The sequence below is a fragment of the Molothrus aeneus genome, chromosome 8 (assembly GCF_037042795.1).
Source record: "Molothrus aeneus isolate 106 chromosome 8, BPBGC_Maene_1.0, whole genome shotgun sequence".
NCBI lineage: Eukaryota > Metazoa > Chordata > Aves > Passeriformes > Icteridae > Molothrus > Molothrus aeneus.
This window is the reverse complement of record NC_089653.1, coordinates 23,098,395-23,230,448: the sequence shown is the minus strand read 5'-3', so window position 1 is coordinate 23,230,448 and position 132,054 is coordinate 23,098,395. Positions and strand designations below refer to the sequence as shown.

Below are 132,054 nucleotides of genomic sequence, written 5' to 3'. Positions count from 1 at the left end.
TCTTCTAGGAAAGGTGAGGAAGAGCATGGAGATTGCCATATAGTGATTTTGAAATGCTACATAAATTACAAGGACTTGCACAATAAATTATCCTAAATGCCATTCCTCCAGCTGCTAGGTTCCTGGTGGCAGCATGATACCATGTTATAGTGGAAATGTCCCCAAAATCAAGGGGCACAGCCAGGCTCTCCCAGAGGTATGTGATGGATAGGTGAAAACAGAGCCTGTTGCCTACACAAATACTTTCTCTAAATATGTGTTGCTGCTGGGGTCATCTCCAAGGCCCATGAGGAGACAGAGGGCATAACCCTTAACTTTACTCATCCTGTCCTGTTTATCTTCTGCAAAGTTTTGTTTGGTTTTGCTGCCTGGACTCTGAACAGGAGATTGCTGGGCACACCCAGGCTGTTGTTCTGACAATGTGTATTTTTAGCAGAGGCTCACAATTGCTTGCAGTACATCAGGAGGTAGTAATGTATTTATTTTCTAAAATTCCATTTCGCTTCCAGAAGGAAGAAAACATTGTATAGTTGGGTGGTTTTTTTCCCTTGGGGGAAGATGTGCTACAAACCTCTAGTAGCTCTCTAAGAGCAGATATTTCTGTGGTGGCCATAACTCCCCTCCACCCCTAACCTGGTCTCTGTGCAGGAACAAAATTTACATATTCCTTGTAGGAAGAGCTCACAGTTGCCTTTTCTTCCTGAAGGTTTGAGGCTCAGTTGCTGCCCAGCTGCAGAACTGAATCCATAGGGCATTTTGGAGGCTTTAACGCCTATGGAATTCAGTTCTCAGAGCCAAGCAGCCAGTGCGAGTCAGCTTCCCCAGCTCCAGCCAGCTGTGTCTCCATCTGCAAGGGGGGGAAAAAATAGCAAAGAGCTCATCATATCTTTGACACAGGGCAGGCAATGAGCTGACACAGATTTTTGCAACTGGGAGCTGCCACAAGGAGAAGACTCTGGCACCTCTCACCCCAGAAGCGGCACAGACAGACGCAGCTTTCTTTGGAAACTTTGCTCAAGTTGGCTGGCTCTTTTTTTTCCCACTGCTTCAACATATGCTGTTTGGAGTCACTGCAAAATTTCAGGTCAGCCCTGAGCTCTGCAAACCTGCTAGAGCTGTAAGAGAAACACCATTTCTGCCACCTAGGACTGGTATTGGCAGGTGTGTTGAGAACCCCCTATGTATTTGCTCTGTGTGCAGGTGTCACACAACCCTTGGTCTAAACTGCTCTTCCGAAACACTCTTTCCTCAGTGTGTGTGTCTGAAAAGGGGCAAGCTGTGCCAAGGAGATGCTTAGTCCTATAGGAGCAGCTCAGCACTTCGAGGCACTGACCCTCTGCTCCATTCATACTGAAACCAGTGCCCACAGGAAACCCTTGAACTGGGAGGTGACAGCTGAGGGCAACGGTTTGTGCAGCAGGTGCTACCATGGGTGGACCATGAGGTGCAGGGGCTTTCTGCCCATTTGGAAGTGGGAAGGGACACAGGGTAATTCTGTATAGAGTGAAAGACCTTTTCCAGATAACTCAGAGTGGATTCAGGGAGGGACTGGTCTCCATCTGGGTTAACCTGGGACTTGCTGGTGCATCCCACAACTATATACATGTCCTTTGCTGCCCACTGCCCCCACCCTCTGGTTTGGGCTGCAAAGCTCACATGCATGTAGGGGCAGACTTGAGGGACAGACGGGGATCCCCCTGAGCACCCACAGAGCTGCTCATGCTGCCAGCAGCTTTGGGCAGCCTCACCTCTCAGTAAAAGTTCACTTTCAAACCTGGGGACTGAGCTAATGGCTGAAAAGCTTTTTCTTGGCTCAGCAATATTTGGCACAGTTGTGATGACAGTGGCTCAGGCAGGAGTAAGCACCAGGAGAGGATTCCAGCCCTTTGCCTGTATGTCAGCAGAAGAGACGGGAAATGACACACACCACTTTGGAGCATGGCAAAGATTTCAGTGGGGGAAGCACTGAGCAACTGTTGCACGAGCAGTGAACTCCGGGATTGCACAACTGCTGGCCCCGGGCTCTATTTTAATCCCTCCACTGGGAATTACAGTTCAGTTGGGGCAGCATGAACTCACCATCCTGATGCACTAGCAAGGCAGCCAAACCCTGTTGCAAAAGCTGAGGAATTCCAGGCTGAAAGTGCCAGCTCTGGTGTATCCCAGGGACCACGTGCAGCAGTACCACAGGGGCTGCCTGGAGGGGCAGCAGTGGAGGGAGATGGGGTAAAGCAGATCTTACACCAGGGTCCCCACCCTGCAGCAGGTGGTCAGGGTTAGAGAGTTTTCAATAGCTCTGAGCTCCTCAAACTCTCATCTCCTTCTTCCTCCTCCTCCCCTTGCTCTGCAGGCAGCCACCTGTGCAATCCAGTGGGCAGGAAGGCAGCCTGCCAGAGACATTGCAGCCATGTGGAAGCACCTGCCAGCCTGAAATGGTTGGTAGGGTTGGGATGCTTTGGGGCTGCTTGTTGTCCATCTCATGCCCATGGGGATGTTACCCTGCATCCAGTGGATGGAAAACCTTTGTATTTCATTTTTTAAGATGTAAAACTCTCCTCTGAGGCATTTGCTTCACATAATTGATGGATGTCTACTGTTCAAAGTGCCATCCATATGCCTTCAGCCCTCTGCTGCTCTAAGCAACCATTGCTTTCCGAAACTGAAAGGTGCAGGGCAAGGAAAAGCCTTCCTCCTCATCTTCCTCCGTGGGCTGATTTGCAAAAAAAGGGGAAGGGTTTCAAGCAGACAGGCAGGTGAGCAGGATGGAGGTCAACACCAATAAGCCTTCCCTCAGAATCCTCCTTCCCTCGCACCATGGCCCGGGGAGGTGATGTGGGTGCTGGGGCTGAGTTGGACAGCCCAGCAGCCATCTGGCATGAACTCCCACATGCCCCATGTCCCACCCTCCCCAGCATGGGGCAGGGACAGCTCCAGCATGATACTTTTGGCATCCTACCTGTGAGTGCTGGGACTGGGCACCCCATTGCCAAAATGCACCAGAAACAGTTTGGTCCAAGTGCATTGGAAAGCCCCATGGGAGATCAGCTGGGAAAGAAATGATTCAAATGCAAACTCAGACAAGCTCCAATTCTGATTTCATTCCTGGCTGCTCCTGTAAGCAACATGCCCATGGCATGGCATCCACAGCACAACACATGCTCTGCTTTTGCTCCTTGGTTTTCCTGACCCAGCTTTGTCCTGTATTCATTCACCCAGGCAGGGCCAGGGCTGGATTTGGCCCTGTGTATTTGGGATTATCCCAAGACCCTAGGGGGTCTGCACTGAAGTGGGGTGCCAGGTAATACCTGGAAGAGCAGAGATGAATGGAGATATGGGAGCCACCTCAGTGATGGGTATTTTGCTGGTGTGAAGGTGCCCTGCCCTCACCTGACCCTGTGTTTCTGGAGGCTGTGTCAGGGTCAGACTGCAGCACTGCACTGTGGGGTGACCATTGCCCCAGCTCAACCCCGGGGAATTGCATCAGGCCAGCTGCCACCTTTGCAGGTGGGGTTTCATAGCCCCACTGCAACCTGCCTCCCCTGACCTTGGAGCTGGAGCCCTTGGCCAAATGCTGAGCTCCTCAAGGCTCCTGACCTCAGCCCAAAATGATGGTGAGTCGAGAGACACTGTGACAATCAGGTGCCCAGGAGGATACTGGCGCTGTGGGGCTTTCTCTGTGGAGCACAGCAGAAATGGCCACATGAGCAGATTTCCCCATGGCAAGCCCCGCTGGAGGCAATGGGAAGACACAGAGAAGTAGAAGCTCACTCATGGCCAGCCCTGCTGCTGGAGAGCTGCGCCGCAGCAGCTCAGCCCTGAGCTGCCAGAGGCACTGCGCTCTTTCTGCCCTTTGCTCTCCGCTCCCTCCCTGCCGTGGCTCCATGGACAGGCTGGAGCACTGCCCTGTCCCTCGCTCCTGGGGGAGACAAAGCACAAGCCACTGCTCCAGAGGGGACGTGACTCCCAGGCAGCTCCAGCGCTCAGAGGTTAATGATTTATTGCTTTATGTCTTAAAAAAACAAAAAACAAAAACAAAAACAAAAAAAAACCAAAAACAAACAAACAAAAAAACACCAAAAAACCACAACACCAGCAGCGCCCTCCTTTTGGCATTTGCAGCTAATTATCCCGGGAGTTACTGATTAGCTAGGACGTGCCTAGGCCCAAGCAGCGGAGTCCTGTGGGTGCTGCACAGCCACCGGCACCGCGCTGACATGGACATGGTGGCTGCAGCATTATTCCAGGGAGTTTCACTTTGTCTTCCCGGGAACATGCCCCCCGCCGTTTAAAGTATGAGAAGCGTGAGTCCAGCTTTGCAGGTTACCAAAAAAGCTGCGGGTAGAAGTGAAGATGCTCGTGCACACACACGGTGTCCGGCACCTCCAGTCCCGCTCCCCGCAGCCGCGGGCGGGTGCGCTGCCATCAACCGCGAGACGTCACCGCGTCCCCGCCGCTCGGCACGGCCAGAGCCGCCCTCTGCAGCGCCCGGGCTGCGGCTCCGTGGGGAGAGCAGCAGCCAAGAAATGCCCTCATTGCAGCCACAGCGGTCCCCCCGCTCCGGCGCGGACCCTCCCTTGACCCCGGCACTCACCCGACAGCTCCGGCTCCCGTCGAGGCGGGTCTGCGGGCGGCGGGGCCGCAGGCACCGTTAAATATTGCAGCCGACTTACTCACTTCTCTTCCTGGACGGCAGCGCAGAGTTTCCACCCACTTCTTTCACCTTTGGTTTCCAGGCTTTCTGAGAAAAGGGGAAGCCGTGGGAGGGAGCAACCGGCATCCCCGTGCCAGGGCCACGGCCCCCAGCAGCCTCTCCTTCCCGGGAAGGGGCGGATGCCAGAGGGGGCCACTTTCCCGGGAAATTGCGGCGTGGCTGGGAGTGCCTTGTGCCCGTGGCCCAGCACTCCACGACCCTCTTGGGTTAGGCAGATTTTCCTCTCCAGCCAAGTGGAGGGGGCACCTGAGTGCTGCCTCCCTGCACAAGCTCAAGGGTGGCTGCCTGACCAGCTCAGCCTCCTCCTTTGGGAGTGAAAATCCCCCCGGGACTCAGACATACCTTGGCCTCACCCCACCAAAACCCATTCAGTTCCTCTAATGCAGTGCCTCTGCAAGTGGGGACAGCGCCACAGTTGGGGTGACATACACATCACTGACACCTGTGATGAGCTGTGTCCGTCCTCAGCCCACAGAGCCCTGCCAGTAGCAGGTGCTGCCAAGGGCCTGGGAATGTGCCAGCCAGTATTCTCTTCCACAGCCAGTGTTTCATCCAGTAGCACGCCCATTGGCACCACATGGAGCTGGCTGCCCTCTCTGGGGACATTGATAGATGATGTTCCCTGGGACATAAAGCCTCTGCTAGCTACTGCCAGCTCTGGAGGGTTAACACATGTATCTGATGAGACTCCTTTTTCTTAAAAAGTAGTCTTTTTCTTAAGGTCCCATTCTCACTGAGCATTCTGTCAGTGCCACCAAACGCACAACCATTGTTTTTGCTCAGAAGTGACGTCAGGTCCCTCGGGGTTTCTCTCTGCCAGCAGTCTGGAAATGAAAATCTGGGCCCCAGTACTGGCTGTAGCACTGAGCTGATGGTGGGGTGAGCACCACTGCTCCTTCTGTGCCATGGTGAACAAACCCAGAAATAAACTGGCAAATCAATTGATGGGGGATGGCGAGATGCCTCACATGCCTGGCTGCCTGCACTGCCCTGCCCAAGCTCAACAGCTGCCCCACAGGTGCAGATAAAATTTACAGAGTGATTTTGTCTTTTAGGAGCTGCCATAATGTTTCTGGAGTGGGAAGCACCTGGAAGGCTCTGTCATGGAGGTGACCAAGCTGCAGCCACCGTTTTATCAATGCAAGTCCTCAAAGCAGGCAACATCAGCAATTCAGGGCCTCGCAGTGTATTTTCAGGTGTTCAGGTGTAATTTGGCTGCACACCACAACTTTGCATGACTGCCACTCTCTGCCCCTTAGCTCCATCAAGGGGCTGGACAGGAACATGTCTGTGACCTGAAATATCTCTGATTTCTCAAGGCGGGGCTGCCCTCCTGCTCACCTGCTGCAGTTCCACCCAAACATGACACAGCTTACAGCACCCAGCACTCCCTCCCCACAGCTATCACTTTTGGCAGCTCTCAGTGCCGCTCTGGAGGTCTGGAGATCTCCCTGTTCCTTTCTTGCTGCCTGCTCAGTTCTTCCAAGGCAACAGTGCAGCATCATGGCTGTGACACTGATTTCCCCATTGGGGATGGGGCCTGGCCAAATCCCTCCCTAGCACTGGCTGCGTTGCTTGTCCTTGACCTTGGACATCCCTCTGGCCACTGCTTCTGATACCTTCTGCAGGACAAATCTTGCCCCCAGAAGGATTATCCTCCTTCTCAGTACCATGGCTGGCTTGGCCACTTCTTTGCACCCTTCTTGGCACATGGGTCCCCCCCATGCTCCATATGTGTCTGCCTGCTGGGAAGGGTCTGATGAGCTCCTGAGTTGGAAAACCACTGGGTAACAGGGGAAGGAGCAAAGAAGCAAGCAAGAGAGAGACACAAGTAGGGCAAACAGGGAAGTCACTGCAGGCCTGGTGCAAGGGGATGGGCATCAAGGCAGCTCAGACCCTGCACGGGTGGGAGGAAAGGAGTGCACATGTTTGCTGGTGAACAACTTTGCCAGCTCCCACGATGCAGGTTGTGGAAGGAAGAGGAGGAGGAATGTGCTTGGAGTTGGAGTGACTGTCTGAATCCCAGTTTTGGTAGGTCTGGTTAGCAGAGGTGAGCGAGCAGAAGCAATCTCTGGGGTCACACTGCAGCATGCAGGACCCATCCTTTCCCCATGACATTGGCACACGTGGGACCTGATGCTGTTCCTAATCCCCATTTCTCCAGATTCCCCCAGTCTCCTTCAGCCAAAGGCAGCAGGTGTGAGTGAGGAGCAGCCTGGCCCAGCCCCCTGTGGAAGGACAATGGCTTGGCATTTACTGGGGGGAAGTGGGAGCTTCCTGCAGCCTCACTGTGCTGGGAGCATGGCTAGACACAAGGGGCTTGCCCTTGCTGGGGGGGTCCTGTGGGAGAGGAGGCTGGGGAACTGCCCCTGCAAGGCTGGGACTTCACCCTGGGGGGAGAAAATCCACCTTCTTCCTCTGGGGAAGTGGCAAAGGAAGAGAGCAGCTGGCCTCTCCTACCCATCCAAAGAAATTAGGTTGAAATCCCCCACCTTTGATCTTCTGTGACTGCAGAGAAAGCCATGCAGCAGGACCAGGGTGTGGTTTAGGGCTCAGAAATAAGCCAGCAATTAGAACACCTCAGTGTTATTGCTGAAAGCAGAAAGTAGCCCTAGGGAAGGGCTGATGTGTGCTTTCTGAGCGCCTGAGCCCCACAGCCCTGTGGGGTTTAGGATAAAAGCTGATGCAGCTGCTCCTTGCCCCGGGGCAGGACACTGGAAAGAGGATCAGTGAAATGTCTGCAGCCTCCAGGAGTGGCCCAGTGGCAGCCACTGCCTCTGGGGCTGGAGTGGGACAAGGGCTTTCATGGCTATCTGAGGTGGTCTCCTCCTGGGAGATCCAATCTCCTGCCGGGAGATTGCTCTAGGCTGCAGCCCCAGGCTGTGCACAGCAAGAGAGCTGTGGCTGGAGGCACTGGAGGCAACAGCCACTGTTTGGCCCTTTAGTAGAGAAGCCCACAGCAGTGCCAAGATGCAGGGTCATGCCCAGCCAGCAACTGCTGCCCCTCCACAGGCAGTTTCTCTCACGTGTAGACTCACAGATGTCTAACACAGAGCTAATTCCACACTTCAGCCTTAGCTGAGGCTCAGTCCATCTCCAGACTTAAACCCACAAACATCAGGTTTTGTGAGGTTTAGTGGCCCTTGTGTGTGTTTCCTTTTCCCTCTCCCCTAAGCCAGCAAACTGCATGCAAGCTCCTGTTCCTCCTCTGAGAAACATCATACATGAGGGAAACTGCTTCTTTCAGCCTTGCCCTTGGGAAGAAGGATGTGATGGGACAGCTTGGGCTCAGCAGGTGCTTTTTCTCTTGACAGCACGAAGACAGAGATGCCCTTGCTGAAAGAGCTGAGCAGCCTTGGTTTGTCCACAGAGCCTGATCCTCAAAACCAGGTTTGAGAGGCCACACCAGAGGCCTCAGAGCTGGGGTGGCAGGACAAGCAGCTTGGCTGGTGCTCAGCTTGTTCTCAGCCCCTTTTTTGTGTTTCCAGCCCTGATTGCACACGGAGACCTGGAGGGGCTGAGGTGCAGCCTCCATCACAGCAAGTGTCCTGTGGGATGGGCTGCTCCTGCAGGGCTTGCAGATGCACTCAGACCTCACAGCCTGGGGGATGCTGGTGTGGGCTCCTACCTCCAGGCCCTGCATTGAGCATTTGCACAGCTGCAGAGGAGCTCAGGTGTGGTTATAATCATCAATGATGGCCTGCAAGAAACCTCCCCCTGCAAAGGCCTGGCCAGCAGTGGGTATTTTCCTGCCAAGGGGACTTGCTCTGCCTCTCTGCCCAGCAGGGCTTTTTGTATGCGGCCAGGGTTTTGCTCAGGCTGTGTTGCTCTGAGCTTGGACTCCCCCTCCACCTGGCCTCTTTTTAGTCTATGCCATATTTTTGCATCCTTTGAGACCTCCTGCTGTCTGACCACCTGGATAGAAATCTGATGAGATTTCATGAATGGGAAATGCACAGAAGTTCAGATGGTGTGACCACCAGAGATGGCATTTACCTCTCTGGAGCAACTCCTTCTTCCCCCAAAGAGATGCTGAAAGCAGCACATACCCCATGCAGCTCCCTACTAAGTGTGATCTGCCAGCATAAACCAGTCCCCTCAGTGCTGGCAGCCCCAGCAGAAGCATGGCCAGGGGGAAAGGGAGTTTCTTGGGATGTTTTTCCCTCAAGGTTCCTGTTTCCCCTCCAACCCTCATCCATGGGTGCTGGCAGCCTTCCCCTTTTCCATGCAGCTTTGCAGAGGGAGCAAAACGAGTGGCTGGGGCTGAACAAGTCTGAGAGATGGAGGAAGGCTGAGGAGACGAGGGCATGGGGAGGCAGAGGTGCCCCCTTGACCCGTTGCTGGCACAGCAGCCCTGTCTTCCAGCAGCCCTGAAGCAAATTGGGAATCAAATCTGCTGGCAAGGAAGGGAGGAAAACAACAGGGCTGAGTCACTCCTTGGAAGGCATGTGCATCTGGACAAATTCCAGCCAAATCCCCTTCCCACTACCTCTGTGTGGGGTGTCAGGGGTGGCTTACAGGAATGGCCACATCCCTTTTCCCCAGGACAGAGCTTCCCCGGCCGGTTACACTCAGCCAGAAGTCGAGCAGCATCCACTGCCAACTTTGGCAGGTTTCCATCAGAAGGCAGGAAGGCTTCTCCAGAGGGGAAAGCTCTGCTGGTGAGCAGAAGTGAGAGTGAAGGCAAGTGAGGCTTCAAGGAAGCTGAGCCTCTTCCCAGAAATGGCAAAGTGGGGTGTTGCCTTTCAGCATCTCCTGAAAGTGTCAGAGTGGGGCTGCTCCCCCATCCGAGCTTTCCATTAGCAAATGGGCAGGATTTGGGATGAGAGTCTGCTCCAGGGATTTAGGCTAGGAGAGGAGCAGCATGCAAGACGGATGGAGGATTGGGAGTATCCCAAATGTTGACCCAGCACCTGCAGAAGCTCGAGTTTTTGGCAGGGGTGAAAGAGGGGCTGGGGGAAATGTTGCATGGCTGGAGTTACCTACTGGTGATGGGAACTGGCTGGGGCAGTGGATTCACCCAGAAGGTCACAGGGTGGAAAAAGCTTCGCCAGGAATGAAAGTGACACAAAACAGCGTCTAAGAATTTGGTGTTTATTTCCCTTCAGAATCATCTTGGGGGAGCTTCTCCCTATGCTCTGCACCCAGGTTGATACTTTCTCAAGGTTTAAATTTCCCTGATGTGCAAGTCATGTTCCTGCTTGAAAAGACCTTCGCCAGAGCCAGGTGCTGTGTGTGACTGGAGCAGGATGGGTCCTGGGACGGGTCCCAGCTCAGAGAGGTACCTCAGGGTGAGATCTCAGTGTCTGTGTCTGGATCTGAGATGCATTGCACAGTGCTGGAGCTCTGTGCACCATCTCGGTAATGTCCAGCCTCCCTTTCCTCCCTCTAGTGGCTAAAATCCCGGCATTTCCCGGGGCTCCCAGAGCCCCCGGCAGCGCCCGGCGCCGGGGCACGGGGAGTAAGGGCACTGCCCCTGTGCTGGGACAATGCGTAGGTGGCCCCAGCCCCTACCGGCCCCCCTGACAGGGATGCTCCTGCCTGCCCCAAGGTCTCATCTGAGAGGAGATGGAGTTTTGCAGGGGTTTTTTTGGATTAGGGACAGCGTTGCCCATAAAGGGAAGCTTTCAAGCATCATGCTGATTCCGACACTGCTCCATGCCCACAAATGCGCGATGAGGAATACCAAGGGAAGTGTCAGCTCTTCCCTAAGTAATTCCTTTCAGCTAGCCTTGCAATTAGTCCCTTGGAAAAAAAAAATAAATAGATTTTGAGCTTTGCCAGCACTTCTCTTTGCAAACGCTGGTCTCGCCCTGTAAGTAGGGCACAGTGGGAGGCGAGAGCAGTTAACTCTTGGCATCGAGCTTTCCTCAGCCAGCCCCAGGCGGCTGAGATGAGACTGCCCGGGGGGGTGCGCTCCTGCTCGGGGAGGGGGGAAAGAGCCTGCGGAGGCGAGGGGGGCCCGGCAGCGAGGGGTGCCCGGCACAGAGGGGTGCCCAGTGCCCGGCAGCGAGGGGTGCCCGGCACAGAGGGGTGCCCAGTGCCCGGCAGTTCCCCTGCAGCCAGTGATCCGGCTCAGGGCCCACTTTCCCCTTCCCCCTTTTCCCTCCACGCTCCATAAGTGTTTTGCAGGTGTGCGTGAACCACAGGTTTGCTCCTGCCCTTGTGGACAGATGATGTGGAGGATGTGGAGAAGGAGGAGCGGAGCTGCTGCTCCCTGAGCCCGGAATCGGTGCTGCGCTACTCCCGGAAATCCAGCCGGGATCCACCCACTGTTTACACAGAAGAGTGCCGTGAATCATCGGTGCGGGGAAGGAAAACACAACAAACTTGGGCCTTTTGAAGCTTTCCGGGCAAGTGGAAGCTGCTGGGAGAGCACCTGACCGGGAGCAGGCCGGGTGTCCTGGGAATAGCTGCTAGGGCTGGCTCTGGAGGGATCCATATCCTGGGACAGGCACCTGTTTCTAGCCCAGCCCGTTAAACACGGGGGGCTAAACCCATCCCAGCTGGCAGCAGCTGTGCTCTGCTCCCCACAGGCTGGCCCAAGGGGGCTCCAGAGTGAGTTTTCCAGGGAGATGTCCTGGCTGGTGGGGAAGAGGAGACACTTGAGAACAAATGCTTTTCTCTAGATGTGAAAGTAGGAAAGCATTGATCTGGAAATGGGTTTGCTATAGCAAGGATGGGGTTACTACATCTGCCTGAACAAAGAGACCAGAGCCTGCCTGAACAGAGAGACCTTGGAGATGGCCTGGGGTGCTCCACCTGGCTTGCAGAAGGACACAGGCCTGCTGGGGTCTTCTGATGTCTCTGCCAACCCCCAAGGCTGTCTCAGGTGTCCTCTGCTGCTGGGCAGATGCTCAGGTAGCTAAACCAAGCCCTCAGCATCACAAACAAAAAAATGTTACTTCTATGTGAAATCAATGAGGTGAGGAAAGGTCTTTGTGTCTGCCAAGAGCTGTAGCAGGCAGAGCAAGCACTGTCCCACAAATGTGGCCTTTAAGCCAAGCTGCCCAGGGCTGTGGGCCCAGGTCTGCGACAGAAAGGGAAAGTGGATTCAGTTAGCACCTGGAGAGCATTTGGGATGGGGTCTTGGCATCATTAGGACCTAATGATGGGAGGTGGTAAGAGCAGACTGAGGGGAACTGTCAGCAAATAAAGGTCACTGTAGGCAAACTTGGCAGCTTGGTGTGGTTCTGGGGAATAGCTGGGTGTCTCCTAGAGGTGCACTCTGGGGTCTTCAGACAGTTGCCAGGCACAGAAGGCAGAGGTAAGTGGGGATACAAGGGGAGAAGACCCCTAAAAGCCAGCAGGGACCCTAAGGAGGGGTGGAGGCAGCTGCTGTGTGGGTGGAGAAGGGCTGACCTGGCACAGGGGCTGCAGCCCTGATGCCACCTTGGCTGCCAGCCCAGCTTTGGGCCCCTTTGGGTGAGTGAGGAGCTTGTGCCAGAGGGGACAGCTGGATCGTGTGCAAGGTGTTCAAGTGCAGTAGCTGTGACACTGTAGCAGAGACCCCGAGGAAGTGTGGGTTTGCATCCCAAGTCAGAGCTGGTGCCCCAGTCCAAGAGGAAATGTTCTGCACTCAGGGCTAAGTTAGGGGGATCTGAAAAAAATGTGGCCTGATGGGGATGTTACCCTCCAGTACAGATGAAGTTGTGCCAGCCCTGCATGCTGAGGGAAGGTTTGTGACTGGAAGGAGCTGGAACAGCAGAAGGTGCAGGAGAAGAGAGCTTCTGGGCAGACCCTGTACTTGAAGGCAGCTGAAAGACAAAATGTTGGGTTTTTTTATTTTTCTTTTAATGTGCCCTGGGTCTCAGGATGCAAAGCCTGTGACGTGCTGCCTGCCAGGAGCAGATTCAGGAGTGACAGGTCCCCACGGCAGAGGTGGGAGCTGTGCAGCTCTGCAGGGACACGGCCACTGTGGCAGTACCGTGGCTGGCGGCAGGCACTAGAGGGCTGCACACTCCCGTCCTTGCTGCCAGAGGTGTCTCTCTCTCTCTCACTGCACAGCCTGGTCTGGAAATGCTGATTAACTTCTGACCGACTCAGTGACCCAGGAGAGACGAAAATAACTTTGAAGAATGGCAGTTTGCCACTACATGGCCAAGGCAGTGATTTTTCTTCATTTCAGTTGGGCTTTCCCCAAGCTCTGCTGCTGCCAGGGCAAACTTGCAAGGTGAAAAGAAGTAAGTAGTGCATGGGCTTGATGCTGGGGGGTATGTGACGAGCTTGTCCAGTTCCTTTAGCCCCTGAAAGTTTCTCCAGCACAGCCCTTATTCCCTGGAAAGCTGTGTCCTTTGCAGAAGCAGTGGGGTCCTCGGGTTGTTTAGTGTAGGTGAGGAGTGGCTGGGGATGGTGCAGGTATGGCTGATCCTGCCTCAGGTTTGGGTGATGCACTGGGTTCCCTCCTAGCATGGATTTCTGGGGAACCTGGCAGCACTGGAAAGGTGTAAAATGAAGGTACTCTTACTCTGAGTCATCTAAAGTAATTTTGGAGCAGTGTTTTTGTGACCACTTACATCCACTGCTTTATTTTTCTTACCTGTTTCTGGCTGTTTTGTTGGTCTGCAGGAAATCCCTGCTGCTTTGGGGCCAGCTGTGATCCCTTCCACCCCTCATGGTGGGAGACAGAGATGGTTACCATCCTTCTCCTTGAGGGGAAGGTTTGGCCAGGTATCCGCAGGTGTACCAGACACCAAACTCCAGAGTTATCAGGTGTGTCAGCGTGAGCCTGGAAAAGAGAGAGGAAGTGATGGCAAGAGGGTCTTGCCTCTGGGGGCCATGGTGCTCATTCTTTCAGTGCCTGTGTCACCTGCCCTGTGTGACACCACTGACCTCCCACTGCAGGACACACTGGTGTAAAGGTCCTGGGCAAAAATCCATCATGTCCATGTTGTGGGAACCAGACAGGATAGATCCTGTGACTGACTGAACATCTCAAGAGTTAGCATGGGAAGAGAAAGTTTGTGGTTTTGTGCCAAATGTGGAAAGATAAAGGTGAAGCATTAACAGTGTTTCCTGACATGTCCCATGGCACAAGGGGATTCTGAAAAGATTCCTGCAGAGGGATGGGTTTGTGAGGGATGTAGAAAAGGATTCAAAATTAAAATTGGCCTGGTCCACCCATTATCAGGAATATTGTGTGGATCACTGCCTCCCGTCCCAAATAAAGATCTGCACAAAGGACATGTTGGCAATACTGGACCAAGGAGGAAAATTTGGATGAGCAGTATGAAGGGAGAAAAAACTTAAAACAAGTTGACTGGGGAGTATATTCCATCAAAAACTATGAAACAGATAAATGGCAAAAAAAAGGCATTATATAAGAGCCCAGTGAAAAAGAAGAGGAGGGACCTGGAATGGGAAATGTTGCTGCCGTTGAATTGCATGCAGAAGGAGAATTGAAATCCCACTGTGGAAGTGTCTGGAAGAGTTGTTGCAGACTGGTTACCCCCTGTAAAGCCGCCTGTGCCTCACAGGACCTTTGAGAGGTGAGCACATGCAGTTGCTACCAAGTTGCATAGCACTGTAACATCTTGCTTCTATTTAATATTTTTATTGTAACACCTTATACTTAAAACTTGAAATATATTATCAGTTGTGGGTTAGCTAGAGATGTCCTGCCCAGGGTTGTGCTAAATTGCCCTGGGTGTGTTTGCCATCACATGCCAGTTTCCATTAGGGGCTGGTGGCATGTAGGGATGCTAAGGGGCTCTTAAGCACAGTGTGACACCTGTAACATGAATTTGAGGCATAAACCACTGGTTTTGACTAAAGTGAATGGGCCACCTATACTTAATCTGGAAAAGGAACATGTATAATTTATGTGTTTTGTAAATAGCACAAGGATAAATATTCAGGTCTCTCATGAGAGGCAAGGGCTATCCTGAAGTATACAGCAGGACAGCATGAACTGATGCACTCTGCAGGTGTCTGTACACTGACAGAGGTGGATAAAGTAAAACCCCTGTCCTCAAAGGTGAAAATCGTGTGGAAGGAAGGCATTTTTCAGAGATGGTCTCCATATGAGCTCATCAGGCTGAGTCCTGCCTCATCCTACCTTGGAATAACCACCAAGGTGGGAGGGAAAGGAAAATATGACTGGTTTTGTCCTCAGAAGTCTCATATAAATTGAGTGTGAAGAAAGAACTGCAGGAATATGTGAGGATGAGGGAATGTCTGCAGGTATTGCTCAGGGCACTGATAAAGTGCAAAGATAAGGAAGGAAAAATGCCAGAACTTGCTTGGGAGATGAGGTAAAAATCAACCTGCTCCAGTTGCTCCTGCTGGGAGAGTCCAGGGAGAATGTAGCAGGGTTGGGTGGGAGATATTTAAGACTGGTATTTTTTTACTGCTTGGTAGATGAATTGTGATGTGCCTTTATAGAAGTACTTGACCTCTGTTTTCCTATGACATGGTGACCATACTTATTCACAATACTGGTGTTGGGCAGGAGGTGAGCAGAGATTCTGCTAACACAAATCCCTTCCCAATGGCAAACTTTCTGGGAGATGGGCTAGCAGATATATAGAGGTAATGGGAGTGATATGAGACACAATTGTTCTTTAGTACAGAAGGCTTTTGATTTTTCTAGGTAAAAACTCAGATTTGTTGCCTAAATTTGTATGCAATAATTGAAGTGGATGAAGTTCTAACAATTTTTGTGATGAGAGTATTTTGCTAAGTTATCTTGAAAAATACTGTGGTCCCAAAGAGACTGATAACAGTTAAGTATAATGGAAGCTTAACCAGAGCTGGAAAGATTGCTATGGGGGGCTGTAGAGGAATGTGGATGTTAGGCATTCTGGGATTCAGAAAACAAAACACAGGTTTGTCACAAGGCTGTTCAGACCTTTCCCAAGTTGCCTGGTGTGCAGTGCTGCCTGTTGGTGCAGGAGCACAGCACACACAGGCAACTTGGGAAGACTTACCCTGTCCCAGCAGCTGAGTGAGCACCTGGAACAGCTGGAGGGGAGTGGGAGTTACTAGTCAGAATTTGCTTTGTAAAAGCACCTTACTGATTCTAGTGGGAAACAAGAGGCAAAGACTATTTTTCTGCTGAATGAAACATTCTTGGTGTGGTGATCTAAGTGGGGCCCCAAAAAGTGACAGGTACTTGTGGGTTCCTGGTCTAATCTGTCTGTCAAAGTATAGAAGAAACTACACAAAACTTGTATTGTCCTTAAAGGGATAATGGGATAGTAAAGAGAGATAATGTGTGTAGGACACTCAGGATCTGTTTTGTGAGTGGAGTACAAGGGAAAAGGACATGAACTTGTTTAGTGCCCTGGAATGAGAAAACCAGAAGGGCTGGGAATTGCATGTGGCACAAGCTGGCATGTGGCTGTGAACAAGCAGCAGGGTGGGTGCAGTGGTCAGCAGGGGAACACCCTGTGTGGGACTAAACCCAGCTGCCTGCAGGAATCCTGCGGGTGCAGGACCTGTGTGCATGTGGATGCAAAAGAAATCCTTTATTTCCTGTTCTGGAGTTCAGCTCTGCAGAACAGGCAAAGACCATTAGACCCCATTGAGTGACCTCCCATCTTTCACAGGCCTTGCAATTTCTTCCTGCTTCTCTTGACATCAGCCCAGTGATTTATGCTGAACTAAAGTACATATTTTTTCCAAAAAAGACAGATCTGAAGACATTGGGAAATGAGAAAACCAACATTTCCCCTGATAATTTGTTTTACTAGTTAACCACTGCCACTCTTTTACTGTTTCTTATTTTTCATTTCAGTCTGTCTGGTTTCTGATGCTAAACATTAGTTTGTGTTATAGATATCAGGAATAAATCAAAATGCCCTCTAGAACAGTACCTGCTTCTATTAGGAATGTGGAATATGGTAATTAAATCTCTTCAATTTGTCTTGGTTTTGCAGAAGGCTGGGGTTTAGTGCTATTCTGCTGGGGAAAAAGCAAATCCCATCCTTCTCTCTTAGCTGGTTTGTGCCTTCCACCTCACACCCTGTAATGCAGCAGGGCAGGGAACTGGTTCTGTTGAAATATATAAATTTTTTTTGTTGCCTTGGGGTTATTTGGAGTTTTCAGTCTCTCACCACAGGGCTGTAAAGATGTCTGGTGAAGAGGAGGCTGGAAGGGTTCCAGGTGGGATGTTTTTGCAGCAGAGCCCACTTTCAGGGACCAAACTGCCACCAAAGACTTTTGTTCAGGGACACTTTTCCAGTCCCCAAGGTAAAAGCAAAAGGCCACTGTGTCTGACCAGCGCCAAGCACAGCCAGCCTTGTGTGCAGGGCTGCTTAAGAAACAAAACCTGAACAGCTACAGATGATAATGAAGCAATCCAGCTTTTTTGAATATATGAAAGTGAAAAATGCTTTCCTTGCTTCCTTCCCTTTGAAAAGCCACAGCTGCTCACTCTGAGGGCAGAAATATAGGAAGAGCAAGCATGTACTGCAAATGTACACCCTGATCCTCTTGGAGGGTTTGGCTGACAGGGAGAGGGAACATGGACAGACCATTAGAGATAAATGTTTCTAGCAGGATCAACCCAGCTAAGGCAAAGGTGAATTAACTTACAGAAACTCAGTCAATTGAAAGCCCATATAAGCTGGAGCTATTGGTGGGAAAATGCAGGAAGATTTTGTTTCTACACACACATGCTCATTTCAGTCAACACAATCTGGATAAGAAAAAATATCTATTTAGTAAACCAGGAAAAGTGACTTTACTGGAAATCGGGAAAGTGTGCTTACAGTACCAGGAAGGAGAGCTGAGGAAGTGGCAACCTTTAGCAGAGGCAGAGAGCAATGAGCTGTCTTGCACAGCTGTGACTGATAAGGAACATGGATGAAACTAATGATTGGATTGATTATATTCTTCTTGTTAAAAGTTAAATTCTTCCCTAAGAAGGAGTTAAAGGAAATTCCTTTGGCACAGTTGAGGGAAGTGTAGGAATACCTGCCAAGTTATAACCTTTACATCTTTGTGGCCCATTTAATGAAGCTGTAAATGATTTCTGCTTTGTGTGACTCAACTCTACCATCTCATAGTTTCAACAGAATAAATGTTTTTTTGAGTGAGTTTATGCTGCATCATGTTTGGTGTATTTTAAAAAAGCCTCAATTTCCTCTAGGCTATTACATGAAAACAGATTTTAAAGAGTTTTGGGGTTTTTTTATAAACAAGATGAATAAATGTTAATAATTACAAGTTAATTATAAACTGTGCCTGTTGCACAATATAAAATTAAAGGCATAGCTGAGTTCCAAACCATTTCTTTATCAGAGATGATATTCAGATAATCAGACACAGCTAACCTTTTGCAAATACTGACCTTGTACCTATAAATGGAGTTTCTAAGGATTAAAATGCCAATGCATGTTTTGGAAGGTCACTCTTATTTCCCAACACTTATTTTAAAATTGTGCCAGTTTGTCTTAGCTCAGGGTTTGACCTCTGGATCATCACAGGGTGTTTATGTAGATGCCAGAATCAACAGTTCATCATTTAAGTGAAAAGGCAGACACTGATAAAAAGGCCTAAGGGTGTCCCAGGGCTGTTCTGCAGAGTCACTCTGGAAGGTTTGGTTGGAAGCAGGAAGCTGTGGTGGAGAGAGCCTGTTTTAGCAATGCTCAGAATGATGAAAACATAAAGTAAAGCATGGGGGGAACGATCTCCTTTTTAGCCAAGCTGCAGATACTGATTGCATGTACATCTAGTGATAAGATTCAATAGTGGGAGAATAATTGGCATAAGGAGTGTTGCCTCAGTTTTCTCTCTGACAGGTGTCACTTGAGATTTAAGTGTGCTTCTATTCTTCTACTATTTGATTTACCAATTTAACTTAGTTGTCACTCTGCCCTGCTAATCCAACATTTGCAAAAAGCAGGTTTGTTTCTTCAAATGCTGTGTTGCATTTTGCTGCCTGATTACTCTGGGACTTGGTCACTACACTGTATTTACACATGTAAATCACCATGAAGTGCAACTCCAACTGACATAAGTACACCTGAAACCACTTTGAAGCTACAAGCTCAGAAATCCCTAACAGTGTGGCCCTGTGGAGCAGAATTTGGCAAGGTATATTTGCCTATTTGTGCATGTGCCATGTACATTTAGGTGCCTGTCTGTCTTGACTTGTAGCCTGCAAAATTGACATGAGAGTCTTTTGCACCAGTTTGTGCACCTCAATTGCACCAACTCCTGGCCATCTCTCCCTCCCCTGTGCTCACTCGTACTTAAGGTGAGTTCCTGAGGGCATGTTGCCAGAAGAGCAGAATTTGTTGCCTAATTTTTTCCAGGAACCTGTCCCGTGTTCAAGGGCATTCAAGTGTTTCATCCAGAGTCCACACAGTGGCCTGAAATTATGTGGAGTATGTTTGTTAAACTGTTGTGAATTTGGGAGGGATGGTGAGCCCTGGAAAACAGTCAGGGTTAAAAGTTATCTTGAGGAATGGTCTCAGGAATGCATTGATGAACTCACAAGGAATTGCAGTGAGTTAACACAATGCACTGCAAGACTGTCAGATGGAGAGCGACTGTTCAGCAACAGCTCTGCCAGAAATGATCTGCAGGTCACATCAGATCTGAGCTGTGTGTGAGGGGGAACCCCCTCTTCCTCCTGTGGGTGCAGAAGTTTGTCCTGTGGATATGGGGACAGATATTTCTGCTCTAGTGGGGCTCCTGTGGTGAAAGGGTTTGCACTTTGTTCTTCAGGAAAACTGTGAATTTCTTGAGGGAATTCAGAGGAGAGCAATTAGTGGTGTGCTGTAGCAATACTTGATCTTTTTAAGTGGAAAAGGTTCTGGCCAACACCCTGTGCTGTCCAGTTTTGTGCATTTCTAGCAGTGATTTGGCTTTAGACATCCAAGGAAGAGGCTAGGACTCATCCTTCCCATCTGATATGGGCAAGGATGGGGGAGCTGGCTGGAGTGCTAGACTGGGAGGGTGTTCTAAAGCATACAAGGCTCTGGGAAGATGAGATGTGTGCTACACTTGCTGACCTATGCCTGTAAAAAAATTAATGTAACAAGATTGTGTGTTTCTTAATGAAAAGTGAAGTTTAGTTTCAAGAGAACTTATTTTCCTCACTCCCTGTCACATGTTTTACTCAAGTTTTCACACCCTCATGCTTGTGGATTCCAAGACACGTGTCAAAACCCATGAGGACCGCTTGCATAACACTAAGGATGTGATGCTGGCTTTCAAATCCTTGTTACATATTTTGGGTTCCTCTTGATGATGCTAGATCTAGTTTTTGAGCTGGTTTGAACCAATTTTTAGCGTGTAATTTGCTTAAGAAATCCAAGTTATTGCAGTGAATTTGTCTCCCTAAAAATCTTGCTTCTTCCTCCATAGGTCTTAGACAAGGTGGCCACAACCTTTCCTGCTAACATCTCTCTTCTGCTTTTACAAAGCCTGTTCCTCTCTCACCAAGCTGTGATGATGCCTTTTCCTCACTGAAGTAACAGCTGTGAGGCTCCCTGGCTTCTAGGTGAATTGGCTGGTCCTGCAGACTTATCTGGTTACTAAATAAAAAGCCCTTTAAAGAAGATTTGCTAGGGCATGCCACTTTTGATATATAGCCTTCCATTTGTTCACTCACAGACATGGAACTTAGATTAAAAGTAGTAGAAAGTCAGTGTAAGGGGGTTTACTGAGTGATTGCATGTCTAGCTTTTGAAATATAACAGTGTTGCCTCATTTTGGCCAGACATCACATGTCCTGTCTGCTTACCTCTGATGGAGGTTGTGACTCTTATTCCCCTGTCCCAGCAGGCATTTCTCTGTTAATTATTCTGAAAGCTGAGCAGCCCCTAGCTTCATCAGAACTCTGATTGTGAAAGAATTATAATATTTAAGGCTGATTCAGGAATCCCCTCAATCTTTGCAAAAGAAATATCTTTGAAAGAGCTTGGTCACAGCATAACATGTAAATTGAAGAAGATAAGAGAGGTCTGGCAACTTGGTTAGCCAACTGAACCTACCAACTAAAATTTTTGTTGCTTGTTAAGCAGAGAGCAACATCTTGTAATGAATAAGAAGCCTGACTAGGCCAATATTCAAGCAGCAATCATTTTATTATTTAATATGGTAAAGTATGAGCAATACAGCACTGGGTACAGAGGGGGAAGTTTTCCCTCCAACTGCACACCCATAGTTGAGGGTTACAGGTATTTATAGGGGTACTCATCAGCTTTTTCAGCAGTTTCTATTTCCAATTTTTACTCATCAGCAATTTTTATTCCAAATTATTACATCACAATTCTATACAGTATTGTGATTTTAGTTTCTCTCAGGATGTATCTCAAAAGGAGTATCCCAGATGGTGGCAGTCCAGTTTCCAAAAGAAGAAAGACAAATCCCATCTGGTGGAGTCCAGCTCCCCAGATGTGGGTCCACCTTTTAATTGCAGAGACTATAAATCTATATAAATCTAACAACAGTGATGTCCAGCTTCCCTTTGGTCGAAACCATAAGTCCTTGAGGTGATGTTCATCTTCCTTTCTCAAGCTGTTTTTCTCTGCTTCAATAAGGCGTGAGATAAGCATATTTCCTTTATATACATTCCAAAGCTATAGTTTCAAGGATATAAGTAATATTCTAAATTATACTTCAAAAGGTTATTATTGCAGAGCTCTTTATGGATTAAATGCAAGCAAAAAGCAACATCCTTAACACTTTAATTCCAATGCTCTTAAATCAACCAGGGTTAATTGCAAACAAAAGATAGGTTCAAAGGCCTTTTTCCATGCTTTATTTTCCTCAGTTATTATTAGAATTCACAGCTCTCCCATTGTCGGTGTCTGCACATTTTGCACTCACAAATACACACGTCGCCTGTTTGTACCTGACATGAAACACAGCTTTGTATTTCACAATCTTCATGTTGTGGAGGAAAGGCCAGAGAAACAGTTATAAGCTGCTGAAGGAAAGCCCTTTTCATTGCCTGCTAGCAGTGGATTGTCCCTCATCTTTTCTTTTCGTGTTTGACCTTTGTGTCAAGAACGATTAATCTTTACAGAAACAATTAGTGATTAACAGGAAGTTTACCCAGAGGCAGCCTCCATGGAAAGGGAGCATCAAGGACAGGAATTAGCTTTGGTGAATGTTAACATCATGGATGTCTGCTGAAGAAGCCACAGGTGAAGGCCATTTCCATTTTTAATTTGCTTAAGCTATAAACCAGACTTTTCCTTGTAGTCATGACAAAGGAATTTTGTGTGTGTGGTTACATGGCTATTGCCAATGAAACTTTAAGTATTGAGAGACCTGGAACTCACAACTTTGAAATACTTGAATAAATAAAAGGTAGGGAATAGAACAGATGGAATTCAACTGACCTAGACTGATTTGAAGTTTTCCATGAAAATGGTTGTGGGAATAGGTATGAGTGTCAGGAGAACCATTAGTGTTAGTTAAAGTGAGCAAACTATGTACTGATTGGTAAATGTATATTAATGGAGTAGAATTATTATGTAGAGACAGATATTTTCTACACACTGTGTCCCCTTGACATATCAGTGCAGTGCTGCCAGCTTTTTGTCCAGTCAAAAAAAGGAACTAGTGTGAGAGTTGAGTTCCACATTACTATTCCCTGGGTGAAGCAGGCTCTGAAAAACACATATACTTCACAACCTTGAGATACAAACCCTCTCCCCTGATTGAACTGTTATTGCAATTGAAAGTGGTACCATAAATATTCTCTCCAGATGTTTACCTAAAGCCAAGTTTAGTCTGCTCCATGAGCTGCATGTCAAGATATCAGTGTCTGCTTGGTAAAGGAGGTGTAAATTGGTTCCTGCAACACACAGCAGGGAGTGTCTGATCTGATAACATCTGGGAACTAGTGAGAAAGGGAATCTTTTCTCCAGAAAGATGGAAGGAAAGGAAACCAGGAATGCCAAGAAATAAATGTCTGTATCTGAACTCTGCTGTAATTTGTGGCTGTGCTGAAACCACACAGCAAATTGGTGATGAAGGGAACAAAGAGCAGCTGAGGCAATCCCAGGCAGGAGGCTGAGAGTGGAAGTGCCTGAAGAGTACATCACCCTGACGAGTTTACACAGGCTTGGCTCAGACATGTTCATGAGAGGTGCTGCCATGCTCCTGGCTCTGTGCTCAGGTGTATGATTCAGTCAGAGGAAACCAGCCTAAGTCTAAAGAAAACATTATTATTATTCTGGTTTCAAAGTAAGTGTTTTTCACTTAAACCCCCCCCAGCCTGCATAGTGCCCAGCAGTCCCCTTTACATGTGCAGCACAAAGAATAATGGCTGCCTATATCAGAGCACTTCCACGTGACACTGGGCTTTATCCCTTCCATCAGTTCCACAACTTTTTTCAGTATCTGTGTTCTCCCAGGAAAAACAATGAAAATCTTTAAACATTTCCTTTCTCTTTCTGAGCATTGACCCTGAAGCCAGTGGCACATCAGCATCAGTGTGTATCTGAGAAAACCACTGTGATCAGCTTTTCCTTTCCTACTTGGTAAGGATGAGTGATGGCATGTGTGTGACTCTTGATAGAATAACTGAATTTTCTGTCTGGATAATGATCTGCTATTAGTAAGCAGACTGCAACAATTTATAAAAAGGTATGCTAATAAATATTGGTTGATCTGTTTCCACACAGACTGGGTCCTGTATTGGGGAAAAAGTAATTTACAACACTTAATCTCAAGGGGGTAACTTATGACAATACCAGTCTTTGCTCTTACCTGCCACTCCCTGTGGTTCCTTAGCAAAATCTTCCTTTTCCAGCCTCACTACTTGTGTTTACTTTTATTCTTGTACTTACAGTTATAGGAGAGTTGCACAGTCCTCTGCCACTTCAGAAATGCATCCTACTTCCCATGATAAACAGCTTCACCTTGCCGTCACCAGTGCTGGAATTGGATGTTCTGTTGAAGCTGCTCTGTATCCAACTCCTTGGTTGTCTTTTAGAAACTCTTTAAGGTGACTTAACTGTAGAAATGCCTCTATGTCTATTGCCATTTTTCATGGTTAAAGTATTAAACTTGAATGACAAAGCAAATGTTTATAGGACTTCAATTTCACCTGCTCCTTCAATGTGTTATAAATATTTCTGGAATTCCTGGATAACACTGGGCATGAAGCTTGAACACTTTATTAATGGTGTTTCATATATACACTACTGTCTTTTCAAACAAGTCTATATAACAGCAAGTCAAACTATTCTTCATTTGTTGCTCAACGAAGTTACACCCAGCATAAACATAGATTTATTATAGTGTTGTGCATAGTGGGTCTAGAAGTGTGTTGTCAAACAGTGGGATCCACTCCAGAAAACAAAATAGTCATAGGTGGTCCCTGGGCAGAAAGCTTGCAGCTGAGGGCAGAACTTGTGCAGGAGGGGCTCAAGCAAGGAAGAAGCAAGGTGCATGTTGTGATGGCAGCCAGTGTTTTATGCTTTTGGGGCTGGGTTTAACACATCAGAAATTACAAGGCTCAAAGCTTTTGAAAAACAGAAACTGAAGGATGGGCATGTTGAAAGGGGGTGGGGTGCATAGCACAGGGCAGACTCAGATATTTGGGTGTTCAAGAAATATTTTCTTATTTTGTCCTGTGCTTCCCTTTCTGTGTTACTGTTACTTCTGCTTTGCAGCCTCTCCGTAGGCCAGCCTAAGGTAGAGTGTGAGAAGAGACGTGGGGTGGGTCACTCCTTTACATTTGAGTCAGCTGTGTCCTGTGTTTCTGAATCCAAGAAAAACACCAAGAAAACAGTGGCTTTGTTGGTGTTTTTCCACTCTTGGGCAAAGTGCTAAACAAAACCTCCAACAAAACCCCCAACGCATATGTAAAAAGAATATTTCCTATCTGTGCAATGCCTGCTTTGAACTGCTAAAGCAACTTTTTGATACTGCTAGTTTTTACAGACTAAATATGTGAATTTACACAGAATATTACAGATAGCAGTACTGGCATTCTCTAAGCTGGCAGGTCTGCTTCTTCAGTTGCCTAGTCCAAGATTTTGTCCAAAATATTTGCCAGGTGGTGGTGCAGGACACGGGATTCCACTCAGGATGCCTTTTCCGGGGGAAGTCCAGGCGCAGAGGGAATCTTGCATATCAGGCTGAGGACGGGCAGGCACAGGGTTTAGTGGTGATTTTGAAGAAGTTACTCCCATTCCAACTTTTTAGCCTCCCCACCTTGTCTCGCAGCTCTGGAAGTGGATGCGCAGCCTGGATCTCCTTCCAGCCGCAGTGCAAGCCGCATGGGCTGCGGCTCGGTGGCGATCCGGGCCGCTTTGCTCACAGGACGCTTCCGCTCGTGGCCGAAACGCGCGGAGTGTCCCCGCCCGGAATGTCGCGTCCCCGCCCGGGACACCGGGGGAACACCGGGAGCGCCCCGGGAGCGGCGGGGGCGGGGCCCGTCCTGAACGCACCAATCAGAGAGCGGCAGCGCGGGCGGGGGACCGGCACGAGATCAAGGCGCCAAACAACCCTTCCTCCCTCGGACACGGAACGGCGCTCCCGCCCTGCGCTCCGCAGCAGCCAATCACAGCTACGATCCGGCTGCACGTCCCGCCCCCCGCCGGAAAGAAACCAATGGAAGACGCAGCTGCTGCAGGCGTTCAGCCAATCAGAGTCTGCGCCCATTGAAAAAGGAAGAGCGGAGCCCGTTAGCTACCGCCCGTAACCTGCGGCCGCGCTGGGCGTTCCGGCCGTCTGGGGCGTTCGAGCCGCGCTCCTGGCGATGCTGCCGGCGGCGGCCGCTCCCCTCCTCCGCTCGGGCCCCGCCGTGCCGCCCGTGCCATGACCCGACCACTCGGCGAGGGGCTGCCGTCTCCGGGCCCGCCCTTCGCCATGTCCCGCCGCCATGTTACGCCGGCGGCCGCGGGCAGAGAGGCGGCCCAGGACTGCAGGTACGGGCGGGGCGCGGGAGAGGAGCGGTCGCAGTCGTCGCAGGGCACCGAGCCCGCCTAGTGGGACGCCCCGGCTGCCGGTGTGCGCTGCGCTGCCCAGGGTGGGTGGCGGGGGTCGGCTCGGTGGGGGTTACCGGGAGCTCCCCGGGAGCATCGCCGGGAGCCTGCCCCGGTGTTGCAGCCGCCGAGGGGCCCGGCCGGGGCCTCCCCATCGGAACCGGCTCGTGGTGCCGCTGTTCGTTGGCCAGGGGGTCTGGCAGCGTCCCGGAGTCTTGAGGGGAGTGTCCAGCAGAGTTCAGGCTGGCATTCCCAGCGCATCCTTCAGGATGCCGGGGCCGTCCCCCCTGTGCCCTCCCAGCCCTGCCCGGGCGTTACCCAGCCCACCTGCGCAGCCCGACGGCTCCAGCGGTTCGGTCTAACCGAGAACTTGGGCTGTCGGTTCAGCTCCCGAACCTGCTCCGGCCGGGACCTGCTCCTAACGGTGCTGGGGGACACTGCCCCGGGAAAACACGGGCTGTCAGTGACAGCCTTAAATAGTGTGTTTTTAGGCTTGACAAACTTGTCTGCTAACTAGCAATTCAAATTCTGCCAAAGATTTGAGGTTTTTCAGAGGCTGCTGTACTGTTTCTTGCAGAAAGAGACAAGTCATAATTTTCTTATGCTGTTAGTAGCACTTTACTTTGTTCAGATCCTCTGTTTTGATGGCACTGTCATTTAAATGAAAGGGACAGGGTAAACGTTTGTAGCCTGCTCTGCGGCCACGGGAGCCGGACAAATGCCGGCTAGCCGCTCCCGGTGTGTGGCCGGAGGGGGCCACAACCCGGCCACTCCCGGGTTCTCTTCGAAAACCTCGGGTAGTGGTGCCGTCTGCGGCGTGGGTGGTGCAGGTGAGAGTGTAGCTATGAAGTCCCGAGATAAAGGAAGGAGAGACTGGACACTCGTATGGATGCCAAGGAGATTTACTTCCCAGACGGGACCAGGGACGGGTGTCAGAGGGGAAGGGCTTGGGGAGGCACTGATAAAGGGAGTGGGCGTGATAGCAGGAGACACGAGGTGAGCAATAAACGAAGCTCAGGGGAGGAACGCGGGACACAACTGGACCAGTGAGCATCACATAGGGGAGGGAAGGGGCTCTGGAGGCAAATCATACATCGAGTAAGGGATGATTTTCACGGAAAATTCTCGTGAAAAATAAAGGGAGGGGGGTGGTAATAAATGATACAGAGGAAGTGGGCAGCACCAGGAGGGAGGAGATAAACTTATAAGGGCATAAAGGGAAGGATCAAGGGGTCACATCGAGGGACAAGCCATTGGCAGGAAAACAAGGGGTAAACAGGGAGAAACCATGGTGAGGGGGAGCCGAGAACCAAACCATATCTTTAACTTATAAAAGGGATAACCAGCTTTACAACCAAACTCATATAAACATTTTAAAACACATGACGCCGCAAACATTCACTGTTTCAATCTTACTTTTTGCATAAGAAAGTGAATTGAAACTGCAATTTCAGTTTTGTTGCAGTTGTCTGAAAGACTGAATTTTTCTATGTGAGTTTCTGTTTTGGCTGGTTTTGTTGTGTTTTTCTTTGGTTTTGGGTGTTTGTTTGGTTTTGCTCTTTTTACAGAGCTTTCCAAGATGCTCTATGTTGTCAAAGATGTAGTAGCTTTTTGTAGTTTATTCCTACGTTATGAGAATGTGCTATCTCGGAGCTATTGCTAGTGTTTCCAATACAACTTTTTAAAAGGGTTGTTTTAATCCAGCCAGAGATAACCACGAATATGGCTGTAAACAGTAACAGCTTTTACGAAATGCTTAGGGGGTTGTTTTTTAAGACAAATGAAAGTATTTCCTCCTTCCCTCTTCCATGCAGGCTGTGTCCTTAGTTTTGAAAGGCCTGGAAGGTCTGTTAGGTTCATCTCCTGGTCATGCAGCTTTTTTCTGTTGTTGGGTCGGATAATGTATTTATGGGTTTTGCATTTTCTTTTGGATTTTTAGTGGTCTCCTTGGTGTCCTAGTCAAGCTGAGATTTCACAAAATATGATGTGATAATTTTTATTTGGGATAAAAGGTCTTGCTGAATTTATATATATTGCTGAAAAGTGTTAACCAGAGCTGTATAGTGGTTCAGGAAGATAAACAACTGTGATTTTCATGTTAGCAAAAGAGTGAAACACAGTAGCCTTCAACTAAAGGGTGGAGATTCTCCTGTGAACTGTTTGTGAACAGTTATGGCCCCATTCACATAGAAAATCACATTTCTCCTTGTACTTTCACATGTATGTAAAAGGCAAGTTGTATGGCCCAATTCTTTTTCACGTTCTTCCTTGTACTGTATTGAATTCTTTCTTTTTTTCTTTTCTCCACCCTTTGCTTTTGTCTGAAGTTTCTACTACACTTCCTTGTCTGAGACACCATGCAGAACTTTGGCTGGACAGTTCCTTGCACTTCAAAAAGCAGAGTTACAAACTCAGAGGAGAAAATATTGGTGGATTAGCACTTCCAAACAAGCTGCCTAAGACAAATCACTCGCCATGTCTTCATTCAAATTAAACTTGAGGGAGAAGGGAAGTGCCTTCACTCCTTGTTGTTTTGCATAATTATGGGATAAACAGAAATTCTGTTACAAAGCTCTTGGATTTATAATAAAAGACAGCAAAAAGAACACTATGGGAAGGACAGAAGCAGTCATTTGGAATCAATGGCTGTGGAAACAAGGACAGGGATGGCAGAAGGCCTTGGGTTTTGGTTTTGTTACAAGCTGCCCCCAAAGGCCGGAGTAACTGAGGTTCTTGTTAATTGGTCCCTTGGGGCAGATTAGAGGGAAAGAACACTGAATACCTGGTGTTTATATATATGCCCACATAGGATTTATTTTATGATGATTTGGTTGCAATGGAAATGAGGTATGTAGCCATTTTGGTTGTTATCTCTAGTAATATGACAATATAAAAATATAAAGAAACCACTTAAGGAAATATATAAGGAAAAGAGAGAAAAAGCAAGGATAGGAGTAGATTGCAGAGGTATCAGCACCATGGACCCAGTGATGAGATTTGATTGTTGCAATTCCAATGTCTGCTGGGCAAAGTGGAACTTGCAGTCTTGATCAGTCAGGGATGTGGGAAGGCCCCAAAATGCAGAGTTCAGTGGGTTAAAGGGTGTTCGGGTGGGAATGCCCAGGTACCTCCCTTGGAGAGGGTGAATTTAACACTCTCTGTTGCAAGGTCCCAGAAATGAGTCTGGGGGCACTTCGGGGGTCTTTGATGGTTTATGACCACATCTTTGACCAGTGTTTCTCACATAATGTTTTCTCACATTATGCCTTATCAGAAGGGATAAATACCTTCAGCCTACGTGTGAATATGCCAATACCTCCCCCTGGGTGGGGGGTGCTGTTTTGCACCTGAGCCAGTTGTGTAAGGGAGGACATTGGTGTGATAAAAAGCATTTTCCCACCCCCACAGGGTCTGTGCCTTATCGTCCTTGTCCCTTGTCTGGCTCAAGCCTCAGCTTGTTTTGTCGTGGTCGTGCTCCGGATGTGGGCGTACACCCTCTTCTGTCTTGGGCACATCAGAGGTTTCAACACCACACATAAAAACCCTCTCCTTCCCCCCTTCCATTGAGGGGTGCAAACCTGGGCCTCAGCAGTATTGCTTGTTTGAGTCAGTGACCTTTTAACATTTCTGTCCCTCGCCGTTTGCCTGCAAGATTTAGGTGCAGAGAGGAGTGTGGGTGGTAACTGAAGATGAGATGTGGCCTGCCAGCAGTGCTTCGTGTGCAGCTGGGGCTTTAATGGGGAAGAAAGAAGTGTACAGTATCTCAGTTAGAAGAAGAGGAAGGGTTTGGAGGATAGGCAGTGTGGAAAGCTCTGGGCACCGGATTATTTTGCGGCTTGAGAGCAGCCCAAGCAAGCACCGGGTGTGTCCTGAGGAATGCGAGGTGGAGAGGGCTTTGCTGCAAGCAGGTGAGGCCAGTGTGGAGTGCAGGGAGGACTAGGGCAGGAAAACAAATCAGTCAGCAGCAGTTACAGTGAATAAACCTGCATTTAAGTCTTTGGTTCTTCTGCTGAACTGAAATACAGGAATCCTGTGTGCTGAAATTTTTCTCGTATTTAAAAGTAGCTGAGTGATAGAAATAGCAAGAGTTGTTAGGCTGCAGGTTGAACTCTACTTGAACTACAAGCTCTGCTGAGTGAGTCAAAGATGGACTATAGCAAAACCTGGGGCTAACAACCTGAACATTAACAGTTGTTAGACTAGACAATGTTAATGGCTTAAATATTACTTTAAAATTAATAGCTGGAGTGGACAGCCCATAAATAGTGGTACATGAACAGTAACAACCATATTTACAACATGGACCACAGAACCAACTGAAATTCCCCCTGAAACAGCCTAGGAGGGTGTGAATATGACCACAGAGCACTGCTGGGTAGCAAAACAGTGAACCAATGATGACTGACAAGATTCCAGACCGTAAAATCACTATTGGTCTGGACTGGTGGGTAGTTTAGATTGCCCAGGGATTTCTGTTTGTGGTCCCTTTTTTGAGGCACCAGCTTAAGCTACCACTAGGTAACTGATTTATGCCATTAAACTTGTCTAATGGAGTTGAGAGCCTGGTGTCCACAATTTAACACTGTTGCTGTAATATGTGGGAAGAACACACATATTTTGTCCTATGTCAAACTGAGTTGAGATAAGCTGGAGGCAGCCAGTCTTTGACAAGTAGTTTCTCTGCTGTCTTTGGTAAGCCAAACCCAGTTTTGTGCACCCACAGATTCTGATTACAGGTTACTTTTCACCGAGTTACAGTATCTTCAAATATCAGTGCTTGCCAGTATCCTGATTTAAGAAGTATCAGTGCATTATAAACAGCTTTTTGTATTTCTGTAGGTGCTAACAATGCAAATGCTGTGTCAGAAAATGAAAAATTGATGGTTACAATCTTACAGATTCAAAATGAGATCCAAATTAATTTCATTTTTTGAAGTTTGTCATCTTCATATTCTGCACACAGTCCTGATAAAAATAACCACAGTGGGTTCTTCTGGCCTAAACTTCGAATATGGTTACTGAATCTTTGGGGACACAGTCATGTATGGATACTTGTATATGTTAATTTAGTTTCTGGAGTAAGTAGGTTTTGCCTTTGTTATCACTGTTACTCAGGCAACAACAATGTAACTTTGCCTTGGAAGGCACAGAAAGACAACGAAACTTGGAAACCACCTCTGCTGTTCTTGCAACAATGTGAACAATTGTGCTCACATCAATACTTTGTTTGAACTTCCAGACACTTCCAAAGCAGGCACTCAGTATAGCCTTAAAGTCATTAGCAAGCTGTGTGGAGGAAGATGAAGATACCAAATTCAGAGATTGTGATGCGTTTTGTTACTCAAAGTGCACCTTGTTCAGCCAACCTGCCCATTTTTAGAAGTGATGTTCTTCAGTGAAGAATGCCCTGGTGTTCTCATGTCCCACTTGTTTTTGCCAGAGAAAAAACCTCTGATTTCAAGCTAGTAATTACCTGGTAGGTGGCAGTAGGCTGCTCTCTGTTGGAAGCTGGGTGAGATAGATGCTAGCTTGGGTTAGCAGCTCAGAGTGATGGTGGACATGGGGAGGTTGTTAAATGACATCATGTCATCACAATGTGCTGGTGAGGTCTCACCTGGAATCCTGGGTGCAGATGAGGTCAGTCCCATTCAGGACAGCTTTAGTTTAAGGTGGAAAGGTGGTTAAGATTTACCAGGATTATAAAGAAAACAGTTGGAGTGAGGAAACGGACACGTTTAACTTCATTAGCCAAGCAGAGCAAAGGCTAGAAGGTGAAGACAATGATGATGCTTTTTCTGATTTATCAGAAATAAGAGCTGCTGGCACTAAAGAAAATCTGTAGAAGTAATTTGTAGTATTTTAATTATGTAACATTCACTGAATGGGCATTTATTTATTGTTCTTTTATAAAGATAAAATTATGTTTTCTCTTCAGAAACCAGTTGATTACAGAGTTCTTCAAGCCAGTTTTAAGTCCAGGTAAATATGTTTTTTTCTAAGTGGAAGATATTTATATGAATTATAATTATGTTAGCATCCAGAATGATAATCCAATTTCATTCTGTAGTGGAGCAGCAACATAATGAGTATAGCTTACCAAATGTGTCAAAATGACCACATTTAAATTTTTCAAATAATGTAACTGAAAATATCAATTTCCTGTTTTAATTAATTTCTTCAAATAGTGATGTAATTATTATTTAAAGTTCTGTCTCATGCTTATGGCAGATTGTTTATAACAAGTGAAGTTGCATCATAGGTCATGTGATTCTTTGCGTGGCAGTAGCAAAACTGGATGATTAAGTTAGTTAATTTTGGATTATATGTGAGAGAGAGAAAATATCAAGTAATACACTCTAATAGGGTTTGTTGTTTTGTTTTTGGTTAGTTTTTTTTTCCCAATATAGTTTTTGTGAGTAATTGGTCTTTTTTCTCCTACACCATGTCCATAAAGACAGAACTGTGCTGTCCTCACCAGACAAAGGAAATGTAAAAGATGAAGGAATGGGACTGTCTGTCTTATGCACTGAAGGTTTTGAAAGGAGTTCATCTTCTCCAAAGAAGGTCAGAAGAAAAAGATGCCAGACCAAACACCAAATGAGTCCTGTGGTAGGTGTCTTTTGGAAAAGAATTGAGGAAAAGGGACAGTGTGAGCATGTCAGAGAATGGCAGAGTGTGCAGGGCCCTGGGTTTGTTGTAGGCAAAAGTTGTGATTCAGAAACTCCTTGTTGCTGCAGGGTCTCAGGGGCATTCCTTGACCAAAAAGGAAAAGACTGCCTAGCCAGAACAGGGAAAAATGAGAAGTTCCTGGGTGAAAGGAGAGCACTGTTGTCTTATGGAAATAGTTGGGAAGAGAAGAATGACTCTGTGGATCTCACAGACTCTGACAAATGGGTTTCACCTGCAGAAGCTGATATATATTGAAAAGCCTGGGCTGGAAAAATGGCACTGTGAGCACCACATCTCTGTGCTCAAGCCAGATTTCCCCACTGCCCTGCTCTCCTGCATTTAGGTTGTCACTGGAAGCTCTCTGCAGAGAAAGGGAATGGGAGAAACAGAAATTGAAACAATCTAAGCCATATCCTGTAAAAGCATTATAAGGAACAAATGTTTTGTATCAGATGTTTTTAAAGGAGTTATTAAAGGTGGAAATCACTGACCCATTGTGCATATGAATTTTTAAATTTTTAGATTTTTAAAATTTTACACGGCAAGATCAGATTCTTGGTGCTGCCTTTTTCAAATGTAACACCAGTTTATGTTCTTTTCCTATTCCTTTTTAAGTTTTAGGTCATACTTGGGTAAGCTGGTTCTTAATAATTTTACAATCAATGAAAAATCCTGTTTTAAAAGCAGGGTAAATATTCTGGGCTAGATGCAAGCATGGAAATGCAATAGAAATTGTAACTTGAAATTGTATTTTGTAGCAAAAGATGCCTTTATCTTAAATGCCTTATCTTGTGTGTTCTTTCAATGTAGCTTAGGGAGCAGACTGGCAAATTTCTGCTATTTAGAAGTTGCAGTTAAGAGCAGTTCAGATTTATACATTTAAGCCACAGTATTAAGATAGAGATGGGAGTGGTCCTATTACAAATGTAGTTTTTAATTACAGGTCACTTTACAGGTCCTTAATCTGAAGGAAAAAATATATAATTTGAGTTCTGGAGAGATCTTTGCATCTGTGTTTTAAATTTGTCTTGAAAATAGGTCCATTAACATATTTCTGGGGGTGTGTGGAACTAAGTCTTTGCTAGGTTCAACGTTGGTTTTTAAAAGTATACAAGTAATTTTTTTATCTCCCTCTATCTTTATTTTTAGGGATGTCCTGTAAGAAAAAAAATGCCTTTTGGTTCAAGGGAGATTGCCTCAGGTATGTGCATTGCTGTTAATATAGAATTAATTAATTGAATTCATCACTTCATGTCTATTTTTAATGGCTTTTTTCCATGAAATTGTTTTCTATTTTCTTTTACTAAAACAATAATTGCTACTGAATAGCCAATACTATTTCTAATATATGGCTAGTTTGAAGAGTTTTAAAAGTAATTTAGGATTTTAGTGTAAAACACATTGATTGTAACTTAATTAGAATTTGTGATATTTCATTGTCTTAAAACCTTGATCCCAGATTTTTTTATGGTTTCTCTTGTGTTTTGGATAATCCACATTTTCTGTGGTGGTTAATAAATTGTGCCTTTTAGCTTAATCCAGAAAGGATATTCTTGTTGACCCAGCCACTAAATTTAAGCTGTTTGGTTTTTTTTTTGTTTTTTGACCTTTTTAAGCATATAATTTTGTTCAATGGGTGGTAGAATGGAATCTAAAAAGCTTGAGGTAGGTCAGTAGGAAGATAAACTTCAAAAATATAAAAAAAATGAGGGTGGAAACTCATTAGACTCTTTACTGCTCTAGTCCTAGTTGACTTAAAAACAGAAGTCAGTTTTTAAAATGGAGAGCTGTTACATGTTTGTTTTTTAAGACAATTACTGTTACTATTTTGATTTTTTAAAACATGATAATGATGTTTTATCTTTTTTCTCCGACGCTTCATAGATGACCCATCTCAAGCAAGGCTAACTCAGATTTTAGAACATGAGCCATCTTCTCCACAGGCATTTAGAACATCATCTGAGATGGCCTCTGGGGCACCAAAGAGCCCAGCTGTTCCTTCTCACTTCCTTAAGGCATCCTTTGGGTTATCCAAACCAAGAGACTCTCCTGGGAAGAGAAAACACTCTGCCATGAGTGTGGATGTAGATGGTTCAGATGAATCTGAAGTGGACGACCCTGCTTTTAGTAGATCACCAAAATGCAAAAATTGGAGGTGTGGTTTTGTAAAAAATATCTTTTTAAAGTCTCCCCATGATGATGTTCTGCAGCTCAAGGAGCCTGCTACCCTGTCTGGACATGATTTGGCTCTTTCAGAGGATTTCCTCAACTCAAGCAATGAAAAGGAGAAAAGTAATTACTCCACTGTAGGTTTATCATCTTCTTATTCTGCACACAGTGCTAAAAATAACCACATTTCTGTTGTGGATACCAAAGAGAATCAATTGCAGCTGGCTAACTCATGCTTTTTCTTGGAAAAGTCACTTCCCTTTTCTCAGGAAAAAAGTACTGTGTCGCCTTCTCCCCACCACTTCACACAAACAAAAATCATGAAGTCCCCTCTCCAGGTTGCTGGCTTACCTCAGGTATTGGATGTTAGGAAAGAACAAGATAAAAGACCAGAAAGACATGAATGGAATAAAGGACACAGTATTCAACCCAGCAACAGTTTTTCAAATATAGTCCCTGAGATTTCTGAAAATACTCCTGATTGCTGTAGAATGGAAATCTCTGCCAAACTTGGACTGTCCCCAGAGACTGGCAAAAGTGTTCCCCCTTCATTGCCTTTGGAAGAGTCTTTTGTGGACAGCTGCCATGAGTCTTCACAACCCTCAGGAGAAGTGGAAGATAAAAGGAACCTTACACACAAGTCCAAGCTGAGCAGAAAATGGCAAAGCAGCTCTGAGAGTGAGGATGACGTTTTGGAATGCATTCTAGATGATGATGAAGAAGAAGAAGCATTAATGCCACTGCACAAAATGCTTAATTCAAGTCTCAAACCACAGGCAAGAACCCTGGAGGACTCCTTTGACAGTGTTTCTCAAGACACTCTAACTCCATTACTGAAGCTTCATGTAAGTTGACTAAAAACCAGAAAAACACATTCTTTCAAGTATTCTTTTATAGATGTTATGTGCAAGAAAAATAGAGATTTTAGCACAGTGCAGGGCCCAGTGGGTGCTAAGTTATTACCCCATATTTCAAATTTTAGGAGAATGAAATTTTATATAGTAGGGATATACCACCAAAACACAGACAGAGGCCCAGGTGGATGGAGACATCTCATACTCAAAAATAAAATTGCTCCAACCTCACCTGTTCATCTGGCACATACAGACAGCAGCTTGTTTAGGTGTGCCACAGAACTAATTTCTACTATTTAGCTCAGTTTTATAAACAAATAACAAGCTACTTGAGCAGCTAAGATGTCCAGTAGTCTTCTAGTACCTGTTCAGTCAGGGTGTGTGTGACTGGTTGTTAATGGTTACTTTACATTAATTTTAGTCAAAAATGTACCAACACTCAGCCACCTCTTGCTGATTCTCACTATGCCATTAAAGCTATAGCAGAGTATAATGAGATAGCAGATAATCAGCTCTATGTTGTGTTTTTATACGATTTTCTCCCTTATTCATAATGCATGATAATTCAGAATTATTTGCCTGCAAAGCTGTTTACTTGGCTTAAGGGTCCTGTACTGCTGTGCAGTTACAGTGTAGTTGGAGCAGGGATGTGCTTGTTACTGTGCTTGTCCTGGGAATGCCTGAAAGATGGTTTCTGCAGCCAGATTGATTTAGCTCTATCCCTTCTGCTTGTTTTTAGGAGTTCTGTTTTTGCTCTTTCCCCCCCAAAGTTAGGAGGCTACGTTTAGAAAATGCGTGCAGTCTAATGGTTTTGTTTTCCTAGTCAGGTAAGATTTTGATGAGCTGAAGTTAACTGGACGAAATTGATACAGACATTTAGAGATCTGTGTGCTAGACTCCAGTCATATATCCTTACCACAGTCTGTGATTGTCAGAGATCTGAGTGTCAGTAAGTGTGGTGTTTTCTTTGAGGTTGTATTTCATGGAAATTGGAAGTATTTTAGGATTTCAAAAAGCTGAATGAATTCTGATCACAGGGGATAGATGACGTCTTTAAATCCCTGTGTACAGGATATTATGGTGATGTATTGGTGTTTTTAAAATTAGCTCATTTGTTCAATAAGAGCTTGTCAAATAGGTACTGATTTTGAAGTTTTATTGTAAAATGATGTTTTAATAGGGAAGGTCCTGCAGTGGGTCTTAGTGTGGCATTCCTGACAGTTGGTACAGGTTGGGAATGGCTGTATTTAAACAAAGATATTTTGTACTGAGCCTGGCTGGGTTGGAATTAATGTTCTTTATAACAGCTGTATGGTGCTGTGTGTTTCAGGCAAAACCAGTGTTGATAACAGATCAGTCTTCTACCTGTTGTGGAGCTCTACTTGCACAGCATCAAGGCTTTGTCCTCTTCCCATGCTGCCCCCATAGAGCAGACAAAAAGCTGGGAGGGAACAGAGCCTGGAAAACAGACTCTGGATGACCAAAGGGATGTATTCCATGCCACATAATGTCATGCTCAGCAATCAAAAAACCAACGGGGGGATTTGGTCTGGCATGTAGCCACTGCTCAGAGTGTAGCTTGGTATCCCTCTGTTGTCAGACGTGCTGAGTGACTGCCTTTGAATAGCTTTTTCTTTTCTTGCTTATGCCCTTTCCCTTACTAAACTGTTGTTAAGCCATTAATTCTCTTGTCTTTGCTTTTCTTGCTTTTCTTTTCACTGCCCTGCACCACTGGCTGGGGAAATGGCCAAGCTGTGTTGTGGTGCTTAGCTGCTGGCTGGGGTCAGCCCATCACTAGTTTCTAGAGTGGAAAACAAACAGCAGAATACCTGTATAAATTCTCTCTTCTGCCTTCCCTTCTCCTCATGCTTTTCAATCTCTGATAGGTTTATTTGTTGACTGAGTTACTGTCTCCATGGGCAGATGTTGAGCAGCCATAATTATTTAATCTGTTTTTATGATTCTGTAATCAAGAGTGTTAGAGATCAGACTTGTGTGGTTTCATATGTATTTCACAATCTCAGCACACATGACTACCTGATTAATGGTTAAGCCTGATAAACACATGCAGCAAATGCTTGTGGGACATGTGTGTGACCACAACATTTGGCCGGCCTGTTCCTGATAAAATTAATGGCCAAGTAAGACAGAACAGTTTAGAGCAGTCCTAACATTTCCATGACCATGATTTTTGTGTATATCCACATTCTTCTCTCGTAAGAAAGGATGTATGTGTACATTGGAATAAAGGTTTGATTCCCTGTTTGTTCAACAGTTTACTTGGCAGATATTGACCAAATATAAAATAAGCTAAGAAGTCTTGCAGATATCCCACACAAAGACGTGCTGCTTGTTACATTTAAGAGATGACTGAATACCAGGGTGGTGTCAAAAGAGCTGTGCTCATCCAAAGAATGGAATCATGGCCATAAAAGTTTTCAAATCTGTTGTCTGCTACAAGCTGAATGAAAGACTGGCTACTGAAAAACAAGCCGCTAGCAACATTTATTAAAACTTTTTGTGTGTTCTGTTTATTAGTGCCTTAATTTGGTTTTATATTGGGATTTTGATTGGAAATTTTCTTTTGTTTGATTTATTTAGAGATCATTTAGCAAACACTGGAATTTTGCCCTCTAGGGACTCTGAAAATAAAAGAACTAAGTAATTTTTGGAGGTTCTTGTCTCATGCACAAGAATGGGGGTTCCCAGGGTCTCAGTGGATGATAATAATAGTAGAGTTGTGAGGTAAAAGGCTTCTGATGGTAATGCTTATGTAAAATTGTCAAGGGACTGAGAAACTTGAACTGATAATCATCCCGTTTTGCAGGGTCTCCTTTAGGTTTATATCTGCATGTAAAATATCATTAAAATTAGAAGAGGTTTCTATTTTGATTATTGTCTAATAATGAATTCATGGCTTATGGTATTTTTTAAATGTCTTGCTATTTTATTTACAGCTTTCTAAGACTCCTGTTATAAGCAAGGTGTCCTATGTGAACAGCTTAGATCATCTCTTCGAGGAGGATGAAGGAGATAGAAGGTTTGTTTCTTAAAGCTGGTTTGAAAAATGTGGGATGGTGTTGTAGAAGCTTGGATTTGCCTTGTCTCCCCAGAACTGATGGAGTTTGATTAGCAGCAGGCTAAGCTTTGCCTGCTGATGCCACCAACATACAACTGAATGACAGGAACCTACAAGTGTTGTTTAAATGGTAAAAGCTGAATGACAGGCTCCCTCCAAGCAACAAGGAATGATTTGTGCTACATGTGTTTATCCCTGAAGAGCCAGGCTAAATTTACTGATGCCTTCGTTTTAGGTCAGTGAGCCAGCTAGCAGCTGCTGGTCAGGCATGAAATAGAAATATTTATGTAGACTTACTGTAGTAGTTTTTTCAAAGGCATTTGCAGCTCAGTATTGGTTGCCAAATTTTGCAGGCTTTGGATGTCTTGAGTAGTTACACAGGTCAGTGAACAGAACTAATGAGTATTCTTACAAGAGATCTTTTGGGTAGGAAGGGAAATGTGGTTTGTGTTAATGGCAAGTGGTGGTGATGAGTATATGTGTTTAACTGCTTATGTGATTAACTGTTTTGATTAAAGAATTTGACCCTGGTAACTATGGGCTTACTGCCAATGGAGTAGCAGATACTCCTGTAACTAATAGTGTTTAACAAATAAAATACTTGTTTGGTGCTTAGAAAAAAGTAAACATTCAGCCACAAGATCGAAAGTTTTGTTTAATTACAAAAACTTTATCAGAGGTTGGTTGAGTATTTGTGTCTGACAGGCCAGTGATTGATTGTGCTGTTGGAAATTCATTAGGTTTTGGGAAAAAAATACTTTGTGTCTTGGAATGGCAAGATGCTTGGGTTTTACACAGATGCAATGCCTCACATGGTTTTGCTGTGTGTAAATGGCTACTGATTCCAGGGTTCACATTCAGAGCTTTGGTTTTGTTGATTGTGCTGTAAATATTAAATGGTGATGGTATGCTCTGCTGCTGCTGTTATTTCAGGTTAGAGGAAATAGTGAAACGTTTACAGGAAGACATAGAAAGAGAGGACAATGCTTCAGATGGAGAAAAAGAGGACAATGCCAATGGAGATGATCTCCCGGAAGAGCACAGGTCCTTGCAACTCCAAAACCAATGAAATATTGATCTCTGCTTTTCTAGCCTTTTTATCCCTAACCTCTCTCTGTTTCCAACAATTGTTAATATGTTTAATGAGAACCATTTTAAAATCTTTTGGGGTTGGGTGGATTTCCTTGGGTGCAACTGTATTTTGACAATTCAACTTTCACATAAGACTGATGTGTTCATAATCTGCAAATAACTTTCTCAAGCGGGAAATAGCTTCTCAGTGTTTGAGTTGATAAAAGCAATTTTGAATTTTACAGGGCCTTTATGAAGAGATTTTCAGTAGCAACTTATGTCATACCTGACAAACACCCTGGAGAAGATTTATTTGATTTATCAGCTGCTGGGAAAATCTTCACTCAACATAACCTTGACTTGAGGAATTTTCACTTTGTCCCTCAAAATCGTATAGAATATCTGCTTGTGAAGTAAGAATATGCTCTTCACTTTGCTGTGTTTACTTGTACAATTTTCTTGTTATTTTTAGTAGTTTTAATGTACTGTTTAATCTTTGCATGCAAATGAGCTCTGCCTTACTAAATAGGCAAGACTGGTTCCCTTTCCCTGGAATTTTCCTTTCTGAGTTAGCTTTACAGAATAGTAAATTGTAATTTGAAGCTTCCTTCTTTTCTCCTCTGGAATTCTTGAAAAGCCTCTTAAATGAGACATAAGGAAAACCAGCTGTTCTGGCCTCTTCCATATTTCTCCCACACTGGGCTATTGTTGATAACCTTACCAGTTTGTGGGAGACAAAAGCAGAAGTGAAATATTATAATGAACACAAGCTTAACCATGTGCAGACTGAAAGACCTTTGTGGTTACCTGTTTGTGACCTTCTAGTGTTACATTATGTCTGCTGAAAGACTTTTGGTGCTTCCATGCTGGATGGGCCTGGCACTTGGGGCTCCCTCTGATGAGGATTGCAGAGGGTCAGGATCTCTCACATCTGTTAGATTCAGTCACTGAGCCACTGGTGTGTCTCTGTGTACATAAACAACTGCTCTGTAACCCACAGGCATTTCTGCTCTATATTTATGGGGCTGTCGCACTACAAATAGCTGGACAAATACTTGCCTAATGCCACAAGTGAAAATCCTGAAAATTTCTGGGTATTTCATTTGGTATTTTATTCCAAACATGCATTGGAGGAACTGAGAGAGTTCAATTACTCTTCAAGGATTTTTATGTACATGAATATGTGTGGTTGTGGGTGTGAAGAGGTGGAGAGTGACTTCTCATCTCTTGAGGGAATGGTGGTTGTGATACACTCCTTTGGCTTCAGGCCTTTCTGTTAATGTTTTGAAGATCACAAGGGTATGAGCTTCAAAAGCATCTTGTAAATCAGTGACTAGAGGAATGAGGATTACACTGATCATCCCTTGCAGAAGGCAATTATGATTTAATTGCTTATGCATTCAGCCAAGTTGGCAGGGCTGGCACAGACTGGCTGCCCAGTTGGCACATGGAGGTCTTACCAGTCAGGCAGGTAGAGGGTATATGTGGGAGTTAGGACACAGATCTCTCGACAGAGTTACCTGGTTTAGTAGACAGAGAGAACAGAGGAGACTAAAGAATGGTGTAGGGGAAACAGAATATCTTTAGTTCAGCTGCTTATGACATCCCTAACTTTCTAAAGAAGGATAATAGAATATCCTGAGTTGGAAGGGACCCACAAGGATCATCAAGTCCAACTCTTAAGGCAGTGGTCCATATGGGATTTGAACCCATGAGGTTGGTGTTACCAGCACCGTGCTCTGACCAGCTGAACTCACCCTGGTGACTAAAGCTCCAGTGATTCAGTAATAGCAATGGCACACTTTCTGTTATCCCAACAGCTACTGTTTGCACCCCACAAATTTGCACAGTGAGATTAGGCTGTGGGATTTTAATTGCATTAGTTTGCTCTCCAGACCCTTTATTTAAAAGGGCATTTTAAAAATTTTGGAAACAATATTTTTTCTCTCTTATTCTGAAATTGTTGGTAAAGGTCATTGGACAGTTAAAAATCTTATTTAATAGTCTCATTGAGTATAGCAGGCTGTCTGTGTAGTCAGGCACAGTGGTTCACAGTACAGTAGTGTAAATCAATGTTTGTTTGAAACTATTATTCCCTAATAATGCAGATGTTTCCAGACTGTATAGTATGGCTTTATAAAGAGAAAGATAGTTGTTCTAAAGGACATTTGTAAAGTTGATTGCTATTAAAAATCAAGGCTTGATTACTATGACATTTTATATAAGTAATAGCATAAGAATAACACCTCTATTGCATATTCAGATCTTTCTTTGCTGTTGATGATGATCTGAGGGATGAGGAAGTTCTTATGTTTTTGTGAAAGTGATGATGCAACCACTAATCAATTTTTATCCTCTTTCCTTGCCCCCATTTTTCTCTTACAGTTCTAGTATAACACAGCAGCTTTTTTTAGTTGTTAATGGCATTCTAAGTTCTGCTTACCATGATACACCTTGTCCCATAGCAATTCTGAAGTGGCTGTTCCAGGTAAGTCTGTGCTATTCATGTAGTTATCATAACTCTGTGCATGTGTAATATTTTTCCTGGAAGCCAGTTGAAGAACTTTGTGAATCTGTTCCATTAACAACTTTTAAATCAGATATTATTTTCTCTCCTGGGTTCTGATTTGTTCTCCCATCTGAAGTACTTTGATTGTCACTAGGGGTGAAACAATTGAGAGCCTTTTCTCCACACTCTGAGTGAATGCAAAGCTGCATGTCCATGTTCATATATGCTTCTGCATTGAAAAAGGACACAGTAAGTGAGGAAAGGTGCTGTGGGCCACATCATAAGCAAATGCTAATCTTATTTCCTTTCACTCTTAGAAAAACAATACATGCTGCAGTATGCAAAAGTGCAGAGGTACCATTTTCTACATATATAATCTTCTAAATCACCAGTGATACCAGCATTGTCAGATAATTTTCATTTGGAAAAGGTACCTTATGGCTCAGGAAAAAGCCTGGAGTCATTCTCAAAGGAAATGTGGTGACTCTCTCCTTTCAAGATATCTGTGTCAGTCTCTGAATCACCAGGAATTTACGCAGGGCTGTTAGTCACAAAAATGCCTCCCTGCAGTCTCCATTCTGTTATTAATTGCCACATTCTAACTGCACCTGAAACAAAAAAAGAAATCTGGACCACCTGGGAAGTTGCAGCTTCAGTCTGTTGACTGACTTTCTACATTGGCCAAAAGCAAAACATTTTGCTTTTCCATGTCCTTCCCTCCAGCCAGTTAAAAATTGCTTTCCTCCTTTCTGTGAGCTCTGGTGTTCCACTAATAAGGAAGAAGTGTGAGCCAATTAAGATCACTTGCAGAGCAGGAAACTATCCAGCACCTGGGGGAGAAAAAGAAGTTTTTGTTGGGCCAGTGAAGTGCTCCAGGATATCTGAACTGTACTTCATAGTCATGTTTTTGTAGTTAAGAGTTGTGAAAAACCAAGAATTCACTGTTTGGGTTTAGTATTGCATATGTCCAACTTGTCTGTGACTGGAAAAGGGTGTAGTTAACTTTGTTGCCTTCACTCCTGCTCAGGGAGCTCAATTTGATCACAGATACAAATGGGCTCCAAAGGGATATGTGATACTTTGTATTCTCTTAACCCTCAGAACTTGTTTATAAACCAACGTGGGGTTACAGCATTCTGATACTGTAAATAATTAATTTTACAGTATTCATATCATCTTTGCAGTGCTTGAAATAATCAATGTTCACAGTATTCTGTTCTCATTGGTGTATCTTGCTTTAGAGGCTTTGGGGTTAGGTTTTTTGTTTGTTTGTTTTTTAATCTGTTACTCATTTTACTCTGCTGGGAAGTTTGGTGTTGTTTTTGTTCTGGTTTGATGTGGGGTTTTTTTTCTAATTAAAAGAAAATGATGCCATCATGCAGCTTGGTTTTTGATGCATAGCTTCTCTGTTCACAGATGATGTCTATTCATCCTGACCATTGTGTTTCCACCAAGATCTTGGACAGATTGATGGAGTTATCACTAAAAAACTGTAAGCATTTGAAGGATGGAAAACTGACCACCTGAGTGAAAGCACTTCTCCTCTCATCAGCTTAGAAAAGTGTTAGTGAGGAAGTAAAAGGCACTAGTTCTGTTGGGTGATTTTTGGCTTGAATTTAGGCTCTAGTTTTACTAATGTAATGCAGAAATGGGGCTGACCTTCACTGAGTGTGTGCAACCTGTATCACAGTATATGGTCCTGGCACATACCTCCAAAGTAGCGCATCCAGTACAGAGCCTTTAAACTCACTCCTGGTGTTTCACAAATAGAATTAACCTGAAGAGAAGCTCAGTCTGCTCAAAAGTTTGCCCTCCTTTCCATCTTTTACTTTGGATGATGCAGACATTTGTAGCTTAAGCATTGCAAGATGTTTTTCACATTGTCATTCCCAGTATGTAGCACTTCATGATTTCTTTTCCAGATAAATGACAAAAATGAAGTGATTCATACACCTGCACAGAAACACTTTGAAGGATCTGCTTCAGCCCACAGTGCTTCTACTGTCTTCTGTGTTTTGTCTTCTTCCTTTGTCTGTACTCAAATATTTCTCCACTACAAGTTCCTTTGTATGTTCCCCATGTCCTCATTCAGATCCATCAAATGTGACATTCATTTAAGACTACCAGTTGACATTGTTAATGTAATGTGGTTCTCTTGAAGTATTTGCTCAGGCCTGTCCAAATTGTATCCTGTATTTTAATTCTTGTTTGACATCAGAGCTGGTATCAGAGGCAATGTAGCCTCCTTTATTTTATGCCTTGCTGGCATTAGGCTGGATTCTGAATGAACAGTTCAAGATAATGAATGAGCATTCAAATAATTAAGGCTGGGAGTTCCTTGTTTACCTCTTCTGTTCCAGAAACCTTGCCTGTTTTCAAATCTTACTTAGCTTCTCTTCTAGTCCCACTCTGATAACACCTTCTTACCTTTGCCTACACAGGCAGTAATTTGTGTTCTCTTAGACAAAAATATTGCTTTGTTGCTTGTTCTGCTGTTTGTGATGAAAGAGAACTATGACAGAAAATGGGTGGAATTTGAAAGCAATTGACCTGTTATGTAGGCAAGATGTGTCCCTAGTGTAAAATACCATATTAGACTTTTTTTCCTCCCTCCTTGTTCTGAAAATAAGCTTACTGTTTAATGTACTGACTCCTCTGAGATGAGAGCTGGTAGAATTGATGCAAACTGCTAAGCTTATTTGTTTCCCTTAAAAGGAACTAATGCTAAGAACTAAATTTAAACTAATCCATTCCATGTCTTTTATTTGTAGCTTCCATCAGTGATGAGCAGCTTAAACCATGGATTCCTTCAATAGCTGATATATCAACTGTTTTTGTCAATATGGGTGTTGGGTTCAGATCTCTCTTTCCATTGCAACATCTTCAACCCCCCTTCAATGAGCATGATATTTTGTAAGTGTTTTCCTTTTAATTTTTTTTCCTAGATCCTATGAAAACAAGTTTTTTTTGCTCAGAATCTAGAATCAGAAGTTTCTTCTTTATTTCCTTTCCCATACTCTATAAGTTCTTGGCTCAGCTCGTAGTGAGAATAAATAACTCTGGAATTCAAGCAATGCCTTCTAGGTAAGGATTCAGCAAACCAGAGCATTGTCCTTGTCCTGCATCTTCCTAGTGAGGATTTGTAGGAATACTGGCTAAATAGCTGGGCAAAGTAATTTGCTACAAGTGGAGTTAGATATGTGTGTTGGGTGCTCTGGAACTGAGGAGTATTTTGATTTGAAGGCATTTTGATAAATGCAGGATTTTTTTTCCTTCAGTTTGATGTCAGTAAACCTTTGTGGGCTTTTGAATTGTTCATTTTTTGCTCAGATTGTCTTTCTTCTATTAGAAGTCAGGCGCAAGAATCAGCGAGTCAACAGCCAAGAGGAGATGAAGCCACTGCCAGTCCAGTGTTCCCCAATCTACTTGAAAACAATTTAATTAATATGATTAAGGTGAGAAAACTCCAAGGTTTTTGTGGGCCGGGTTTCTTTTTTGTGTGTGTGTGTGTTTATTTTTGGGAGGGAGGATAGGGTTTGCAATCCAGTCCTGAGCATGTGTTTGAGTAGATGCTCTCCTGAGACTTCAGCTTCACATCCAGCAGAATTTATTGCAGGCATTTTGCAAACTTCAGTTTCTTGTCACTCCCAACTGCAGAGTTTTTATGCTTCCCTTATACAGCTCTGGCACTTCATAGAATATCTTGACTCCCTCACATAGAAGAAACTATCCACTGATTTCAGTTTTCAGTATTACTGAAGTATTTAGAAAATATTTTGGCCTTTCCCTCAATTAAAGGAGGATTATCTATGTAGAAAAGAAAGATCTTTCCTGCTCCAGTAGTGTCTGGGCAATATTGCCATTGCTCAAAAAAATGAGTCTCCAGCAGGTATTAAAATAAAAGGGTGGTGTTACTGGGAGAGAGGGATATGTTAGTAGACAAGTGCTGCCAAAACAGTACATCATTTGAGGTACATTTTACTGTGAGTGTGGAAAACTTAAGTTCTCATCATGCTTCAAAATAAGCTAAAATATTTCCATATTTTAATGCTTTGTATTTCTTTTAAAGTTTCTAGTTTTCTGTACGTCGGTAATTCACGATGGATATACTGACCAAGAAATATGGCTGCTGCTTATATTGCTATTTAAAATAAGCTTGGAGAAACAGTTAAAACCTTTTCTGACGGATTTTCAGTGCCTTTTCCTCAAGCTTCTGATGAATATAAAAGACTGGGATACAAAGGTAACTTCATAAATTTATTGTACTAGATTTGTGAAACTGCAATTTGTGTTTGAAGTTTTCTTTATTTTTTCTTTTTTGACATATCAGAAAAGTACTGGCTGAAGATGTAATACAGAATTTTCAATAATAGTACAAATAATAATATGAAAAATTCAAAGCTTTGTGTTTGTGTGAGATTTAGGAAGTGGGTGGGTATATTGAGAGGGTTTTTGTTGCATGACATTGAGTTGCCTGTCCTCTTCTACAAGTTTGTTTATCTTAAGATTATGTGTGCTAAAATAGCTGTATGTTTAAAATGGCAGTCTGAAAGAATGAAGAAATTACTGCACTATGCTGGTAAGCTGTCATTAAAGACATTCTGATCTCAACTACCCTACTTTAAACTGTATTTAGCAGACTCACTTGCTGGTGCAGCACAGACATTTTTATGTACGTCATCTCTTGTTAGATCAGTTCCTTTTATCAATTATGCCACCTGTGTTTCTGGGGAGTAGGTGTGTGCTCCTTTGCAAATAAAGCAAACAGCCCTTCTTCAGTTTCAGGATGTTTTGTTGTTCTTTTGAAGATGCCTGAGCTGTGCCTGTCAGTGAGTGAGCTCTCCAGCAATCCCCACAACCTCCTGTGGCTCGTTCAGCTGGTGCCCAGCTGCATCGCGCGCGGACGGTAAAGACACTGTTGTGTCAGAAATGCATAGATCATTAACACTTAAAAAACAAAAGGGATTTGTTTTCTCATATGTTACAGATAAATGTGCAACCCTTGGTGTGCATGTATAGCTTCCTGATCACCTCTGCTGTGAAAAAGGGTTGTTAAATCCTTCTATGTAGTTTCTGGGCTGTGGGTTCTTGGTACACTGTAGCAAAGGAAGGCTTAGCTTCAGGTTCTGACATCCATCACTCTAATTCTTGTCTGAGTGACCAAAATTTAAATCTTCTTTGGGTGATTCATGTCTGCTTCTAAGCAATATTTTGAGTTCTGTATCTTTGAAATTAGTAAACTGTAATGTGAGTGAGCAGAATAAGTTAGGTCATTATCTTCAGGCTTGGAGACAAGTATCTAGCATTGTTTACTTGTGCAGAAGCTGAGCTGCAATGAGATTGAGGATACTTCTGTTTTACTAGCTGACTTACTGGTTTATATAGCTCCTATATTCAGAAAATCCAGTTTAATAGTTGCAAGCAAATTTATGTCTAAGGAAGACAGGCATAGGCTCACATACTTTGTAGAAACCGTGGGTTTAAAAAATTCTAAGGGAAATAATTTTTAATTGTTTTTCAGGGAAGTAAAAAGGCGCCTTAGCCTAGTGATAATTGCAAAATTTCTTCATAAGAAGCACGTAGAAATACCTGATGACAGTGACAAGCAGGTACTGCTTACATATATTGTCTTTGTAGAATTTGAAAGTTCAGAAAACATTAATATTGTATGCTCGTGTTTTATGTTTTAATATTGTAAGCCTGTTTTCAAGAACTTTACCAAATGACCAATTAATAATTTTCTGTCTAGATTAGTGTTAAAAGTGCATTTGCACATGTGTGTAATCTGCACGTTCTGCAGCTTGTGCTTGTTTATATGCCCAGATGTTAGTTTTAGACATTAGAAAGAAGTCTACATTTCTTTGAGTCTTCCTTTTGTAATCATGTGGACATGCTGTTTTCATAGGTTTGATCTTTTGAGAAAGTGTACAAACACTGAAGTCTGTGAATAGTCAAAAATTACTCAAAGCATGAAAACTTCTTTTTTAATTAGAAATCCCTTTTCTGTTCCTGTTCCAATGGATAAGTAATATTGTAGGGGCACTCAATTTCCAATTTTCTGTTGTTAGTAAATCAGTCCAATTTGTTAATGCTTGTATCTGTAGATGTTTCTTCTGCATCAGTTTCTGGTGCGTATGAAACCTTCTTATCTACTGAAGAAGATGAGAGAGATGAGAAAAGGGCAGAAGGAACATGAAGATGATGAAGTTCATGCAGAACTAGAACATGAGGTATATAGCCAAGTGCTTTTTTGCTTTTGTTTTTTATGCATCTTTTTAATATTTTATGTGTAATATCATATATTACAATACTATTTGGGGAATATTTCTTTTACTTTTAAAAAGTTCTCTATGTGGAACTGTAAATACACTGTTTTGTTACTGTTCATCTCTCTGTAAAATATTACTAATTTTGGTTATAGCCATGGGGGAAGGAAAGGAGTATGTGGTGGAGGAACCTGTATTGGGTTGTTTTGCAAACAGGGAAATGGTCAGATTTTCTGAAGTCACAGGGAAGTCTTGAGTCTCTACTTCTGTAATCAGGGGACAATCTTCCCTCCCTTCTGATGTAATCAGTGAAGACTGTTCAGTGCTGAGCCAAAACTTTAACTTCAGGTTTCAGAAAAAGATTTGTGAATATTCTATTAATATCTTCTCTCAAACAAGTGTTAAAAAGATTGAGTATTTCCATCCATCCAAAAATTGAATATTGGTTTGGTTATTTAAGTGGTTGTCATGGAATCTCTCAGCAAGTGTTTTGATCTGGGGGTAGATTGAGGGAAAATAAAGCCAACTGCTGAATTTAATTTTCAGTCAGTAAAACCACATTTTTATGGATTACTTAGGTTATTTAAACCAGTATAATACTGGTTTAAAATGTTTCTAATATGTGAATATACTGTTTCAAATTAGCTATTTAGGCAGATGTGTTGCTATACTTGTCCATTGGCCTGGCTGTTGCAGGATTCATTCCAGAAAGCAGAGATGGTTCCATGTCTAGGTGCGAAGAGTTAAAATAATGGTGCTTTCACTGCTAAAGCTCTTTTGATCTCTCTCCAGGTATACTACCTAATCTATGTCCTCCTTCATCTAGTCAGTGAAGCCAGTTTCCTTGATGTTGTAAATTCTAGTCAAAGGGTAAGTAACTTTAGTGGCTAGACCTTTAGATTTTAAAATGTTGTCTATCATGCACATTTAGTGTGTTTTGGTAAGAGCTATCGTGTGATGGAAGATCACCAGTGCATAAGAGCACTGGGGGAAGCTTTTGTTCTCGGCAAGGTAAATGCAGAAGCACTTGTGTGTATTTACTGCAGAGAAAACTCTTCTGAGTTTCTGTGAATGGAGCTACCTCCAGACATAAGGCTGTGAAAGAGCAGGCATTTGTTGTGTTAATCTTTCTCAGAAGGTATCTGGAGGTAAACTTAACACAGAAATTCTAAGTCAAATGATTCTATCAACTTTGGAAGTCGGTTTGAAATTTTTCAGTCTAGGAGAAAATCACTTCAAAGATACCCAGTAAAATATTTTCAAGCACATTTCAGTTTCCTGTGCTGGTGTGCAGCAAGTGAAAGCAGGACTGTAGCTCTTCTCTATAGTGGTAGTTCCTTTTTGCCATGTGATGTGAACATCTTCTAAGTAATTCTGTCTGCTTAGCCTTTCAGTATTTCTATTCAGATTTCTGTGATCATTTGCTGGGAGTTGCTTGCTGCAAGGTGTCTGTGTAAACCTTCTGCCCTGTAGAATCACTCTTGGCTTTTAAGAAATCTGTCACAGGAACTGTTTGAGAGACATAAACCAGTAATGTTTGGCTACATTTGGATGCTTAGGTGTCTCAGTAGTACTTAGATTTGTGGAGAACTTGATATTTTCAATTATTTTTTTAATGTCTCCATTTCTTAAGGAAGAAAAACTTTATAATTCACTGACCTATTAGCCATCAAGTGGCAAGAGAGGTATGGCTGAATATTGTGCAGGCTGAACTTGTGCAAAATCAATCTTGACTATTTAATTTCTGCCCCTCTTCCAGTTAGAGAGGATAAATTCTGGTGGTCTTGAGACACCAGCAAATGTTTATAAATAGAATTTCAGCATGTCTCACCTGTTCTGCAGAGTGGAGCCTCTTGGCAGCTGTTCAGTGAGAGACTGAAAACAGGAATTTTATGAAGAAATTAACAGAATGTGAAAGACCTTGGGAGTCATTATCAAGAGATCCTGAAGTGCAAAACTGCTTTATTAAAGTAATCAGAAATTTAGAGAAAATAAAAGATCAGCGCATAAAACCTTGGATATATTTTACCTGCTCAGCCAATTCCTACAAAAGAAATTACCTGAGTCATCATTACTGAAAAGGTTATTTTCAGCTATTGTAACTTCAGAATTTTTTTGCTGATAAAAGATGTGAATGGCACTGCACTGTTTGCTATTTTGGGGGCAGAAAGGATTTGCAAATTAGTTAGCAGGAACTTTAGAATTTGTGTCGTATAGCTCTGCTATACTTTGAAACTGCTTTTAAAAACTCTTAGACCTGCTTTACCAGGAGCATGCCAGCAACAGATAGAGGATCTTGCAATGTGGTCTTGTTTTCTTTCTTTTCCCTTTCTTAACTATGTATTTCTGAGAAAAATTCAAACTGAAGCATGTAATTTTTAAATTGATACAATATTTAAATAAAACCTGTAGTTTTGACATGGAGGATTAAGAGCTGTACACTTTTGTCTTTATTTAGCAACACTTAGTGAAGCTTTGTCGTGCCTTAGTTAAGCATGTGAAAGGTGATATTAGGGAAGATGCAAGAATGTTTTATCGGTCTAAGGTAAGATGCAGAACTTGATTTTGTGTTTTGTTTTGGTTTGGGGTGGTTTTTTGTGTTTGTGATGCATGTTGTTCCCGCATCTCAGCCCTAGATATTCTAGGAGTTGCTCATGGGCCCGGGGGTTTTTCCTCTTTTTCTATCTGCATCATGTCTTTGCGTGGGAATAAATACATGCCCATTTTAATTCACTGAAAATACTCCTAATGCTAACAGTGGGACTCTTAGCAGCTCTGAAATGTGACTGATCATCCCTTTAGCCAGGCATCTCCACGTTTAGGCCCCCAGAGTTGCTCTGTTTCTCTTTGTGGCAGTCACTGGTAGCTGACTCCAGTTGTAAGAGCAGAGCCTACCTGCAGGGCAGGTACAGAGGACTGAGAAAGTTGCCTGTTTCGCACGAGTCTCCATTTTATTTTTCAAATAAATGGATTGATTAAAAGTGCTTTGGATTTAAGCCAGCTGTATGTGATGTAGCATCAAGCTTGGACAGCTGCCTTTTATTTGCTTTGTCTGTGAGCCTTACATCTGATAGTCCTAATTTTGTGACCTCCAGGCTTTGCATGCTACAAACCAAGTCAGCTCAGTGAAAAAGTCACCAGCCCCAGCTTTGAAAAGCCTTGGCTTCTTCAGCTTTAAATCAGACATTTGCAGTTGTGTGCTTCCTTACCTCTCAAAAACATTCTTCTTTTCTTACTCAGATTAGTGGAGCATGGATCCTTTTAACAAGTTAATTGCTCTTGCCTTGGAGTGTTGTATCGCTGGTTGCTTTCACTTCTGCTTCTATTTGTCTTTGCACTGAGAGGGGAAAATCTTACTCTGGTTTCTCCATTGCTTCATTTGTGTAATACTGCAGTAACTTCTAGAGGATGCCACTGTGCTGGGTTTTAACTCAGGAGATGAAGCAAATCTCAGTGTGAATGGCTTGGATTAAACACCTGCTTGTGCCTGGTTATGAAAAAGCACAGTTTATGTACAAGGAATTTGTTTCAGAAGCAGCCAGTGCTGCATTGTTGGCTTTTGTGGCCGCAGTTGCACCTGTTCTAGGTACAATCAGACTTGTGACAAACCTCATTTCCCAGGGATGAGGTGGTGTTTGGAGGGCAGAGGTTTGCATGGTGATTCCAAACATTCAACCTGAGGAGTCATGTGCCTCTAATGTTTGTGGAGTGCATGACTTTCAATTCAGAGTAATGAGTTACAGGGATCTGAAGTTGAGATGATGATACTTCCTGACAATAAAATTGTTCCTTTCCAGTAAACCTTGTATGTTGGGTTATCTGTTTATTTTTGAGTTTAGAGCAGTGAGGGGGAACACAGGGTATGATTTTTTTTAATTTTTAACAAAAATGGCTAAATTAATCAATGTGAATTTGCAGGTAAGCTGCTTGGCTGCTAGGATATTTGAGAAATGGCAGGACGTGATACAAAGCACTCGGCTTACTCAGGTACTGTAATGAAACTTCTCTTCCCTCATTGCAGCTGTGCATTTAACTCTGTTTTTAGCACTTGAAAATGGCAAATCCTTTCAAGAGATTTTCTATATAAATGGCATGGCTGTGGAATACACTTATGTGTATTAGAATGGATTTGAATTAAAATTCTTACTTTGCTGGCTTCAATAAAAGCAGGATCTCCTCTCCATTGTTAAAAGCTCTGTTTTTGTAAAGGTATGTGTAATACACTGAAATCCCAGTCCTGAGCCGAGTCACAGGGCCTGTCTCTGATTACAGCTATTAGCAGATGCTTCCAAAAGGAAATTGGGACAGGAATGCAGTGAGGCACATCCTGCTGTGGTCTGGCACCGTGTGGCTTTGAGACTTCTTGAGTCCAGGGCTTTATTCACATATGTTAAGGGCTCTCAACAACTCCTCCCCCTTTGATTGTGTCAAATTTCATGGCATGATTAGGCAAAGTCTCTCATGTTTGTAAAAATATGCAGTAGTAAATAATGCCTTGATAAGTCTCAGAAATATTTGCCTTTGTGACACCTAGCTGGCCTTGGTAGAATAGGTGGATAATTTCTGCTGATACACGAAGTTCAGAGCTCCTTCTTCCAGCCTTGGCTTGTAAGGTTTCAGTTGTAATGTGATCAGACCACCTGTGTGAGTCCTGTCTTGGAACATAAAGCAATCTCTCTGGAAAGCTTAACTTTCCAGTCCTGCAGAGTATCATTTACATAAAATTTATATTATACATTATGCCTAGTATTGATTCCAGTCAAAAACTGTGTAATTAACCATTAGTAAAGACTATTGATTCCTCCCAACAATGTGCAAAAAAAAAGTTCTGTGTAGTGTGTGTGATATTTTATGTTCTGAGCACTCCAGATCAAGGAGTGACACATGTAACACATGGCTACAGAATCTCCTTAGAAATTAATGAAAGTTGGTAATGAGGTGGCTCTTTCAGTATTGTTTTTTTGGAGGTATTTGGGGTTGATTCATAGATGAGAAACTGGCAAGTGTTTCAGAATAAAATTCCAGGGATTTTTCCAGCACATTGTGGTGCTCCCAAGCTAAGCACTTGCCTACTCTACTAATTTCTTCTGACACTGAATTTCTGACTTGTATACTAATTTGTTTTTATTCTCTAGGGAAAACTGCATGACTTCTGGGAGCCAGATTCATGAAATCTTGCCTAGTTAAGTGAAAATAGCAGAAACTGAAATCAAGGAGGATGTAGAATGAATGGAGCTTCACCTTGTTTGGAACAGAAGAAATCAGTCACCTGAGTTAGAACTTGAGCTTGATTCAGACAAGCTCTAGACACATGAGAATCTGATTTGACTAACATTGTTTTTTACTACAAGTGCTCTACTTCTGAAAAATTGAAGTTGATCAACTGAAAAAAACCCAGCTGTTCCTATAGCCCTATCCGAACTGGCTAGAAATATTTTACTATATTGAAAGCTGAGGGAACTTTTCTTGTTTCCCTTGTTAATCACAAGACCTATTTGATAACAGCAAGTATTTATTTTCTTGCCAGCACATACCTGCAAGCATTGTTTAGGTTGGCTGGGAAAGAACTACCCTGTGACATGAAATGTGAGTTCAGGAGGAGTGTTAGACCTCCCCTGTTGTGAGCAGGTGAGGAAGTGGTTCAGATGTGGGCTGAATCATAGTAATCTGCAAAGCAGAATTGATATCAACATCCAGTGTCTCTTAAAAATACAAAATACAGCAGTTGCACCTTCGTTAAATGGAGAATAAAATATCATCTCAGTGGAGATTAGAGAACAGCATTTGGCTCACCTTTGTAAGACTATGAAAGCCATATGATGACTGAATTCCTTGGTGTGAAGTCCTGCTGCACAGACAATATGTGCTCAAAGCTTCAGGAGCTGTTTATGAAATAATCAGAGGAAGATGTGATCTCCTTTTGTGTTCTCTGTACAAATGCTATCACTTAAATCTTACACTGTGGTTTGTCTGTAGAATGGATGTAATAGGAAGAAAAGTTCAGTTATTGGGTAGAAACACCAATGGGGATTCCCATAATAAGAGATTTTTAATAACATCAACATTTGTATTTTAAAATACTGTTTTAATTCTTGTAGATTACTCTGTCTTGTATGGAATTCTGTATAATAAGAATGTAAAATAAGGCTTAAAAATCCTTCCAACTACAAAACCTTCAAATTTAATTTGTGTATTACATATAAAAGAACTGCTATAGAATGGACACATCTTAGAGGAAGTCTATTAGATTTGAAAATTCATACTAAATGTTATTTTTTATCAAGTGTTACGCTGCTACGTCAATGTCATCTTTTGCTCTTTGATAGCTCATCTGCCTTCCCTCTCATAGCAGTTCTTACTTTGTTGAATATATTGTATGTCATTTTATTAATGTTTTTATTTTTTTCACTAATATTGTATAAAGATAAAAAAATGTGGAATTTTTACTGTATTTAATGTGTATATATTTTCTTACGGTGTAAAGTCGACATTGCTGGCCTGTATATTTTGAAGACTAAAAGGGGAGGAGTTTAGATGAACAGCTTTTGTACTGCAGTTCAAAGCATGTTGAAACTGCTGAGGGTTTTTCCACACAAAATAGCCACTTTGCTATTTACTTTCATTTAACAGAACAATGAAAAAATAAAACCAGACACTCCTTTCTAGTTAAATATCCCTGGAGAAAATGGGCTCTGTTTCATTAAAAACAAATGGCCACAGGTCCTATTTTATTCTTATGGCACATTTTACAATTCTTGGTTTTACAGCTGATTAGCTCACTATAGATGAAGACAGTCTTGAAATCATTCTCAGCTCAGCCAGTCCTGTGTTTTCATGCTTAATGCCTGTTCCAGCACTTTCCCTCTTCCCCCACTCCTGCTTGGTCTGGATTTCTCTTCCATCTGTTCTGTAGCTGAGGAGTAATTCCTCAAGAGCTGAAGTCTAGGTGTGGGTTAAATTGGTGCTCATCAGAATCCTTACAGAAATGATTCCCAAGCATCACTACAGGGTCTTTACAAGAGGGTCCTGGCAGTGAAATAGCAAACCTGCTGCCCTTGTGTTTTGCCAACTCATTTGCTGTCCCTCAGCCAGGACTTGCATGCATTGGAAAAGGCTGTTTCCTTTTCCTGCAAAAGGTTGTTGCACACTAAAGGTCTTAACTGCTTTGGATGTCTTCAGAGAAGCATTTTGCACTTGAGGTCTATCTTTTGATACTGTATTGGCTATATTAAGAGCCCAATTTTCACATTTCATGTGGAAGTAGGTGCACTTTATTGCAGTAATAACAGAAAAAAAAATTAAAGTCTGGTTGTAAAATATATGTTTGTAGCTCCTTGCCTTTTTTTTTTTCCTTTAATTTTCTGACAAGCCTCTCTATGGCTTAAAATAACCCAAAGACTTCTGGTTTTAAAGTTGAAGAAACCTGACAGTGAAACTATTTGTGCATCTCATATTCTCACTGTTCCTATTATGGAACTTGGTAATGGATGGGGATTTCAGAAGTGATTAATGATATGCAGGTAGGTCTGGCTGAAGGTCAGTAGGACATTTCATTGATGCAGCAGCTGCAGGAACTCTCTGAAGTCCCCAAGATAATGATTTAGTTGAGAATGTCTTTGGGAAAAGCAGGTGACTGGAATATTTGAAATGTGTTGTTGTTATTGGTGGAGGATCTGGTTAGATTGCTGCAAAGACATTTTAGAGGTAGGATTTCAGTGTGGAAAAAAATACTGAGGGTTGATTCACATATGGGAAACTGGCAAGTGTTTCAGAATAAAATTGCTGTGCTGGTTTTCTGAGCACAGAAAGCCAGGTCTGTCTCCATGAGAGGGGTCTGTGCTCAGCACTGTCCAGGACCAGTCCTGGGGGCCAACATTTGGGCACAGGGGCTGCAACAGACTCTGCTGCTGTGGAGATTCAGGCAAGTACTTCCAGGTAGCTGGGTTCCTCTGCTCACCCTGTCACTAGCAGGAATACTGGAGCTCCAGTACTAATGCTGGTCTTCTGTTTGTTTTCATTCCCAGGGGAGCTGTATGTGTAGCACAGTATCCCTGGCTCGGGGTTTGTGTTTTGGTGTTTTGTTGGTTCATCTTCCACTGGTTTGTGGTGGTTGTGACTTTTTGTTTTACTGAGAAGGGCAAATCAGAAAGGTTTCTGCTGCAGATGACCCTCCTAATTTTTCTGGGGTCCTATTCCTTGGGTTTGTGAGCTTTTGGAAAACTGCTTCTTGCCTAAAGTTCCCCAGTGGGAAACACCGCCCTCTGCCCGAGGGGTAGCGGTTTCCACTGGCATATTAGTGTTTCTTTTTGCATCCAGAAAGAGAGAAAAGGCTCTTGGGACCGGCTGACTTTGAGGGAAGAGGTTTGATGAGCTTGTAGGAGCCTAAGCAGCTGCTGAGGAGCTCCAAAGGAGCTGCCCAGAGGGGTCAGACAATCATTAGTGGATTTAGCTTATTCCTTGTGGTTTAACTTATCAAAATTCCTTTAATTGCCCTTTTCCCCATATTCCCCCCAGGCTGTGAAATACCTTCATGTTTTGCCTTGTGGATATTTTGCCAGCTTTACTGGCAGGGCCCCTTCTTATCACGTGTTGAAAAGGGCTTTCAGTGCTGGGGAATGGCGCGGGCTGCTGGTGGGAAGGATCCTAGGAAAACTGAATTCCTTGAAGGGCTTCTCTTTGCAGAGAAGCTTTTAGTTTTGCCTGGCTGATGCTTTTTTCAGCCAGCGCTTCCTCGCCTTTGCAGTCAGGAATTTGAAAGGGAGTATTTTATCTGGTAGCAAAAGCAAGGCTGGGTGGTGAGCGAAGAAAAACATTTGCATCTTCCATCTTGATATTTTGATCTGTTTGGAGAAAGTCAGTCCTATGCTTTAAGGCTGCTTTTAAGTGGCGTTTGGATATGTAGTACTTTTTTGAATGCCTCCCTTGTCTCTGCGTGGTGAGATGCTGCTAATGTTTCACCTCCTTCAGCTTCCCTGCCACCTCCCAGTTCCCTGTAGGGAGGTCACAGGGGAGGGGATGGAAACTCCACTGGAATTGTTCCCTTCATTGTCATCAAAGCGCCTTTGCCATCAGCCTGGGGGGAAACCCAAAACTTTTCAAGGCAGGCTTGGCCCTCATGGTGTGTGGGGGTGGATAAAGGGGCCATTTTCACACACCCTTGTCCCAGTGCTTCCCCTTGGGTTTGCATTTGCGGCTGAAGCTGCCTGAAGCCGGGCGAGCGATGCTCCTTCCCTCGCAGAGAGGAGCAGAAAGGGTGAATGGATTTGTGCTGCTTTTGTGCTGCGGGGGAGTCCTTCACCGGAGCAGTGAGCGCTCTGGGCTGGGGTGGGCACGCAGGCTCCGGGGCTTTGCCTCTGGGTTTCAGGCTCTCTTCTCCCGAGGCTTGCTGGAACTCCTGGCTCTCGGAGCAGATGCAGGAGCAGAGGGTCCCCTTCCTCTCCGGACTGACCGCCAGGCTGCAGCTGAAATAAAAACAATAGCTTCAAGCTGCCAGGGGCAGTGGTGGGGAGAGGGGGGTAAGGCATCCAGTTTCATGCTTTATTCGCACTGCAGGCTTTTATAAAGGCAGTGTAAATCATGCAGAGCAGCCGTGGGCTCCGCAGACAGCATCGCTCAGGCTCTCAGACACATTGATCTGCATGCTGGAAACTGAGCATGTCCCTTTGCCCTGACCAGGCTGTGGGGAGAGGCCTGCCAGGTGAGGATGCTGAGCTGCTGCACTGCATATCAGCTCTCCTTCACCTTTGTGAAGCACTGCCTGCCTCCCCTGTGTACTAACCCATTTCCCCCCCGCCCAGTATTTTGTGCTCCAGCATTGTTATGGCAAGGCTTACACAACGCAATGTGTTTTTCCCCCCAGTTGATTTTCTCTGATTAGCCCATTTTTCCTCTTGCCCTCATTCTGTTTTTCCCGCAGTATGCGAACGCTGTTTGCTGAGAAACTGTGTCAGCCTTCCTCTAATTAAGAGTCTGGCAGGAGGCAGCGCAACAGTAATTTTGGAGATGACGCTTCCAGTTTGGAGCTGACAGGGAGCTGAGGTGCTGCAGCAGGCGCTGGTGCTGGGGATGCAGGAATGTTCTCCGGCTGAGCAGGACAGGGGGACCCACAAGGAGCCTGCTGCAGGAGCAGTGAGTACCCTGGGTGCTTGGGTGTTTGAACTGTGTCCTCTTGAAAAGCAGCTGCAGGAATGGTTAAATCCGTGGTTATGTCACAGGTTTAGCCCTTTGTGAGGGTGTCTCTGTGTGTGTGTAAAGGACAGGAATAAATTGCAGTGGCCCTAAGTCGGCTGCATCTCTCTGAAATAGTTGTAATGTTGGAAAGTAAGATGGAGAGCTCAACAATCAAATGGCCTGAAAAAGGGCAAATAAGGAGAAGCCATTCAATGGCGCTCTGTCATACGGCTTCAGACTCCATAGTTCTTTTATTAGCAGGAAAGCTCAAAGCAAACAAAAGGAGACAGGAGCTGGGGATCTGCTTGCCTCAGGATGTTGTGGATGCTAAAAGCTTAGAGGTTCAAAGAGCATTTTATGGCAGAAAAATGCAGCAGGGGTCTGTGAAATGAAAGCTGTTCTCCCTGGCTGAGAAAGCTCAGGCGGCTGATCCCTGGAGGGTGGAGCATGTGCTGGGGAGATATCCCAGATGTCTGTCCCATTCCTTCACCCCCTGCAAGGTGCTAGGGTTTGGTCCAGTGTGCTGTTAATGCCTGTATGCTTTACATGAACAGCTGAGGGATTTCATGTCATCTCTCAGTTTCCTAACAGTCCATCATGTCCACCATTCTGTCTCTCCATCCACTCCTGAGACAGAAGTTGCTGTTGAAGGTGGTGCCAGCCCTTACTCTGAAGGAGCCTAGTGAGGTGTATGGGGTCAAATGTTTCATTTGGCTGAAGAAAACTCAGTGACATTTTTTGATCTTTCTAATGACCCTGTGAGTGAGACTAGGAAAACGAGTTGTGTGGTTCAGGAACTCCAGCAGAACACAGCCAGCCACATGCCAGAGTTGACCTCCTTCCTCTCCCCTCCCACCTCATCCACAGATGTTTGCAGCTAGGGAGAAGTACAAATAAGAGCAGATGAGAAGATTTTTTTTTTTTAAATCCTTCCTATGTGGTACCACTAGAGCACAATTCAGCATTTTCCCTCTCTACTTGCTGTGTCACATTTGCCTCTTGGGGGCAACCTCACCCCACTCCGGCTGAGACCAAAGGGAGCTCGAGTGCTTGGGGGCGATGACTCACTGCGCATCTCTCTCTGCCTTTGCGTTATCTGATCATTTTTAGTAATCGAGGTCATAATTTGCTGAAAGGATTTTAGGATTTAAGCCGTCGAGGCTGACTGTTGGTGGCTTTTCAGAAAAGACGTGATTGGCTCTTGAAGGTCCCTTTCGAGGCTTGGAGTCCTTCAAAGTTTTTTCCTGCCTTGGTGTCCTTCAGAGAGAGGAGGGTAGTATGGAAGGACATGTGTTTTGTGGTTCTGGTTTAATGGGTAGAGCATAAATCTCTGCAAAAAAGATTTACACTGTTCTCCTGGCTCTTCTGCCTGGGTTGGCTTGGACTGTCACTAAGCCTATCAGATACTGCTGAGGACACTCTGACTTGTCAGGGGGAGAGCAAAATTACTGCTCCAGCTCCATTTCAGCCCTGAGTCCCCGAGTAGGCATCTCATACAAACCTCGTCCACAAAAAACCATTTGCATTTATTTAAAGGGCGTTGAGGTATATGATGGAATAAAGGAAGTATTATTCATGCTTCGTGCTGTGGTTCCTAATGGTACTTTACACGCTGATATGACCTACAAAGCTTGTTGTTTTGTGCCTGCAGTGCTCTGATGTTCTTCCTACCCTGAGGGTCAGAAATGACAAGAATAAATGATTGTGACGAGCTCCCTGCTCCCTGTCCTTGGAAGTGTCCTTGCCAGGGCACAGCTCAGTGACCTTGCTGGCACAGGCAGCAGAGGGGCAGCATCCTTGTCTGGCCCATGGGACTGAACGAGTGATCTTCCTGTGAGATGTGAGGGCAAATCCATTTATCCATAGTCGTGTTTCACTTTCTCCCCAAAGCACAGGGACGCAGCTAGGGCTGGGCAAGGGGCTTGGCCCAAGCTGAACACACGCAGGGCCTGTCCTCTGGAAAATACCAGGGAGGAGGCTGGAGCAAGTGAGGTTAACCATGGACCCCAAAGCATAGGGACTACTCCAAAGGGGGGTGCAGGGCCCTGCAGCCTGTGTCTGCCCAGTGAGGGACTGAGTCAGCCTTGCTGGGGCAGCAGCTCCTGGCTCCAGCCAGCCTGGGCACTTGGACAGCAGCAAGCACGGCAGCTCATTAACCCAGCCCTCCAGCACTTGCTCTGCTGGCCTTGACACTGTCCCTCTTAATAGCTCCTCTTCTTTCCTTTTTTTTTTTTTTTTTCTTTTAATAAAGGTAAATTAGCTATATGGATATGCAGGAACATGAATCAAAGGAATTCAGCTGACTCTTGAACGAACTGTTCATACAGAGATGTGCTAAAGCACCAGGATGTGATGGATGCAGCCTGCTCAGAAAACACCTAAGGACAAAAACTGCTTGTAAGGCATCTCACTGCAGTCTCCAAAAATCTGATTATGTAGGGGGAGGAAAAAAAAAATCAGGTTTTGGAATACATTAACTCAGTTGAACAGCACAGAGAGAAGGTACCAGCAAGAAGCAAATCAGTTCCTGAAGGCTGCTGGGAAATCTCACTGAATTGAAGCTTCAGAGTAAGGCTGGCTGCACTTAGAAGAATTATGTTTCACCTGAAATATTTAACACTGGGCACTTGAAGTGCTCTGTGTGTCCAAAGAGCCCACCAAAAATATGCTTACGAGGAGATTTTAGAGGAACCCTGGGCTCATGCCATGCTGTTGATGGGTGAACCCAGATGTTCACATTGTTCAGTTTTGTTGGGTTTTTGTTGGTTTTTTGGTTGTTTTTTTGTTCTGTCTTTTTTTAAGAAAAGCATGGGAAGGATAAGTCCCTCGCCTCCATCATGGGAAGCAAAAATTACCATGTAATGAATGCTGGTCTGCTTTTGGGACACGTGCTGACAGATCTGTTGTTAGGAGGAGATGTTTCCATAGCAAAACCATCATCATAAATGGCACTGTAATGCAGCAAAGATGCTGAGGTGGCCCTGGGGACCATCTTCCCGGACCATTCTGAGCATCCTTCCAGGGAATATGGGAGAATGATGGCAGGGGGGATCAGAGCAGCTCATGGTGATGCTCCTCACAGCACTGCCACAGCACCAGGGCTCTGCTGGCAAGGCTGTCAGCTCAGCGTTTTTCAGTCCTTTCTGACTTCAACAGAAAACTACAACAAAAGGCAAGCTTGAAATAGCTCATTTTATCTCCACAAACAACTTGCTTTGAGCATCATTGTCACTCAGCCTAAATTACTTTTAGATGTTTTTAATGACTGGGTAACGTTTTTCAGCTGTTCATTCTGCAGCACCCTGCTGAGGGACAGTCCATCTGTAAAGACCAAGGACTCCAATATTGTGGTTGCTCTTCCTGACATTCATTTAGCTTTATTATTTGATACGTGATTCCCTGTGGCTAGGGAATGTTTAGAGATGTTTTCAGCTAAATTTACGGCTACAAGCTCTTTTCTTTGCATGAAGGGGATCTGTTTCCAAAAGGGCTGGAAGGCTGTTTATGCATGTACCAGTGGAAGGTCAGGGATGTAGAGGAGAAACTCCGGGAGATTGAAGGTGACAGTCCAAGTCCTGTCTGCACTGAGGGTGACATTACCCTTTGGGCTGCAGGGATTTTAGCCCATCATTTGTTACCTCTACCTTGCACTTTACTTGTAATGCACAGCACGGAGAGCTGTGACTTGCAAAATGATCCCACCGGGGCTGTGGTTTGTGACATCAGCCATGCAGGTCTCTCAAGCCCCTCTTTCCAAGGCAGGCACAGCTTTTGCATTCATTTCTAAAGGCAACTTCTAAGCCACTCGCCTTCACCATCTCTGGGTTTTGCAGTGCTTCTGGGAGACTGTATTTTTAAATCCTAGCTCATAAATTTTGGAAGCTCCTTTCCTTCCCCACCCCCTCGCCCCAATCAAAGTGTCAGAGCTGAAGAAAAACTGCGAGAGTGATGGATGTGCCCAGCTCTGCTTGCCAGTGCTCTGCTGTGGGGGGGGGTTATTTACTGCACTGCTGGGGTTGTTTCTTCTTTGGTGGCAGAGACAGCAGTGTAGCAGCTTGGTGCCTGGGAAGGAGGGGTGGGATGCCCATGGACCATCCAAACATTTGGCCGGAGGAGGCAGGGCTGGGACAGAGGTTGCTTGGGTACAGTGACATAGAGAGCAAAAAAGGTGAAGCCATGGGGACATGGATCCTGTCTGGTGGCTTGGCCCAAAGGGTGGATGCCAGGGCCCATAACACCTTCCTGGCTTCAGCTCTGGGGGTGCAGGTTGGCTCACCCAAAAGGGCAGCTTTTAACAGCCACCAGTCTTATCCCATCCTTCATGCAACCCCAGGTATTTGTGTTACTGCTCTAGGCAGTGTGTGGCAGGGACCTGACCTGCCATGCAGGGGAAACACAGGGGTCTGTGCCCCACTGCAGAAGCAGAGAGAGACACCCCTGTGCTCCCTGGCCAGGCTGGAGCCTGCCTGCTTTTACTGGGAGCAGCTGGGGTGATGGGCAGAGGGGTTGTCAATGTCCAGCCCAGCAAATCACTTCTCCTGGAGCTATCCCTCTGTCTCTTCCCTGTCTGCAGCCACCTTTGTCCTGCTCCTGCCCCAGAGCTGGGACAAGACAGCACAATGAGCTTCAAAACTCCATTTTCTAATGGAACTCCCAGTGCCTGCTGGCGTTTCCCCCCCATGCTGCAGGAGCATCCCAAAGCAGCTCTGCCTGGTTGAAAGGCAGGTCAGGACCCTGCCCTCCCGCAGTCTCACCAGCCCTTCCCTGAGGGCACGCTGCCGACAGATCCGGAGCCAGGGAGATGCTTTCCGCTGGCTTAGAGAGGTTTGCAGACAAGCAAACCAACCCAAACCTGCCAGCTCGCTGTGTGAGCGCCTGTCCTCCGTGAACTCCCGTGCGCCTCTTGCAGCCGGGCTTGTGGGAACGGATCGGAGGCTGCTGTGACTCAGCTGCTTCTCCCTTGAGAAAATCTGCCCTGGCACGGTGCTTGGCTCTGCGGCTGGGGCTGCCGGCACCTGGCAGCCTTCATCAACAAATGGCCTTGGGCAGAACATCCCAATTTCCACTGCCAAGCATTTATGGGAGGAGAAATGCAGCATGTGATCTTGCAGGAAGTGGAAGCAGCAACTCTGAGCTGGGGGGAAAAGTCCCATCCCTCCCTGAAGCTGAGCCTTGGGCTGGAGGGGCTGCAGCACAGGCTGGCTCTTCTGGTCTGCCCCTGCCTTTTTCCATCTCCTTATAACTTTCTCAGACAAATTCTTCTGCAATTGTAATTTTCCCCACTGGCTCTCAGCCTGAAGAAACAGTGGTTTGGAAAGTTTGCTCAATGACTTGAAGAGAAGAGGCTCCCAAGCCTTTCATGCTCTGTGCCCATTGGAATATTTTTTTTTCCCGGGGCTAATCTGTGGAGCATCACACTTGGCTTGATGAGTCCGTGACGCTCTCAAGAAACAAAGCCAAGCCTGGTGAGTGTGTACTCAGCTGCTGGGAAGCCCCAAGTGCTGCTGTCAGAGTCCAGGCAACACCATGTGGTCTTTTCTGTTCCTCTGCTCCACACAGATCTGCTGGCCTGGAATCTGGGCAGGCTGCTCCTGTGAGGGGAGAAGGAGACTGATGAGGTTTCCCCACTCCCCTGTGGCATGGGGCTGGTGTTCTCCCCACGGGGCTTTTTTTCCATGGAGGCAGGTAAAGCAGCAGTGCAGGTCTCACAGCGTAGCTGAAGGATGGAGGGGCCTGGAGAAAGGCTGTTTTGCTTGTTGCTTTCTCATGTCAGAAGGGGAAAGTACCCGTTTTTCCGCTGGTGGTTTTGCCTTTATAACAAGCCTCTCGCTGTGGTGTGGGCTGGCACAGCCTTAGCCTGAGTTTCACAACTCCTTTGTGGGTTTCATAAACCCCAGCGGCTGGAGCACCATGATTTTGTAACTCCCAGGTGGCTTTTAAGCCAGTCTGGAGAGGAGCTTGAAATGGTTGGATGCCTGCTGCCTCTTGGACTACAGGAGGCTGGCAAACCAAATCCCAGATCCGGAGTTTTATCTCAGTTTTCTTACCTGGGGCAAGGGAAAGACAGTCTGCAGGCACTGCTGAGCAGAAGCCAGGCCTGCCTTAGGAAGCAGTTTCCTACCAAATGCTGGGAATCCTGGTCAGCCCCATGGGTTTGATAAGTACCAATGCCCTGCTAGTGCTGCAATCCCAAAACAGAACCCTTTGTGACACGCTGCTCCCATGGTGTGCACCCTGCCAGTGTATTTCTAATTTAATCCTGGCTGCTATTTGATCCTGCTAAGTTGTTTGTCTTTACACCTCTCTGATCCATAATGAAATCATCTGTCTGACCAAACCTGGTTTCCAGTAGTGGGAGAGGGGACACAGAGCCGTGGGGAGTGTGGGGGTCTTCTGACAGCCACCCTGGACACCCCAGGGTGTCTGGAACAAGATCTTATGTGTGGGACATCCATAAGATCTTGGTTGTGCAGGATAAGCCTGAGAGGGGGCAAAAGGGCTGGGAGCTGGCACATTTTGGGACTGCAGGCAGGGTGAGGGTCCCTTGGGGCCTTGGGTGACTGTTGGTGCCGAGCTACAGCCAAGCCAGACAATAGTTCATCCCCAGCAGACCTTGAGGCAGAGCAGTGTCATGCATTAAGCACCCTGAATCACATCACTGTGTGCTCTGAGGGGTCTGCATGTCCCTGCAGGAAGGCTGAAAGCTGGTGCTGGCTGGGGAAGTGTCTCTGGCAGGGAGCAGCTGGCAGTGCTGCTGCCCTGGGAGCTGAGCTGCAACCTGAGTGCGGGCAGGTCGCATCTCCCCGCTCGGGGTGAGCGCAGCCTGCGTGCTGGGAGAGCTGATCTGTGCTAATCCCATCAATATTTCACGGTGTCGTGGCCCTGTTATAATTCCTCGCATCATTTGGGATGCTGGCTGGGATGGGGGTGTGGTGCCAAGTGAAACATGAGACCTGCCATGGCTTTGCCCTGGCTCCCTGGGCATCTGGGGGGTGAAAGAGGCTGTGAGCTTTTCTACTGGCTGCCACAGGTAGAGTTGTGTGGCAGAAACAGGTGAACTCAGAAATGCTGGCTCTTGGCATCTGCCTGGTTTTGCCGTGTGCCGGAGTGGTGGGGCTGTGCTATGCTGGGCAGCTGGCCCATGCATGGGTGGGGCTGTGACACAGCAGAGCCTGCTCTACTTGGTCCTCTCTCTGTGGGACACAGTGTTTAAGTGACAACAAGAGGAAATTAAACAGTAACCAGTCTCTGGGATGGTGATGAGTGCACAAAAACATTTCCTTTTCCTAAAGGCTGTTTGGAGTAACAGGGAGAGACCACTACAGACAAAATCTGGCACCATGTTGTGACTCAAAGGGTCCCTTGCTTTGGGCTGGGATAGGAGTTGTAGGGCTGTAAATCCTATGAGGAGCAGATGATGGAGCTGGGGTTGTTTAACCTGGAGAAAAGGATGTTCTGGAGAGACTGTGTCACTCTCTGGAATTGCCTGAAAGGAGATTGTAGCAGGGTGAGGGTCACCATCTTCTCCCAAGTAACAAGTAATATGACAAGAGGAAATGGCCTCAAGCTGCACCAGCGGAGGTTCAAGTTGGGCATCATGAAGAATTTATTCTCTTTAAGTGTTGTTAAGTATTTGAATGGACTGTACAGCGAAATGGTGGGGTCACCATCCCTGAAGATGTTCAAGAATTGACTGGACATGGCACTTAGTGCTGTGGCTTTCTTGACCAGGTCAAAGGTTGGACTCAATGATCTTGAAGATCGCTTCCAACCTTAATGATTCTACGATTCTAGAGCTGCCCCAATAGGAAATTCCCCTTCCAGCACCTTCCTGGATCTGGGCTAGGGTTGAAGCAGGAGCCAGACCTTCCTGCTTAGCAGAACTAATCCATGGATATGAGGGATGCAAGTACAGGAGAGGGTTGGGTCTGTTTGGGCTCCTGCTGCCTGGAAAAGTGCCTCTCTGACTCTTGGGAAAGCCATGCGAAGAGAGGAAGGTCCTGGCCTTCAACCTCTTGGAGCCCTAAATTCCTACAGTTAATCTCATGGGGGCAGCAGAGCAAGCAAAGCTCTGAAAATAGATCTGTTTCCAGCTGCCAATGACTCGTGTTAATTAATTAAAGCCTCACAAGCTCGGGCCTGTAAAAGCCCAGTGCTGGTCGCGCCAGGCTCGGCTTGCTCTGCACTCACGCACTAATTATCCTACTGCAAGGCCAGCAGCTAACGAAGCTCCAATTTGTGCTGGCTTCGGCTTCCAGCCATGTGGGAGGCAGGGAGTGCTGCTGCAGGATGGGATGGGTACAGTGCCCTGGGTAAGGGGGAGCTTTGGGCAGCACTGTTCCAACCCTGGCATCCCCTTCCCCAGCACTCATGGACCACCTCTCCCCATAACTGGCCCCTCACACTCCAGCTGTGCCTCTGCTAAGGTAGGGAATGGGGTTTGGAGAGGGTGTGGAGCACCAGCTGCCTTGTAGCACCTGAACACCCCATACCTAGGTAAGACAGGCTGGCCAAGAACGTCCCTGCCTGGCTCCCATCCCTGCCTGGCTCCCGGTGCGTGGGCCTCCCACTTCCGCAGGGTGGGCAGAGGGGCGAGGCAAGGTGAGGCGTGGAGGAGACGCTGGGGTTTTGCCCAAGGACAGGAGGAAATGGTAATTAGCCTCTGGAGCACAGAGGAGGTGAGGGCAGGAAGGCAGGGAGTGCTCCAGGAGGTGGGTAGCGTCTGCTCTGAGAGTGGGGACAAGGAATGGGCCTTGGGATGTCATGCTGGGAGAGCGGGTGGTGGCTGCTTGGGGAGTGTGTGCAAGGGTGACAGAACCACCTGTCATCAAGAGCACTAGGATGAGTCCCTCCTCAGCTGAGACCCATTGGTGGGTGAGGGCTGGGGGGATTCAAACCCCTGTTACCCTCCCTCCCACCTATAGTGTTTGTAGGAGGCAGGATCCTGGCAGTCAGAGGCCTTGGGAATGGCATGTTAGTCAGGCTCCCCACAGGAACACCCTGGCCCTGCCATCTTTACTGACCCTTGAGGTCCAGAAGGTGGTGGAATCTCAGCTGGGGCTGGCCCTCATCCCCAAACAATGCTCAGCAACTGTGGCACAACCTGCTCAGCCCTATGCCCTGCTATGGGTCTGGCTCCAGGTCTGCAGGGTCTGGGGTTGGGGTGGTCTTTGTCCCCTTCCTGGAGACCTCACCCCTGGGACGGGCTGGTGTGGAGTGGAGGGGTTGAACTGGCATCCAGAGGTGATGGTGCTGCGACTGGGCACCACATGGCTTTGTAACCACAGGCTGGCATCACCCGGCCACCCTGCCAGCTCCAAGAGAGCTGTAATTCAGCATACACAAGTACAGCATTTCCCCACCTCCTGCTCCAGCTGATTTCCAACTGCCCTAGATCCAACCTGCTGATTACACACAATGTTGGCTCAGAGTTTGGTTTTGGGAGGCCTGCTGCTGCTGTGAGGGTTGAGGAGGGAAGGTTGGCCAGGTGCTGGAAGCTTACGAAAGGAAAGCAAACACAGGCCTGGACTTGGCAGCTCCTCCACATGGGGAGGAGCTGCAGAAGCCACCCAGGATAAAAAGGCTCCACACAGGGCCCCAGAGAAACCATTACCTGCCTGTGTTTCCAAACAAGCTTCCGCCATGCGTGAATGGCAAGACTTGCTGAGAGCAGGGAGAAGATGGGGCACAGTGCCTGACTCAGGCGTGCAGTGCAGGATGCTGGGGTGACTTTGAGGGGCAAGACACCTTAGTGAGCACCATGGCACTGGGAGGGGGCTGTGCTTTGCTGACACTGGTGCCTCTGGCTGAGGTTTTGGCGTGATGGTACAGGTAGCATGTGCTTGCTGTGCTGGCAGAGTAGGATGGCACTTATCCGTGTTCAGTCACGCTTTTTCACAGTCCTAAGTCCACGATATCAGCCCTTTGCCTCTCTGACTTTGCAAAGGGAATTCACACGGGCTTTTGGGGGCTGCATCACCCAAACCACTTGTGCTGAGTGAGCCCCCGGCCCACTCTAGGTGTTGGGGGCTGCACGGTAGCCTCCCGTCCCTGCCTGCCGCGACTCTGCCCAGGGACATGCTGCCACCTGCTTCCACGCAACGCAGGCAGGGGCGGCCCTGCTCCGCTCCCCTCCTCCTCCTCCTCCTCCTCCTCCTCCTCCTCCTCCTCCTCCTCCTCGCGGCCCAACGCTGCGGGCCGATCCCCCGCGCACGGCGCTGCCGGCAGGGGGCGCTGCGGGGCGCGGCTCGGTCCGCACGGCGGGGCCGCGACAGCCGGGCTGCGCTGCGAGCCGAGCCGAGCCGAGCCGAGCCCGGCCGAGCCCTGCTCTCGCCCGCCGTGCCGCCCCACCAGGCAAGTACCGAGGGGCCGCGAGCAGCGGCGGCCGGGGCGGGCGCGGGTCCGCAGGCCAGGGGGGTGCTGGGTTTGGGCGCCGCGTCCGCGGGCAGGATCCGGGAAGCTGGGTCGGTCGTGCGCGGGGTGCAGGTACTGCGCGCACATGGCTGGGGCCGGGTGATCAGCCCACGGGCAGGATCTGGAGTGCTGGGTGCGGGTGTTGAATCGCTTGGGAAGTCCTGGGGTGCTGGCTCGGGGTCGGGTCTGGGTCTGCAGGTAGGGTTTGGGGTGCTGGATCCCAGCTGCTGAGTCCGCAGGTAGGATTAGGGGTGCTGGGTCCGGCTGCTGAGTCCGCAGGCAGGTTGGGTTGTTGGATCTGGAGTGCCGGGTCTTGGTTGGGGTCCACAAGCGAGGTTTGGAATGCTGGTTCTGTCTGCTCAGGTGCTGGATCCGGGTGCTGAGTCCACAGGCAGGTTCTGAGGTGCTGGGTGTGGGTGCTGCTCACAGGAAGGGTCCAGAGAAAGACGAGCAGGGCTCTGACCTGCTGTGGTTGAAATCCAGGGAATAATGCGTTGGGGAAACAAGAGGGCAGAACCTCGGAAACGACAGGGTAAGGGATTCAGGGTAGGGCTGATGCAGGTGAGGATTTGGGGGTGAAGAGCCGGAGGGGAGGTGGGATATGCTGGATGTGGTGGCAGTGCAGGAGCTTGCTTTGGGGACAGGTTTGGGGTGTGGAGTGAGCTGGGTCTGGGGGACCTGGGTAGGAGTGACGGGGGAACAAGCTGGGGGTGTGAGGGAACGCGACAGACGGGGCACCAGCTCCGGGCAGGGAGGGCTGGATACTGCCCTTTCCTTCCCCAGCAGGCTGGGGGGATCAGGGGTCTGTAGGGATGAGAACTGCTGGGGGTGTTTGGGAAGGCTGAGCATTACCTGGGGTCAGCTGGTGTTTCAGATGGCTCGAATGAGGTACTAAAACCGATGCAGGTGGTGCAGTGCAATCCCTGCCCCCTCTCCTTCCCTTTGGAAATCAGGGGGTGGTCATGGAATGTGGCTTGTCTGAGCCTTGACTCGTCGAGATTCATCTCCTTGGGATGCATTGCTGTGGGGGCTGCAGATGGCCCCCAGGCAAAGCAGACCAGCCTGTGCTGGGGCTTCTCTGCATCTTCGTGCTAATCCAAAGGCAGAAAGTACCTGCAGCACTGGAATTTGGGGCTCTCTTTGCTCTTTCTATTAGTGCCCAGGTGAGCCAGTGACTTGTGCCTGGCCTTTAAACCAAGAGCGTGAAGTGGGAGGGGGAACCGTGAAAAGGCTCTTCGGGTGCCAAAAAACCCAGTCTCCTCAGACAAAGAGGCTTCCCAAAATGGATGAGGAGTGCAGTTCTGCTCAGATGCAGGGAAATTATTAATAACAACAGCGGCATTTTTGGTGCTAGTTGGGCTGCCACTGCGGGCTCCGGCTGCTTCGCTTCCCTCTGCGGCAGGCACTGGTTGGGGCCCACCCCCCCGAACCCCGAAGCTGGGCAGGGTGACCCTGGCAGCCGCAGATGCTGCGTGTGTGCCCTGCAGGACAGGTCTGTGCTTCATCTCGGTTTGGCCAGGCTTGCTCTGCCCAGAGGGATGAGGGGCAGGGAGCTGCCCCCCAGCAGGAGAGATCCCTATCAGGACTTTGTTTTTGTGTTGCAACCTGAGGGGGGAAAAAAAAAAGGCAACAAATCCAAACCACCCTTTCAGCTGCTGCAGATGAGGCTTTGTTCTCCCCCTCTGCCTTTTCCAACATCTATTTGAACATTTCACCACTTTACCCACCAGGAATGCAGCGGGTTTGCTGGAGCTGGGAGGTTTATTCAGCAAATCTGGCAGGTCATGTGCCGGGAAAAAGCGTGCAGGTGTGCTTAGCAAGGCTGGTGAGGGGCCTCTGCCGGCCCCGTGCAGGAGGGCAGCGGTGGGTGCAGGGGAGATGTGGTGCCAGCCTCGCCTGGCCGCGTGTGGGGAATTTCCTTGCACTTGCCCGCCGGCTCTGCTTGGCATCTTGATGAGACTTGTTGGGAAGCACCTCATGTGATGGGTGGTTTTGTGAGAGGGGGCCCGTCCTGGGGACCTGCTGCTCGTCAGAGAGGAGAGGTGATGCCCCCAGACATTTTTATGTAACCTCCCCCGACAGTGGTGCTGGGTGGGTGCCTGTTCCTGTTCAAAGGTGAGAGCTCCCTGCCTGGCTGCTGCTTCAGGAGGAAACGCTGCCATCTCCATTCCTCCGTTCCTGGCTGGCTGTGCCACCAGCTCCTCATGATTTACAAGCATGAGGGCTCTGCCACAGCAAGGTCATCACAAAGCCACCCCCTCCTTCCTCCTGGGGCCTGAGCTCTGCTGTTCAGAGACCAAGGGGGCCCAGGGTTAGGCTCCAGGTAACCTGTGTGGGGGCCGGGATGCATCTTCGTGGTTCAGGGTGTGCTCTGGGTTCTGCTTTTCTTGTTGCTTAAAAGATCCCTCCAGGTACAATCCCACCTCCGTTACCTGACAGAGGGAGACTGTTTGCCTGTTGCAAAGCCCAGCCCATGTAAATCATGTGGGGATCTGATTTTGGGGCAGCAAAGCTGGCGGTATGCAAACAACTGTGGGAAAGGCCAGATGTTACTGCTTTTTGCTGTGCAGTTTTGAATGCAAAGTGGAATATCAAAATTGGGTTTGACCCCGAATTGAAGCTTTGTTGGAGGGAAAGCAAAGGAAACAAGAAGATGTTGTCGAAACTAGAAGCCCTAAAACTGCTCCCGTCATCTGGTTTTGCTGGACTTTGGAAAAGAAAACAGTTTATCTTTGGAATAAATAAAAGGGAGAGGAACAGGCTTGCAGCAGAAAGCCCCATGTTCACTGCAGACAAGCTGGATTGTGCTCCACCTCTTGCCCCTGCTTCCCAGGGACCCCAGGTTGTGTGGGATTTCTGAGCCTCTGTTTCCCCTTGGGAAAGCCCTGCACCGTCCCGACGGTGGGAACCCCAGGCATTGCCAAGAAACATCTTTGAAACTCAAACCTGGCTTTGTAAAATAACTGGAAGACAAACCGGCTCTAAACAAACACCCAAGTTAATTCCGTGTCTTGCATTGTATGAGCCCAGTGAAATGAAACAGTGCAGCCACAGGGACGGGCAAATGGATTCAGATGCTTTAAAAAGCCCTGAAATCTGCTGGCTTTGAGATGTCCTTTTACATTTAGGGTTGGGATTTTTTTTTTCTTGTTTTCTTTCTAATTGTTCCTGGGAATTTAATTCTACAATTATTTTGCTGCTTCTGCTGAGGAGACAATGTGCTTCAGCCACAAAGCCTTTGAAGGCTGAATTGCAGATCACATCCAGTGCTGAGCCACTTGGATGCAGACGCCCCCTTGCTGGGAGAATTTTCTGTGATGTGGAGTGCTGTCTGTCTGTTCGTTTGTCCAGGCTGCCGAGGGGCTGCCGGCCAGCGGTGAAGCTTGTCATGCTGCAAATGAAAAAAGGATGGAGCATGTTGGGCTTTGGAGGTGATGTTGCTAGCACCAAGCCTGCCTAATGATAGGGGAGGTGGGAGCCCCAGGGATCTGCATCCCGTATCTCAGGGCTCAGTGGCTGCTCTCTGCTTCCCCCATGTCCTGGGTTGGAGGCGTGAGAGTGGAGTCAGAGCGAGGCCACAAAGTCTCGGCACCATCCGGTTTCACTTCCCGGCTGTTGCACGACTCCCTGCTGTTCTCTCAGGTGCTCCCAGGCTGTGGGGTCAACCCAGGGCTGCTGCTGTGGCGTTTCCAAAGGGGAGAGATGTGCTGTGAGAGGGAAGAGCCATGGGGGCTGTGTCCTCACTGCTGTCCTGCAAGAGTTAATGGCCTCCAGCATGTGAAGAATTGCTCCTGTGAGGGGAGTTTTGCTGCTCTGTCCAGGGCTGGCTGTGGCATCCCTTGGTGCTCTCAGTCCAACCACTGAGCTGCAGGGGTTTGCCCTTCAGCCTCCCCTCCTTGTAGCCTTCCAGGCGATCTCCTGGCAAGGCCTCTGGACCCAGGCAGGGAACTGTTTCAACTAACAGACAGTGTTGGTGGATTCTCCTTTTGGGTGGGCAGTGGAGGAGTGATCTCTTCTGCTGTCATGGGCACTGTGCTCTTGCTGTCTGCTTGTGTGGTGTCATGAGCAGCTGGAGCAGAGCTGTCCCCGTGCCTGGCAGCCATGGCACAGGGCAGAGCAGCTTTCCTTATTTTCTCAGTCGGACTTTTTTGGGTGGGTTTGGATGGGAATGGCTGGAGATCTCTCATGGGGACTTGGCACTGAGCTCTGTTGCTGCCTGGCAGCCCCTTTGAATCTCCTGCTTCACATCAGACCCGACCTGATGGAGGAGAGGAACGAGTTCTTGTGAGATTAGTGAAAACAGGGAGCTTGGGAGAAGCTAACACACCCTGATCCCTGCAGCCCTGCAGGGATGACACCATGAATCCCTGCTCCTTGTAGGGTGGGCAACATTCCCCACAGGAATGCAGCAGGGGGATGTCGATAAAGGCATGGGTCTGGGGGCAGGGTGGGAGGGGTGGGGGGCAAATCTCTTGGAAACTGGGCTGTTGTTAGTTTTATTGCTGACTGCTCAGCTTGTCTTTCCAGGAATGTTTGGCTCCCTCCACTCCCTCCAGCACTGGGGCCCCTTACACTGTCCCACATCCCCGACTGTCCCTACTCTCTCTCCCATCCATCACTTGGCTACTTCGCATGTCTCCTCCCTGCCGTGACATTTCTGGGATCAGAGCTGGGTGCTCTCCTCTGCTGGTGGCTGGTGAGGACTGCTGTGGGAATTCAGAGCCTGTTCCCATGGCCTGCAGGAGCCTCCCACCCGCCTCCCTGGCTCCACGATGGCTGTGCTCTGCGTGGGGGCTTTGCGTTGGGAACAGGGCAGGATACTCTGTGAGAGGAGCTGAAGTTGCAGCTCTTCCTCCCCTTCTCTGTGCCCAAATCCCAAATTTGGGTAAAGGAGAAGTACATCTGCTTCCTGAATGGCGGAAGCTCTAGTGTGTGTCTGCTGAAGCACCTCAGGGTCACGCATGGTTTTGTTTAAAGAAAGCAAAAATAAACCCAGGGAGGGGCTCCCAGGAGGTCACTGTGCTCCTTCTCTCCCTGACCCAGCATGGGTCCCCTCTTCCTGGAGGGCATTTGGCAAGTTTGCATTTTTTTCTTGTGTTGTTGACAAAAATCCTGTCTGGTTGAGAAATATCTGTGCAGCAGCGCCAGCCCAGTCCCACGGGTCAAATCCTGCCCCTGCAAATCTGTGCTGGGAACAGCGGCTTGTTTTGGGCTGGCCTTTGGGGGTGCTGCCACGGGGGACCCATGTCCTTGCAGGGCAATCTGGGCACGAGGCCAGGAGCAAACTCCTTGAACAAATGGATGGACACTATGGGCTTGGGGTGGATCTGATGTTTTATCATTTGCTGGTTGGGCTCTGCAGCAGAAGCAAAGTGCTGGAAGTTCGTCAAGGGCTGAATTAAAGTTGCCTGGCAACCTCCATCCCGGCTCCTCTTCCCACATCTCGCAGGATTTCCCACCCAAGGTCTGCCGCCTCCAGGGAAGGGGGGCCCAAAATGCACCGCGCTCACACCAGGCTGGGGCCAGGCTTGTCTCCCTTCCCATAACTCACTGGCTGTTCCCATGCCCGGCAGCCCGGACCTCTCCCCACCTCACCATCCCCTGGGGCAGGTGCCTTTCCCCCAGCCTGCCCCAGGAACGGGCCAGGCTGTTTCAGCTGAACCTGAGAGCAACCTGAGTGCATCTCCTGGGGGGTGGGACAGTTCAGTGACAGTGGGAATGCGAGTGGCTGCAGGGGGATGTGCCAGGCTTGGCATCAGTGAGTAGAGTGGAATCGGCTGCATGGGTTTTGGAGTGCCCAGGCTCCAAAAAAAGCTAAGTGCAATTGGTGTCTTCTGGTGCGGTGCCTGGGGATTTTGTTAAGGCTGTTTTGCAGCTCCATAACCCAGAGAAGACCCACTGGAAATCCCTGTCTCCCACTGGGAAACTGGCAGTGCTTGCTTGTAGTCTGTAATGCCAAGGGGAACATCCCATGATGGAGGAGGAATGTCCAGCAGCCATTCTGGGAGCCTGCTTGGGCTTTACTAGATCTTGGTGGAACAACTATAAGCTGTCTCGGGAGGAGTGGGATGGGAAAGTGTCTTATCCCACTCCGCAAATCTGTCCTGCCATCCAGAATGGATGCTGAGGGTAAGCTGGAGAAGTGCTGCTCCCATGCACCTCTTCCTTTCTTTCTCCTGAGTTCCTTTGAAATTAAAAAGCTGGCATAATTTTTTTTTTGAGGAAACATCTATGGGGGGCCTGTGAGACCCTGTCTGTGGTCTCTCCCAGACCCTGTCTGTTTGGCAGCCCCACAGACACCACAGCTTCCTTGCAGTGCAGCTTGAAAACACCTTGTGCTCCCAGGTGTTGCTGCCTTGTGACTTTGAGGACCATGGGGCGCTGGGAAGGGGCTCCTATGCCCACAGAATGTCCTGCTGCAGTGGCTGTTGAGGTGTGTGCCAGCTTTGGCTTGTTTCTTTGGCCAGATCCAGGTTGGTGAGAGTGTGAAATTCACTCATCAAAAGCTTTCTGCTCCTCCAGAGACGCTGGTCATGGGGATTTTAAGGAGGTGCCAACTGGGCCAGCCCGTTTGGGTGTGCTGTGCCTGGCTGCCGGTGGGAGGCTGAGGCCAGCACAGTCATGCTCACACAGCTCCCGTGGTGACCCAATAAACCCAGTCAGACCTGACCAGGGCTCGCTCGCTGCCCTGTGCGCTCACCCACGCCTGCACGCCTCTGCTGCCCCGCTGCTTTCCTGCATTCCCCAGGGACCAGCAAACACATCCCACCGGTGAGAGACGGTACCTGGCTCCGGCTCCGTGCTGGGAGCTGTGGCTGAAGCCCGTAGGGGCACTGATAGCCAGTGATAGGAGGGTGGGCTTTTACCTCTGTGGATGTTGCGCGTTGTGAGTAGAGCAGTTGGTTCCTGGCTTCGCCCCTCTCGGGGTGTCCGTCAGTCCTGTGCCTGTGTCCTGCATCCACCGTCCTGCTTCTTCAGCATCACCAGCCAGCGACGGGAGCCTCAGTGGGAGTTGAGGCTGGACCATCAGGTCCTATGTTGGCCCCTCTGTGCTGGGAAGTAGGTGAGGTGCCAAGGGACTTGGGAGCTCATTCCTGGGGAATGGGGTGGGCTTTTCTGGGCAGTTTTTCTCTTAAACTCCTAGCTTTCTTGGAGCTGCTGCTGCTTTTTAGCCTCTTCATCTCCCCTTTTTGTTTCCCTTCCCTAGAGAAAACTCTGTGCATTTCCATTCCCAGCTTTTTTCTATTTCTTGTTGAAGTGCTGGATTTGTGTAATCCATCTTCCCCCAGTCCTAGTGGTGAGTCCCATGGATCAAGACCTCCTCTACTTCCTGCCTGAGCCCTCAGCTTCACCCTGAGCTTAGAACTTGCACCCTGACAAGGGGGAAGTGATGGGTTTGGGGGTGTTTGGTGTGGCTGCACACCAGGGTATTGACCTCAGGGTAGTAAAGGATTGTTTCAGTTCCTTCTTGCTTTTTCTCCCCCACTCTAGGTATGAAAAATAAGAACTAGAAAGTTAAAAAAAAAAATAGGGATTCTTGGAACAGCCCTTCTCCTTGAGTAAATATTAACTGGCTCTTACAACATAACTGACTAAATGTTCTTTAGGACAAAGTTACATCTGATCTCGGTCAAAGGAACCTTTGGAAATGGGCATAGCTGCTTCACTGGAAAAAGCGGAAGAGCCCAGCCCTGACAGCATGGGAGGCTGCTTCCCCCTGCCCAGCCAGGAACCCTGCACAACCTCCCAGTTTAATATATTTTTGTTTTCCCCCTGTACTGGCTTGGTGTGTATGATGGTTAATGTTAGCTGGGGCTGGCTCACAGCACCATGCTGGCCCTGTGATAAACACCATCCCTGCCACCCTGGCCAGCCACACTCCCAGCTCCGCTCCCTGGCACATCGGGAGCCAAGCAGCAGGCAAAGTTCAGGGTTTGTTTGTGCAGGGGAGATAAGCTGAGGACGCCCAGGGCTGTTACTCATTTATGAGAGATCATTGTTTGCCTTGTCTTAAGGAGGTTTTTCCTCTACTCTGCTTTCCCATCCCAGGTGCAGCAGCTCTTGTGGCTTGTGCATGATTCCAGACTTGTGTCCCCATGTGGACACTTGGGGAAGGGTCCCTGTAACTTCCAGAGTGGTCCTGCTCCCACTGGTAGGATGGAGATGTGTCAGCATGGGACTGGCCGGGGTGCTTTGGTGCTCCAGGTGTGACCCCACCACTTGGTTTGCCCAAAGCTTGGTGGGTTTGGCTTGTGCTAGACATGGTTGCCACCAAAGCAAATTGTTTCTTCTTGATGTCTGTCTGCACTCACCTGCCTTGCATTGCTGTGCTGTCATTCATGGGCAGACCCTCTGTCTGTACAGGGCTTGTCCTGGAAACAGGAGTAAGCTGGAGCGAGCCTGCTCTGGGATCTGCTCCCCAAGGAGCTCAGCCCTGCATGCAGCACCCTACATAAACCCAGGGTTGGATGCTTTTGGGTGCTCTGTGCTGGTCTGGGGGGACAGTGGGGCAGCAGGGAGAAATATTTCCCATCTGCCTCATTCCCAGAATGCTCTCGGGCAGCCGCCAGTGCAGGTGTGAGGTTTGTGTCTGAAACCCCTTGAAGGAACCAGCACTTTGATGCAAGCTCCAGAACTATGGCTGAATCCACATCCGGCCCCTCACTTCTCCTTCTCAGCCCCAAAGCCCTCTTCACCTTGGTTTTACCTCCCTTCTTCTTGGGACTCAGCAAAGTATTTGCTTCAGGGAAATTGTTTGCAGTGAGCGTGTTTGAGCAAATTCTCTACAGGGTCAGGTATTTGGGCTTTATATATATATATATATATCTGTATGTGGGTGTATATATGTATTTATAAACCTCTAAGCAAATACTTGTGTGCTGGTTGCTTACTGGGAGCTCTCCAGCTCAGAGATACCCAGTCATCTTTTTCCTCCTTAGTGCCTGCAAGATGAGCTAGTGGCTTTGCTCAGTGCAGCTGCGAGAGGTGGGGGTTATTTGAGAGGGATCGAATGCATGAAAGTGAGAGCTGAAGTAGATGTGGAGCTTCAAGGCAGCTTGGGATGAAAGAGAACCTGAAATCTTTTGGAAAAACACAGGAGGGAAAAATTGTTTCCTCTTGAAAAGATTTGCTGAAGCTTCCAAGCAGTTCCTGTATGGATTTTCCTTCACCTTACATCCCTGAAGCATCCTTTCCAATGCCTCAGTCCTCTGGAGTCTCATCACTTCAGGGGGGGCAAAGCTGGGGCCAAGGACCATGTCCTTGCACAGCAGGACATGGTCAGCTGGGCTTTTGGGAAGGAGAGGAGACCTTGGGCTCCCCAGGACCCTCACTGTTGCCATTCCTGCTGCAGCCACTCTGGGGGTGCAGTGGGTCTTGGGGTACCCCTGTGTGCCAAGAGACCCACAGAGAGGCTTGGCCCTGAGCCCTTTTCTCTGCTTTTGAGGGAAAAATGTTTCTGCTTTTTGGATGTGATATGCAATGGGGAGATCAGCTGCCTCTGCTGAAACATATCCTTTGGTCAGGGGGATCTGCAGGAGCAAAAGGCTGGGGGTAAATGAGGGATGAACCCAGAGAAGACTTGAGGGAAAACGTACCTCCAAGCAGCTGACCCAAGTGCTCAGCAAGCAGCTCCCTGCTGTGACAGAATGGTTGCTGACCCAGGGGGATGCTGCAGAAGGTCACTGTGCTCAAACTCCCCTCCATGCTCCGTGATGGTTGCAGGCTCCATGCCTTGTGCTATGCCTTGCTTTCCCCTTGAGCAAATGAGGGTCTGTTTTTCCCTGAAGCCATCCCTGGTCTGAGGCCGTGCTGGGTCAAGCATCCATGTGTGTGTGCAGCTGGCTCCTTCCCAAGCCTGCCTGCTTGTGAGGTGCTGGGACAGCAGGAGTGTCTGAGCCAGCACTCTGTGTTTCAGGAGGGTTTGGTGGCCAACCCTGTCCCAGAGAGCTGGAGAGCCTGTGCTGAGGAGTGGCTGTGCCGGCCCGGCGGCTGAGAGAGCAGGAAGATGAGCGCAGGGCCGGCACATCTCCTGACAACTCTCTTCATGGCAGCGGCAGCCATGGGCTACCCGTCCCGGCGCTCTGCCACTGACCTGGATGCCACCCCCAGGACAACAGTCACCTTTGATGGTAAGGGGGTGTGGGTCCTGGTGGTGGCAGTGAGGTTTGGGATTTTGCTGGCACTGGCCTTGGTGCATTGTGACTGCATCTAAGCTTTGCCACCCACCTGGAGCAAGGGGCTCAGCCTAGGAGAGTGGCTACATGGGGCCTCTGATCCCCTGGGCTCCAGAAATCAGAGCCCACATGGCTGTCTGGTATTGTGTGCCCCAAAGAAATGAGCATGGCAAAATCATCTCCCCAAAAGCCAGAAGGGGACGAGGATGTGCAGGGAACCAGCCCTGACCAACCCCTGGCCCTGCCCAGCAGCCCTTGGAGGGTGTCCTGAGCTGGCATCATACCTGGACTGGGATCTCATGGCCCAAATAGTCAGCAGGAAACTTTCTTCCATGATTTTCTCTAATTGACACTGAGCTCTTGACCTCCAGCCTCTGTGGTGTCAGTGAGCCCAGCAGTGTCATAGTCCCTTGGGGACAATGGGATCCACACGGCATCATTGACCTCATTAGTGAGGCTCAACTCAGCAATTGATGGTGGGAGAGTTTCACTGTAGCTGGGGTGCCCTTTTCTCTCCAGGCAATGCCTATTTTCTGGGAAAAATGGGGAATCATTCCTTTTCCAGCTGCCCACAGGGTCCCAAGCTTCATAGAATTTTCACTTCCTGCTGGTCCCTCTGGCCAGGGCTGAGTCCTACCTCACACTTCTCAGCACCTCAAATTGGATGGTTTCATTGGCTTGGTGGACAGGAGCACTCAGCCTCACAGCAGAATCACTCCCCTTGTGTGACAGTTTTGGTTCAGGTTTTTTTATCCTTCCCTGGGCTGGCTGGGCTCAGTTCAGAGACAGAGTCACTGCCAGCATGTTTCTGCTTTCTTCAGCAGTTTCCCAAACAACATGGCAGGTCCATGCCCAGCACAGACATTGCAGCTCCCACCCCTGAGCTGTGCTTTAATTAGCAGAGAGAAATTTCCTCTGTGACCTGAGGCCGATTAATGCCTTTTGCCTTTTACCAAACCTTCTCCTTTCCTTTCCTCCTGCTGTAACTGCTGTCACCCAGCACTGCCTGCCTGATAACCTCAGCAAGTGCCATCCCACCCACTTCCAGCTCCATTCTCTTGTCTTTTCCCAGTGGCTCGCGCTGTGCCTGCCCCGGGGTCCCCCTCAGCCCCCTGTTCCCTTTGCAGAGCTGTCGGGAGTCCGGCGCTTCACTGCACACACCCTCAACTACAGCACCCTGCTGCTGGAGGATGAGCGGGGCATCCTCTACGTGGGCGCCAGGGGAGCCATCTTCGCCCTCAACTCCAGCGACGTGGCCGACGGCTCCCACCACACGGTGAGCCACGCTGCCCAATCCCCATCCAAATCGTGGCCACTCTATCCCTGCTCAACCTCCCCCTCACCATCTCAGGTCCTACCTGGAGGTGATGTCCCCAAGTCTGTCCCCAGGTCCCCTGTGGACACCTGGTCCTTCTCCCCGGCCAGGCAGCATGGGGACAGCGGTGGGAGACATACCGAAGCTCAGAGCTGCCTGTTTCAGGGACACCCCAGCAGAATGAAGGGCAGGGAGGGAATCACACTCTTTTGCTCCCCCAGGGAAGGATATCCCAAAATCCTCCAGGCTCCTGCAGTGCTCTGGGATGTCTGCCCACTAATTGGGGTGTGGGACCACTCTTGCCCCAGGCTGGTGGGATGTGTGCAGGGTGCCATCTTGTGTTCTGAGCAACCATCCCTCCCTAAACAAATAAATAAGGATTTTATCATCTCTGATGGCTCTGATGAAAGCTGGAGGTTACAGTGACAGGGACCATGCAGTGATGGGGGTCATGCAGTAGCAGTCTCTCTTCCCCTTGCAGATCCACTGGGAAGCCTCCCCGGAGAAGCGGATGGACTGCCTGCAGAAGGGCAAAAACAACAAGGTAGAGCTGCTGGGTGGGTGCCAGGGAGGGGCTGCCCCTGCTTTTCCTGGTTTGTAACACCTGCCCTCCCCCTCTGCAGACCGAGTGCTTCAACCACGTGCGGTTCCTGCAGCGGCTGAACAGCACCCACCTCTATGCCTGCGGGACCTACGCCTTCCACCCGCTCTGCGCCGCCATCGTGAGTACGGCTCACCCACGGCTGCCCCTGTCCCCTGCCACTGTGTCACCCTGGAAAGGTGCAACCCCTGTCCTGTCCTACCATCTCCACCCACAGCCCCACTCCCTTTCTACCGCTGTCCCTGCCCCTGCCTGGCTCACTCCCAGGTGAGTGACTCCCAGGCTGGGGTGAGTAAGTTTGAGGATGTGGCCATCATGATGCAGATGCCATGAGTCTCCGCTCCAGCACTGGGATTGGACTCTGACCCCAAGCGAGGGCTGGGGATGGATCAGTGTCATGGAGGATGCATGTGGGCTCAGCAGGATGGGATGCACCAGCCCTGGACTTGGTCTCCACTGCCTGCTGTTGCAGAATACCCTCCCAGAGGAGGGGCTGCAGAGTGGCTGATCCAGGTGGTGGTATGCATGCCCAGGGAAAGGTGACAGGGGCAGAACTGACTCAGCAGCCCTTCCCCAGGAACTTCCTGTGCTAGTCTGAGAGTCCACACATGGCTGTGACTCATGTGTCCAAGAGCAGCCTTGTTTTATTGGCAGTGGGACTTTGACCCCCTTTCAGTAGCTCCTTGAGTCAGTGGAGACTCAGTTGCCATTTGCCCACCTCTCTTTCTGAGCTGGGGGGCAAGGGGGCCCTGTGACCATGCCTGCAGTGTGGCCAGGGAGCCCTGGAGAGGCTGTGCCTGTTCCCATGGCTGTGCTGCTGGTCCAGTTTGGCCCTCGCACACACTGGAAATTGGGTGGAGGAGCTGCCAAGCTGGAAGGGCCCTGTCATTATTTAACATGCTTTGAACTGCAAACCCCAAAGAAAGTAACTCCTGCTATGACATGGACAGCACCTGGGGGGACTCCAGGCTGGCTGAGCAACATCTGCCAACCAGGCACTGCCTGGGAATATTGGCTGCACTGGCTGGCTCCTGCCCAGTGCCCATGCAAAGCCTAGCTGGGGCTCCTCTTCATCCCAGAGCCCTCTACCCACTCTTGGCTGGGGGCTGTGGCTGGCTGTGTGGTTCCTGACCAGCTGGAGGGTGCCAGGGGGGTTCTTCTTACTTGGACAAGGGCATGGCTATGGGCATCACTTTGTCCCTGCTAGCAGGCTCAGCAGAGAGCCTGAGGCCGGCAGGTGAGGTGGGTCTGTCCCCTCTTGTCTAACCTGATTCCCTGTCCCCCTCAAGGATGCCAACAGGTTCATGTTGCCGTCTCACTTTGAAGAAGGCAAGGAGAAGTGTCCATATGACCCTGCCCGTGGCTACACTGGGCTCATTGTGGGTAAGCAGCACCTTTCCGGGGCTGGTGGGGACATGCAGGATGCCACTGACCATGGCCCCATCCCCAACACCTCTCCAGGGGGTACCAGTGGTCCTCCCCCCAATCGTTTGCCTGGGGTGTGGGGATGCTGGTGGCCTGTGGGCCTGTTCTCAGGCTGCAGGGCCATGCTGATGGGCACCTGCCCTGCACAGATGGAGGCTTGTACACAGCAACACGCTACGAGTTTCGGAGCCTCCCTGACATTCGGAGGAACCTGCATCAGCGGCCACTGAAAACAGAGGAGTCCCCACTGCACTGGCTGAATGGTGAGATGTCCCTGTCCCTCCCATCTCGAGGGCTGTGGCACACTGTGCATTGCCCTGGAGATTGTGGAGCAGGTGTGGGGGATGGCTCTGGAGTCCTGTGTGGTTTGCTATGAGAAGGAACTGAGGCAGGGAAGGATTGCCCATTCTGTGTTGGTCTCCAATCACCACCTCTTGCTCCGTGTTCCTAGATGCGGAGTTTGTGACCTCTGTGCTGGTCCGGGAGAGCAGGGACAGCCCTGTGGGTGACGATGACAAAATCTACTACTTCTTCATGGAGCGGGCAGGAGAGGAGACCACATCCTTCTTTGACAAGAGTCAGGTGGCCCGAGTGGCCCGGGTGGCCCGTGTTTGCAAGGTAGGCATGCTCCCAGCCACAGGGAGCGAAGCACTGCTCCTGTTGGTGCAGGGGCAGCACGCCTCTGCCTGTGGGAAGACTGATGCACAGGGAGAGGGGAATGAGCAACTGTCCAGCTTGTGCAGAAATGCTCTCTGCACCCTCCCAGAGCGATGTGGGGGGGAAGAAGATTCTGCAGCGCAAGTGGACGTCCTTCATGAAGGCACGCCTGGTCTGCTACATCCCCTACTACGAGGTGCTGCGCAGTGTCTGCAGCCTGGACGGGGGCGGCTGGGCCAGCACTGTCTTCTATGCTGCCTTCGCACTCTCAGCACAGTGGTGAGTGGGGAAGCGGCCAAAAGCCTTGGGGCTAAAAGTCTGCAGCACCAGGGGAGCCAGAGATGTGCGAGGGGATGTGCAGGCAGGTGCTGAGCACCTGGGGGTGCATTTGCTGGGAGCACCTACGTATCTGCCCAGGCTTAGGCGAGGTTCTGCTTCTCAGGAGGACCATGGAGGCCTCGGCCGTGTGCCGCTACAACATCTCGGCGGTGCAGCGTGCCTTCGAGGGCCCCTACATGGAGTACCAGGACTGGGCTCGCAAATGGTCCCGCTACGACGGTGCAGTGCCCGAGCCCCGGCCCGGCTCCGTGAGTGCCTAGGAGTGCAGAGCAGGGGTGGCAGGGGGCAGCTGCCTTCCTCTCTGACCCCTGTTTCCCCTGGGCAGTGCATCACGGACCACTCCCGCAGGAAGGGCTACAACTCCTCACAGGACCTGCCCAACAGTGTCCTGGACTTTGTCAAGCTGCACCCACTCATGTTTGAGGAGGTGAAGCCAGCTGATGGGGAGCCGCTCCTGGTGAAGAAGAACGTGGTGTACAGCCAGCTGGCTGTAGACAGGGTGCAGGCCCTGGATGGTCGCTCCTACGATGTGCTCTTCATGGGGACAGGTGAGTGTGAGATGAGTTTGATAGGCCTCTGCTGGGCAAAGGCCACACCTCACATTCCCTCCTGAATCCCCTGCTCTGCTCTCCAGGGGATGGCTGGATCCACAAGGCTGTGGTGGTGAACTCTGGCATCCACATTGTGGAGGAGGTGCAGGTGTTCAGGGACCTGCAGCCTGTGGAGAGCCTGGTGATCTCCCACATCCAGGTGAGGGGTGGAACAATTAGGGGGAGACTACACATGGGGCATGCTTGTGTTGTGAAGCTGCCATTGTGCTGTTTGGGGCATTGTGGGGACATGACTCCTGGGTCACCCCAGTTCGGGATATGTGCTGGAGCCCAGGAGGGTAGCTTGGGGAAATGAACCAGCCTGGCCATCAGCACTGACTGGGAGCTAGGGGCTCTTCTCATGCACACCCACGAAGGGAGAGCTGTGCTTTGGGGCTGGGGAGGATCTCTGGGCACCATGGTGCACTCCACAGCCCAGCAGCATCATGCCAGATCCATACTGAGCCAGCCCTTTCCCCCTCAGAGGAGCCTGTACGTGGGGGCAGCCAGCGGGATCGTGCAGGTGCCCCTGGCCTCCTGTGCCAAGTACTCCTCCTGCTATGACTGCATCCTTGCCCGGGACCCCTACTGTGCCTGGGATGGCAGGGCATGCCGCACCATCGCCACCACAGACAGGTAGGGATGGGCTGCCCATCCGCAGATGGGTCCCCATGAACCTTCCACTTGCCCCATCCCACGCTGTTTCACGTCACCCCAGAGCCAACCCCAAAGGTCTGCCATCTGACAGTGGGTCTCCTGGTGGCCGTGACCCCCATAAGGGTGGGTTCAGCTGAGGCTGTATGGCTGAGCCCCCCATGCCTTGCAGCATAGGGCTGGTGCAGGACATTCAAAGTGGCAACAAGGGATGCCGGAGCAGCTCTGGACGGGGTGAGTCTCTCCTGCCCTTTGGGACCACGAGGATGCTGGTGCCCAGCATCCCTTAGAATAGCTGGGAGAGGTGCAAGGCAGTGCGTGTCCCCACAGGCTCCCTGCTGTGGAAAAACCGGACGGTGCTGCAGGGGGATGATGTGCTGCTGCCCTGTGACCAGCGCTCCAACCTGGCCCGAGCCGTGTGGCTGCTGAACGGCAGCGAAGTGCTGGGCATGGGGCAGGACCGGCTGCGCGTGGGGGTGGATGGGCTGCTGGTGACGGACACGCTGCCCCAGTACAGCGGCGAGTACCGCTGCTACGGCGAGGAGCAGGGTCTCCGGACACTGTTGGCTACCTACAGCCTCTCCGTGCTGCCCGAGCTGCCCCGCAGCCCTACAGCTGCCCCATCACCCCATGCCTCCAGCCAGACGACCAACGACATGAAGGTGGTTTACATTTCTGCCATCGTCACTTTGGTGGTGCTCTGCACTGTGCTCAGCATCATCCTCCTGTACGTGTCCTGCCTGGAGAAGCGCAAGGGCAAGTATGTGCTAGGAGAGCCGCGGCCAGCCAGTGTGGAGCTGCAGACCGTCTCGGCCAACTGCCTGCGCAAGGGCCACCGGGAGGAGGAGGAGGAAGAGCTCACCTACCCCGACGGCTGCCTGCGGATCATCCCCGGCGAGGCGCCCACGGCTGCCACCTCCCCAGTCAAGGAGCTGCCGGCTGCTGTGCCCCCACTGCCACCCCCGCTGCCAGCCGAGCTCACCAATGGCGTGGGGGCTCTGCCCAATGTCCTGCGCAAGATGAACGGCAACAGCTACATGTTGCTGCAGCAGCAGGAGGAGCCACTGGCCTCCCCGCTCTACAACGCGTCCTTCACCGAGGAGCTCAGCAAAATCCTGGAGAAGCGAAAACACACGCAACTGGTGGAAAAGCTGGATGAGAGCTCTGTGTAGGGGCTGGGGAGGGGGGTCCTGCCAGTGGGGCCCTCCTCCCCTCCAGCCCCTTCTCCCACCCTTTGCCAGCAGTGTTACAAGTCTCAGGCAAAACTACCTCCTTGATGGCAGAGCTGGGCCGGGCCCAGGCTCAGCCAATTTCCTTTGGCTTCTCATTCACTTCTGAGACTTGCTGTACAGAAAAAAAGGAAGAAGTATCTATTTAAATTTGGAGCTCTATTTATGTATAAAAACTCACTGACAGTGGCCACGAGCTGGAGACAGGAGCTGGCACCTGGCTGAAGGTGGACACCATGGGGAGGGAGAGTTTTTGTCTGTTCACCCAGGCACGAGAGAGACGCTGTTGTGGATGTGTGGACTTGGCCAGCCCTGCTGGGTGTCCCTTGGCACACAGGAGCTGGATAGCTGCTGAGAGGTGGGTGAAGAGCATGGAGGGGGGCTGAGGGCTGACATACTGTGCCTGTGCCTCTCACAGGGCACAGAATCCCTTGCTGACAGAGGGCTGGTGGGTTTTTCCCAGCTGCCAGCCCTCAGGCAGGAGAGGGGCCCTGGACACATCTCACATTGTGAGGGGTTGTCTCAGTGGCTTCCAGCCCCTATCTGCTGTTCTGCATCTGCCCCCTCAGGGTTTCCTCTCTGAGAGAGGATGGTTTGGCAAGGCACAAGAGATAGGGCAAGGAGCTGATGTCCTGAATACCCTGGAGCAGCTGGTGAAGGGGCATGTGCCCACTGCAGAGGCCAGAAGAGGCCACAGGTGAAATACGGGGCTGGGTGTACTGGGGAGGTGGCACCCCCAGGGCCTCCAACCCTGACAAGGCTCTGCTCCCTTTTCCCAGGGCACTGGATGCAGCAGCAGGCAGCAAAATGCACTAGCAGCAGGACTGGGAGCCACCACCGTGCCCTACAGCATGACAAGGGATCAGCACATCATCCACATACCCCTGATGTCTGCAGTGCCCCTGTGGCTCCAAGCACAACATGTTTCTGCCCTCCTGTGCAGTGCCGTTGGTGAACTGGAGTTCAGGCACAGCCCTGCCACCCGTGGGGAAATGCGTGGGCAGGGAAATATCCTCACATAGTGAGGAAGAAGAATCTTGGACAAGGGCCTGCCTCCCTGTGGAGCCTTCTCTTCATGGCACTTTCCAGGAGCAGCCACGGTCCCTAAATCCTCATAACTGTTTCTGCAACTGCCACCTCCTGGGGACTGAGAGATGGGTGTGACAAAAGCATCTCAGCTCCAGGGACAGTGTGGTGACACTGGAGAAACTGGGGAGGGACACGCCTGTGGGGGTCCATGTCCTCCCCCATGTTCCTTGCTCATACCTCCATGATCAGGACATGGTCAAGGGCTCAGCCCTGCAGGGGAAACAGGGGAAACAACCCCCAGAGTCTCTCACAAGCTGCAGCTCAGGCCTCCTATTCCAGGAGCGTGAGGCTTAGCAGGAAAAGGCAAGAGTTGCACACTCTGCCACCCTGCCCCAGCCCTTGTTTTTGCTGCAAGAAGCGGGCGTGAGCCACCCCCAAGGACTACCCCAAGGACCACCTGCAACCCTCCAAGGAGGGGCATTGCTCTGTGTCTGGCACTCCTCATGCACAGCTCCACATTCCCCCTGCAATAAAAATGGCTCTGTCTGGACGTGGTGTAGCAGTGTTCCTCCAAAGGCAGGAGAAATGGATGCAGAGACGTGGGGGTGGAGGAGGCTTTATTTGGGCTGCAGGCGTGGGCCCTGGACGGTGAGGATGGAAGGTTTGTTGGTGAGGGGATGCCACTGGCCCTGGACACTGGGGTTGTCAGTGTGGAAGGGCTTGCGGATGCGGATGATGTCCAGGCCGGACTGGTTGGCCAGCTTGGTGGCCAGCTGCACGATCTCCTCACTCGTCTTGCTGGCAATGAGTTCGTCCCGCACCGTCCCGTTCACTGCAGCAGAGTGAGGGGTTCAGGCCACGATCCCCTCACTCCACAGCCTCCGGGGGGGCAGCTGCTGCTCCCCCATCCCACAGCAGCTGCCCTGGCACCATCTGTGCCGGGCAGAGGTGGTACAGAGCTGGGGCAGGGCGGGGAGACCCCCCCCCCCCCCCACCCCCGTACCCTCCCCAAGCCCCCCAGCACTCACAGTACTCGGCCCGCAGTACCGGGGCCGGGCCCGGGCCCGAGCCCGAGTGGGGGCTCACGTAGAGGACGACATCGGGGTGCTGCCGGGCGAAGTCCTGTGCCGCCTCCTCCACGAACTGCCTGGGGGCCAGAGGGGACCCTCAGCCCCAGCCGGGCCAGAGAAGGGACGAATCGCCACAACCGCCAGACATGGGTCACCGTCCGCTCGTGCCGGGCCCACGGGAGGGGTCACAGCGCAGAATTTGGGGTGATGTCCCCGGTGCCGCCTACCAGCTCCTGCCCCGTCTCGCAGGAGGCTGGGGGTCCCACCCCGCCGCTGCCCCCCGTGCGATCAGCGGCAGCAGCACTGTCCCTTCCCCACGCTGACAGGCCCAGGGAAGACCCGTCCTGCCACTTAAGGGGTCAGCAGGCTCCCCCCACCCCATCCCCGGCAGTCGGGTGGTGCCTCCGGCGGTACCTGGCGCCGCGGGCGTCAGCCGCGGTGGGGCTGAAGAGGAGCTGCAGGCGCTGGAGCTGCCGCACGTACCGGCCCACGCCGTTGTGCAGCACGGCGGTCAAGAACCGGCTGGGCGACCCGCGGCCTGTCATGGCTCCGCGCTCACCCGGAGCCGGAACCGGCGGCAGGGGCGGGACGGGGCAGCCCCGACCGCGCCGGGAAGTGACGCGCAGGGAGCGGGAGCGGCAATGGCGGTGTCCGTGCGGACCCACGTGGGGGTTGCGGCCTGAGCGGCTCGGCGGGGCCGGGGGCCGCGGGGCAGCCGCCCATGCGGAGCGGCGGCGGCGCGGTCGGGTGCCGGGGCGGTCGGGATGGCGCTGGTGCCCCTGCGGCCCGGGAGAGCCGCCAGCCGCCTCCTGCCGCTGCTGTGCGGGGGGGCCAGGAGCAAGGGAGCCTCGCTGAGCCCCGGGGCGCCGGGCCGCCTCGGGCAGCGACGCTACAAGAAGGGCGTGCTGCCCTCCCCCGACGGGCCCGCGCCCTCCGTCTCCATCACTGAGATCCGCCAGTACCTGCGGGCGCAGGACATCCCCTTCCACGATGGGTACAGCTGCCTGCACACCCCCAGCCTCTTCACCGGCGACCGCGGGGACCAGCCGTTGTCCGCCAATGCCCCGTTCACGCTTTTCATTGACAAGACCACGGGCAGCTTCCTGTGCACAGCCACCCTGGCCGAGGGCACCTGGCAGGACTTCCAGGCTAACGTGGAAATGCGGCACCATGGCGTTACCCCCATTCCCCCTGCCAGCTCGGAGGAGACGGAGGAGGAAATGCGACAGGCTCGAGAGGATGCCCGCTGCATCTGGGAACGGGCTCTGCCGCTCTGGGAGCTGCTGGATGAGAAGGAGACCAAGGAGACCAAGGCTTTGTTTGGTATCTCCCAGGTGACAGATGCCACCTTGAAACGCTTCGGTGTGCGTTATCTGAGGGCTGCCAGGTCTCTCGTCTTCCCCTGGTTCAGTCCTCAAGATGCAACCCTGAAGGGCCTGAAACTCCTGAGGGTGGAGAAAAAGGGGGGCACAAAAACTTACGTGGAAGAGACTTTACCCCGCTTTGATTCCTATCGCAATCTTTTTGGGCTGCCCCTGATTGGCCGCCGAGACACAGAGCTAGTCTTAACCGGCTGGGAGCTGGATGCCCTGGCCCTGCACCAAGCTGCAGGAGTGGCCAGCCTGGCCCTGCCACGGGGGGCCAGCTCCCTGCCTCCCACCCTTCTTCCTTACCTGGAGCAGTTCAAGCGCATCACGCTGTGGCTCGGCGAGGACTTGCGCTCCTGGGAAGCTGCCAAGCTCTTTGCTCGCAAGCTGAGCCTCAAGCGCTGCTCTCTGGTGCGGCCTGGCAACCTGCAGCCCCGGCCCTTGGAGGCTCTGAACCAGGGGCTGAACGTCACCAAAATCCTGCGTTCTGCCTTGCTTGCCAGCCACAAATCCATCATCTCCTTCCGGCAACTGCGCGAGGAGGTGTTTGGGGAGCTGGTGAACACCGAGCAGGTGTCTGGCGTCAAGTGGGCACGTTTCCCCGAGCTCAACAAGCTCCTCAAAGGGCACCGCAGAGGGGAGCTCACCATCTTCACAGGTAATGGGAGTAGCGACTGGTGGACAGGGCAAGCAGAGGGGTGTTTGGTGGCTTCACCCTCCTGGGGGTGGTGCTTCACGAGTCTTCCAGGTCTCTTTCTGCTCAAGGCTTTTGCTGAGCCTGTCTTTCGGGTGTGTGAGAGGCTGGGGTGCATTCCTCAGTTCGGTGGGACCGTGCATGCCAGTGTGTTGAAGGGCTCCCTGCCTGGGGCAGTGTAGGAAGTCCTGGGCTGTCCCTTACCCCTGCTCCCAGCTGCCACCCTGAGCCCTCCCTGTGCTCACCCCACTGGCTGCCCAGCCCTTCACAGGGACCTGTGGGGACCCATAAGCTGTGGAAGCCTGTGCCCAAGCACCCAGGTGTGTAGTGTGGCACAGAAAGTTTCTTTATGGTCTGAGTGCTTCAGATGGGCTTCTCTTACCCTAGTCCCTGGTGCTTCCACCTCTAAACAACCCCCCAACACGGTCAGGATGGGTCAGATCATCTCTCCCAGCTAATTCTCCTGTTGTTGTCCGTGTACCAGGCCCAACAGGCAGTGGGAAGACCACGTTTATCAGCGAGTATGCACTGGACCTGTGCATGCAGGGCGTGTGCACACTGTGGGGCAGCTTTGAGATCAACAATGTCCGTCTGGCCAAAATCATGCTGACACAGTTTGCTGGCCGGCGCCTGGAGGACCAGCTGGAACTGTACGATGAGTGGGCTGATCGCTTCGAGGAGCTCCCGCTCTACTTCATGACCTTCCATGGCCAGCAGAACATCAAGTATGGTCCTGCACCTCCGTTCCCAGTGGCATTTACCCCTCATGGCATGTGCTGCAGGGCCCTAGGGAGCTGGGGCTCTTCCCCCTCAGTTACTCACAGATTTGGGGCTGGCAGGAGTGACATTGGGACTGTTCAAGTCCCAGGGTTGGTGTGTGGGGACTGTGTGGCCAACCACCTGTGTTCCTCCTGTCATGGTGACTCTCACAAACTCTCTCTGGGGTGGGGGTAAAGGAGGGGACTTGATCCCATGTGCTCTGAAGCCAGCCTGTGCCCATGGCAGGACATGTCCCCTCACACCCTGCTTACCTGCAGTGCTGTTGTTTGCTGAAGAGGGAGGACAGGCATCTCCAACCCCTTTTATTCATCAGGCACTGTGCACCTGCATGCATCCCTATGTGCCCTGAGGATCCCTGTGGGCTGGGGGCATTGCAGGGTAGTAGGCAGGGACTGTGTGGGCAGCACTGGGTTCTTCTGATCCCACCTACCTTTACCTGGGGGATGGGACTGCACCTGCTATACAGTAGGGGAGGTGCAGAGGTGAGATGTGCCCACATCCCATCAGGACCTGGTACCTTCCAGCTCTTTCTCTACATCCCTTTGCCTGGCTCAGCATTCCCATCCCTACCTCCACTAATCCCTGGGGCTGATCCTGATCTCCTCTGCTCAGGACAGTGATTGACACCATGCAGCACGCAGTCTACATGTACGACATCACCCACGTGGTTGTTGACAATCTCCAGTTCATGATGGGACACGAGCACCTCTCTGTGGACAGGTAGTCCTTCTTCAGTTGGACCCTTCCTTCCTCTGTCACCCTCACTGTTGGAGCTCACCCTGTCAGGTGTCACGCCAGGGCGTGGGGTTCTGCACAGGGTGTCACCTTTACTCCTCTCTGGCCACCCTGTTTCATTAAAGGGCAACCAGTGCCCTAGGGAGGAAGAGGTGGGAAGGGGTGAGCAGGTCACCATCCATCCCTGCCATACCACATCCCTCTTCCCATGTGGGCTTGTTTGCCTCACGTTCCTGGGTGGTTTCTGCTGTGGGGATCAGCACCTTGCTGCCTTCTGCCACTGAGCAATGCCAGCCCCTGACCCCATTCTTGCTGCTGTGGCAGGCTCGCTGCCCAGGACTTCATCGTTGGTGCCTTCCGCAAGTTTGCCACGGACAACACGTGCCACATCACCCTGATCATCCATCCTCGCAAGGAGGATGATGAGAAGGAGCTGCAGACAGCCTCCATCTTTGGCTCTGCCAAGGTGAGCTGGCCCTTCCTTGGGCACAGTGTATTCCCAGGAAGGGGCTAGGATATGTTGGGCAGTCGTCCTCAGCTGCCATCAGTGCCTTGGATCATCACTGGGGACTTGAAAGGTGTAGGATGTCTCCCAGAGGCCTGATGCAGGCAGAGAGCAAACCCATTGTCAGCTAAAGCTCTGTTGGGGCTTTAGGTGCATTTAATTAATACTGACTGTGGGTGGAATGTAGTAGGAGATAATTAAAGAGGGAGGCAGGGAGGGTGTGGGGACGGGCTCTGAGTATTCCAGTCTCTTCCGTGATGCTGACCAGCTCTGCAGTTGTGGGCAGGAGGTGCTCTCTGTGCACAACCCTCCAGTGATCCCATTTCCCCAGGGTGGGCTGTGGCACAGGATGTGCTTGGTGGGTCACTGGCCATTCCAGGGGAACACAAGGGGTTGGTGCTGGGCAAATGCTGGGGTTGCTGTGGCATGGGGTGCCCTGTAAAAGGGTTTAAAGGAGCTGGGAAAGTGTTTGTGACTCTGGCAGCATTCCTGGCACCCTCCTGGAGATGTTTTCCTCTCCCCAGGCCAGCCAGGAGGCCGACAACGTCCTCATCCTGCAGGACCGTAAGCTGGTGACAGGGCCAGGGAAGCGCTACCTGCAGGTGTCCAAGAATCGCTTCGACGGGGACGTGGGTATCTTCCCTCTGGAGTTCAGCAAGGCCTCGCTCTCCTTCTCATCTTCCAAAAGCAAGGTTAGGCTGAAGAAGATGAAGGAGGAGAAGGAGATTTTAGCCAACAAAATCGTGGAGGGAGGCTCAGGAGCCTCCAAGAAGCCATGAGCCCAGCAGGTCTCTTCCTCAGTTTGTCTGGAGGAACAGATCCTAGTTCTGTCAGCCCAAGGCTGGGATATGCCAGCTTCTCTTCCCTGGGAGCCTCTGCCATGGGGCTCTGTGGCCCTTTCTCCTGCATGAACAAACCTCTTGACCACCAGCACAGTGTCTGAGATGGGGGACCACCATGAGAGGAGGAGTGGTCCCATCCTAGCGAAGAGTGGATGGGGAAGGTGCTTTGACAAACCGTGGCTGCTCCACATTGATGCTGAGTGCTGGGAGCATGGCGGGAGTGGAGGCAGAGTGAGCTGGATGATGGTGAGGATGATCTGCAGGTCTGGGACTTGGATATCTCTGGACCTGGGACGGGTCGTTAAATTGTGTCTGAAATGAAGCTGAAATCCTGAGCTGTCGTTAAAGTGGGAGGGGATTGTGGAGGGCAACTATGCAGAGGGACATGTAGTAGAAATCTCCCTGTCACAAATGGGGTCTGTGGGCTCAATCCTGCATGGGATGGAGCCAGCAAGGGAAAGATGGTGAAGGAAAGTGTGGGAGATTGTGGGTCGCTCATGCTCCAGGGTGGGAGCAGGTGTTACATGGAACTTGCTGTTTCTACCCGCTGGACTGGTGCCTGACTTGGCCCCCTTTGCTCAGGGTCTCCCAAGCCCCTTTCTCTGAGGGGGCATCACCAGCAATAAAACCATGTGGGGAACAGTCTTGCCTTGCCCTGCTGGGTTTGGGGGAGCTGCCATCCCCCCTGTCCTCAGGGCTGCGGGCAGCAAATACTGTGACCTGACTAGTCCTTGCCATGGTAGGGAGTGTCCATGGCTGGATCTTGGTCTAATCCCTTTGATTTTTTTCCCTCTTTCTAGTTTTATTAAAGCATAAATATGAGTGTCTTTTTGTCTCTGTTACTGGAGTACCTTTAGTCTGGGGAGGGTACCCTGGCCAGGGAGGAGGTGCCCCCCGATGATGTCCCTGCTGCACTGAGCATCCTGCCTCCATCCTGGCTCACGGGATTATTACCAACCCCCATGCTGGGAATAGTTTTGACCTGAGCCATAATGAGGGCCCAGAGCAGCCGGATGGTACACACCCAGCCCTGGGTTTCCGGGGTGCACCAGCTCGCCTGGAGAGCACCCTTGGGTGCTGTCAGTGCAGGTGTGAGCACCCACAGGCAGGACAGGGGTGGTTGCAGAGGAGGGTCCTGAGGAAGCAGAGGTAAGGCAGGGGGGAGTGGAGCTAGGTCAGGGTTCACATGGCAGTGTGGGTGAGGGCAGTGGGTTTCCCCTCTCAGCCCAAGGGTTCCCTCCATCTCACTGGCTTCCATTTGACCCAGTCTAGTTCAGGTGAGGTGCTGTCATGGGGGGCTAGAGTGGAAGTAAGGCAGTGGGATAGCCCAGGGCCCCATCTCCTACCTATCCCTCCACGGGCCCTAGAGGAGGTGAAAAAGCTGAGCCTGTGGGGGGATGCTGGCTGCTCCCAGACCCTGGGAGGCAAGTGATTTCTTGAGGGTTTATTTTATTCTCCTTTTGCCCCCAGTTTGGGTCTCCACAAAAGGGTAGAGGATGGCAATAGCTGTAACTCATGGGGAGGCACACTGTGATGTCAAGCGGGTCAAAGGCCCTCAGGCCCCTTAGCAGAGTGCTGGGCTCACCAAATAATTGCGGAGGGGGCGCAATCTAGGGAGGGGGCATAATCAGCCCAGAGACCAGGGGATACTTTGGGAGTGCAGAACCCTCAGGGGGCTTGGCTGGGGGAGGGAAGGGGATGAGCGCCGGGAATCCCCCGGGACGGAGGTGACTGGGAATGTCCCGGGCGGGGTCCCCGCGCACCCCCCGGTGCCCCCGTGCCCCGGCCCCTGCCCGGGGGGCGTGGCCTCGTGAGAGGGCGGGACAGTGGGGGCGTGGTCGAGGGGCGGGGCCTGTTCGGGGCGGGGCCGGGGCGCGGCGCGGAGCGGGAGGCGGCGGCGGGGCCGCGGTGAGTGCGGGGGCCGGGCCGGGGGCGCCCGGGGGTCCCGTGGGGCCGGCGGGGCGCGGGGGCGCTCCGGGGAGTTGGCTGGCGGGGTGCTTCGGGGGGAACTGCTGGCCCTTGGGGTGTTGTGGGGCCGGGCCCCCCGGGGCCGATTTGGGGGGGGTCCGGGGGCTGCGGGGGCAGCGGCGGCCCTGGAGCTCCGTGCGGTGCTTTGGGGATGTTTCGGGGCACTTCGGGACCGTCCTGCGAATGCAGAGGTCCAGGGGCTCGGTGGGGTAGTTGAGGGGGTCGCGGGGCACTTTTGGGGTGCTTCAGGGGCGAGCTATTGGGCAGTGCAGGCCTAGCCGCCCCGTGGGGCACTTTGGGGGTGTTTTGGAGCACTTTGGGGGTGGTTTAGGAGCACTTTAGGGGCGGGGTGGTGCGGCAGAGGCCCAGGAGCGCCGTGAAGCATTTTAGGGGTGTCATGGGGAACTTTGGGGATGGTTTAGGGCAGAGTGGGGGAGCTGTAGTGCAGTGGGGCCCACGGGCACCGTGGGGCGTTTCAGGGTGCTATGGGGTTGGGATGGGTGGGAGCACCGCGGGTCAGGCTCGGCGCTCTGGGGCAGCGGAAGGTGGGTGGGAGGGCGGGGGGGGGGGGCGTTGGGCGGGCAAAGGGGGGCAGCATCGTTGAGGGAACCTCAGGATGCCGGGGGCCTGGAGAGGGGCACAGCCGGGCATGGATGGTATCCGTCCCACATATGCTGGGTGTGTGGGGAGGGACGGGGGCTGACCCTCATTCCCCCTGCTCGGGGGTGCGCCTGAGATGCCGTCGAGGTACGGGGGTCCCTGGGGGCCCGGAATCCCCACAGCAGCTCAGGGTGGGGGTCTGGCAGAGCAGGGACCGACAGTTCCCTTGCCATTTAGGGGTCGGAACGGTGGGATCCGGCAGCGCTGTGCTCCGGCCGGAGTGGCTGGACGTGACGCCACCCCAGTTGGTGACTGGTTTTACTGGGTGGCTGGAGGCCGGGCTGGGCACTCCCTCCCCCCGTGAGCGGCGGTGGGACCCTCTCGGCAGGCCGGGGGGCTGGGAGGAGGGAGAAGGTAAAGTCTGTTCCCACCGCCTGCCTGGCGGGGCCCCAGAAGTGTCCCCTCTAAGCTGCGCAGGGACCCACTGTCCCCGGGGCTGTCCGTCCCCGTGACCTGCACATCCTGGGGGAGTTTTGCTGGGGTGGGGTACTGTGCCTTGGCTGGCTGGGCTGGGGGGCCAGTAGATGTCCCTTTGGTGTTCCTGGTCCCCGATTCCCGTTCCTTTGGCAGCAGCAGGTCCCCAGTGGCGGGCTCTTGTTCTCAGCACACTTCCCGGGTTGACCGCAGCCCACCCTGGGTGCCAGGAGCAGCGCAGCCGCCGCCGGGCTCCCGTGCCACCCTCAGTGCCACGCTGGCACCACCTGCCTTGGCCCTGCCGGCCGGGGCATTTGGGGGGGAGGGGGCAGAGGGGAACACCAGGGACCCTGCTGCCGAAAGTCCCCTGACCCCCTCCTCTTCCTCCTCCCCGCTTCAGGGGCCGGCGGAGCCGTGTTCACGGTGCGGGGGCCCGAGAGGACCGGACGGATGGGCAGCGGCTGGCGAGGTGAGCGGAGCTGTTAGGGGGGTCCCCACCTGCCCCCCCAAGGGTATCACGAGCGCGGAGTGAGGTCACGGTGCCTGCGGATGGCACGTGCCGGTGGGGGTGACGGTGGCGGGGGGGTTGGCTCGCCGGCATCTCTGCCCTGCTCGCCCCTCCCCGGGCGCTGGCAGGCGGATTGATTTCAGGTGACAGCTCGGCGGGCGAGACCGTGCGGGCAGCGCCCCCCCCCCCGCCCGCGCCCTGTGCCAGCCGCAGCCATGTGCGAGATGCGATGAGGCAGCAGGGGATGGATCCGGCCCGTCGGCCGGCTCCCGTCACGCGGGCGTATGGCGTGGGTTGGGGCAGGGGGAGTCACAGCAGAGACCGGCAGAGCCCCCCCAGCTGGAGGGGTGGGAACAAGCCTCCATGTGTTGGGGCTGGGAAAGAGCCTGGTGCCCACCTGGCAGCTTCCCCCTTGGTGGCCCTCCCCAGGGAACCCTGTGCCCCACTGTGGATGGTTGGAGGTGGAAAGCAGGCTCTGTGGGGTCACTGCTGAGAGGTGGGGGCTCTGGGGCAGAGGAAGTGGACGACCCTGGTGTGTGAGGCTGTCCCCTCCATGATGCCCATGAGGCAGACAGGCGGGCAGGCTGCCTGTGAGCCAGCTCTCTGCAGGCCTCTCGGGATTCGCATCCAGTCCTGGCACACTTCCCATGGCAGGGTCACACCAGGGCACGGCACGAGGCAGGACTGCATCGCCACTGCCCTACTGTGCTACCAGCACCCTAGAGCCCCTGGCAGCCCCAGGCTGCTCCACTGAGGTGGAGCACCCAGGGTGCTGAGGCCAGCATGGGGGTTCCTAGTACCACTCCCCCCAGCTAATCCTGATTTTGTTCTGATTCATTTGGCATCTCCTGCCCTTGGGCCAACCTACACTTATAAGATTGGGAATGGTGACTGTGGACCTGGGGATGCCCCCATGCCCACCTGGGTGACTGGTGGGGTTGTCAGTGCCCATCGTTCTGATGCCCTGTCTCCCTTGCCTGCAGGCTGCCCACGTGCCCCTGCCCGCCGGGGGCCACCCCGCCATGGCCATCGTGCAGACACTGCCAGTGCCCCTTGAGGCTGTGTCTGAGGGGGCCACACAGCTCCGTGCCACTGCCCGCTCACCCCCTGCCACCATGGGCAGTGTGGGCAGCCTCCTGCCCGTCCGGCCTCGCCACGACTGCGCAAGTGATGGGGACCCCTCCGCTGCCTCCTTCTGCAAGCAGGAGGGGCTACTCCGAGCCACTCCTGAGGAGTCCCGCGTGTCTGTGCCCGGTGTCACCCACTCCTATGCCAATGGGGGCTTCTGTGGCAACTGGCTTGATGCCTCCTCTCCTGCCAGCCCCTGTAGCGACTCAGATGATCTCCGTGATGACCAAGCACCAAGTGATCACCTTCGGGGGCCGCCCCCCAAGCTTGTACCTGTCTCTGGCAAGCTGGAAGAGGTGGGGGGGCGGCAGCAGGGTGGGTGGGTGTGTGCTGCAGTCTTGACTTTCTACCCTGTGCCACACTGGGACTGTTGGCTCAGATGTGTGAAATGGGATCATATGGCCACACTTCTGGTGTCCCTGGGAAAGTGGCAATCCCTATGCTCTTAATGTCCCCTCCATCATGACAAGGGTGTCTGGGAGCTCACCTGAACACGCATGGAAAGGCGATGAAGTGGGTGGTGACTGGCCTCTGTCTCCTTTGGGGTGTGAAGGCATCAGGGCTGGGAGCACCCACTGTAACGTTCCTAGGCAGCCCTTTTTGGGGCTAATGGGTCCTCCCCATCACCTCACTCTTCCCTCTTTTCCTGGCAGAATGTGGAGAAGACCCTAATCCGCCCCATGGCCTTCAAGCCAGTGGTATCCAAGCTTCGGAATGCCCAGCCAGGCACACGCCTAGGGCTCTCAGAGAGCCAGGTGAGCCTCACCCACTTGCTGGCTGCTGAGAAGCCTGGCTCTCTGAGCTGCCGTGCCAGCACACTCTCGGACTCGGGGCGCAACTCCCTCTCCAGCCTGCCCACTTACAGCACGGGCTGCAGCCAGCACCCAGAGGTGGGTGCCCTGCCGACCACCCCCCATGGCCCCCTTGACCCTCCGGGGGGCTGCCGCCCCTCCAACTCGGACAGCGGGCGCTCATCCTCCAGCAAGAGCACGGGCTCGCTGAGCGGCCGGGGCCGGCCCTCCTCAGAGAGTGGCTCCTGCGGGCGCTCTCCGCTGCCTGGCGAGGAGGCCATGCTGGTGCGGGAGCTGGAGGACAAGCTGCGGGAGAGGGAGGCCGAACTGCGGCTCCTGCGGGACAGCCTGGATGAGAACGAGGTGGCCATCTGCCAGGTATGTCCCTGGTGTCCTCATGTCCTGTACCTGTCCCCCTCCCTGGAGACAGGTGTCAACATAACCCCTGGTTGGGAGTAGGGACCCACTTTGAGGACCCATTATAGACCCGTGCAGAGGGATACATTTTCCTGTGGGTCTGGGTATGTGGGTTTTTCCCACCAGCTGGGTGGTCCATGGGGGAGCCTTGTTTGGCCCATGGGACCAGCTGAACAGACTGGGGTGCCTTATCTTGGGATGCCCTTTTTTGAATGAACCTGGGACCTGTGGCTTCTGCCTGCTTGTGATGGAGCCGGAGGAGCCCTATAGGCTCTGGGGATGCTAACATGGGGGGCTCATCATGCAGAAGTATAGGGGAGCACAAGGAGGTGTGTACCACCACATTGCACTCTTCCTGGACCCTTCCTCCATTTGGGGGAGGTATGCTGCCCCCTCCCTGTGATGCAGATCTTGGAGGTGGCAGGTGAAGTGGGAGGGTGCCATGCTGCCCTCCCAGCACCTGTGCATCCCCTGGCCCAGGTGTTTGAGGAGAAGCAGCGTCGGTGTGAGCAGGAGCTGGAGGGGCTGCGGCAGCGCTGTGCGGCCCAGGCACGGCAGGCGGCCCACGCAGCACATCGGGGGCAGCAGGTCCTGCAGCTCCAGGTGCTGCAGTTGCAGCAGGAGAAGAAGCAGCTGCAGGAGGACTTGACCCAGCTGCTGCAGGAGCATGAACTGCTGGAGCGTCGCTGTGCCTCCTTCCAGCGGGAGCGCACTGAGCTGGCACCCCGGCTGGAGGAGACCAAGTGGGAGGTGAGTCACCCAGCAGCACCAGGCATGTCAGGGGGCGCAGGCTGTGGCTGGGGGGTCCCGGCTGGCACCTGAACCCCATCATCCCCACAGGTGTGCCAGAAGTCGGGGGAGATCTCTCTGCTGAAGCAGCAGCTGAAAGAAGCGCAGGCGGAGCTGGCGCAGCGGGGTGCCGAGCTGCTGGGGCTGCGGGCTCAGCTGCGGGAGGCGCGGGCGCAGCTGCAGGCGGGCGAGCGGCGGGCTCAGGGGCTGCAGGAGGCCGCCCGCCTCAAGGCGCTGGAGCTGGAGGTCTGTGCCAATGAACTGCAGCGCCGCAAGAGCGAGGCTGACCTCTTTCGCGCCAAAGCCGGCCGGCTCGAGCAGGAAGTGGTGGGGCTGCGGGAAGCTGCCCGCGGGCGATGCCCACCAGGCACTGGTGAAGGGTGCCCTCCGCCTGGGGAAGGATGCCCCCCGGCCAGCGAGGAGCCCCGGGGCAGTGCGGGGCTGCGGCGGCAGCTGGAGCGGCTGCGGGCGGAGGTGGCGCTGGAGCGGCGGCGTGGGCAGGAGCAGCGGGATGCCTTCGAGCAGGAGCGCGGCACGTGGCAGGGCGAGAAGGAGCGCGTCATCCGCTACCAGAAGCAGCTGCAGTACAGCTACATCCAGATGTACCGGCGCAACCGGCGGCTCGAGCAGCGGCTCCAGCATCTCCGGCTTCAGGGCGAGGACCCCCTGCCCGAGCCCTGTGACCCACCGGACCCGCCCTTTGAGGAGATAACAGCCACTGAGATCTGAGATGCTGCCTGCCCTTGCCCCATGCATGGAGGGCTGAAGGGGCCTCCAGCCTCTGTGATTTTGGGAGCTGTGGGGGGCCCCTGCTCTCCTCCAGCTCTGCAAACTGCAGCCACTGTGAAGGGGCAGGGGAGACCACAGGTGCTGCCCCTCCCCAGCGTTGAGGTCTTGGGGCGAGGATGTATCGGTGCCCACAGGGAGGGCTGCCTGTGAGATGTGGGGTCAGGTGGGTGCTGAGTCCTGGCCTTGGGGCCGCCCGGAACTGGTTTCTGCTGATCCTCTTAGCTCCTGGGGATTAGCAGCACTGGCTTCAGCCAGGGTCACCTTGGGCAGAGGGAGGGCTGACTTGTCCCCTCCCTCTCATCCCTGCTGGCACTGTCACCCAGTCACTTGGCGTGTGCCCTGTCTCTGCCCATGCCAGCCTCCCTCATGCCACTTTGTGTGTTTGTCAGGGAATTTGTTTCTGTGCCATTTTAAATAACTCTATTTTTATAGGGCCTACCAAAACATATCACCCTCTTCCAGCTCACAGTTCACCAGTCCGTGCCCCCTCACCCCTACCACGGGGCAGCTTGCCCTCAGTGCCTTTCCCATGCTCTTGCCCCCCAGCATCCCTCTGTTTCCCCCCCAGAAAAGCCCATGCCTCTGTGATGCCCAGCCTGCCAGGGGAGAGGGGCATGGTGCTCCATGTGCCAGCTGGGGACACCCTGGGGACACTCCTAGGGATGGGCAGAGGTGAGGGGCCCTGCTGGGCACCCGGGGGGGTCAAACCAAAGGAAAAGTCTGGATGTGCCCAGCTGTGGCTTGGTCACCCCTGGCTCCAGGGGGGGATTTTTGTACTTTATTTCAGTCATGTCTCGTTCCCAGAGCCTGGCTCATCAGTGTACCACCCGGAAACAGCAATTAAAAACAAGCCCCTGGCTGTGTTTTTTTCAGGACTCTGTCTGCATGTCCAGAGCAGGGTCAGGGACCAGCTGTCCTTCCCCTGTGTCGCCAGTGCTGTCCTCCCTTGGGTCCTGCAGCTGCTCCATGCCCTTGGGGCAGATCTGGCTCTCACCCTCTGGCTGCACTGAGGCCAGCCACAGCTCAGTGCAGGAATGAGCCATCTGACTCCTCTGGAACACAGCATGGCTCCTCAAAAAGGGGCTGCAGCATCACTCCGTCGGTGGTCCAGGCACCCGCACCACCAGCTCCATGGGCTCCTTGGCTTTGTTGCGGTAAGCCTGGCGGATGATGTCCACAGCCCTCTGGTGCGTGACATTCTGCAGGCTCTCCCCATCCACTGACACCAGCTCCTGCCCGGCCTAGGTCCCAGATGGGAACACCACAGGGTGAAGTGCAGCTGCTTTAGGACTGCCAGAGGACTGCCAGCAACCCAGTGGCACCAGGGGATGGGAGTGTCTGGATATCTGCCCACCCCCTGGCATGTGCTGGGACCCCCATACCTTGAGGATGCCACTGAGGAAGGCAGCTCCACCAGGGAAGATCTTCTCAATCTTCACCACTGGCTGTGCCCTTGACTCAATACCACCAGAGATGCTGATCCCTGCAATGGAGCCATGAGACCCTCACACCTGGGTAGGCTGGGACCCCAACCCACTCCCAAGCACCAAGCACCACATTTCCCTGGTGAGCTGCACCTCTGTCTTGCCCTATTTTGGTAGGTCCTACAGAGATGAGGGACTGGGGCAGGGACAGCTATTCCCCCCCATTCTCATTTTGGAGGAATGCTCTGGAGTTTGCCCCTTGCCAAGGGGGTGCCACCCATCCCACTGATGCTGCTGCCAGAAGGGTCCTCACCCCACCCTTGGAGTCCCACCCATGTGCCACCCACCCACGTGCCACCCACCCAGTGAGTGCTTCAGCTTGGAGAGGGTGACGGTGAGCAGATGATACTCTTCCTCCTCCTCTTCCTCCCTGCCAGCATCTTCAGGGCCATTGGCTGCCCCAGCCCTTGCCTCACCCCCTGGCCCCCCAAAGAGTGGGGCAAGAGGAGGCCGTGTCCGCTGGGGCTTCCCCAGCACTTCAGCTTCTCTGCTGGGTGCTGTCCTGGGGGGTTCCTTGCGCCAGGTGGCCCGGGGGCTGCGAGAGTGCCCATGGCCCTTGCCAGGGGAGGGCTCAGCCAGCAGCCAGTTCGGGGCCTGAGGGCTGAGGGTGGGCAGGGGCCGGCTGGTGGAGGCATAGGCATCCACTGGCACGTCAGGGAGCGGGGTGTAGGTGCGGGGGTGAGGCCGGCGGGGGCTGGGGGAGGCTCTTGGACGGGCTGGGCTCGCCTGCTGCTCCCCCGCTTCCTCTGGCTCTGGGGTCCCTGCTGGCTTCAGCAGGAATCCTCCCCGATAGTCTGCAATGAGAGGGGCTCAGGGATCTCCCCAGGGACCCACAGCCCTGCTCCCTGGGACCCCTGCCACGTAGGCCTCCCATGAGTACCCCAAAGCCCTGGGTCCCTTGCCACCTAGTGCCCCCCTCATCTAGAGACCCCTAGACACCCCAGTTGTCTGCAAGCACTCCATGTTCTCCTCCCCAAGAACCCCAGCACCCAAGATCCACAGATTTTGCTGCTCCCAGTCTTCCCAACACCCAGAGATGCCAGATGCCTTCTTCCCTGGGAGCCCCTGCACTCAGGTATCCCAGCCTCCTTTCTCTTGCCCCAGACCCCCTCCACCCTGTCCCCACCCTGCAGCCTGGTGTCCAGGCAGACCCTACAGGTGGCACTTACCAGGCACTGGTGTGATGAGGTGTCTCTTGGGGGGGGCGTCATGGTGGGCTGGGCGGAGGGCAGGTGAGCGCACTGCAGTCAGGGAGAACCCCCAGTCACCTCCTGAGCTGCACCCACCCTTGACCACAACCTGCCCCCAGTCAAGGTCGCTGGGGGGCTGGGATCTACCTGAGCGGCTCTTTAGGGCATCAAAGGCTTCCAGCTCCAGTGGCATCACCATGCTATCAAACCTGCCCAGGTCTGTGGGGGCCACCACGCTCCTGCCAAGGCAAAAAGGTGGGGACAGATTGTAGCAACCTCTGGGGTGGAGTGTGATCAGGGCTGAGGAGTATGTGTGAGGCTCCACTTCAATCACACCAGGATGGGCAGCACTGGGGTTCCCAGATATTTCCTAGCAGCACTTGCCTCACGTCCCGTAGCAGCAGGACCTTCTCGGGCCGGTCCAGGATGGCCAGCAGTGGCCGCACCAAATCCTCCACACTGCCCTCATGCAGGTACTGCCGGCACAGGAGGGGGATCAGTGGATCACCTGTTCCTTGGTTTACCTCCCAGAGTTAAGCATGGGCACAGAGTGCTCACCATGCCCCTAGGACTTCAGGAGCTTTCCAGGGATGAGCCCAGGGTGGCAGCACTGCCCTGCCTGTGCCCTGCCTGCCCCCTGCCATCGGTGCATACCCGGGAGCAGTGGCGGAGCACGGCCGTCACCTCATCGGGGCTGAGGAGACGTGCAGCAGTGTCCTGGATGTGCGAGAGCCGGGCCTCAGGGTCGCTGCCATTGGGCTGCAGGGTGGCCATGCCCATGGGGCCCAGAATGCTGGCACGCCGGCTTTTCTCTGGGGAGGCACAACAAGGAGGGGTGGCCAGCGGAGCAAGGACTGCCCCAGCCAGCCCAGAGAGTTCCCCATCCCCCCTACCCCAGCAGCTCACTCCACACCAGAGCGGGACAGACACAAGCAGCGCAGGGCCAGGCGCATGCAGAGCCTGCCCCACACCCCCCCAGGCACACAGCACCCCCGTTACCCCGCCTCAGGCTCCGGATGACAAACTTCTGCACAGCACCTACTGCAAGGGAGATGGAGAGTGGTGAGTGCCCAGGGCAGACAGCAGCACCCACTGTCAAAACTGCGTGCTTGGGGAACCCCTCCCTGTGCTCCCTTCATGCCAGGGATGCCACAAGGCCCATAGAAGGGGGAACAGTCCCACCTCGAGTCCCTCTCTGCCCTGTCACCCAGGCTGATACCTCTGTCCCCGTCAGAGCGCCCTGGGGACTTGGAGCGTGCCCAGCGTTCAGAGCCAGGGGCCTCCTGGCTGGGGGGGGCCCAGCTCTGGCTGGTAGCACGGCCCCCCTTGAAAAAGAGGTTGACAAGGGTCTTGGAGCGGTGCAATCCTGGGGTAGCCCCCCGTGCCCCTTGTCCCTCTGGCTTCTCCTTCTTCCGCTTCTCCTCTGTGGACAGATAGAAGGGGCTGTTGGAATGGAGAGGTGAGGGGATGCCATCCCAAATCTTGCCTGGGGACACAGAACTTTGGGGGATTGGAGGGGCTCCTGGGAGATGCTGACTGGAAAAGAGTCCATCTGTGGGGTGCAGTGGATCACCAGGAGCCATGGGGCTGGGCTTTGGGGTGCCTGGGAAAGCCCAGGGACAGAGCTGGGGCTATGTGGGGTTATAGGATACCCAGGATTAGTGGCCAGGGGGCCATATGGGCTATAAGGTGCCAGGGTAGGGACCTAGACATTTGCTATAGGAAGCCCAGGAGTGGGGGGCAGGTATCCATGTATGTCAGGGCCTATCGGATGCTTGAGTGGGAGACAGGCTCTCCACATGGGGCAGGGCCTGAGCTGTGGGACTCCCAGGGCTGGGTGTGCAGGGTTGGAAGGGGACTTCAGCCAGGGTTCAGTCCCATGTGTGGGGCTGTGCCCCGGTGCCTACCGGCGACAGTGAGGTCACTCTGGGAGCGTGTGATGGGCTGCCGTGGCCGGCTCAGCGCCAGCAGAAGCGCCGTCTTGGGTGAGTGGGTGAAGGTGCGGCGTGGGTGGGTGCCAGGGGCCTCGCGGGTGCCCTGGCCCCGGATGGCCGTGTCCCGCAGCAGCTCGGGGGGCCGCACTGTGCGCCGTGTCTCCGGCAGCCCCTCCGTGGCTGGCTCGGTCTGCATGGCCCGCTCAGCACGTTCCCGCACCCAGCCCCGCCGTGGCCCGTCCTCCGTGGAGATGGCCACATCCACGGTGCGGGCTGGGGGCACTGGGGAAGCTGCCCCCAGCCCATTCACCGCCCCTGGGGCTGGTCCTGAGGAGTAGGAGGAGATGGAGGAGCTGGTTTCCGAGGTCTGAGCCAGCTGTTGCAGCTGCCCGTTGGTCACTGCAAAGGCACAGCAGGACACACTGACACACTGTGGGCCACTTAGAGCTCCATGTCCCTCCCAAAGACAGCAGACATGTCGGGAACCTGCAGGGCCATGGGGACCTGTGGACTACTGGCCATTGCATAGGGATCATCATGTCGTCTCCAAGAAAGTGGACATGTAGAATGCTGTGGGATCACAGGGACCACAAGGCTGCTGGCCATGGCAGGGGGCTCTTCATGCCTCCTCCAAGGATGGGCACAGCTGGGACCTTGCAAGTCCATCAGGCCTGTGGGTAAGCTAACAGCGGCACAGGGAGCTCCCTGCCCCCTCCAAGGCCTTGGGACCCCATGGCATGCAGACCTTCTCCCTCCCTACAGTGGTTAGACATCACATGCATGGGAGTCCCAACCCCACCGTGCCCCAGACCAGCGCCCCTGCCAGTACCCGCGCGGCACTGCCCTTACAGCGACTGAGCCAGCAGTACTCGGCCACCAACTCCTTGTAGGCAGGGAACCGGCCTGTCTCCTAGGCACAGGGGGAGAGGACAAGGGGGTCAGTGAGTGCTGGCTGCCCCGGCGAACTCGATCTGGTGCCAGCCATGAATAATGCATCCCCCCCCTCCCACCCGCCTGAAACCCAACCAGCCAGCAGCTGCACCAGCCCCTGGCACTTAGCTGAGCAGGGGCAGTGCCAGCGAAGGGACATGCCAACCCTGCCTCACCCGAGGGTCCATGGGGCAGGGCGTGGGTACCTTGATTGTGAGCATGATGTGGGTCTGCCCCTTGAGCACCTCCACTGCCTTGCTATGGCTTATGTCTTCAAACTTGACTCCATTGGCTGCAAGGACTTGGTCTCCCACCCGAATGCCGTTTTGCTCCGCCAGCCCTCCGGGGTCCACCCTAGGGAAGCAGGGGAGCAGGATGGGGCCAAGCCCTTGCTGGAGTCCTGCTCCTGCCCCACACCTCCACTTGGGTGGCCCCGTGGCTCAGCACCCATGGTGGTAATGCCCAAAGTGTTGTGATAGTGGTGTGGCTCAGCCAGAGAGGAGGGGCTGAGCCCCAGCATGGGCACAGCAGAGATTGGGATTTCACAACCCCTTCACGCCCCGGGGCAGCCGTACTTGGAGACGTAGATGCCGAGGCCGAACTCTTTGCCACCGCGGATGTTGAAGCCCAGGCAGTAGTCATCAGAGGTGGTGTAGAGGTGGACGATGCGCCGCAGCCCGTCCTCGGAGCCACTCTCCGATGGTGTCGAGCCGCTTTTCTCTACTACCAGGCGCCTGTTCACCACGTCCACCCTGGAGCATGGGTACAGTGTAGGTAGTCTCAGGGATTTGGGTCTTGTCCCCCAGCAGGATGGGACCGTTGGTGGCACCCAGAGGAGGAGAGTGATGGGGATGGAGGATGTTTAGGATGGGGCTGGCACCCACCCTACCTGCTCCAGACCTTCCTATCCCATCCTGTATCCCACTCTTGTCTCTCCCCATCTTTGCCAGAGATTTCTGATGCCACTCCACCCTGGGCGTCCCCCATGGGTCCCTGTTGCCCAGAATTCCTCACCAACCTCCCCCAGCATGCCCTCCATGGGGTTGGGTTTTGGGGTGCTGGCATGGGACATGCCCTGCTCACCACGCCGTCTTCTCCTTGGAGAACTTGATTCCTGGCACACGGCCCATCCGCCGGACCACCATGCGGAGGCGGTTGTTGCCGGTGAGGACCTTGACAGCGCTGCTCATCGTGATGTTCTCCAGACTCACACTGTTCACCTCTGTGATCTTGTCGCCAACACACAGCCCGGCCTGCTCTACAGGGGACACACGGCTCATCTGGGCACCTGACCTGGTACTGATGCCCTCATTTGACATCCCCTACCTCAATGTCTCCTCAACCTGCTCTGAACCCCTTGGGAACAGAAGCAGGGGTGGCTGACAACTGCACTGAGTGGCTTGGGGATGGAGCTCAGAGTCATTGGCACAGGGCTGTCTACTTCTATGTCCTGCCCTTCACTTTGGGCAGCCTGCAAATCTCATGGCCAAAGGCAGCAGGGAGCAAATGGTGGTTTTCCACCATGAAGGGCGGCATTGTTGCTGCGATCCCATGTCACTGGGAGCTCCTTGAGAGGGTCTTGCTGGCATGTGCCTGGTGTCCCTCACCCTGACCCTCTTACCGGCAGTGCTCCCCTCCTCCACTTTGCTGACAAAGATGCCCAACCCATGCTCCGAGCCGCCACGGACACTGAAGCCCAGTTTGCCATCCACGCTCTTCTCCACTGTGATGGCATTGATGACATCACTCTCATTGCTGCTGGCTGTGGGGACAGGGGAGCAGACAAGTCACACATGCTGTGTGTCCAAGGGCAAGGGGTATCTCTCTTCCTGGGAACATCCCCAGGCCCAGGACAGCCCTCCCTGCCCCTAGACCCAGGGAATTCAGCCACTGGGGCCCTCCTGGCCATGGGGGCGGGCAGGGGGCCAGGACACCCCACACACCTTCGATGGGGGCATTGATGAGGATGACACGGCCCATGGGGGAGGCGGCACGGCTGCTCCGGGTGGTCCCATTGAGCAGGCGGCTCTGCTTGCTGAGGAGGTAGCGGGGAGCCAGGCTGGCTTCGCTGCTGGAGCTCCGCGAGCGGCTGCCTGTCGTCATCCCTGACAGCACCGCGTCCCACTCCTGGGCCATGGTGGTGCTGGGCACACTGGCGTCCTGGCGTCTGGCTCAGGGCTGGCTGTGTCCTCACAGGGCCAGGGCTGCCCGTCAGCCAGCGGGGGACATGGCATAGTCCAGAAGCACATGCCCGGGCTTGGGCACCGCTCTTTTTTAGCAGTGCAATGCTGGGGGCAGCTGGCCTGGGCACTCGCCGCTGGCAAGACAGGTCCCAGGTGCAGCAGCACAGCCTGGAGGGACAAGGAGCTTTGTGACCTCCTCTCCAGCCTGATCCCTTCCCGTCCTATGCTGTCCCAAGCATCAAACTGTCACATAGCTCCTGGGTACTACCATGGGGGTGTGGGCACAGGCTGCCCTGCCCTGGGGTAAGGATGCTGGGGTGAAAAGGAGCTCTCCCTCGCAGCGTAAATCTGGAACAGGGGATGCAAAGGGGCTTTACTCGACAGCACAAATCCGGAAAGGCTCCAGAGAGGGAACACGGGGACATCAGCTTTATGCTAGAGAGCAGGACCTGATCCCTCTGGCCATTTCCTATCCTCCCCGGAGCCCCTCTGAATTCCCAACGCCATGCGGCTGGACATGGGTGCACCAGTCCCCAACGCAGTTCCCGCGGGGATTTTCCAGGCGTGGGTGAAACGCCACCACGGTGCCCCCCCCACTTCATTCCCCGCTCGCCCCTGCCTGACCTCAATAAATAAGTGATGGCCCCGGCCGCGGGGACACGCCGGTATCCCCGCCGCTGCCAGCCCCACACAGCGCCCACCCATTACCCCCCGCCAGCATCAGACGCGGGGGCCCCCTCCCCGAAGGGGCGCAGGGGACCCCCTACCGCCGTCCCTCCCTTCCCCCCGCCCCGTGCCCTCCTCACCTGTCCCCATGGTGCCACCTGCGAAAGAGACACCTGGCAGCAGCGCGGGGGGGAAGGCGAGGCCGGGGGGCAGCACCGCCTCCTGCCCCCCCGGCCGCGGGGATTGGCTTTCCCTGTGGGACCGGAGAGGCCATCGGGCGCGGGAGCTGTCAATCGAGAGCGGCCGGGGCTGGCCTTGCAGCTGGCGGGGGGGGGACAGTCCCGTGGGTGTCCCCCGCGAGGGGGTCCGGGGGCGCGACCCCCGGCGAGGCTGCGTGTGGCAAGGGATGTGGCGTCCCCCCTGACCTCGTCCCTTAGCGCAGAGCATCCCGGGGGCACACGGGGGAAACTGAGGCACGGTCAGGGGAGGAGGGGTGTCGCGTCCCTCCGCTTCGCTCACTCCGGTGATGCGAGCCGGTATCTCCCAGTGTCCCCCTTCCCGGGGGGCATCGCCTCCAGCCCGGGCCGGCCGTGACCCCCCGGCGGGGCCCGGCGCCGCCAGCGCGAACCCGACACCGCGGCGGTTTCAGGTGATGCGCGGCGGCCGCGGGGACTGCGGGGGGGCTGCGGGCGGGCGGCGGGGGCGGGGGCCGGCGCGGGGGGGCCGCCCCGACAACGCCGGGGTGAGGGGCTGGGGGGGCACGGCCGGCGTGGGGACACGTACCCACATGCACACACACCCCATGCACCCGCACGTCCACGGCATGCGTGTCCGTGCCCTTGCGCGCACTCACGGACGCCCGCGGAGCGCCGCACACGCGTGTTCGTGGCCCCGCTCACACGCGCGTGTTCCGGCACGCACCGCCCCACGCTCGAGCCGGCGCCCACTCCCGCGGAGGCGCGGGCCCCGCGCGCTCCGGCGCAACAACCGCGACGCGCGTGGACGCCAACGCGGCGCGCGCGTCCGCGGCGCTACGGACACGCGCGCGCGCGTGGCGCGGGCATCGAGACCCCGGGGACACGCGCGCGGCTGACACGGGGACGCGCGGAAACGCGCACGTGAACACCCACGTGCAAACACACGCGCGCGCGAGCACCCGAGCGAGCGGAGGCCGAGCCGACGTGCGAGCACACGCGCGCGGTCACGGGCAGGCGCGTGCACGCCCACGGGCACGCCCACAGAAGCGCGGGAGGGCCGCGGGCACCGCGTGTGGCTCGGCACGTACCGCTCCCCCCGCCGCCGGCCCCGGTCACGCGTGGTCCCCGCCGCCCCCCGCGCGCCGCCCTTCCCGTCCCGCCCCGCCCGCCCGGCGCGGGGCCGCCCACCCGTGACGAGGCCTCACGTCAGCGAGCGCAGGGGCGGGAGTGGGGCGGTGGCGGCGGCGGCGACGGCGGCGGCGACGGCGGCGCGGGCACGGCGGGCGCTGTCGCGGGAGCCGTGAGTGCGGGGGCTGCCCCGGGTCCCTGTGCAGGGGGGTCACGCGTGGCGGGAGGGATGCTCGGCGCGGGAAGGCAGGGAGCAGAGCCCCGCTTCCCTCGGGGCAGGGCGGTGTGGAAATAAAGCCGCGCCGGGTGTGTCGGTGCCTTGCCGGGAGGGACGTTCCTCCTTCCAGTGCCCTTCCTCACTCCGCTCTCCTGGTGCTGGCAGCAGCTGTGGCCCCTTCGTGGTGGGTCCCTGTCCCCTCCTGTGTGACCGGGGTGCTCTGCTGGGGTGGGGGGTCCCTGATTTCTGGCGGCTGGTGTGGGCAAGGTCGGGGGTTTCTCTTTGGCACATTGCAAGGTGCAGTCCCATTTACAGGTCGCGCCACCCACAAAATGCTTCATGTGCTGGGAGGGCCCAAGAGTCGCTGCTGAGCTCCTTTACAAAGGGGCTTCCTGTTCACCCCTTGTCCCCCCAGGCGGAGGGAGCGCAGAGCTGCTGCAGCAGGGATGGGGCGAGGGGACACACAGGCACCACATCCCATATAACCCTTTCATCCCCTGCCCTGCCAGAAGATGCCACCGTCCTTGCCTGCCACCATCAACATCCGGGAGCCCCGCTGGGACCAGAGCACCTTTCAGGGCCGGGCCAAGCACTTCTTCATGGTGACCGACCCCCGAAACCTGCTGCTCTCAGGGGCTACACTGGAGGAAGCCCGACGGGTGGTGGAGGACTACAGGTACCCACTGGGAGGGTGGATGTACCCTCAGCACTGTTCCCAGGCAGGAGCCATTCCCAGGAGTGGGAATAGAAGTGATGTTGGCCTCCCCAGCCAAAGCCCCCAAAACTGCCTGGCTGGTCCCTAAAGCATCTCCCAGCTGCCCCAAAGGGTGTGGGAGACCAGTTTGGCCATGTGTGCTGGCAGAGGGTCTTTCAACAGGTGTTACCCTCACCTGGCAGGGCAGGCACCATACACCCTGGGCTGACAGAGGACCAGCTTTGGCGGGCAAAGTACATCTATGACTCGGCTTTCCACCCTGACACGGGCGAGAAGATGATCCTTGTGGGGCGCATGTCTGCTCAGGTCCCCATGAACATGACCATCACTGGTTGCATGTTGACCTTCTACAGGTACCTGTCCTCTCCTCACATCAGGACCAAGAGGATGCCTGGAGGATCCTCCTGGCTCTGGGGTGAGGAGGGGACACGCGTCCCGTACCCCACTCGTATTCATGCTGTAGGAGCATGGGTGACATCCCCTAGTGTCTCTAGCACCCTTCTCTCTCTGGCAGGACCACACCAGCTGTGCTGTTCTGGCAGTGGGTCAACCAGTCCTTCAATGCCATTGTCAACTACACCAACCGCAGCGGAGATGCACCCATCACCCCCAGGTGAGCATCTCTCTGACCAGGCCCTCAAGGCAGCCCAAAACACCAGGGGGTGCCTTGCATAGCAGGGTGCTGGGAGATGGGACAAGGGAGACGTGGTGAAGGCAGAGATGGATGCCATTGGGACTGTCAGGGTTAGTGGTAGAGCTGAGAGAGGAACCCAGATGTCCTGATGCTCTTGAAGGGCATGCTGTTCCTTCCTTTGGAGGGGCAGCTGGGATGGGGAGAGCCTGGATTACTGGTGTCACTTCCTGCTCTTTCAGCCAGCTGGGGACAGCCTATGTGAGTGCAACCACGGGGGCAGTTGTCACAGCACTGGGACTCAAATCCCTCACCAAGGTAAGCTGATCCTTGGCCATCGCAGCTGGGGGATGTGGACCCTCCACATGGGATCTCCCTGAGCTCTGAGCTGAGCAGGGGATTCACCTGGAGTGGGGGAGAAAATGAAGAAAAGGAGTTTGCTGAGGTTGCCCACACAAGGCAACTGCTCTCCCCAGTGATGGCTGTGGAGATGGCCTGTCCCTCCAGCCTTGCTCTGGATGTATCTCCAGGCTTCTTTCACCCCTCAGCCTCTGTCCAGGCCTGGCAGGGGACCTGAGTCCCCCCAGACCCTTTGGTCTGTGCAGCTTTTACCAGCTGAGGGTTGCAGGGGAGGAGGAAATGCTTTTCCCCCAGTGGGGCTGGGACACCCCAAGGTCTTGCAGGAAGATGGAGGCAGACCCAGGGACAGCCAGCTCTGCCCCCAGACCCTCTCCGTGACATTCTCCTGCTTTTCCCCCCAGCACTTGCCAGCCATCATTGGCCGGTACGTGCCTTTTGCGGCCGTGGCAGCTGCCAACTGCATCAACATCCCGCTGATGAGGCAGAGGTGAGCCCCCGAGGTGGGACAGGCTGGCCTCAGGGTTTGTAGGCACTGGTGGGGAATGCGGGGACTTCCTTGCTGATCCTTAGCATGGGGGGATGGCTTGAGGGTACCAGCACCTGGTTGCAACCCAGGGGGTTATTGGTCCCTGTACAGCCCTGTTGAGGCTGCTGCCAAATGTGAATGTGGCTCCAGCTGAGACCCCTCTGATTTATTGTGTGGCTGGGGTACAGGAGGATGCCAGCCTCCCTTGGAGACATGTCCCTGTCCTGTGTCCTGATCCCCTCACCATTGTGCCCTGTGACCCCCTGACCCCCTGTGTCCCTGCAGAGAGCTCAAGCTGGGGATCCCTGTCACGGATGAGAATGGGAACCGCCTGGGTGAATCCACAGCAGCTGCCCAGAAGGCCATTTTCCAGGTGGTGGTGTCCCGCATTGGCATGGCAGCGCCAGCCATGGGTGAGTGTCCCTTCCTCCGCCTGTGCTGGGAGATTGCAGCTGATCCCTGGCAGTGTGGGATGGGGTCCCACTGCTGGCAGGGAACTGTGAGCACTGGGAGCTCATCTCCTTCCTCCCTGCCTCAGCCATTCCGCCGGTGATCATGAACATGCTGGAGAAGAGAGCTTTCCTGAAGGTACCAGTGAACCTGGGATGGGCAGGTGGGCATAGGGACGCCCACCAAGCTTGGCACATTGTTGGCACCCTCAAGGCTGGCACCCTGTTGGGGAATAGACCCCTTCCTGCCCTGTCCACTGCACTAACACACTTCCTCTCCCTGTCCCTGGCAGCGGTACCCGTACCTGAATGCTCCCCTGCAGGTCAGCCTGGTGGGACTCTGGTAAGTCCTCCTCCACTGATGGGCATTGCTGCCCTGGGCAGATACCAAGCCCAAGTGTATGGGGCAGTGCTGCTGGGAACCCTGCTTGGCAGTGGGGGGAGAGAACTGCCCCAAAGTTTCCTGGGGGGATGCCAGAGCTTGGCCAGGCTAGTTGCACCCCGGGCAGATGGGATGGGATATGACGTTCTGGCGCTAGGAGTTGTTTTGCTTCATCTTGGTGTCTCTCAAGCCTGCCATGGGTTCCTACTCAGCATTCCTGTTCCCCCACATCATCAGGGGACAGACCTTGCCCCTCCTCAGGAGCCAAATGCAGAGTCTGGAGCTTGGAGAGGGCATCTCTGTAGCCCTTTCCTGGCTGGACACCCAGCCAGCCTCACACAGACACACCAGCCTGCCTCATTGCTGCTCTGTGATCAGGCCATGGGTGGGTGTGTGTGATTTATGCAGCCCAGCTTCACCTTTCCCTGTCTTTCCTTTGCAGTTTGGTGTTTGCCACCCCGTTGTGCTGTGCACTCTTCCCACAGAAAAGGTACAGACTGGCACTTTGCCTGCACGTGTGGCTCCTGTGTGGGATGGGGGTGCTCTCTGACTCCCAAGAGATTCTTTTGCTTCTTTGAGCAGTCAGGGGCTTAAGCCAGTGCACACACATCTCTGTTACCAAGGGTCTGTGCTGGGCCATGGGGACAGCCTCCCCGTGGGATGCAGCAGGTAGTTTCCAACCTGAGGCCACTGGTGGCTATACCCCTCCATCCTCTGTATCCATGTTTCCTCTACAGCTCAATGCCTGTGAGCAGCCTGGAGCCTGAAGTCCAAGACCAGATCCGGAAGAAAGATCCATGGCTGGAGACTGTCTACTTCAACAAAGGGCTCTGAGCAGGTCCTGGGGTGGCTGCCAGGCCAGTGCATTGCTGAGCTTTGCCCTTGGATCCCCTTGGGGCTGCTGCCACTTTCCCTTGGCCATTGTGTGTCCATAGGTCCCAGGTGCTCAGCCCTGCTTCCCGGGGTGCCTGCAGCCATGCAGCACCACACCAACCCCTGTCCCTGTGCCTGGCTCAGCCCTGCTCTGGGGACCTCCTGTGTGGCACCCTGGTGCACTCCTCCTCTCTGCGTGTGCCTGTGGCTCTGTGCAGTGCGCAGGGAAGTGCGGGCAGCAACACCAGGGACGTTGTGAGCTGTGCTGGAGGGAAAAATAAAAGTGAGATGAGGAAGACAATGGTGCTCCCCAGCTTTAGGAGGCAGCAGAGAATCAGCAATTGAAGGTAGAGTACCTCTGCAGGCACCCTACAGTGCCCAGCGGTTCAGCAGCTGGTGCCTGGGGATGGCAGAGCAGCTTTTGGAGAGGAAAACTCCCCATGCCCAAAATAGCTGGGGGTCAGTGATCGATTGCATGTAGTGGCTGGAACTCAGAGTGGGGGGCTCTCCCAGCCCAGGCATGTGCTCCCAGCTCACCTTCTGCTCTCCTCCAGGCTGCTCTGGGGATTTAATCTGGCTTTCTGCTGCTTCCATCCCCAGAGCAAATGGCACATTTTAATCCCAGTAGAGTCTTGGTTTTTATTCTCATTTTAATGCCATCTGTGTTCAGGGCTGGGCTTCCCCTGAGGGGTTATTCTACCCCTTCCTGGAGTGCTTGCTTTCAGGTGGACCTTCTCAAATAGCTTTAAGTGCACTGTGGTTTCCTCTAGATATTTTTGATATACATATAAATGTACCTATATATACCAAACAATAAAGGCAGATTGTTTATACAAAACTAACAGCAAAGAGAAGTGTGCTGCTTCCTAATTTGTATATGGTGGAAAGGGACTGCTATTGGGGTGAGGATGGGAGCAGGAGAGAGGAGCAGGCTGGCTTTTGGGGTGCCTCTGCACCCCCTGGGGCTGGGTTCTGCTTTCCAGCCCGCTGCCTTTGCAGCAGCTCTGGCCTGGCCTGGCATGTGTTTAAGCTTATCCAGCTGTCAGGAGGGTTTTTTTTAGTACAGTCGGCTTTGGACCTCGCCGCTGCGCAGAGAGCTTTGCTAAGCTGCTGCCCTGGATGCTGCTGGTTTGGAGAGGCCAGAGTGTCACCCTGGCTCTGCCCACACTCACACCCCCTCTTGCAGCCTGCTCACAGGACAACTCTGGCATTTCTCCTGTGCCTTCCCTGCAGGACTATTTTTATCCCACTTTCTATGTACAGCTATCAGAGAGCACATTGCAGAGCACATCACTGCTGTCGCAGGACCCTGGCGAGCCTGCGGGCAGCAGCTGCCTCCCCCTCAGCTTTCTGTCTGACAGGGCAGTCAGAAGGAGCAGTGGATATCCAGCCAGGGAGAGGAGGGATGGAGGCAGCTGTGCTCTGCAGTGCCCCATGCTGAAGGATGGAGTGAGATCACTGCAGAGGCCAAGATGGGCAGATACAGCAATGATGAGACAAGGGCCAGGCAGCCCGAAGACACCCTGTGCCACAGCTTCCACAGCTGGCAGGGGCTGGCAGAGGCCAGTCTGGAGCTGCTTCCCTCAAGGGGCAGCCAGAAAAACACCTGCACCCAGCACCTGCCCAGGGTGGGGAAGGGAGTGGATTGGGACAGGCACATCAGGGATCTGTCCCCCTCCTTCTCCCAGCCCCGGAATATTGCAAATATCTCCCCTGAGCCAGCCATTGGCAGCTTATAAATAATGCAGCCCCTTGCCGTGCAATAAGGGCTTGTCAGTAGCTATTCTGCTCTCATAAATTAAAGATGAAAAGGTACAAGGCTCTTGCCAGAAAAATGAAGACAAATTTTTAATAGCTTGCCAAGGCACAGGGAGATGGAGCGCTCAGGAAAAATGAATTACGTTTTTATTATGTGTTTTATTGTGGTATAATTGAACGGGATTATCTGAGAATACAATATATTTCCAGAGCAGTGTAAAGAAAACAAAAATAATGATGACACCTGCCTCCTCCCACACACACCACCCAGCTTTGCAGGGACACCCTCCTTGTATGTGCTGGCTGGGAGCTGGCCCTGAGCTGCTGGTGGCCACGAGAGGCAAAGATGGAAATGGGAGGGCCATGGGACCAGAGACACAGATGCTTGGGGTGGCTGGGTCTGGCTGGGTCTGGCTGCATGGGTCTGGCCAGGCTGAGTCTGGGCTAACCCCAAGAGACCCCCAACAGCCGTGAGGCTGGGATACAGGGCAGTGTGGTGTGGCACACAGAGCCACTGAGTGTCCTTCATCTGTCACCTGCTTTCATTCCATCCCTGAGATCCCCTTTGGTCTGTCCCACACCTGCACAAGCTGGCACCACTAGGCAGAGACATGAAAAACTCAGTACTGGAGCACTGCAGGTCTGGGCTGCTCAGCCACGGTGTCTGTTCTCTCCTGGAGCCAGCAGCGGTGCAGATTCAGCCACTTCACTGCACTAGGGGGAACCCTGGATTCCCCTGACTGGGGAAGAGAAATCTTACTTGCCGGTGAGTTTTGGGGGTTGACAAGCCCAAAAGGGACACTGCTGCCTCTGCAGGGGAGCCCAGGATGCAGTGGGGGAGCAAGGATGCTCAGTCCCTCCCGAGCTGGCTCATCACAGAGGTCAAGGGCCAGTCCCAGAAAGAGAGCAGCTGGATGTCCCCAGGGGTGCTGGGGGTGCTGGGCGGCGCTGGGCTGGGGACATTGATTGGTCCCTGGCATTTTTAATGAGCTGCCCGACCACATGCTTTAACCTTGCCCATAATGAGGGCGAGCAGCAGCAATTCCTACCGCCTCAGCCGGCTCCCCCAGCCTTAATGAGCTAATCAATACTTGTTCTCAGCTTAATTTCCAGCTAATTGCTCTTTAATGACGCCTGGAAATGGGCAGCCTCTTGCAGGGGGGAGCGGGCAGGCTCCCCCTCCCCGGTGCCCGTCCCCAGTGGCAGCGGGTGCCGGGGTGCTGGCAGCGGGTCACCTTCCCTGGCTGCATCCCAGCCCTGCCGGCGCTTCTGGAGGCTGGGGAAAGGGAGGGTGGCAAAGGCGGCAGCGGGCGCGGTGCTACTGAGCTGGCAGCACCCTCTGGAGCACCCACTCCGTCTGGGGGGGGGGGGGGGGGGCATACAGCCCTGAGCACCAGGGCAGGCTGAACAGAGGATCCCACCGTCACAGGAGGATGTGCCCAAGCCCCTCAGGACATTACATCGCTCCCAGGTTCGGCTGACAGTGGGGCTTTTAGGGCGCAGAAGATAAGGGTGGTGGGGCTGAGGTGTCCATGCATTACTGCAGATTCTGCAGCCCCCGGGTACGGGGTCAGTGTCACCGCAACGGGCCGGGGACGAGGCCAGCAGTGCCCTGGAGGTGGCAGCAGAGACCCCGCAGCCGCCACCGCCCCCGCAGCCGGGGCAGCCCTGCGGGCCGGGCGGGACTCGCCGGGCCCCGTTCGCCGCGGGCTGCGGGAGGAGCCGGGCGGGTCCCGGGCCGTGGAACCCGTTCTCACCCAGCACCGCAGTGTCAAAATTGGCACGGTCGTGCCAGTGCGGGGACATCCCGGGAATGCAGCCCCCGCCGTCTTTTCGGCTCCTACCCCCTGGGTTATTAGACTTGCGCTGTGATGGGGCTGGTGGGAAAACCTCAGGATTCCTGCCGGGATGGAGCTGAGCCGCGGCTCTTGCCGGGGACCCCGGGCAGTCCGGACACCGGGGCGTCCCTCACCATTCGGGACGCTCCTCGGGGCCGGGTGACCCTGCGCACAGCTGCAACCGCTTCCCCAAGAATTTGCTGACGGGTTGGTTCTTCAGAGGAATTTGGTCTGGAAAAGCCTGGAGAAACCGGAGCCTGGCTGCTTCCTTGAGCAGGTCCGGCCTGGGACGCAGGCGGGGTGACCTGCCTGCTGCCCCTGCCTTGTCCCCACAGTGGAACCCTGGAATGTGGCTGGGGCCCCTCGAGAACCATCCAGCCGGGCTGGCCAGAACCGGGCTGTTTCAGGCTGTCAAACAGCAGGAAGCAGAGAGTGTATTTGATGTGAAATGAGAGAGGTTTGGTTTATTACCAGAAGGAGACCCCCACGGCCCAGGCAGTGTGCCGGCAGCATTCTGTCCCAGGATCTCTGGTGACATGTGCTTCTGCTGTGACATAACCCACATTCCCAACCCCGCCAGCCCAGCCCCAGTGCTGCTCACCAGCCCTGCCTAAAGTGACGTACGTTGAGTCACTTGGCCTAGGGCTGGGGCTTTTTTTTTCCAGAGTGGATTTTTCCCTTGGCTTCGTCTTCCATAAACCCCAGATTGCTATGGGGTGTCTGGGGGGTCAGCCCAAAGCTGCAGGGGTGTCAGTGGGGCCAGGAGCAGTGTGGTACCCCTGACTGGATGTGATGTGTTTCATTCTAAAGGCAGATCTCTGCAGGGATGCCAAGGATGTGGGCCTGCCAGGAGCACCCATGGACTCCTGGCTTCTCTAGGACCATCACAACATGAGGAAAAGTGATGGGGAGCAACCCACCAGGAAGGGAGGAGACTTTGGTGGTTTAGGATCAGCCTTCAAAGCCCAGCTCCAGGAGCTTCACTGGGCTCATGAAGTGAGGAAAGAGAGATAACCAGCCAGCACTGGTAGGGAGCCAGGAATGCAATTTACCCAAGTGCCAGGCCATGCAGGGCTGGGATCACCCTTTTCCCCACAAAGCTCTCAAGCAACCTAAGCCACAAACCCCATTTGCAGCCACGGCTGTGTTGATTGACTTCAGGTGTGATTGAGCAGAACTCCTTGTCAAGCACAGGTTAGATCTTCCACCTCTCATTCATAGCTGCTACTGTCTATTAACACATTCAATAGTGTCATTAAGCAGGAGGTTTAATTAACTGCCACGTCTGAGCTCCATCTTGTTGAGCTGAGCTAAGCTGCCCTTGGCTTTCTGAGGCTGGGTTGTATTCCTCCACAACTGGAGCTGCTCCTGCTCAGACCTGTGTTTGGATTTCACCTTTGGCCAGGGGCTCTCCCCAGTTAGTGGCTGATGCTGCTGTGGTGCTCAGGTGAATTCAGCCACCCAGAGGCCATGATAATCCCATGGAGATAAGACACAGCAAGTGTTTGGGCCATGGCACATGGGAGGAGGAACCATGTGTGGGAAAGAACAGCAGCAATGGGGTCTGTTCCCCCTTGCTGAGGGCGAGAGACACAAATAACCCAAAACACTGATGGTCTGTTTTCAGCAGTGCCTGGGATTTAAGTGCTGGCTCTGTTTTTGTGCTGGCCAGGAGCTTTGTGAGCAGGAGGTGGCATACAGGGCCAGGCTTGCTTCACTGCTTTGCCCCCTGTGTGGATCAGGGACAAGTGAGGGTGTGCAGGAATGCCTGAACATCCAGGCAGTCCTTCATTCCAAAGTGGGAAGGGTGCTGTGGCAGGGATAGCCCAGGAGGCTCAGCACTCCTGTCTGTCTCCTCTCTGCTCAGGCTCTGACCCAGCATGTAGGAAAACCTCAGCCCTTCCTGACTTTTTCCCTGCTCCCAAAACAGCTGCAGCCCCAGCTGCTCAGAAACCCGTGGATGCTGGACCTGAAAACTTGTGGCATGTGGGGACTGAACTCAATAGGTTGGACAAGGGGAGCCGGGGGGGAGGCAGCCCTGAGCCAAGGGGCTGGGGGCCACAGAGGGGGAGTGGGACGTGAGGCTGAAGGCAGAGCTGGCAGGAAACCCCACTCTGCAGCAGGGGGCTGGGGAGGGGAGCTTAGCCAGCAGAGGCAGATTTAAGGGGGCTGAAGCCTGCTGCATTTTCCGTTCGTTAGACATGGCTGGACTCACGATGTCACCAAGCAAAAGCTCTGGAACCCAGAACAAATTTGCAGGAGGGTGTTGGAAAGCAAAAGGGGATTTTTGCAGGATGGTGAAGGAAACCAGATCCTTAGAGGGATCCTGCTTTGCTTGAGCTTCATGGGGGAACTAAATCCCACAAATTCCTTGCCTGGAGAGGAGCAGGCTGTGTGATTGCCCCCCTCCCCTGGCATGGCACCCAGAGCAAGATGCAAAGGCAAGGTGTGTGTTTGCTGCAAAGGCAGGCTGGCTCCCCCACTCCTCAGCGCCAATTCCAGAGGGAAACTGAGGCAGGGAGCAGTGAGGCAGCTTTCTGGGGAGGTGTGGAGCCCCAGCCCTGTGCACATGGGTTTTGCACTGCTGTGGCATGGAGCAGCCCCACCCTTGCTCCCAATAGCTCCGCTCCAGCCAAGGTTTACACCCCAGTGCCCCCTTCACTCGTGGCTCCTGGTGTGAGGCAAGTGCAGACATTCCCAGGAGTTATCCCCCCCATTTACTTACAGCAGCTGCTCAACTTTTCAGTCTGTTTCCTAACCAAATTACAGCCTGAGAGATGCTTTTGACCACTTCCTTAGCCATGGCCTCCTCTCCCATTCACTTGTCCCCAAGAACTGCTGCCAAGTTGGACTGCAAAGGAGGGGACCCTAGTCCCTCCCTGCCCCATGGATGGGGCGGAGCATCAGCCCGGGTCCCGCACACGACCGGGGGTGATTGCAGTGGGGAGGTGCCGGTGCCAGGGAGTGGAGCAGAAGATTCCCGGGGCCAGGCTGGGTGCGTGGCGGGACCCCGGCAGGGAAGGGGTGCCAGCCAGCCCGTGTCCCGGTCCAGGGACGGGCCGCGGGCCCGGAGAGGGGCGGGGGGATTCACGTTTCGCTGACATCACGGCGGTGCTGGAGCGGCCGGGGGCCAGCAGCCCCGGGGGCCAGCAGCCACGGCCACTGCGCACCCCCGGCACCGGCGCCTCCGGTAAGTGGCGGCTGATGGCGGGGGGGCTCCTGGGGGACCCCAAGGGACGTCGTGCCCCTTCCCAGCGCTCTTCCAGCACCCCCAGCGCCTGCACCCCAGACATGCGGAGCCAGAGACCAACTTTGCAGTTCCCCCGTACCCTTTCTCTGGCCCCCCACATCCACCGCGGGATGGAGCCTTACTCCGTACAGACTGGGGTAGGGTGGGCAGGGGGAGGGCTCCGGCACTGGGACCCTCTGCCCCTTTCCACCCCTGGGGCGCCTGGTGGTCTCTGGTAAAGGGGTCAAGTCTTCACGGTTTTTTATCCGGGGGATGCATATGTGTAACCCAATATCCGGGCCATCCCCACCCCAGCTCTGGGCTGTGTTAGCCCCGAGAGTGGGGGTGTAGCTGGGGGGCTGCAGCTTGCCCTTCGCTGCTGTTCCCAGCGGGAGGGAGGGGACAGCCTGTCTCCCCAGGTCCCCTCCCCAGCCCCGCTCGCTTCTGCTGAGTCGCCCCGGGGCGGAGGACCGTAATTTCACCCATCTCAGGGAAGGCAGCCAAGGTATAACAGGGGGCAGGGAGGGATGTTCGCAAAGGGATTTGGTTCACTGTCACCCTCTCTGGGGACAGGCTCTGAGATGCCACGTTTACCCCCCAGGGACAGATGGGAAGCCCGGAATAGATCAGCTTCTTCCTTGCCTGAGTAGGTAATGCAGACTCGGAGTTTGAGGGCAGGGACCCTGCTGTGCTGGTACACACTGATCACACGGGGTCTGCTCTCAGTCCAGTGGTTGCTCACCTGTGCACTGGGCTCCTCCATGCTCAGCTTCAGTTGCCTGTGTGATAACTGAGGGGGTCACAAAACCTTCTGGGGAGTGGACATTTGTTCTCCTGCTCAAATAGGTGGTGCCTAAAAAGAGGGGTTACAGCAGAGGGAGCGAAGTAGAACAAAAGCCAGGCATGAGTGGGAGCATCCTCCTGGCTTGGCTGCCTCCAGCACAGAAAGAGCACCTTGTCTGCAGGATCAGCCACTCCATTGTGGTTGTATGGATGGTGAGGGAGGAAAAAACTGTTTGTGACTCTTGCAAAGCAGTGGGGAAAAGAAAGGGGCTTGAAAGCAACTTTCTGCCAGGAGACCAGGAGCAGGGTATGAAGGAGCTGATCCATAATGTTGTAGAACAGCCTGTCCAGTGCCCTGCCAGCCCTGTGGCTTCCCAGGCTATCCTGGGGTCAGAGGAGGCTGGACTTTGCATGCTGGGCTGCCAAGGGAACAAGGATGAAACCTCGTGGGCTGGGGTCATCAGCACTATCTCTCCAGAAGATGCTCAGTGTTTCAGGACAGGAGCTGGTTGGGGAGCTCCAGGGTGCAAAGGCCATGACTGCAGGGGGTGAGAGGGGCTGGGACCAACCCTCCTGTGCACATCATGCAGTGCTGCTGCTCAGAACAAGCCAGCCAGAGACAAAGGAGTGGGAGACACTTCCTGCACCAGTAACACACTTTCTCCCTCCTCACAGGCCAGGATGGCTCCTCAGATCTAGACAGGGAGACCAGAGCAGTGCCAGAAATCCCCATCCAAGTGACAGTGGGACTGGGATAGAGGAGTTGCCGTGAGGATGTCTGAAGCCAAGCCCCTCAGCATCTCTTGCCTCGTGCTCTCCTTGCTCTCCTTGCACTGGGCTTTGCTCCAGCTGGGCCAGGCTTTTCCCAGCACCTCTGACTACCTCCAGCGGGGCTGGCAGCGGCTGCTGGAGGAAGGGGAGGGCTGCACCGAGTGCCAGCCAGCGGAGTGCCCGACGCCACGCGGGTGCCTGGCAGGCATGGTGCGGGATGCCTGCGACTGCTGCTGGGAATGTGCCAACCTGGAGGGACAGATCTGTGACCTGGACAACACCAACCACTTCTACGGCAAGTGTGGGGAGCACCTGGAGTGCCGGCTGGATGCCGGGGACCTGCATCACGGAGAAGTGCCCGAGCCCCAGTGCGCCTGCCTCTCCCACCTGGCCCTCTGCGGCTCTGACGGCAAAACCTACGCCCAGATCTGCCGGTTCCTGGAGGCTGCCCATGCTCACCCCGATGCCAACCTCACCGTGGCCCACGAAGGTCCCTGCGAGTCAGGTAGTGGCCCTGGAGCTGTGGGAAGACCCAGGCAAGGGGGTCTGGCCAGGCTGTTTCACCTGGCAGCAAAACTAGGGACGGGACTGTGCTGGGGGCTGCTCCCTGCAGTGCCAGGTTCCCACCAGTGCCCCCACCCTGCTGCTCTGGGGGAGCCCCTTGCAGATCCAGTGCTTGGAGGAATCTGGGAGCAGCTTTGCCAAGAGGGAGTGGAGTTTATGGAAGCAACAAATCCTGCTGGAGCAGATGGGGAAGTTCCAGGGAATTGTTAGTGAATTCTTGGCGGCAGGGCTGGGTTCACACTGGCCTGTTGCTCCCAAGAAATGTGCCTGCCTCCTGCAAATAGAAACCAGGGTTGGTTTGGCTTGGCTGTGTGATTTCCATCTCCCAGTTAAAACTCAGGTGGGGGTTGAGAGGGGACATTCTAGCAGGAAGGCCATGCCCCATCCTGCCCAGTCCAGCACAGGTCACCCAATGATGTCACTGCAGCCTGAGGGGTGCCAAGGTTGACCTTATTTTCTGTAGATCATCATCTGTTTTGCCAGGTATATTTGGAGGTGGAAACCTTCCCTTGAACTCTGGCTCATGCTATGGGCCAGATCACGGAGCAGTGTGTGTGAGAAGGACAGTCCTCACTCTGTCCCTCCAGGGAAGGGATGTGGAACATAGAGCTGTTGGCTCCATCCAGGACAGGGGGACCTGCTGACTCCCTTCATTGCTGGCACCAGCCCTGTGTCAGAGCAGAGGCCTCACTTGGCTGGAAGCTCAACTACCTCATCCATCCTCACCAGCCTCAGGCTGGATGAGTGCCCCTTGGCCTTTCTCCTACAGGAGGGGCGTGCTCCAATGGCTCAGGAGAGCTTTGTTTGTAACATCGCTGTCATTGCAATGTTACAAAACTCATTGCAACTCTTGCTGCTGCGTGTGTTGCTTGAGCATCACTGCACAGGCAGGGAAACTGATGCCAGCAGGGATGGCAACCCTCCATGGGCTGGGGGGGCTTGGGGAGGGAGCTCCCAGTCCCAGCTGTGAGGAGGGACCATGTCCTTGGAAAGGTGAAGGTGTGCCGTGGGAGGGAGAGGAGACAGACATGGGAAGGGTCCCAGCATCTCTGTGTGAACCAAATGCTCCAGGGAGCAGCCCAAGAGAGTCCGTGGGACCTGCCAAGAGTGAGACCTCTTCTGAGCCCACCCTGCTCTCCTCTACCCCCCTCCCAGAGCCTCAGATCACCTCTCCTCCCTATGACACATGGAACATCACCGGGCAGGATGTCATCTTCGGCTGCGAGGTCTTCGCCTACCCCATGGCATCCATTGAGTGGAGGAAGGATGGCACAGAGATGCTGCTGCCTGGAGATGACCCCCACATCTCTGTCCAGGTGAGGGGTGTGCCCAGGGCATTGAAGACAACCCCAGAGTGACCCAGTGCTTCTCAGGGCTCATGGACAACCAGACCTGAGAGTGGCCATACTCTGGGAATGGCCAAGCCTGGCTTCCTGGGGGTGGGAAGGGGTTACTGGAGGCTCTATAACACAAGGACTGACTGAGCCAGGGCTGGTGTCTCAGTGGTAGGAGCCATCAGCATAGCTCTCTTCTGTGATTTCCTCTAGTAATTTTTGAACTTATTCATAGAGTCCTGCAGCAGGGAGTTTCCCACTTAGGCCTGCCTTTAGTTTGCTGTGTGTGCTGGCTTCACTTGCAGTCTTGCTGGCAGGGTTGGAAAGAGAGAGGGAAAGAGGAAAGAGGACTTCCCTAGTGCCTTACAGCCTGGGTTGTCCTCTGGTCCTACCAGCACACTCAGGCAGTTCCTGCCCTTTTTTCCCATCAGCAGGGCTTCTCTCCCAGAGCTGGCAGGCCCAGGGGTCAGCATCCTGCCTGTGGCCAGCCCCAAATATAGCACCCAGCTGGGAGTACCTAGCTATTAGAGGGTGTGGGCAGAGCCAAAGGGGCCGTGCACCTCAGCCAGGCACCAACGAGGAAGAAACTGTGGTGGGATGGATGGAGGGAGCCAGAGGAGCAGGTGGAACCTGCACCATGGCCCTCTCTGTCCTTCAAGCCTCCCCAGAGCTTGTCGCAGGGTCTGATTGAGGATCTTCACCCCAAGCAGGACTACCCTGCCTGGCTGGAGGAAACTCTACTGTCCTCCACCCCTGGCCGCCAGACCATAATAGCAGCCTGCAAACACAGCTGCAGCCCAGCTGGGTCAGGAAAAGCTTATTTAATCCTGGGGATAAACAGAAAATAGCATGGTTGCTGCCAGAGCAATCCTGGGACCTCAGTGCCTGCGGGAAGGGGACCAGGGCTCTGTGGCACAGACTCCCTCTTGCTCCTGCCACAAGTGCTGACAGAAACCCTCCCTTCTTGCAGTTCAGAGGTGGCCCCCAGAAATACGAGGTGACAGGCTGGCTCCAGATCCAGGGCGTGCGGGTGACAGACGAGGGCACGTACCGCTGCTTCGCCAGGAACAGGCTCGGGGAGGTGGTGGCACTGGCCAGCCTGACCGTCTTCACACCGGGTGAGCAGCACGTCCTTGTCCCCCTGATCTCCTGGGGACAGTGCACCAGTATGGCAGGAGCTGCTGGAGCATGGGGCTGTGCTGGGGATGCCTCAGAATGCTGCTGTGCATGGTTTGGCTTTGGTCCTGGTGGGGAAGGGGACAGGCACTGCAGGGCGGCAAGGTCACACTGTCCCCATGCTGCCATTTCAGACCAACTCAACCTGACAGACTTCTCCCTGCTGAAGCCCCGCACGACACCTGAGGACTACAGGGAGAGTGAGGAGGACTACTACTAGCCCAGAGATGGCATGTTCAGCTGCAGAGACCACCTTGCCCACAGCAACCCTTCCCTGGGCTTGGGACATCTCTGGAGCAAGCATCCTCTGGCCCAAAACTCCTTTTCTGAACAATCCTGGCACAACAGCCTGGTTTTTGGGGTGGGGGACAGGGTGACACAACCTTTTGAGGTGCTGGGGGATGGGATACTGGCTGCTTGGCAAGGGCTGGGACCAGGGACAGCTCAGGGTGGGTCTGTCCTCTGGCACTGAGTGGAGACACTATGGCAGGTAGGACACTGTGGGGACAGCTGTGCTGTGTGTGATGAGGACGTGGTGCTGGAGATGGAGACAGCCTCCTTTGGGAGAGTGAGGCCAGGGCAGGGCCATTGTGTCCTGTGTGAATAATTTTTGGGGAAGGTGGAGCAGAGAGCTGGGACCTGACTGTGATAACCAGCATGTCACACCCCCCTGCCCCTCTCCACCTGCTCTGTATCCCCCAAGCACAGACACATCCCAGCTTCTCCCCAGAGCCTGAGGAACCTGCTGCCAAAACACCCTTCTCTTCTATTTTGTTTTAAACCAGAAAAGTAGTGATTTGAGGAACCAGGCACTTGTGGCTTTCAGAGCTGTCTTTTCTCCAGCTGAACCACCCTTGAGGTCAGAAACACTTTGGCCTTTTTTTGGCTGACTTAATTTTTCCCTCTCATGCCTTTGACTGACTTCATGCTTTCCTTTGTCATTTCAGTCAATGTTATTTAAAATATACATGTAGGTCAAAGCCAAGGCTGGCTGACTGTCCTGCATCCACAAGGATGATTATGGGGGTGAGGAAGGGTGCAAAAACTGTGGATGCTACCTTGTCCATTTGTGGGGTGCTTGAGTTGAGGAGCCCTCCTGCCCATCCCAGTGCTCACAGCTGGTCCTGGTGTGGGTCCTGCCCTTCCCACCCCACCTGGGGATGGGGGTGCCCAGTGCACAATCTCCTGTGCAGTGGTGATGCATCAGCTCCAATCACTGCACTCCCATGAGTTTGGATTCCATCCCATTGCTGCCCATTTTCTTCTTGGGGCCTTAAGTTCTGTGACACTGGGGTCTTCACCCAGGTGACCACAGCTCTGTCAAGTGCAAAGCAGCTCTGTGACTACTTGGTGAAGTAAAGGGGTGCTCCAGTTTCCACTGGAAACATTATATTAAAAAAAAAAATCCCACCTACCTCCCAGAGCTGGTGATTTAAGCAAACTTTCATTTGAGGGAGCACAGGAAGGAAGCTCAGAACTGCACAGTGCTGCTCACTGCCCAGAGAGGGCTGCCAGAACCCTTCCTCTGGGCATTCTGGGGCTGAGCTCACATTCAAGGGGTGCTTTATCCCCCAAAGCAGCAGCATTTACATGACTTTTGGTGCTCAAAAGCTCCATATGGACCAAACCCCTCCCATTTACTCACTCCCAGCTCTGGGGAGGTCCAGAGCTGCGGCAGAGAGCCAGACCCTGTGAGAGAGGAATTGGCAGACCCCAGGCAGGAGCAGGCAGGATGCAATAAGGCTGGTGGCTCAGGTCCCGTGCTACTCTCCTTCACATGTTTTTTTTCTTTTCTTTTCTTCCTTTTTCTCTTGAGAGCTGGCTCAGATGACACAATTACAGCAGTGAAACCTGAACAAGCAAATAAAAGGGATTTGTCTGGAACTGGCAGCAGAGCAAAATTCCTGCAGACGGTGAGGCTGGGCCAGTTCTGGCCCCCTGCACCACAGCTTGACAGGGCACTGCTGCCCTGCCTGCTGGGGTGCCTACCCTTTCTGGCAGAAAACTCCTTCTCAGCCAGAGAAATGCAAAAGCCATTGATGCCTCAGCTTCTCCTTCCATCTAAGAGCACAACAGAATCCTCCTGGGCTGCTCCATCAGAGTCAGAGGGTGTTTAGGAGGGACCAGGGACAGAAGTGTGCCATTGGCTTTTATTTTGCTTTTTTTGGGTGTAAAACATTCTTTCAGAGAAGCTGGGCCTTTTTTTATCCATCCTGATCGCCTTCCTGTTTTGCACACAAATGAGCTGGTGGAACTGGGCCACACTCAGGCTGAGGCTGCCGCGGGGAAATCCGAGAGCCTCCTGGAGCTTCAGCAGTCAGGAGCTGCTTGCTGGGCTCCCTGCCGGTGCCCGGGGCTGGCCCCCAGCCAGGGCTGCCATGCCAACCCTCCTCAGGGCCAGGCTTGCCCTGCCTGTGTTGGCACACACCCAGGTCGTGGCGGTGTGGGTGCAGCTTTGGTCTGGCTGGAGAGAGTCGAATGTGCCACACGCTCCATCCCTGGCTCTCCGTGTGCTCTGCAGGACAATGCCCTGCCTGGGCATCTGCATTTGGATCTCAGCCTTGCCCCCCTCTGCTTCACACCCAGTGCCTTCATACCCTGTAGGGAGCTGGCAGGGAATGCTGGTGGCTCCTGCCTGGCAGGAAGAGCAGTGGGAATGTGGTGACCGAGAGAGGGGGGAATTAGAGCAAAAGCTCTTGGCCAAAATTAACCAAACCAAGGGTTGGTGTCCCAGACTCCTCAGATCCCACTGTCTGACTGGCAGGATGGAGCTCAGCCAGTAGCTGAGCTCCACTCAAAGGTGAAGGGCAGCAGAGTGGCTCCAGGGGCACAGAGAGGGCTGTGCCTCTCCTCATCCCAGCTCCCAGGGTTGCCATTTCCAGTCACTTAAAAATTAAAGAAGCCAATATTGCTGCACGGCTGGAATCGGTCACTGCCACAGAGCTTAATTGAGGTTATTTGTTGGCTCTCAAAACATTTGGTCACCTCTGCTGCTGGCTGCTCAGATGTTTCCTGCAGTCCCAAGGAGGGGGCACCCCAGGCTCTGCAGATCCTGTTCTCAGCTCCAGGCAGGCAGAGGGTCCTGGGGACCTGACCAAACCTGGTGTCCCTGTGGGTTCAGAGGGTGTGCCCCAATGCATGCAGCACCAAACTCCTTTCCTGGCTGATCTTTGGTGCAGTTGCTTTCTGGGGGCAGAAGAAGCTGAGCATCTCCTGCCAGCCCAGCTGACTGCACTCAGAGCACTGATCAGGTGAGCCCAGAGGTCAGGCTGATGTCAGGGACCGGGAGAGCTGGACTGGGAAGTGTTGACATGGCCACTGGCCCAGGCACAGCACCCACACCTCCTGGCCACCTGGGAGGAGCAGGGTGTGGGTACTTCCCAGGGCACCAGAGGTCACTGCAAGCCTGGGTACAAAGAAGAGGCAGCTTGTCCTGCCAGAACCTGAAAAAACCTGGAGATGCACCCTCTGAGCAGCTGCCAATCACAGGATTTTGTGGTCTGCAGGGAAAACCCACCAAGTCTGGCAAGTACACACACTCCTGTAACAAAGACATGCTGCCCCTGTGCTTCCCTGCCCTTGGGGGTGCTGGAACCTGTCCCTGTCTGGGCCTGGGCAGGAGGCACACGGAATCACAGAATAGTTTGGATTGGAAGGGGCCTCAGAGGTCATTTAGTTCCAATGCCTCTGCCATGGGAAGGGACACCTTCCACTGGGCCAGTTTGCTCAGGGACCTACCCAGCCTGGTCTTGAACACTTCTGGGGCTAGGGAGTCCACAAATTCTCTGGGCAACCTATGCTGCTTCCTCACCATCCTCACAAAAAGAATTTATTTCTAACATCTGACCTAAATTTACTCTCTTCCAGTTTAAAGCCATTCATCCTTTTTCTATCACTACATGCCCTTGTCAAAAGTACTTCTCCAGCTCTCTTTAGACCCTTTAGGTTCTGGAACATGCTTTAAGGTGTTCCTGGAGATTTCTCTTCTCCAGCCTACTCCTCTCTCAGCCCATCTCCAGCTCTCTGAGCATCTTCACAGACCTCCTCAGGGCTCACTCCAACAGGTCCAAATCCTTCTAATGCTGGGAGCCCCAGAGCTGGACACGGCACTCAGGTAGGGTCCCACAAGAGCAGAGCAGAGGGACAGAATCACCACCCCCAACCTGCTGGCCGTGCTTCTTGCGGCGCACCCGCCCCTCCCCCCGGTCCGTGCCGGGCCAGGGCGGCGATTATCCGCTAAACAGTGCCACCTCCCGGCACAGCCACCCGGGCCGGGCCGGGCCGGCCACCGCGCTGGGCAGCCCGGCTGGGCACCCCTGGGCACCCCTGGGCACCCCGACCCTCAGATCCATCCGTGCCTGCCCCTGGCAGAGCCTCTGCCTTGCTGGGAGGGGTGATACAAGGGACACGAGTATGAGCTGTCCCTCGGGATGGTCCCAGAGCCAGAGCATCCTCTTGTCACTGGCTTTGGGTGGCTGCTGCAGGCAGAGCTGGGATGAGGCAGAGCCTGGAGATGTTCCGCTGCAATCCTTGGGTGTCTGCGCTGAGCTAGGGCTGCAAAAGGGTAAACGCCCCTCATGGCCACCCTGACAATCCCCCCACGCCATGGGCACCTCCCATGGGAGATCAGTGGCCTTGGCAGAGGCTCATTGAGCCTGAGCTGATCACTGATCATGCCTGGATGGAAGCAGCACTGTAGCCTTGCTCTGCAAACAGGTAAACTGAGGCAAAAAGCAACTATGCATGGAGAACTCAACCAGAGCCAGAGAGACCTTTACAGCAGAGTGATCAGCTACCCCCAGGGCTTCTGTCTCCCCTGTTGGGAGTGGCATTTTTTCCCCTGTCTTCTGCATGGCACGTCTTCCCCTGCTGTAGTGGCTCAGAGAGAAAATAAAGCAGCAAGGCGGCTTCCCTGCCTCCACCCAGCACTTATACTGCCTGATAAACAAAATGGAAATAAATCCTCCTGCGTTTGCAGCAAATAGGTCTCCATGGGGGGTTGCTTTCAATAATTCAAATGCTGTTGCAGAGCAGAGCCCACGCCAATGGGTTTTAATAAACACAGCCGTAATGTGACATGCAATTTATTATTAAGCTTAAAACAGGAAGCAAAGAGTTTAATAAAAGCACCAGGTTCCCTGTATCAGTCACAGCAAGTGGCAGGGTGCTGGCTGTGGGGGGAGGCTGGGCGAGCTGGCGGCAGGGACACGCTGAGCTGGGTTTGCTTTGCTGAGTGCCCCTCAATCTGGCACAGCAGGAATCCTGGGCAGTGCATGGAGATGTGAGCCAGACCGGGGGAAATGGGGATTATTGCAAGGACAGGGGTAAGGTGTGAAATGCTGCACCCTGTATGGCTGCCCAGCCATCCAGGGAAGAGCTCAGCTCTGCCCTGGCATCACAGCTTGCTTGCAAGGTCGGATTAAAGCCTTGGGTTCAATCCTTCTCTGCAAAACTTTATCACCCACATCCCTTCCTAAGTCAGCTCCACCTGGGCAGCCGTTTTCTGCTCCACCCCTACCAGCCCTGGGCTGCCTTTAGGAGGAGGCAGAGGGGAAAGCTGAGCCTCTGGAGGCAGAGAGGCTGTGCAAGGTGAGATGATGTGAGGCACGGGGAACAGCTGGTGCCTGGTGCTGCAGCAAGTCTGTGTGCTGTACCACTGGGCTGCATGGGTGGCCCTCCAGACATGGATTTGTTCAAGGGCTGGTGAAAAGTGAGAGCTTATCAGGGAGGTGGCTCAGCTGAGGTGGCCCAACAGGTCCAGCTATGTCTAGAGGCACCTCTGTGTGCAGGTGAGGGCTGAAGGATGTTGCATCATCCCATATTCATCACTTAGCAGGATCCAGATGCTGCTTTCTCTGTCCTTGCTGTAGGCCTACCTGGACACTAGAATGCTGGCACTTCGCCTCTGTGGCTTTTTTTGCCTCCTCTCCTTGGTCTTGTATCCTAGCTGTGCCCTTTCTGTTTGGGAGCAATCCTGCCAACCCCAGTACCCACTCCTGCAGAGAACAGCATGGCAGGTGGAAGAGATGTGAGAAGTGGTGCAGGACTGCCCATACTGTTTCCCCGTGAAAATGGGTATCTATGACTGCCCTGTGCTCTGGTTTGAGGAGTGGTCTCAAGGAGAAGCAGTTCCCCTGACACAAGCTTTGCTTGAGTTACATAAGACAACAGATAGTCCCTTTCTACCAAGGCTGTGGGAGATGGGGAGCTTTGTCCCAGTGTAGCCAAATGACAGTCTGGGGCTAAACCAGCTCCAGGCACCTGCAGCTCCTTCCAGCAGAGCAAGCAGCCTCCTATCTCAAGGAGGGCTTTCCAGGCAGATAAAGCCATGGAAGCAGCCTCTGTCCTCCAGCCTGGCTGAAGTGCTGGCAGGGCTGTGCATGGGGAAGCTTTTGTGGACTCTTTAGCTGGTGTTGACAGCAGAGGTTTTATGCTGGGATTGAGGCAGGAT

General features: G+C 52.4%; 8 protein-coding genes across 14 annotated transcripts; 6 read left to right on the top strand and 2 right to left on the bottom strand.

Annotated features, from left to right (window-relative positions):
* The first annotated feature begins 25,432 nt into the window (after positions 1-25,432).
* On the top strand, positions 25,433-55,552 carry SLF2 (SMC5-SMC6 complex localization factor 2). The gene is made up of 20 exons (XM_066555045.1): positions 25,433-25,557; positions 31,550-31,593; positions 32,069-32,223; positions 33,433-33,484; positions 34,168-35,297; positions 38,264-38,346; positions 39,319-39,429; positions 39,702-39,869; positions 41,842-41,944; positions 43,382-43,457; positions 44,737-44,878; positions 45,315-45,420; positions 46,035-46,208; positions 46,774-46,871; positions 47,487-47,574; positions 48,070-48,195; positions 49,024-49,101; positions 50,690-50,776; positions 52,150-52,218; positions 53,367-55,552. Exons 1-20 carry the CDS (start codon positions 25,448-25,450, stop codon positions 53,400-53,402), a joined length of 3,036 nt encoding a protein of 1,011 aa, XP_066411142.1. The 5' UTR covers positions 25,433-25,447; the 3' UTR covers positions 53,403-55,552.
* Positions 55,553-58,249: 2,697 nt separating this feature from the next.
* Positions 58,250-87,378, top strand: SEMA4G (semaphorin 4G). Of its 3 annotated transcripts, none has more exons than XM_066554296.1 (17): positions 58,250-58,359; positions 78,731-78,944; positions 80,117-80,265; positions 80,786-80,848; positions 80,928-81,026; positions 82,195-82,288; positions 82,480-82,593; positions 82,782-82,948; positions 83,097-83,266; positions 83,430-83,574; positions 83,652-83,874; positions 83,961-84,076; positions 84,401-84,552; positions 84,743-84,804; positions 84,901-86,157; positions 86,369-86,496; positions 86,579-87,378. In XM_066554296.1, the coding sequence occupies exons 2-15, from the start codon at positions 78,821-78,823 to the stop codon at positions 85,740-85,742; spliced, it is 2,520 nt and encodes an 839-aa protein (XP_066410393.1). In that variant the 5' UTR covers positions 58,250-58,359; positions 78,731-78,820; the 3' UTR covers positions 85,743-86,157; positions 86,369-86,496; positions 86,579-87,378. The 3 variants fall into 3 exon arrangements, with proteins under 3 accessions (XP_066410393.1, XP_066410392.1, XP_066410394.1); XM_066554295.1 differs by having other exon boundaries at positions 84,886-86,157; XM_066554297.1 differs by lacking the exon at positions 78,731-78,944 and having other exon boundaries at positions 58,262-58,359; positions 84,886-86,157.
* A 50-nt stretch (positions 87,379-87,428) lies between these two features.
* On the bottom strand, positions 87,429-88,463 carry MRPL43 (mitochondrial ribosomal protein L43). The gene is made up of 3 exons (XM_066554299.1): positions 88,313-88,463; positions 87,857-87,975; positions 87,429-87,660 (listed from the first exon to the last, which is right to left on the bottom strand). The coding sequence occupies exons 1-3, from the start codon at positions 88,441-88,443 to the stop codon at positions 87,446-87,448; spliced, it is 465 nt and encodes a 154-aa protein (XP_066410396.1). The 5' UTR covers positions 88,444-88,463; the 3' UTR covers positions 87,429-87,445.
* A 199-nt stretch (positions 88,464-88,662) lies between these two features.
* On the top strand, positions 88,663-93,648 carry TWNK (twinkle mtDNA helicase). The gene is made up of 5 exons (XM_066554298.1): positions 88,663-89,923; positions 90,444-90,684; positions 91,352-91,459; positions 91,799-91,940; positions 92,504-93,648. Exons 1-5 carry the CDS (start codon positions 88,663-88,665, stop codon positions 92,756-92,758), a joined length of 2,007 nt encoding a protein of 668 aa, XP_066410395.1. The 3' UTR covers positions 92,759-93,648.
* Positions 93,649-94,702: 1,054 nt separating this feature from the next.
* Positions 94,703-101,160, top strand: LZTS2 (leucine zipper tumor suppressor 2). Its single transcript, XM_066554201.1, has 6 exons — positions 94,703-94,729; positions 96,264-96,332; positions 97,355-97,795; positions 98,153-98,668; positions 99,188-99,457; positions 99,548-101,160. Exons 3-6 carry the CDS (start codon positions 97,394-97,396, stop codon positions 100,223-100,225), a joined length of 1,866 nt encoding a protein of 621 aa, XP_066410298.1. The 5' UTR covers positions 94,703-94,729; positions 96,264-96,332; positions 97,355-97,393; the 3' UTR covers positions 100,226-101,160.
* Positions 101,021-109,292, bottom strand: PDZD7 (PDZ domain containing 7). 2 transcript variants are annotated; one of them, XM_066554199.1, is made up of 17 exons: positions 108,813-109,292; positions 107,767-108,174; positions 107,445-107,585; positions 106,907-107,081; positions 106,399-106,575; positions 106,030-106,177; positions 105,743-105,803; positions 104,867-105,292; positions 104,179-104,382; positions 103,959-104,000; positions 103,614-103,771; positions 103,344-103,435; positions 103,107-103,198; positions 102,939-103,010; positions 102,072-102,563; positions 101,668-101,768; positions 101,021-101,526 (listed from the first exon to the last, which is right to left on the bottom strand). In XM_066554199.1, exons 2-17 carry the CDS (start codon positions 107,957-107,959, stop codon positions 101,377-101,379), a joined length of 2,724 nt encoding a protein of 907 aa, XP_066410296.1. In that variant the 5' UTR covers positions 107,960-108,174; positions 108,813-109,292; the 3' UTR covers positions 101,021-101,376. The 2 variants fall into 2 exon arrangements, with proteins under 2 accessions (XP_066410296.1, XP_066410297.1); XM_066554200.1 differs by lacking the exon at positions 103,959-104,000.
* SFXN3 (sideroflexin 3) lies at positions 109,184-114,992 on the top strand. Of its 4 annotated transcripts, none has more exons than XM_066554202.1 (11): positions 109,184-109,321; positions 110,724-110,890; positions 111,112-111,282; positions 111,444-111,542; positions 111,803-111,878; positions 112,322-112,407; positions 112,732-112,859; positions 112,985-113,034; positions 113,189-113,238; positions 113,720-113,767; positions 114,015-114,992. In XM_066554202.1, the coding sequence occupies exons 1-11, from the start codon at positions 109,199-109,201 to the stop codon at positions 114,109-114,111; spliced, it is 1,095 nt and encodes a 364-aa protein (XP_066410299.1). In that variant the 5' UTR covers positions 109,184-109,198; the 3' UTR covers positions 114,112-114,992. The 4 variants fall into 4 exon arrangements, 3 of the variants coding, with proteins under 3 accessions (XP_066410299.1, XP_066410300.1, XP_066410301.1); XM_066554203.1 differs by lacking the exon at positions 109,184-109,321 and adding an exon at positions 110,097-110,169; XM_066554204.1 differs by lacking the exon at positions 109,184-109,321 and adding an exon at positions 110,130-110,169 and having other exon boundaries at positions 110,727-110,890.
* Positions 114,993-120,747: 5,755 nt separating this feature from the next.
* On the top strand, positions 120,748-127,487 carry KAZALD1 (Kazal type serine peptidase inhibitor domain 1). Its single transcript, XM_066554491.1, has 5 exons — positions 120,748-120,936; positions 122,434-123,034; positions 124,249-124,409; positions 125,398-125,545; positions 125,738-127,487. The coding sequence occupies exons 2-5, from the start codon at positions 122,533-122,535 to the stop codon at positions 125,821-125,823; spliced, it is 897 nt and encodes a 298-aa protein (XP_066410588.1). The 5' UTR covers positions 120,748-120,936; positions 122,434-122,532; the 3' UTR covers positions 125,824-127,487.
* Positions 127,488-132,054: the final 4,567 nt, after the last annotated feature.

Bases quoted from the DNA above. Each gene is read 5' to 3' on its own strand.
- SLF2 (XM_066555045.1), top strand. From the start codon at position 25,448: ATGACCCGACCACTCGGCGAGGGGCTGCCGTCTCCGGGCCCGCCCTTC. The intron at 35,298-38,263 runs GTAAGTTGACTA...TTTTATTTACAG, and splicing joins CTCCATTACTGAAGCTTCAT to CTTTCTAAGACTCCTGTTAT. The intron at 49,102-50,689 runs GTAAGTAACTTT...GTCTTTATTTAG, and splicing joins TTGTAAATTCTAGTCAAAGG to CAACACTTAGTGAAGCTTTG.
- SEMA4G (XM_066554295.1), top strand. From the start codon at position 78,821: ATGAGCGCAGGGCCGGCACATCTCCTGACAACTCTCTTCATGGCAGCG. The intron at 80,266-80,785 runs GTGAGCCACGCT...TTCCCCTTGCAG, and splicing joins CCGACGGCTCCCACCACACG to ATCCACTGGGAAGCCTCCCC. The intron at 80,849-80,927 runs GTAGAGCTGCTG...CCCCCTCTGCAG, and splicing joins AGAAGGGCAAAAACAACAAG to ACCGAGTGCTTCAACCACGT.
- MRPL43 (XM_066554299.1), bottom strand. From the start codon at position 88,443: ATGACAGGCCGCGGGTCGCCCAGCCGGTTCTTGACCGCCGTGCTGCAC. The intron at 87,976-88,312 runs GTACCGCCGGAG...TCTGGCCCCCAG, and splicing joins GCTGACGCCCGCGGCGCCAG to GCAGTTCGTGGAGGAGGCGG. The intron at 87,661-87,856 runs GTGAGTGCTGGG...ACTCTGCTGCAG, and splicing joins GGTACTGCGGGCCGAGTACT to TGAACGGGACGGTGCGGGAC.
- TWNK (XM_066554298.1), top strand. From the start codon at position 88,663: ATGGCGCTGGTGCCCCTGCGGCCCGGGAGAGCCGCCAGCCGCCTCCTG. The intron at 89,924-90,443 runs GTAATGGGAGTA...TCCGTGTACCAG, and splicing joins GGAGCTCACCATCTTCACAG to GCCCAACAGGCAGTGGGAAG. The intron at 91,460-91,798 runs GTAGTCCTTCTT...CTGCTGTGGCAG, and splicing joins GAGCACCTCTCTGTGGACAG to GCTCGCTGCCCAGGACTTCA.
- LZTS2 (XM_066554201.1), top strand. From the start codon at position 97,394: ATGGCCATCGTGCAGACACTGCCAGTGCCCCTTGAGGCTGTGTCTGAG. The intron at 97,796-98,152 runs GTGGGGGGGCGG...TTTTCCTGGCAG, and splicing joins TCTCTGGCAAGCTGGAAGAG to AATGTGGAGAAGACCCTAAT. The intron at 98,669-99,187 runs GTATGTCCCTGG...CCCCTGGCCCAG, and splicing joins ACGAGGTGGCCATCTGCCAG to GTGTTTGAGGAGAAGCAGCG.
- PDZD7 (XM_066554199.1), bottom strand. From the start codon at position 107,959: ATGGCCCAGGAGTGGGACGCGGTGCTGTCAGGGATGACGACAGGCAGC. The intron at 101,769-102,071 runs GTGGGTGGCACG...GCTCCATTGCAG, and splicing joins CAAGCTGAAGCACTCACTGG to GGATCAGCATCTCTGGTGGT. The intron at 101,527-101,667 runs GTATGGGGGTCC...TCTGGGACCTAG, and splicing joins TCCTCAGTGGCATCCTCAAG to GCCGGGCAGGAGCTGGTGTC.
- SFXN3 (XM_066554202.1), top strand. From the start codon at position 109,199: ATGCGAGCCGGTATCTCCCAGTGTCCCCCTTCCCGGGGGGCATCGCCT. The intron at 111,543-111,802 runs GTGAGCATCTCT...CTGCTCTTTCAG, and splicing joins GATGCACCCATCACCCCCAG to CCAGCTGGGGACAGCCTATG. The intron at 112,860-112,984 runs GTGAGTGTCCCT...TCCCTGCCTCAG, and splicing joins CATGGCAGCGCCAGCCATGG to CCATTCCGCCGGTGATCATG.
- KAZALD1 (XM_066554491.1), top strand. From the start codon at position 122,533: ATGTCTGAAGCCAAGCCCCTCAGCATCTCTTGCCTCGTGCTCTCCTTG. The intron at 124,410-125,397 runs GTGAGGGGTGTG...CCCTTCTTGCAG, and splicing joins ACCCCCACATCTCTGTCCAG to TTCAGAGGTGGCCCCCAGAA. The intron at 125,546-125,737 runs GTGAGCAGCACG...CTGCCATTTCAG, and splicing joins CCTGACCGTCTTCACACCGG to ACCAACTCAACCTGACAGAC.